This window comes from Diadema antillarum, unplaced genomic scaffold, assembly GCF_040938485.1.
Source record: "Diadema antillarum isolate AM-2024a unplaced genomic scaffold, OU_Dant_1.0 seq00000778_RagTag, whole genome shotgun sequence".
In the NCBI taxonomy this organism is placed as follows: domain Eukaryota; kingdom Metazoa; phylum Echinodermata; class Echinoidea; order Diadematoida; family Diadematidae; genus Diadema; species Diadema antillarum.
This window is the reverse complement of record NW_027271666.1, coordinates 367192-511370: the sequence shown is the minus strand read 5'-3', so window position 1 is coordinate 511370 and position 144179 is coordinate 367192. Positions and strand designations below refer to the sequence as shown.

The 144179-nt window shown below is 36.6% G+C and overlaps 1 protein-coding gene and 2 long non-coding RNA genes across 3 annotated transcripts; all 3 read left to right on the top strand.

The window, feature by feature from the left end:
- The first annotated feature begins 8238 nt into the window (after positions 1–8238).
- LOC139738982 (uncharacterized) lies at positions 8239–9545 on the top strand. The gene is made up of 3 exons (XR_011711492.1): positions 8239–8307; positions 8564–8648; positions 9183–9545. It is a non-coding gene; the product is annotated as an uncharacterized lncRNA (long non-coding RNA).
- Positions 9546–37249: 27704 nt separating this feature from the next.
- On the top strand, positions 37250–38170 carry LOC139738981 (uncharacterized). Its single transcript, XR_011711491.1, has 3 exons — positions 37250–37306; positions 37492–37572; positions 37941–38170. It is a non-coding gene; the product is annotated as an uncharacterized lncRNA (long non-coding RNA).
- A 2510-nt stretch (positions 38171–40680) lies between these two features.
- On the top strand, positions 40681–113128 carry LOC139738999 (uncharacterized). Its single transcript, XM_071649615.1, has 11 exons — positions 40681–40692; positions 40984–41098; positions 45357–45617; positions 45862–46140; positions 46710–46985; positions 47712–47984; positions 77875–78138; positions 110636–110911; positions 111682–111966; positions 112394–112651; positions 112971–113128. The coding sequence occupies exons 1-11, from the start codon at positions 40681–40683 to the stop codon at positions 113126–113128; spliced, it is 2457 nt and encodes an 818-aa protein (XP_071505716.1).
- Positions 113129–144179: the final 31051 nt, after the last annotated feature.

Below are 144179 nucleotides of genomic sequence, written 5' to 3'. Positions count from 1 at the left end.
AAAGCGTTATATTATTGATGCGTGTATTTATTTCCTATGAAGTAATCGCGTTTTGCTTCACTGTACGGGTTTGATTTATTACCTGCCGACTTGACCAGCTCTTAGGTTTCCGCCAATTCTAGGTTGTTAAAGTAAAAGAAAACACAAGCACAAAAAAAACCACCAAAGAACAAACAAACGAACAAACGAACATAAAATGTAAGTCATATAGATATTGTTATGTATCAATTTGTTTAAAGCTCACATAAAGGCAGTACGCAAACAGCAGCAGGATACTGTTACCTAAAGGTATAATTTCATGAAAGTTTCTAATTATGATTTATTGTAGAATACCTCCAGTAAGCTGTAGCATTTGGAATGCAAGATGGTGACTAAAATGTTATCGGATACACATTTCATAATTATGTAATATGCTGGACAGAATGGTTTATCATCCTCTTTACAGTGCATGATAAAGTTTCAACCTGCTAAGTAGAAGACACCTATCAAAGTTTGTACAAGTTTCCCCATTGTGTGTTATATTCTCATACTTGGTTACCCCACCCTAAGGGTTTTCTGTACATGGCACATGCAGTGCTTGTGCCATCTTGAAGGCAGCTACATGTAGTACCCCTTTCAAAGGATCTTTACCCTCTGGTAACCCATCTGTCTCCCTGTTAGTGACTCATCGGGGAGAATTTGGCCAGGCAGAAACTATTAATATCTCCACCAATCATTCGAAATGAAATGTGATGGAATCTGATAAAAGTCAAAAGAAGGTTATGTGTTCTTTGTGCCGTCACAGGCTACCGACTCTCCAATTAAGGAATTCAGAGGGACGATACGTGTAGAAACTAAACAAAATTTCTGCATGCATCTATTTGCATACTGATATCATAGAGCAAGACATGTACAAACATGTCAAAAGGTAGAACCATTCCACGTTTTATGCTTTTTGACATAATCGCTTCCAGTACATTGTACTACGCTAGTGCATGGTGTATAAACACTAATACAAAAGTACAATGAATATTCAAGAAATGAAGTGATGCAGCGATTGTAATGATGTTGGCATGGCTTTATTCTTGTGTAAGTGTATGTGAAGATAGTTTCTCTTTAAACTTACAACAGTATGAAAGAGTCCTTCATCTACGTATTATATTACAAATACTGCTGGCTGAAACCTTAAAAAAAAAGGAGAAGAAGAAAAAGAAAAAAAAGAAGAAGGAAACTTCAGGAGTTAGAATTAGGGTTTAGTAAGTGGCTAAAAACAACTATATGATGCCATTTTAGGCAGTCTAGGTTGCAAAACAACTAAATTCGTGAAATGTGTTCATTTAGCTGAAATCTGTTAAGAGACAAATGCATCATTCTGGGGGTTTGTTCTAAATGTATGGTTCTTTTTTCCTCATAATTATGTGGATTGAGTGAATACAGCAATATTGGTAGAACACAGTGAAAGTATAAGGAAAATCAGACAATCTGATTAATAGTTATGAATGTTTAAAGTTACAGTTTGTGGCATCACTGCAGAACACAATAAAAAGAAATAATAAAAATGGAAACTTTCACTTTTCAAGGTAAATTAAAGAACACTTGACTCACCTCTTCAGAGAGCAAATGGAAGAATATTATAAACATGTGTCAGCAACAAGTTGTGGGAATGCATATGTTTCATTAAGTAAAAAAAAATCAATAAAAATAATCAATGTTCATTTTACAGATGAAACATAGTTATATAATATTGACTGGCCTCGAGGGAGATACCAGAAAATATTCTTTCAGTGCGAGCAATATTTATCTGGTGTCTCCCTCAAGGCCAGTCAATATCATAATTATTACCTACTGTATCACCTAGGTAAACATTCCCCTCGATAAAAGAAGAAAAAAACCCCTGTTGTATCCATAATTTGTGCATTAAATCTACATGTATGTTATTCATTAAGAATCCAGATCGTAATGCACATCCTCAGAGAAATCAACCCAGCCATCATGTCTGGTGGACAGAGTGATATCGCACTGTGTACACCTTATACCTGATGTAACTGAAGTGTATGAAAACAAAATAAAGTACCATTCGACCATTCGTGTCAGATTGATATGTTAACAAACGTTTGCGGTGTCATGTACCATGTCTTTTCTTTTAAATGAAGTGTCTGATAACAAAACGAGCTTAGACTCTATCATTAATTAAACACTAATGAGGAAGTAAAGTTCCAGGTTAGTGTTCATGAGTTTATTTTCCAAACATCTGAAATTAGATAGTCCAGGATGTAACTTGTATCCACTAGTCGGCTTCGTAAGCACTGGAGGGGAAGCAGGGACATTTTCAGGGTATACCTTTTCATTAATAGCAAGATGGGACATAGCTAAAGAATGTTAGGCATATAGGGGTATGGAGTATGTTAACATGAAAATATGTGAGAAATTTCATCGGTTTTTACATGTTATTGCCAAATAATCGTTCTGAAAAGAAGAAGTCTTGTAAGAAGGAAAGTGAAATAAAGGCTTTTAATTCCAATTCCATCATGTGCTCCTTTGACGTTTTATCATTTTCGGTATTACAACAAACGACAGCACGATACACCCGCGGCAAATGATATAAATGCAGGTATCTCCCATTAAAATGAAGTCCTCTCAATAATTTTCTTTCATGATACACTTGTATGAAATTTTGTTACAGCCGAAGAAATAAATTGTATGAAATTCACTGATAATGATTTTGGAACCCGAATTTGTACTCCCTGGTAACACAATTTCGATATAACTGCGGTATTTTGTTAAAACAAGAGCGCTCTGTATCTTATTGGTGAACATACATGGTAAATATCCTATACAACATTTCAGTCACAGTGTACGACTGATGAACACAGGAGAGTTATCGCTTTCTCTTACAAGGCATCAGTGAAAGTCAGCATGAGAGTCCAAATTGCTCCAAATGTACATAAATTTCATACAATTCAACGAAAACTGATAGAAATGCAAGACATTGGAAGGCATGATAGGGAATTGGAAACAAGAAGAGTACCTCATTAGGGAGAAGGGGGAGGGAGGAAGAGGTAGCTCGTGTGAGATCTTTATGTCATGATTGAAGTATGATTTATCACACATTCCAACTTCTTCAATCGTGGGAACATCATTATCATGACATAGAATCGGTCTACGGGCAAAAGTCAACAGAGAACATAGCACACTTCAAACAGCACAAGCATCAAATTACATGCGAGTTTTGCAGGTGCTGAAAGCTTAGCAGCACCCAATTCCCGCCCGTAGATAGGTACTGCACTGACTACGATGATTATAAAGCTTTATGTATCTTATAATACACCAAATCGCAAATTATAATCGTAAATTGTCTTTAGAGGAAGCTGAAATCATGAAAAACAACAGCAAACAACACAATTAATATAAAGATACCACTTGACATTAATGTAGTATAATGTGGTATCAAACCATCCAACTTATGTGTATGATATAGGGCCTACATGATTATGCAATTTAAAAAAATAGTGTGATAAAGATATGTTTTTATTTGACTTTGTATGATATCTTGACGTGATAGAAGAACGTGGGTGTGCAATTATATCAATTATGTACATCTAGACATAATACAGAACACAGATATATACATAATTATATAATATACAATTAGTATGTCTATAAGGAGAGAGAAAGAGGTGATGGTGATGATGACATCCGTTCAATCTTCAAAGTATTTTCTTCACATCAATGCTTTGAAAATAATGAAACTACAGGTAGTTTTTATTGCAACTGATTGACAAATTGCCCTGCATCGACGTAAATTAGCACTAAATTGATCAGTGTTTTAGTAGTAGCCATGATAAAAAAATCATGGGGGTACATACTCGAGCAATCATGGCTACTACTAAAACACTGATCAATTCAGTGCTTATTTACGTCGATGCAGGGCTATGTGTCAATCAGTTGCAATGAAAGCATCTCGACGGAAGAATTTCGTCAATTATTTTTACAGAACTATATTTTAGAAATGTGCATTGCTAATTTGTTCACTTTTTTTTTAAATTGCTTAGGTTAATATTATCATCTCCATTTATTTCTAAAGCTTACTTTCGAATTTTTAAAACTTCTGGAGCAATGTAAGAGCAAACAAATCGTTGATTCATTCACTCACTTTGGTCTGTGAATACTTCTGTAGCAATATATGAAGTGATAATGTTAGTAGTTGGTATTTTTTTTCTTTTTGGCTCTGTGACAAAGGGTTCAGTCTTGACTCACATCTTGCCACACAGCTTCATATTGTATTTATCAAATGACTGTTATCGTTAAGACGATATTCCACCACAGTATCTGGTTACCGGTCGTGTACTATATGATCTCCTGTATTAGATATGCATGTATAATCCTCATACTTTGGGATGCTCAGTTTTTTAATCCTTACTGTGAAGTACTACAATATGTTTGAGAAGTCTTCCTTGGAGACAGATTTTTTTTTTTTTTTTTTTTTTTTGGAATCATTACCAATACTGTGTCGTTTTCGTAATGCATTTCAATTTTCTCTTTTAACCTTGTTTAAAACACTGGAGACAAATCTATGAACCTTATTACGAAGTCACAACTAAAATGAGGTATTATATTCTAAAATAGCTTGCAATTGAGAGTTTAATTCCTAAAGCTTCTGTATTAAAGAAAGCGTATAGTTTTGGTCGAGACCTTACGTCAGTTTTATAACATTTTTTTAATTCTTATTTTTATTTTATTAAGTGAGATGATGAGAAACCTCTTTTGAAATATGAAAATGCATGTATATAATTTCAAGAAGGATTCAACCTTTATTTGGTGAAAACTAGTCTTTGAATTGCTGATATATCCCAAAAAAGCGATCCTAATAAGATTGACGGGCAATAATTTTTATAAGGATCTCTTTGTTTTACCTTGTTTTTAGATATCTCAGTCTATTTCAAAACCGATTTTAATCAAATAAACTTTTGATTCCCCTTTGAATTAAATGCTCTTTAACATTTTACAGGTTGGTTTCTAAATATCTCGCAAAACGTTACAAGCTGAATCTTCACCTCAACCAGTACTGTGTAGTCCCTTTAAGAAAACATAGGTATAAACCATGGGTATGCTGTTTAAGAAAAGAACATGTTTTATTGGTAAAAATGTGTGTATACATTTTGCGTGTTTTTTTTTTTTCGTGGGAGTGGGGAGGTTTTTTGTGTTTGCGTTTTTAATCTCTTCATTTTTTTTTCAGAATGAAAAGATGGCACGCCTGACACAAAAACGCATCCTGAGCTGTTCGTGCAAACATTTCAGCAATCTACTGGGACAAAGCAAAAACATGAGAACCATCCTACTTTACAACGCAGAGTTTCTATCACCCCTGACTACAATAACAATGTTTACTGTGACATCGACCCTAAGTGTACAAACCTTAAACCTTAGGTGCAATAATCATGTGAACCCCACTTGTAAAAGGTTTTAACCCTAAATGAAATATATACATGTACATTATGAGTCGATTATTATGACACATAGGGTTTAAATTGTTACATTTTACAGTTTAGGATGCTTGCATGACCCCTATTATATTACTAGTTAAGTACGTGTATTCCATTAAGAGTCGATACATGTATTATATTTAGGGTTTGATAAAAGGTATCACGTATAGGGTCGACATTACATTTACGTTTGAAAGGGTTGATATTACCCATAAGTTTAAACGTGACATAGTTGGGATGGATGTTACATTTAATACATAAAAAAAAAAATTATACGCACATATCACAAACTAATATTAATTTATCCATCGAACTGTTTCATTGGAATGCTTCTACGATTGCAAACATTGCAAACAATTGCAAACAATTAAAAACAAAAATGTCAATACCTGTTATTTAGGCTGAGGAAATTTATGTGATTATTATTCTATATAGGACGGTCTTATACGAAAACGAGGCCAGACAAAAATTTTATATGAAAAATTAATGATCAATTTTCACATAAAATGAAATCATATTAACTGTTTCATGTGCTGTGTGTTACGGTTTTCTCTAAAAGTTTTTTTTTTTTAATGTATATTTTATGAACATAATGTAAATGATTTTTGTTCGCAGTATCTGTATACCGTCAGGTATTGATCATCATAATCTGGGACCTTAACATCAGAACTTCAGATCTTCCTTGAAAGAGAAACATCTATATACCATTTCTAATTAAGCATGAATAAGTATTTGAGTTTGAAGTGAAAGACAGTAGTGTGGAAAAGAATTTAAACATTTTATGTTAAATAAAAGCATGAGCGTTCCAAATTGACATTGATACACCAGATTTTTTAGACTTTCAAATGGTAAATAGAATTAAGGTAAAGTGTGGGCTGACGAGTTATTTGAATGGTTGACGATAGCTAACACACACATATGTATTCATGGTATTTGTATGTCTATTTATGGTAAGGTGCATTTCAAGAGGGAGACACCGTAATCATAAAAGAGACAACTACATGATAAATCATTAAGTCTTTAACCCCCACCCCGTAGCGTTTTAGTAATATAAGACCCAAAAAATTCAGATGATAGAATTATTATGAATTACAATGTATTTCTACTCCAAGAGGTTTGATATCCATCCAATCATCATGAATAATTCGACTTTTAAGCATAACATGAAACATTGTTAATACTTATTGCCAATGCGTATTTTAGCTGGAAATTTTGAATGAATTCAAAACTAAACCTGTAATTCTGTAAAGCAAGTATAATTTTCATATTAAGACATCTTACCCAAGGGTATACAATTCTTTTACAACCTTAGATAACCTTATTTTTGTCTATAAATCTATTAATCAATTTTTAAAAAGTACGGTCGCATTATCAGACAAATACTAGTACCTAAACCATGCAATATTAAATCTTCGTGCATAATTCCAAAGCTAGTGGAAAATCAAACCATTATAAATTATACATTTTTTTTTCTTTTTGCTGGGGTTGTGGTGGGGTGGGGGGGGGAATGACATTTACTGCCACAGTAATTGTCCAAATTTGTCTAATAGATGCAGAATGAGTGTACCGCAATAACAATGTAATTGAAGAATTAAAAGAATTTAAAAAAAGGAGCAAAATAAATCTCACTTTATTATCTTTAATTTTTTTATTTTATTTTTGTCGCCATGCAGTTATGTACACACATTATCACAATAATTTTCATCATGATAAAGTTCGTAGATAGACCACCTTACTTTTTATGCCGGCTTACCTATGTATTTACATTCTATAAATACCCCAACATGTAAGTGACCGTGCACCTCAAAACGAACATAAAGTCGCACACACTGATTTTGCGTGAGGACTGAAAATAAGTGAAATGTGTCAACCTAGCCGAACTTGACTTTTTCATATTTTCTGAAAGAGCGGGTCTTCTTTTACATTTTGCTAAAATTGGGTATCATAAAACGGGCAGGAAAGTGTGGTTTTTTTTAGCAGTTTATTTCGAACATTTTTGGTAGAATAGTGTGATTAGGTGTGTCTTTAGAATCCCTTTTTCATTTCTGAAAAAACCTTGTCCACACTCTCCACTTTCAACTCTAATAACTTTTGAAAGGATAGTGCTACTGCTTTGAAAGTTGGCATATTATGGACAGAATGTGTTAATGAGGCATGCTTAATTTCAGTTTAAGCTGATAATCCCTTCATTGTTGTTACTCTGGTGGTTTACTTCCTGTTTTTTGTCCCATTCATGGCACAGCCAGCACGGTTTACAGTAAAGATTGAGCGCTTGAATAGACACAGTACTTCAGAGCCTCTTTTCTCAGTCACACTTTTTCTGAGTTTGTGCTTTCTTTCCAATATTTAGATAGGTTAGGAGAGTCCATTTAATTTGAGTTATACATCATTTTAAAGCTTAAAGTCTGTTCTTTCAGAATATGGTCTTAACTAAAAATTCATGTCTGGCGACTTTTTTGTTTTAATGGGAAAATGTATGACCAACGTGTTCGTAAAGTAATGCTTGGAGACCATTTTAAAATGGACAAACTCGAGCAAATTGTTTGATTGTCACAACTTGTCACAACTTACGGTATGCGCAGAAAAAAAAATACCACAAAGTATTATTGCTAAACCGGTGTCCTCCTATTATTCTGCGGTGTGAAATTGACTCAGGACACAAGACTGTTGTCATCTAAGGCGGAGTGATATTTCTGTCCGACCAAGAGAACTATACCTTAATGTGCTTCCGCACGATCACACTCCCGACATGAATCATATCACGATATAAATGACTCACAGATTTACGGCCTCCATAAGAAGTCATCGCCGGCGTCACGTGTTCTGACTTTAACTTGTGATTATGGTAGTAACACTTTAAAATGATATCATAGGAACTTTGCTGAATGTACTTTGCCTTTTATGGGAGAGGTGGTTCGCAACAATAGCAATGAAGACTTGATATTGTTGACTGTAAGATCTTTACATAAGAGTAATAAATCATTTTCTCCACAAGAGTTTGTATTCCGACACAAGTAGCGTATCTAAATGTTCATATCGTATAATATCGATGCCTACAATATATTCACTTCTAAAAACGTTTTGTTTTATTTTGCTTGCAGATGGCAATCTTGGACTCTTGGAGGACCAACATGGCACAAGTTACAGTCACAGGTGGAATCCTACTCTTCTTGGTGCATTCTTGTGGTAAGAAACCCTTCTTGTGTCCACGTGGGATCATCTCTATATAGTTGCAAACACTCCAAACAATTTTTGTAATGAGACTATATACAATATATAAATGTATCAATGTTACTTTTCCATTTTGAAGACTTTTTTTTTTTGCCCAAATGGCTTAGAAAGATATCGCAGAGATACTTTCACAATACAAGAAAGGATAATTACATCCATAATACTGTACACGAACAAGGGAAAAGCAATTGTTTGCGTGAAAATTATGTCCATCTTGAATTTAAGAACGAGTGAGGATAAACCTATCAGTATATTTTAAATTGTTGCATTGGGTAATTTTTGGGCTCTTCGCGCAAAGAAGTCTTGTTAAAGAAAGTAACCTTGAGGGTAACACATTTTGACAGACAAACAATAAATAGTTATTACTTACACCTCCGAGAAGATGCTATCCTTGACCATTGTTGAGGTTAATTGTAGTCATGACAAAAAAGCAAATTATTCTTCACTTTATAAAATGAATATGTGGTGTGGTTTTTTTTCATTCCACAGTCGCCGTGACTTTCACCGTACCGAGTACCCTGACAGCTAACCGCCAAGTCACTGCGCGATGTACGGAGAGTGGAGTGCTCGAGTCACAGACAGCGAGCTGGTTCTTGGACGGCGTCCAGATCACTGAGGGCGTGGTCACAAATAGCAATCAAGCTAGACAAGACAAAGGATGGGGTTACCAGGGAAGCACACGATCTAGTCGACCCACAGATAGATATGATATAGGCTGACCGGAAAAAGTTAGCATCGTTATGAAATGTAACCTTACTGAGATAAATGAGACAAAGTAGTACTCATCTTGCGTAATACATGCACCTCATTAGCTGCAATTTGTGCGTTATCACGTAAACTATGGATATAGCATCCCCCTGCATGAGTGGGTTTCTGCCCTTTTGATCTGGCTTTTATGCATAGAGGCAGGGTCGTCGACAATTTGGTATTTTTAATGGTATATCAAGACACTTTGACCATAGCATGGAAGTATCGCTGTTTCATCATAGGGAAAAAAGTGTATCAAATATCAATAAGAAAATAGGAAGATAATGTTCTATCGGTGGTCTATGTCTGTGACAAGCAGAGATTGTAAAATTTTGCTTGTTATTGAACATATATTTCACATAAAAAATGACAAATGTACGTTTATGATACATGATATATATATATGATATATTTGCAATAACATATTTGTTCTTTGATGTCAAATGCATTACTGCCACTAGGAAACTAATAAACATGCTGAACATTAAACAGTGAACCTATTGATTTTGATCTTCACCTTATCTACACGAAAACAAAATGCAAAAATGATGAAATGACTTTCTTTTGTCAAACGAAAAACTGTTTGTCCCATTGAGTTTAAGTAGGACGTTGGCTTTATATATATATATATATATATATATATATATATATATGTGTGTGTGTGTGTGTGTGTGTGTGTGTGTGTGTGTGTGTGAGTGAGTTTGTACTTGTCTTATAGGATGCACAAGTTCGTGAGTGAGTGCAATAGCCAAGCAGACTTAATTCTGAAACATTTTTGAACGATTTCCGGTGTGAAACTGCTTAGGCACTCCATGTTGTACGGGAAATCTCTAACATAGACATCAGAGACGGAAGTAACCTTTGTGCAGTGAAACTCATATGGGGCAGAAAACTCTCTGTACTTTCACCCGTGATGACGACAGCAATCAAAAACCAGGCAGAATAGAGACTCCAATATCTCGAGACACTAATCATCCCATTAAAAATTACGGGATAAATTTTGCATGAAGCAGAGCTTACCGTTTTACTGTTCATTTCCGAAAAGTGCTGGAAAGTTCAACAGGCAGAAAATGCAAGCATTGAATCGGCCTCTCTATCTGTGATAGGAAATACGGGATTAACAAAAAATCTTATACAACCACATCGCCATTACTACGACAATGATTATGGAAGATTCTATACTTAAAAATGGTTTATCTTTTTCTGAGGTGGAATCCTTCTCGACACAAAACCATCGTTTGTTTTTCTCGATCGGCCGGATCTTTCTGCCTCACCGCCCCTACCGGAAATGAACACGCTTTGACGCAAATTAATGATGCAGGACGCGATTTCTTTAGTATGCATGACAAATGCATCTGTCCGATAGTACTGAATATCAAAACGTCGGGATATTGCCACCGTGTTGATCTAAATTGTAATTTTCTTGATCGAAGGCGACGGAAGTAACATTTGATGTCCATTATTGATTTGACGTAAAAACGCGGACATATCTCGGAACAGATGTTTTAGAATGGGGTCACGTTAGCCATACGAGTAACATGGATTCAAGAAACTAAAACATGAAGAAAGCGTATTATTTTATCTGTTGGATTTGAAGAAAAACTGAAATTTCCCAAAGAATTATCAATTGATGGCTCCAGTTCTCAATGGAAGACAGCAGTATGCCCGATGTAGACCACTCTAGTGTTAGTAGCATGTTCGCAAAAAACACAGATGTTCACCAAAACGAATTTAACATCAACCAACTAGTTAAGGACTAATTGAAAAAGATATTGTGAGTTCAACTTTTTCGTAACATTTGCTCTCACACCGCTACGGATGAATGTTTCTCGTGAAACAGCTGCAGTTTTTCTTCCCACTTTGCTGCTTAATGTCTATTTGTTCAATTGTCCGCACTGGAAAGCTTGAATCATAAAGGGGAAAAGCTATGATTGTCCGTCATTTTTAGCCTTTCTGCTCTGGTCTTTGTTTAGTATTCCCTTTGGTGGTCAAAGAAGCATTCTGAGTATTGAAATGTGTGCTGATGGGGGATGACTGTAACCCCAATTGGAGTTGTGACGTTCCAAATAAATGAAACACATCTTCTGCTATAAAGCCAAAATATTTGCAGATATAAAACATATAATACCTGGTGGCAGTATCTATGATTCCACATATCCCGACCGTCGAAGAGTATTTTCGTTCTCTATGTTCTTGTAAGACTTAACTTATCAGGAATTGACCATGTGTATCCTTAATCCAACAGTGACGTAAAATTAGAATAAACGTCATACAAGGTGACACACACGTCGCACCAGTTGAGTCGTTTCTGCGGCACACATTCGAAGTTACTCATCGGCGTCTCTACGTGTGTTAGTGCAGCCTCCCAAAAATGCGAATAGCTTCATTTCACGTGTAAGTTCAAGGATATATAAGAAAGTATGCTGAAATATACTTAAACCGTTATTTCAAGCAGGAAAGCAGTGCGTACAATTAATAAAGTCAATCTATTCTTCAAGATAGCGCAAACATTTTCTTCCCTTTTTATCTTACACATGGTATTGTCTTTGACGTCCGAACACGGCGCGTACGTGAGTGTCAAGAAATAATTTCTGTGATTCTGGCGTTTTCGCATGTTTAAGAGATGTTAATTACTTCCCATGAAATATACAAGATCACTGATCGTAAAAAGTGATGTAATTGTACTTGTAATACAAGTAGTGATGTAATGTAAATACATGATGATACTATTAAGTTCATCACCACACTAAATTGCTCTGAAAATAAACATTTTGAAGCAATGCCTTCCAATATGAATAGATAATCAAAATTGTAATGCATTTTTCATCATTTGCATGTCAATCCAAATTGTTTTTTCCCCTTTTAGTCATCACGTTTTGTTTGCTAATGTCCCCAAAACACTTTACAAGGATAATAAAAGAGTCGATAAAGCATGCAACGATTGTGACAAAATCTCGCGTGAGATAGCTCTGAGTGCAGTGTCGAAGGAGAGAGTATTCTATCGGACCGTATACATTATTATTACTGCACAGATCGCTGCTATCACTACAAGACGTATTACAACATCGAAAGTGTGTTGACCTTCACCCCTTCCTCCTCGCACCATGGAAAGACGCTACAGTGCATCATTTCCGGTTCTCAACGATCAGCCACGTTGAACGTTAGACGTAAGTCTTTAATGTTATTGTACAGCTGCACGTTCCTATAACTAGTGGTGTGATGATGATGATGACGATGATGATGATTAAGATGATGATGATGATGATGACGATGATGATGACGATTATAATGATGATGATGATGATGACGATGATGGTGACGATTCATGTTCATGTTCAATAGTTTATTTATTTTCATCATCACAAAGAAAAGAAAAGAAAAAGTTGACATAATCCAAAGTGATACAATTTTTTTTTCATTTCTCTTACACTCGTCCGATAAAGGATTTTTTTTTTCAATACAATATAAATTATACACGAATGATGTCGTAAATTATAATGATGATGATGCTGTGTATGCCTGTGTGTCTTTTTGCATGCAGAGCTTTGGCATACAGAGGAGAAAATATTCCATGAATTAAGGAAGAATGTTCGTCCACCATAACTCTCCCAATACATGTGAGTGATTGAAAACAAACGTAGTTTGTGTCATGTCTTGCAAACGAAGACATAATATCATACGTGCTATTATGGAAGTAAGGAAAAGATGATGGCAACTCAACTGCATGTCACACATAGAATTATCCTCTGTGACACCAAACAGATCACCACCATACCAAACTTTCTTGGAGTAACAGCAACTGAACTTTATTCCTCCTGTCAGTCCGCAGAGTCTCAAAACATCCTCCGGCCCTCTTGGGCTGAACACATTGAAGTAATTTACATAAATACATATTCATAACATTATTGTCGCTTTGAGCGCGGAGGGATACTCCTTAACGTTGACATCATTCTTCCTTGCGACATTACACAACGTAAGTAATGATTATGACAAGTAAGCGGGGAATGTTGAGAATCCTTGCCTAAAACATCGAGATACCAGGAAATCAAACGAACATTTAAAGCTATAATGGAATTGCCAAGAAATGTGATAGTTACAAAGAGTGTTTAGTCTGTCTTTATTCATTTTCTCTTTCTTCCACTTATAAAGTACTGTCGGACATATCAATTAGAGAACATAATATATTGTATTTCATCTCTTGTCGGAGTAGAGATATTCAAAATTGTATTTTTTTTTTATTTCTAAAGGCATCATTTTGCCATTCATCGAAGATGGACGTTTGGCACTGCTACAAATTATTTACATTGATTAACAGAAAAAAAAAAATAAAACCCATAAATGAAAATCATTGTTTACAAGACACCACGTTTAAACGCTTTTAAATTTGAATCATTTCAATCAGTTATTGTATCACCTTTATTAAGTAATTCATTAATTTCCTCAGTTTGTATATTGTGTGTGTATTGAGTATAATAGTTTATTGTATAACCCATGCCCATACATACTTGTGTTTGTATATATGAAGAGTTTTACTGCAAAATGGGCTAAGCGCCATTTTTAATCATTTCAAAGTAAGTTAATCATCAGATAGAGCAAAACAAAATCTTTCAAGTAATACGTCACATGTAACATAAGGAATATTCCAGAAGTTATGAGTGAAAACATCATTTATTTTGTCATTATTTTACTCGTTTTTAGCAACTTTAATCACAAATATCTCCACGAGAATGAAGTGAGCTCGTTTTGAAATAAAACTCCACATGCAGATGCATATTCATTTGATTATTTTCAATATTTGCAACATTTCAACATTATTCGAGGATAGTTTTCTCTTTTTTGTGCTAATTAAGCTATTTCGATATTATGTAGAACTATTGTTTTTTTTTAAATTCATGCTATGTTTTGTACACTGACACTCTTTGCTGAAAATGAAAATAAACGAAAAGAAGTGATTGAATATAAAGATATTATAGCCAAGGCTGTGTCACAAATCTTGCAGAGCACACAAAGGGGGTCGCTGCTATTTCCGAACGCAAACAGAACGTATTTTATGCATAATTCTCATGAAAAGATGTATGGATATTTTTTTGATGATAAAACATACTAGAATAAGTTTGTTTAATATTGTATTCTATAGGATAGACATCGACAGAGTATGAACGCGTCATACGTTTGAATCAATTAGCAAACTTTGTCATCAAATATCGGACAAAAAAAAGATATACGAATTGCAAAGGACTTAATACAACTTGGCAGAGGGGAAAATTATGTTCCCGTAAAAATTAACATTACGAGGTATTTTTTTTCTGTTTCAGCATCCTTTTCATCATCATCATCTTTGTATAGTGTCTACTGTTTTATTCATCTTTGAATATTTGATCTCTTGAAAAATAAGAGAATCATAATGACGTTGATGTGAAACTCCAACATCACAACAACAAATTTTCCTTGTGCAATGTCGTCCCCGTTTTCTTTTGTGTCGTTTTTCAGTACCGATCGATACCGTACGACCTCTGCTTTACCTGATGTCCATGAAACCAAAACAATTTACCGCACAAAATAAACACAAAAATTTAGATAGCGTCGTATTCATCGGTAGATATATATCATTCACATATTTTTAATCAAAGACCAACGTATTGGTTTAAAGGGGATGGCTAGTAACCGATCAGTGGGAATCAGTGGGAATGCGCAGGGATGATTGTTCCAATCTTTGTGGGATTCATTTAAGAGTACATTATATATCTACTGTTATGTGAAAAGTATTTGCTTCAGAACGGTCTCATATTCAAGTAATGTGCAGATTAATGCCCCGTCACTGACCATACAGGCACGCTAACCTGGAAACATTAAACTGCACATTACTTGAATATGAGACCATTCTCAAGCAAATAATTTTCACACTACAATAGATGTATAATGTACTCTTAAATGAATCTCACAAAGATTGGAACAATCATCCCTCAGCATTCTCACTGATTCCCACTGATCAGTTACTAGCCATCCCCTTTAAGAGATGTAATTTTACACATACAAACTGTTCGTCCATTCGTCTGTTACATCTCACATGATAAAAACACCGTATGTCTGTAATTATATCCAAGAGTAATTTTGACCCCAACATTTGACATTATTTCATGTTTGTTAGTAGGAACACCATTGCACCGCTTCCAGATTTCACTTAGTGAGTTGTTAACACATCATCAACACAAGTTATAGGCATGTGGAGCTTCGAAGGTTGTCGGAGAGTTCTTAAAATCCTGACATATACTGTACTATGTCTTTGCGTACACAGTGTGAACATAAGTCTGCGTTATTCAAGAAGAGTGACCTTGGTAGTAGTAACCGTGTCTGAGAAGGATGATTCAAATCGTTTTCCCTCCATCAAAAAGTCTCTTGGCTGTGGACCTGGACTGCCTGAAATAAAGTGAATATCAAAATGATTTAACGTTTCGGTATTTTATCTGTCCCTTTTAGTTATGTAGTCACAAATCAATTGGAATTTATGCAGTTTTTCATTCAACTATTTCGCAGATGGCCCGGCCGATGACGTGATTACTATCAAGACACGTGATCAGGGATCTTCCTTGAATATTGAATGTCACGTGAGCACACAGAACCAGCTACATCCAGCCATCAATTCATACGTCATCAAAGCTGATGGCGTCACACTCTCCCAGTCATCTTCTCCTACTACTGTCCTTTCTCCACGCCCTCGTTGGTGCATCGAACTGTCGTGTGAAGGAAGGAACGCCGTGGGACCGACATCGAGTACATCTATCTATTGCCCAAGAGGTATGGGATACACAAATGCAAATGCACCAGTTACTAATCGAATTTCTACTGCTTGACTACTGTAACAATCAAAGTGACAGGTTGTGAAACAGTTTATATCGCATTGCCATAAATAAAACGTAGATATTAAAACTGGGCCATCCCACGAGACCGACATTAAAAAATTGGTCCATGAGTCATACAGCCCATGAGTTCGAAACTAGACATTATATTTGATAAAACCCATGAGACCGACACTACACACAAAAGGCTCATGAGACCGACACTACGCTAAAAAAAAAAAGGCTTACGAGACCAACACTACGAAATCAAAGCCCACGAGACCGAACTACGCGAAAGAGGCTCACGAGACCGACATTAGGAAAAGAAGGCCCACGAGACCGACAAGATGAACTGTCGATCTTTTTTGGAAGTGTCAGTCTCGTGAGCCTTTTTTTCTTTTTTTGGTAGTGTCGGTCTTATAAGCCTTTTGTCTAGTGTCGAACTCATGAGCTGTAGGCCTATACCTCGTGGGCCTATTTCACTTGATATCGAACTCGTGGGCTTTGTTAACTTCAATAGTGTCGAAATCGTGGGATGTATAACTTCTGGGCTGTATAACTCGTGGGCTGTATGACTCGTGGGTGTCGGTCTCGTGACGTACACCCATTAAAACACTATAGAAGAAATGAAATATGGCGTCGTTCAGTAGGACTCTTTGACTGAAAGTGTCAAAATGCTTTTCAGCTCTGCTGAGTTATTCTTAGTTGAAGTTGTCTGTAATGTTGAAAAATCGAGTTCCGATATTTTTTGTTTCCCCGTACAGCATCTCCGCCAAATGATGCTCTACAGGTTGAGTTCCAAGAGTCGGGAAACCTCAGGGAGGTTGGTGGTCACGTTGATTTGACTATATCCTGTGATATAGCCTCTCATACTCGACCATTCCCGCCTATTGACAGTTACGTCATCAAGAGAGATAGTCAAACATTGTCGACCTCCAACTCGTTTACCCTATCTCCTCGACCGGACAGCTGCACGAATATCACGTGTATTGGTGAAAATGACATCGGGTCGGCAACATCTGTTAGAACCTACTGTCCCAGAAGTAAGACCTTTTCGTTTCACTGTATGTGGTATTCAATAAAATTACACCTATTCATGTTTATAGATATATTTGAAGATTTTTAATTTTTAATGTATGTACATGAACTGTGTCCTATGTGCAGTGGTATTAGCTCCAGCTATGAAAAGCACACACATAGCAAGCAATGCGCGATTTATGCATGGAGATACACAGGTATCGGTGCGAAAATGACAATTCATTTACATAGGAATATACTACATGTATGACAAAAGGAAAGGATAAACCTACGTGTTGCGACATTACAGTTTTGAATGTTTATCATGGCTGTTCATATCTCCTCACTTCATGAAATATCTGCTCTTTCAGATTCTACTTTCCAGTCCCGGTCTTGTACAATTACCCCCTGGGCAATTACCCCGGACCCTTCCCCTGGCCCTAATCCTAATCCTAGTCCTGAACGTAATCCTAACCCTAACGCAAACTCCTAACCCTAAACCTATCCCTTAACCTAACCCTAACCCTAATATTTACTCTAACTTTACCACTAACCAGTATTTAGCAGAGAGGGGGGGGGGGGGGGGTAATTGCCCGGATACGTCCAGTCCAAACCTTAAATTGGTATAGTATTGGTGGAGTTGATGATTGGTCTGTTAATTTTTTTTTTGTGTGAGATACTAAGAAACCACTTTTGAAATGGTGCAGAGCATACCATTCTAAGATGAATTCAAAGTTTATTTGATGAAAATCGGTTTTGGAATGGCTGGGACATCCAAAAACAAAGAAGATCAAACCAATTGTAAGGAAAGGTGGGTCCTACATTTTATTAGACTCACTCTGTTTTCTATATATCTCAGACACTTCAAAATCAATTTCCATCAACTAAACGCTGCAGTCCTCTTGGAATTACATGCGCTTTCACATTTCATAAGAGATTTCTCCTTATCGCCCCAAAATATTTGAAACCTAAAGTCAGGTCTCAATCAAAATTACACAAATTCTTTGATGCCCCTCTTGACGTACATATTTTTTGTTTTGTTTTGTATTGATTTTGTTTCGAAGCGTGTGCTTTTTCTGATAATTATGACGTTATCATCTCTCCTTCAAAATGGTTAACATTTTTATTTCTTCTTTATAACATTCCTCTGCTAAGAAACGATCCCTGTAAGGACTTCATACACATGGTGTTACAGCAAACCTCTCTCCTCATTTACTTCACCATGCAAACCTAAGCAATACATAACTGTAAAATTCGTTGGTAGATCCTCCTCGTGATCAGATCATCAACATCGAGTTCGACGAAAGTTTGGATGACAATGGTCGAGGTATTGTCAACATTTCCTGTCACGTGACCGACATCGACCAACCTTACCCTGCTCTCGAAAGGTACGAGATCAAAGTTGGAAGTGTGACAGTGTCAAACTCGAGCTCGTCATCGTTCATGGTATCGCCAAGCCCTCCAGGCTGCACGGGTGTCTCTTGTATTGGAATGAATGAACTTGGTTCAACATCTACAGTGAATGAATTTTGTCCAACAGGTAACTTTTATTGATCAAGTCTTTTGCTATTGCCCGGGGTATTAAGCCTGGGATGCTACAAATAACGAGATTAGCTTTAAGCAGAAAGGAAAAAAATAAACATCGAGAATACAAATGAACAACATGTATACATATTCTTAAATATTCATTAGCATTATTTGGTGTCATGATTATGTATATATCAACATAATTGTGTATTGCATTCAGTGAGAATAGTTTCCCATTAATGATTATTTAAAAGTAACCCTTAAACTTTCATACCTACACCTACGGACGATAGTCTTCATATGTCATTACCTTTTATTCCCGTTTAAGTAATTTGACATAGAAGTATAAGTAATATGACATAGAAGTATTCAACAGTTTATGCACTCAACAATTAAACTTTACATAGTTTTCTTGAGGAGTGCGAGATGTTCTCAAACGTATGATGTTTTAAACCAAGTTTGAAACCAATGCCTAATTAACGCTGCCACGGTGTATAGTGTATTTTGATGCCAGGTGTTTGAATTTATTTCTCATGGTTACAACGTAAAGGTATGATACCACTAACAGATATGGATAATAGTATACAATGTTTGTTTGAATTTCTTCATGATACTCAAATCAGATCCTCCGGGGGAAGACATCATAACTCTGCAGATTGAAGAGCAGAAAGTCGCGAGCGAGGTTAATCTTGTGATCACGTGTCACATCGAACCACGTGACCAACCCACACCTCCGATTAACTCATACGAGATCTCCGTTGACGGCGAGACGATTTCATCGTCAAGTGTCTCGTCTGCGATTGTGGAATCTCGTCCCAACAAGTGTATCAACATCATGTGTGAGGGAAGGAATAGACGTGGCTCAACGCGTTCGATGGATTTATACTGTTTTAGAGGTAAATCCAGAAATTATATTTTTAAGATAGGTTATTTGTCTGCTTCATTGGTTATTTCAGAAAAGTTGTAGAGTAAGAATGTACTACACTGTACAATGAATATTATTCCACTATACATATAGCTAAGTTTCGATCTCAAATATGACACGATATGCTAGTCTAAGCACATGATACCCGCACGTGACATTCTACAAACATTTGAAGCAATTAAAGACCTGTGAAGCATAGCGTTTTCAAATTCCTGAAAAATAGATTGCATACCTTTGTCTTGTCTTGTCTTTCTAATCGTTTGATAAATGTTTTATTGTAGTCTCCCACCTTCGAGTTACATGGTTACTTTCTTCCTTTTACGTAATATTGAATAATAGATGACATAATCGATGTTCAGTTCAACGAGCGCGTGGGAGAGAACAACGGGAAAATCTACACAGTGGTCTGTCACATCGACGAGGAGTACCAGCCGACACCAGGTATCCATACCTTCCTCATCACAGCCGATAACGTCACGCTCTCATCCTCCCGCTCGCCGTCGACTGCCTTCACCCCTCGGGCCGAAGGGGGCACCGAAGTCTCCTGTACGGGATGGAACGATTTTGGTTCCACCACTGCTACCAAGACCTTCTGCCCGTCAGGTAAGCTACTCCATAAAACCCTGAAAGCTTTTAAATCAAAGCTGTCTGCAATATTTACCAATATGTTTCATATTTTGATTCACAAGTAGGCCTACATTGCAAATGACATCCTCTCATTGTTATCTTAATGTGTTCTTTACAATCTGCAGTGGGAATACAATAGTAATAGAGATTATCACGTCAGTATCATCCTTTAAGTAATATCTGAATATTCCGAGATTCGTCAAGATCTTTTTTTTTTTATTTTTTTTTAACTTTGCTATCTAGAAAAAATACACACCACACAAACTGCAAATTTGGTAAAGCAATGTAAAGCAAAATAAACACATGCATTAATCTAAAAAAGGACTTTCCCCACTGACTACTTTGAATATTTTGAGTATCTTTCTTTTAACTGAAACATTGATAAAAAAATGTTACGACAAGAACACACACACACACACACACACATACTAATGAACACGCGTACGAGTGAATAAAACATTTTTCAATGAAGAGATATGGGATTATTGGCAGTCCACCAAAAAAATTCACAGATTAAAAATATTTTCCATGCGCTTTACGTTGTTGTTTTTGTTTTTGTTTTTTGTTGTTTGCACAAACATGGCCTTCAGGGCGTTCTTGATCGATGTACACTAAATCTCTGAAGAATGGGAAGTGAGGAAAAAAATCTTACGATATCATATTAAATGAAGTTAATTTTTTCAAGATAATTAAAGTAGGGACGATGGATGTGATCGAAAACGACAATTCAATTGTACTCTATTTTTATAACGGTTCGATTCTGTCAACCTCGTACTCGTCTCCATTTTAAACATTCCTTTCATAAAGATTTATCATTTTGTTGTTTAGAGAAATAAAGTACACCATGAAACTGTAGAATTTTGAATAACCGTTTATACATAAAAGGTCTTCTTCATCGAATATTCTTACTCTATCTTTACTATTATCATACACACGGCGATCAAGTTAGTGAACCCGCACGTTTTACCTGCGATTGAGATCATTTTACATTTTTATCAACCTAGCATATTCCGGAATCTTGTTTGATATTGTCTTCCGGATTCGTGAGCATTTGTCTCATTGTCTTTCATAAATTCGTAAAAGCTGTGGAAATAATAGCAGAATTTCAGCGTCAAGGAGCTCTGCAACGATCGTCGACAACTTACGCTCTTCTCGTGGTCGTGTTCTTCCTTTCCGTAATCGTCTGCGTCGCTTACGTCAACAGAAGAAGAACATTCTTCCCCCCGGACGAGGTATTTACAAGATGATCAGACCACAATGCCACAAGAAAGCACCAACACCCTTCAACTTGCACTTCACCAGAGTAAAAAAAAAAAAATCGTGTTTAAAGTGTTGATCTGCAACTTGTTTTCAAGGCGTAAATATTATGTTAATTTATATAAACATACATTATAATATACGCGTCTCCACACCTTAGCTTGAATGAAAACATAACAGTTTGGTCGTTAAGGTTTAAATGATTTAATTTCATATGTGTAATATATTTCTTTTTTTTTTGAGTGTGTGCCATTAAGTAAATGCGGTCCAGTACCAAATCCTAAGTGCAACATGAACGAAATATAATCTTTTTCAGTGGAAGTGGCTTATATCGTATCTCGTACAACGAGGGGTCTTACGCCAGTAAAGCGAGCATGGTAATTCGCTATTATACAGTGTAGTGTATTAACTTACTTTGATATTACACAATAGCTTGCACCTATAAATGTTATAGAAATGATTTTATAGACGACATAATGTACATTCCAAACTGAAATTGATTGGTCTTCATTTTTTTTTTTCAGGTGCAGAGTTTCGACCAGTAAACGGATTCTTCTTGGACTATGGCACACTCATTTTTTTTTTTTTTTTTTTTTTGAGAGAGAGAGGATGGTTCATTTTCGCCTCGAATATACATTGATGTTACACTGGATAACCGAAGAGAAAGATATTGATAATATTGTGTGATCACAATGGACTATGGCAATTCTTCGTGATCACGTGTTCATAGAATGCACGAGTGTGCGGTTTCCTGATTTCTTTTTTTCGCTCCACCCAGCGTTGTCAGACATTAAAGAAATCAACAAATTGTCGAATTCATGCCCAAGTTTTTTTTGGAAGTTATTTATCCCATTCAAAAAAGAAAAAGAAAAAGTCACGACCATTTTATTTAAGTCATGAAGTCAGATTTATTTTCCATGATCAGATCTGTCTTTAGATGCCATGAGGATTTGCTGGCAGTCAAAAAACAAATCTACTAGATTTTTACTTTCCTATTCAATTCTCCCATTTGATTCCAATATGTAAAAAAAGATGAAATAAAAAATTACCCCTGTTCATACAGTATCCTTTCAACTGCAATGAGTTGTACTTGTGTTTGAACGTTTGTCTCAGAACTGCGAATTGTTGGATTTTCGAGTGTAAATCGTACATATTCACAAATATCTTCCCTTTTCCCGTTAACGGTATGCAGCCTCGATGTCTCCTGATATGTGCATGCATTAATTCGTTATTCTAATATGAAATTAACCGAATAATACTTTGGATACGTCAAGGTTATTACTTTCAAACGAAAAATCAGGCCTTTTTCTGATCTGACTTTCCTCGAGATGTTAGTAAGCAATCTTATTTGCTCGGTTCTTTCGTTTTTCTCAGTTATAAGTCTGGTTGCGATCAGCATTAAATTATCGGATATTCCAGCATTAAAGGAATCGTTTGTTGTGTTGGTTTTGTTTTGCCGCGTGACTCATTACTTCCTAGTCCTTAAACCAGTTAATGTTCAAACAATATTTGCAAAATAACGTCTACTTCTACATTATTATGGTAAGTTTATTTTTTTAAACATACGAAACCATCTACAGCCCTGTATATCTAATAGCAATAAAATCATGGTATTTTTAAACACTATATGATTGCACTGTTATAAACGCCAATCATCAAGAGAATAAAACCGGTTTATTCGAGCATGGAGACTCGCATTACTTTCATGTGTTTTAAAGTGTCTGTTATTGTGTGAGAATATCAGAGGTAAAAGTGTCATTGTAATACCCCCTCCTCATTGCATCACGAATGAGATTGTGATTGAGAGGAAAGAGTACATTGAAAAAAAGGCAAACATGAGCATGCATTGTGAGAATTATTCACACAGCTGTGTACGAAATTCTAGTGTAGATGAAATGTAGGTTCACAAAGTTATTAAACGTGATAATCAGAGGTGATCGAGAAATGCAATAGATATTTTGCAGAAGCAAAGATGAATATCTAATGCAATTAGATATGTGTGTGAGAGAAAGAACAGGTGAAATAAAGAATACTAATATGACCAAGGCACAGAGAGAGAGAGAGAGAGAGAGAGAGAGACGAGAGTGGGAGTGAGAATAAAAAGGAGACCAGAAGAGCGAATATTCAGGAGGCAAAAACAATAAAGTGAAATTCGAATATTCAGAAGACATTGCATACAAAACGTAACACAATCATTATCGTTGTTAATCATGATAAATTTTTCATGGAACATCACATCAGTTTCTATTTTTTTTTGAAAAATCCTCTCCTGTGCTTCCGCAATGGATAAACTCTCTGCTTTTTAGCAAGTCGTTTAGTGCCAACAAGTCAAGCAACCTGTCATGCCAGCCTGTTCTTTAGCTCTTCCTTCCCTTACTATCTGTGTGATGAATCAGACAAATTTCACGAACATGTTTACTACAAGTAATTTCAATACAGCAGATTCTCTCTTCGTCCTTGCAAAAAGTAGACATAATGAGACATTCACTGTTCTTTGTGTCGAATGGTAATCTAAAAAATGTTAAATCTCTGAAAACATGAAAAAACAAACAAACAAAGAAACAAACAAACACTGTTGTAACTACGGAGTCGATTCATGCGCTGGATCACAATTTAGAATGTTAAGTCGGTAATCACGTACACGTACAATGTAGACTAAACCGGCTGCCTTTCGGGTGTGTACGTGTTTGCAGGCGTTATGATTTAAGACATTAGATTATTAAAAAAAGGGGTTATGGCCTAGTTCTGTAGTGTTAATTTGCTTGGAAATAATAAATTTATGGCAGTTTTATACCTTACGAAGTAATCATAGTTACACCCCAAACACATGATTATGGATATAATAATACTAATCGAGGTGATTAGATTTAAATAATGTGCATTACATTTGTTTCAAATTGGAAGGTTTTAATTACACCTGTTTGAACTTTTCGTATATTATACATTTAACTGTTGGTATATACAACTTGTATATATATATATATATATATATATATGTACATTTAACTGTTCGTACATATATATATATATATAAATATGGACGTACTTTATATGCACATACTGATCCACTTTTCTTAGATAGTAACATTTTAAAAATAGATGATTTATATTTAGTGAATTTAGGAAGTTATTCTGATGTATAATTTCAATAATAATTGTGTTTTACCTGAAGTTTTGGAGTTTTTATGAAAAAAAATAAAGAAAAACATAGATATCCAACACGACAGAGTGATATGTTCCATATACCGAAAACTAGATTACGAATACCGTAGAATACTTTTATTTACAATGGCCCCAAATCTTGGAATTCTTTAGATAGTGAAATACAATGAACTCCCAATTGGTATTCATTCAAACGTAAGTAAAAAAATAAAATTCTTTTGCAATAATCTGGTGATAATATGAATTAGTAGGTAATAACAGGTGATTTGAAGTCATAAATACTGATATAGATTATTCGGCATGATTGTAGAACAGGTCTACATGGTTTCATTTTTAATTCTTTTCTTTCATTGTTTTTTTCCTCTTGCAGCAGCAGGTAGCGTCATTGATACTGTCCCTATGACGGTCTTGTTGCTGTTTTCTCCTCCTCTTCTTTCTCATTCTCTTCTCTTTCTTGTGTGTGTGTGTGTGTGTGTGTGTGTGTGTTTTGTGTGTGTACACGCTTATCCAAGTGCACTTGCGTGCGTGCAGAGTGTGTGTGTAAGTGTAACAGCCTGTGTTTGACTTTCTTTCCGGAAACCTACTCTCACAAGCATCCTTCTGCTTCTATGTAGGTTCCCACCATACACAATTCTATTTATCCGTCATGAATGTAATGTACTTGAGTATGATTTCAATTGATTTTGTGTCATGTTAATTTTGTTTGTATATACTGAACTTATAATTTATGTGGAAACTTAATAAGTGATATACATCATTTTGTGTATATATATATATATATATATAGATGTATATGTTATATATATATATATATATATATATATATATATATGTTCAGGATAAACAGGATAATGATATATTTGTAAATTCTGTCTTCTGAAATTACCTCATGTAATAACTGTTGATTTTCCTAGACATTTACATGCAAAGAATTTTATGAGGATTGTAGCCCCAAATCTCATTTGTTGGTAGGCGACTCGCCTACCTTATCCTCGGAACGTTTTGCAATTAGAGTGGAACAACTCGAATATATTCAAAATTAATAGTAAGATGAAAGTTCTGAAAACATGAAAATAGGGAAATAATCAAATTGATGTTTAGGCGTCTTAAGCGTTTCCTCGTGGTGGCGGATCACGTAGTTCAGATATTCGGTAAAGACGGATAATAAATTTGAATGCATGACGAACGTGTGATTATTCAAAATGCAGCTTGATGTATCACCCGGTCACTGGGAGACGAAATATAACTGCATAACGACTAGTTGTGCATTTAGAGTTTAAAAAGGGTGAGCCAGTGTTCGAATGAATGAAGCATGAGATATGATATATTGCCTGAATAGTATGCCATTGCTATTTAGCAGATAAGTCCAGTAAAACACAAAGAATGTATAAAATATATTTCGAATAAACTATTCACTTCGATTTAATTACCTCTTGTTATAATTCATTCTATTTTGATTAAGAGCTTCCATCAGAAGGTGTGATAACCATCAAGTTTCACGATCAATCGGATCCTGACGTAGAAGCTGGTCTTATCATTGAATGTCACGTGACTCCTCACGACCAACCATCTTCACCCATCGCAATGTATGAGATAACCGTTAATGGCGTCCAGCTCTCCAGATCGTCTTCACCTCAAACTCGTCTTTCTCCTCTTCCCCGCTGGTGTGTGGACGTGTCGTGTAAAGGAAGCACCGGCCACAGAAATACAACGACAGCGTCTATTTACTGTCCAAAACGTAAATATTCTTTTTTTTTTTTTCAAGTGCTGTCTATAATTCAGATGAAGATTTCTGTGTAATGTTGTTATTGTTGTTACATAGAAGGGTGTGTGGAATTGTTTCCATAAAACAATGTGAAAGGAGTGATTACATGTATTATACGAGTCTTGAATTCGAGAGGTTATTCTTTAGTCTTCTTTTTTCAATTCATTGTTCCATATTCCAGATTTGCGTACAATACAACAGTCAATTTGAGACGGAATTAAACAAATGTGACCGTGCACCTCAAAACGAACATAAAGTCGCACACACTGATTTTGCGTGAGGACTGAAAATAAGTGAAATGGGTCAACTTAGCCGAACTTGACTTTTTCATATTTTCTGAAAGAGCGGGTCTTCTTTTACATTATGCTAAAATTTGGTATCATAAAACTGGCAGGAAAGTGTGTTTTTTCAGCAGTTTATCTCGAACATTTTTGGTAGAATAGTGTGATTAGGTGTGTCTTTAGAATCCCTTTTTCATTTCTGAAAAACCTTATCCACACTCTTCACTTTCAACTATAATAACTTTTGAAAGGATAGTGCTACTGCTTTGAAAGTTGGCATTAATTATGGACAGAATGTGTTAATGAGGCATGCTTAATTTCAGTTTAATCTGATAATCCCTTCATTGTTGTTACTCTGGTGGTTTACTTCCTGTTTTTTGTCCCATTCATCCCACAGCCAGCACGGTTGGTAAAGATTAAGCGCTTGAATAGACACTGTACTTCAGAGCCTCATTTCTCAGTTCACACTTTTCCTGAGTTTGTGCTTTCTTTTCAATTTTTAGATAGATTAGGAGAGTCCATTTGATTTGAGTTATACATCATTTTTAAGCTTAAAGTCTGCTCTTTCAGAATATGGTCTTAACTAAAAATTCATGTCTGGCGACTTTTTGTTTGTTTTGAGGTGCAGGGTCACAAATGTATTCGGACAAAATATGAGGAACCTACTGAAAAGCAAAAGCTTGCAGGATTTATGCTTCGAAGCAATAATAAAAGCTATTTACAATTTATTCAAGGCGAAAACATGCGAGAATACAATATGATGAAAATGTAATGAATTTGAAGAATCGACAAATATTACGTTCATAATTAAACTGCAGGTTCCAATGCTAAAAAAGTAGCAATTTAATCAAGCAAATATAATTACCGACCGAGGCATCATTGCGAGTACGCAAAGATATTTCATGTGATCACGATCAAATTAAAAGTAGGATAAAAAACAATGGCTTCAAGATTTTGCTTAAAAGAACTAAGAAAAGTTGTTTGCTTGCACGAGTTCGCTAGGAAAGCCATTTATATTACTGACGATGGTATGGTTTTGTCACACTTTAGTGCAGGTATTGGCTAAAGTATTTTGATATTACGATCCAAGTATCTTGCAAAACCTTCACTTGACTAATCACAATACATGGATAGATGCACCTGCAGCAGACGCCCTGTCAATCAGACTTCAGGAACAAGAGGACACCAACCATCCAGGAGGAAACCTTTTGGTCACGTGTCAACTGAAACCACGTGATCAGCCTTACCCTCCCATCCACACATTCGTCATAAAGGTAGATCAGGAGATAGTTTCGTCATCAAAGGTCCCTTCCTTTATCATAGCACCTAGTCCAGACAAGTGTACTCACGTGGCTTGCCTCGGTCAAAATGGAGTTGGCTCTACATCGGTTGAAAAGACATACTGTCCTACAGATGAAGGTAAGGACCGAAACAGCCTTCTTTATATCATTATCATAATTGAAGACTTAAGAGGTAAATAAGAACGGAAAAATCAAACATCATTCTGGGTCACCAGTGCATCTGTATAATGTCCATAACTCGGGAAATTGCCTAAGAGTATTATTATAATAATATAGTGGTATTTGAACTAGTGTTTACCAGTTTAACCTCTTCGGTCGTCCCTAAATGAAGTTTGAACTAAGGTATGCCATACAAAAAAAAAAAAGGCTTTTGGATGCGCAATGCTAGAGTCTACGCAGCTTCTAGTCTGCAGAGTCAACAGAAAATAGCGCTATTAAGCTTACATTAAAATGAAACAAACGAAGTTGAATTTAAAAGTGCGTACAATCCATGTATATGTTAGGACACATTACCGGAATAGTTTTGTATAAAACTGTGACCTCTCCCATTTCAGTTTCCACAGATCTACATGAAATCATTTCCATCGTGACGCACGATCGAGAGAGTGAAAACAAACTGACGATCACGTGTCATACTGACCCGGAAGACATTTTCGACACTTTCGAAATCGTAATCGACGGTGAGGTACTGTCTTCGTCATGGCATCCTACCGTCGTACTATCACCTCGTCCTCACAAGTGCGTTAATGTCATGTGTAACGGAAGCAACGTACACAGCTGGAGTACTTCACTCGATCTGATATGTCCAGGAGGTAATAAGCTTTTGTTTTAACATGAATTTAAATTAAATTAAAAGAGGTTGTATATATATACATAATTATAAAGGGTCTAGTCACTGACACTATCAACTCTGTTGTTTGGAATGGAGATCTGTCTGAAAATGACATAAAGGTAATACACTCCTAAAATCGCAACATAATTTCAAATTCTACATTGCTATATCGAACTTTCGTTATAACTGAACAACTTAACAATAACAAAATGTATTGTTCATTATCATGGGGAAGTTGATTGCACACTGTAATATTATAATACCTTCATGCACCATGTGTTGCATCCCAACAGGTAATGTATGTCCAGAGATGGAAACTGTAGAAGGAGTGTTACACCAGGAATCCACTACTGCAGCATTGTTAACGATCGCCTTCATCTTATCAGTGGCTGTGTGTGTTGCTGCAGTCATCAGGCGAAAACAACTCTCTTCCCCCACTGAGGTGATTTAGCATCACAATATTAATGGGTCGTGGCGCGAGAATAGGGCCCTTAGGGCATTAAATACCGAAAATTAGTTTTCACCTCCATATTATTGTGGAAGGAACTCTGACGTATAGATATGCAAACCTTTTTTTCTGAAATTCCAATCCTAAATGACCCCATCACGACATTAAAAAAAGCATGTTTTGTCCAAATCCTGTCACTTTATGATGAGTCCATAGCATGCATGTGCGCGCAGGTACCTAGTTGATCTTTTTTGCGCGTATTGCTTTGTCAAACTTCCGCGCCGTTTTCTGGCGTTTGCGCGCAGCGGAGCTAAGGGCCCTTTTCTCGCGTCACGGCCCTAATATATTTCTATTGGTGATAAAGTAGATTTGATTTGAATCAGATAATAGCTGTAATGTATATATCATACGGTTTTAATGACTGTTATTTATGGCACAGTATGATCTTATGTTATTAGTCGTAATCTATTAGTTTTTTTCATGATAGAAATAAACATGTTGTCTTCTCTGTTGTCAATCAATAAAATTCAGAGCAAATGATTATCACGTTGATTATACTTCCATTCTCAGGATTCCCTTTATTCATTGGATTGATATTTTTGTAAAACTATGCATACTACCTGTAAATAATTTTCTCTAATTCCGTTTTTGTTGGAAATAAACATAAAATGAAATAAATGAAAAGATATGAAATGAATTGAAGTGATGGAAGGCTCATTCGTTCTATTAAACTCGTGAATTTACAATATTAGCCATACCAAGGAGTGTTTTTGCTAAGCATATACAGTAAGCATGTCAATACGTCAGCAATTAACATATATATCTCTGTCTGCCTTTGCAGTTATCAATCACAGACGAGACATTATAATCTAAACTGGTAAGTATGACTGGAGAGACAAGGACTGACCAAGCGGCCAGTAGCACAGCGACTACAGCGGAAGACAGCCTGGAAGAGCCTAACCATGTATGACGATGTCCCGCAAAGAAGAGCAAAAATGGAACTTTCGAGAGTGTGTGGACAGCATTCACGACAACGTGGTATCAGCTAAGCATCCTTGCAGACCGGCCAGCCAACCATAAAACGTAAAGCTATTCCAGAAAAATTAACACCCAGTTACATCTTCGAAGCACCGTCACAATCAGCCTCAGGCATATTCAATAATTTGTAAATATACGTGCATCTGTAAGTCAGTATCACGCTATAAAAGGAGAGCGACAGTTGTCCATTTTGGAGTTGAGTTATTACCATTAATTCATTACTTATCATCATTGCTGGGTAATCGGTTAGGCTATTTTTTTTTAATCCTAACTCTCATAATAAGCTGAATATGTATGCACATGAATCAGTGGGTGATGTTGAACTGCTGACACGATGAATATCTTACTTGCACACAGTATCCTCACAAGTCACACCCTTGTAGACAGACACGCACTTGTCTATATGAATATTGTATAGTAAATCAAAAGAGATTACAATAAATGAGGTGAAATGTTGTCAAAGTCCTGATCATGATGAGATTAGTTACACATGATTTAACTTCTTGCAAGCATGTATATTTACACGACCCCCTCAAAGAAAAGCGTTGTATATTATTGATTCATTTATTTATTTCCTAACTAATCACGTTTTACTTCATTGTAAAAATTTGATTTACTACATGCTGACTTGGCCAGCTCCTAATATTTCTTCAATTCTAGGTTGTTGAAGTAAAAGAAAACAGGAGCAAAAAAGAAACAAACAGACGAACAGAAAATATGAGTCATATAGATATAACTATAATTATATTAATTTGTTTAACGCTTAGATAAAAGGAGTACGCAAACAGCGGTAGGATACTGTTATCGAAAAATACAATTTCAAGAAAGTTTTTGAGCATCAGTTTATTTTACCTCTACTCCTCAGTTTGCTCTTGAAAGCTTGTCCATTTAAAAGTTAGCCTTATGCAGGTTTTATGAATATGTCATTACCTTCTTCATCATTTAAAAATATTAAAGCTGCATATTTTCAATTGCTAATCACAGTCGTTTTCTTATTTCTTGTGTGTTACGCTGTTTTGAGAAAAATTGTTGTATCAGTCAACTCAGTAAAAGACTGACTTTTAATGAAATATCTTTTAACTGATTAATAAACTCTTCTCAAACTGCCTTAATATGGCGTTTTATTTGCAATCACACAAAGATATACAAAAAAGCGTGTAGTACAATAACGTAGTACATTGTATGTATATATATATATATACATATATATATATATATACACATACATGTGTGCGTGTGTGTGTGTGTGTACCTTTATTATAATTAGCATATTCTTTTTTTTGTATTTCTGGATTTTATTGATCAGAACAAAACATTGTCCTTTTTTCATATGTAATATGACATATACATTTTTGACATCACAAAATTAGAAACATTTTTAACAGCATTCAATGACAATAAAATTACCAGGCGTCGGATCCTTTTTTGGACTATTCTCTCTAACACAAGTTAACATCAATACACTCTTGAATCATATACACAGAGAACGTGGGAAAAAATGAAAACATAAACTTTAGTGTAAACGATAACTAACCAAAGCCACAGAATAATTATCTTCGTGTAAAAAGAAATGTGTTGCTTTTATACGTTGTCAAATGCACCTCGATATGCAATGCTTCCAAAAAATAGGGCTACCCAAGAAGACCTTGTTGGCAGAAGTATTATGCGGTACATAAAAACATTGTTACAATATGTGTAAAATAATGTGAAGTGATAATGCAGACACTAATACATCGGACCAAAAGAGATCTACACTACTTACATTGCATTGTTTATTGCAATAATTGTGACCCTGCACCTGAAAACAAAAAGTCGCCAGACATGAATTTTTAGTTACTCTCTAACAAAAATCGAGTGAAAATTTTCACTCTGAAAAGAGTGAATACAAAAAAGAGTGAATTTCGAGTGAAATTGGAGTGAATTTTCAGTGAAAATGCTCATTTTCACTCATTTTGGAGTGACGTCAGGGATCTCTCCAAAATCTTCGAGCGATCCCTGACGTCACTCCAAAATGAGTGAAAATGAGCATTTTCACTCAAAATTCACTCCAATTTCACTCGAAATTCACTCTTTTTTGTATTCACTCTTTTTAGAGTGAAAATTTTCACTCGATTTTTTTTAGAGAGTAAGACCATATTCTGAAAGAACAGACTTTAAGCTTTAAAATGATGTATAACCTAAATCAAATGGACTCTTCTAACCTATCTAAATACTGGAAAGAAAGCACAAACTCAGGAAAAGTGTGAACTGAGAAAAGAGGCTCTGAAGTACAGTGTCTATTCAAGCGCTTAATCTTTACCAAACCGTGCTGGCTGTGCGATGAATGGGACAAAAAACAGGAAGTAAACCACCAGAGTAACAACAATGAAGGGATTATCAGATTAAACTGAAATGAAGCATGCCTCATTAACACATTCTGTCCATAATTAACGCAAACTTTCAAAGCAGTAGCACTATCCTTTCAAAAGTTATTAGAGTTGAAATTGAGGAGTGTGTACAAGGTTTTTCAGAAATGAAAAAGGGATTCTAAAGACACACCTAATCACACTATTCTACCAAAACTGTTCGAGATAAACTGCTAAAAACACACTTTCCTGCCCGTTTTATGATCCAAAATTTTAGCAGAATGTAAAAGAAGACCCGCTCTTTCAGAAAATATGAAAAAGTCAAGTTCGGCTAGGTTGACTCATTTCACTTATTTTCAGTCCTCACGCAAAATCAGTGTGTGCGACTTTATGTTCGTTTTGAGGTGCACGGTCACATATTGTTGTGAAGCTTCATCCTCTGAAAAGAAAAAAAAATACAAAGTAAAAAACCAAAAAACACCAACGTATTCAACGCATTTGAGTATTCAAATTCATGAAAACTCTTTGACAATATCATGAAAATGTTTTCATTGCAATTGATTGACACATTCATGAGTTTGAATAATTTCATGAACTTGAATAATTACGCAGTAACCGCTGCATGCTATAAGGATTAGAACCAACACCTGCTGTCGGGCGAAAGCTCGGTGGTCTAATGATTTGTTGGGAATTCACCAGGAGCTCCTGCCTCAGAGAAGACAATCTATCAGTAGAAAAGTTACTAAAGCGTGGCCTATCCGTTGCCGAAGAGGGCATGTTACCAAATCCTACTTTTGAAATGAGCTTTTCCCCTCTCTTCCTCACACTCCATTTCTTTTTTCATACTTATTCCTTGTGTCAATATTTGTCTTTTTTATTTTACTATTGCTTCCTTTCACACATTGGATGGATCAGAATTTCATGTTTGTCACACCCAGCGTCAGGACAAAGGGTTTTCCTGCCTCCCCTCCTTCTTCTTACTGTTCTTGTTTTTGTTCTTCTTGTTAGTCTTGTTCTTGTTCTTGCGCCTCATCGTTATGCTTCTTGTCTGTTATTGCTTGCAGTGTAATGAAATAAAATGGTATGAAGCAAGAGAAGATACACATAAAAAAGTGATTTGAAATTCTGAAATAAAAGAAAAATAAACAAGCAGTCGTTAGATACTTATTTTTGTGTGTTACTTTCACCTTCTGATTTGTCTCTTGGAGGCATATATGTCAACAAGAATCTAGAGGAGCCCACATGAAATCTGTTAGAACTAAATAATCTCGCATGGAATGATGTGAAGCATATATCTGGACATATTTGTACGGCATTGAATGTTAAATTTCGTAACATCCAACGAATTTAAGACGTGTTTGTTTGTGATTAGGGGTTCTAGATTTTTTTCAGCATAAGCGTTTGGTCATTGTGTTCGTGTGCGTGTGTGTGTGCGTGTGCGTGTGTGTGCGTTTGTGTGTGTGCGTGTGTGTGTGTGTGTGTGTGTATGTGTCGTGTTTGAGCCCTTTCTGTTGTGTGTTACAGTGGCCTTACTGCTGTTGAAATGTTTGTATGAGATATCGCACATCAATATTCTCACTGGCCATGACATGACAAACATGCTTTTAAATATCAGTAGAAAAGTTACTAAAGCGTGGCCTATCCGTTATTGAAGGGGGCGTGTTACCAAAACACTGTGAACAATTCTCTTACAACTAGTATTACAACGTAACTGAAGGAAGACGTGATTTGCCGTTTGTGTCATATTCATATTGATTTTAAGACGTAAGTGACCGGTGTCCAATGTCGTGTCTTCTGGCAGTGGAGTGTCACAATAACACTAATGAGGAAGTATAATTCTCGCCTCGCTCTTCATAGGCTTTGGCTTTCCAAACAAATGAAATTATACCGTCCAGGATATAATTTTGTCCACTAATTCACTTATCAGTGCATGGGCATGCAGCTGGGGGAGGTAGCTGTGGCACAATTTACCTTGTTTAGATTTCTTCCGCGATGCGTTGTATGGGACCAATGCAACACATTCAGAAATGAAAAGAGATGTGACAACCATTCAAAGACTACAATACTTTGACTAAGGAAGCATGAAGTAATGCTGGAATCTGAGGCAAGAGCATTTCCGCCCTCTTCCCTACATGAAATATCATTTTTGTCTCTAATAACAGAGCTTTCATTTTGTACAGATTTTTGCCTATTCTGTATATGCCTTGTTGTTTTCCTTGATCCCCCCCTGTTTATATCTGGGCTCGTCAACATGATTGTATCTTGTGTGGGGTTTAGACAAAGGAACAGTGTAATATGTTTGACTTTAGTAATATGACACATTCTCCTTTATAATGGAAATAAATTCGATTTACTGTGGAACAAAGAAATCATATACTGGTAAATATCTGACCGCCAAGCTAAAGATAAAAAAAGTCGCAGAATAGGATTCTCTGTAATGGGCCAGAACGTGTCATCTGAGTTGACCGACTCAAATTTTGTAAGGTATCTCACCTGAGAGAGTAATCTATTCTCTACCATGTCACGATGATAAAGTGAAAGAGAAAGACTGGATAATGGTGGGCCTGTGATATCATATTTTTATTTCTCTTTGAATCCATGTATATTGTCAACATATTGCAGAGAGAGAGAGAGAGAGAGAGAGAGAGCTGATGACATGGAGTATAATGTATTCCGACATAGGGTGCACCTTCACTAACTCTTTTCAATGTCTGCACGTTAATGCATTGCCATCACAAAGAGGGGAAATGAGCTGATGAAAACATTATTTTTTTTTATTAAAGTCAACTACTTCATGATAGTGTTTACATGCCAAATTATTATACTTCAAGACATTTCTTGATTGTATTCAATCATCGTCAAGTAACTCTGAACTTTAATACTCATACATGTACATCTTTTCGTAATCAGTTTATTCACATTTCAAATCGGAGGTATGGAATCCTTAACGGCTTGCTGCTGGTTTTGCGACAAAGCATTGGGTCTTGACTCACATCCTGTCACGTGACTTTGTGTGTTTATCTTATGAGTGTTATCATTGAAACACTACGCTGTTTTTCTGCCTAGTATCTAGTTACATACCGTATCATCTGATTTTCCCAAACCGCATGCACCTCTCGTAATATACGAGACTTCTCGTTATTAATAGATCTTCATACAGTTATAGGCCCTACGGTTCAAGTGGGTCATTTTTCTATTAGACATTACAAAAGTGAATTTGTGAAAATTAGCTGAAAAGTCACATCTCTAGAGAAATGTCCACACATTATTCGTGTCTAGTCGACCCAATAGAAATTCGTATGGTGATATCTAATTTTAAGATATTTTTTTGTTGTTGAAGAAATCACACTTAGAAGTAATGGCTTGTAGGTTTTTCATTCTTTTCTCCATTATTCTACATCTAAGGCAAAATAATGGTAGTAGAGAAAAACGTGCATAATGTTTAATCCCTGGGTGTCACTACCCCCCCCCCCCCCAAAAAAAAGCCCCCAACATTACAGTTCTCATAATCATACATGTAGTCGCTAATTACAATATTTTTATACATACAAATGTACGATAACAATTTATCACAAAACATGAAATGTGCAATGACCATCCCTGAAGCCTTACTATACATCGGAGATATTCTGAAGAAATAAGCAAGGTTATATAAAATGTTTTGTAAAATAAATTGTCGGAGCTAACATAGGACAGAATGAAGAGAGCAAGTCCTGAGATCTATTTCAAATACAGGAGTGAGACATGCAACTTTGACCTCTTCTTGATAGTTGATATTTTCTTTGGGATTCTTCTACTATCTTTTTACTTTTCTGTTTTTTTAACACATAGCATAAGTGTCCAAACGTATCCCGTGTTTGCAAAAGGTGTGACGTGATAAATAATTCTATCGAAACAGAAAAATGAGACTTTTTTTTACTATTTTTGTTATAAGGCAGTTTCGAAGCAAAGTTCAGTCCCCCCCCCCAAATCTTAAACTAATTGAGGGAGGCATACTTAACCAGAAGAAGAAGAAGAAGAAGAAGAAGAAGAAGAAGAAGAAGAAGGAAGGAAGAAGAAGAAGGACGCAGACGGGCCATCTGAACAGTGACACGCTGGTTTACCGAACTCCATGGAATTTCCCCAAAGGGACAGGGTAATGGAATATACCAAACTCTTCTTTCAAAAATTTAGAGATTAAAATCTAATACAATAAATAGATGTAATGATAGACGACCTTATTCAATTTCATTGATTGCAAGGATTTGGCTTTTTATTTCGCATTTGTTGTTTCGTTTTATTCTGTTTTGTTTTAAACCATTAATGAAGGACCTACAAGTAGACACTGCCGACACATAATGCTTGGCGATTATTGTAGTAGGCGGAGTGATATTTCTGTCCAAGGCCGTGCACCGTCCCGCTGCTTCCGTGTCTGTCGTGAGGCCGATCCCGATATAAATGATCCAGAGATTCCCAGGAGATTGGCGCCGAATGCACATGTTCTGACTAATAGCATCTCTTTCTTGGTAAGAATACTTCATGTGCAACGTAAAAACCAGTGAACATTGCCTGAAAATACTCACTTCCATGATTTGCAATAATTTCAATAGAAGCTTTTTTGAATTATGCTTTTCTTAAGTAGGTTATATTTCCATACGTTTCATTAATATATCTCACTTTATCACGTAATATGCATTCAATGTTCTTGCAGACTTGGATACTAAATCGGAGGTCGACATGGCTGTGATTATGGTCACATGTTGGATGTCGCTCTTCTTGGTGCATTCCTGTGGTAAGATAGCCTTCCTCTCAAATTTCTTTTATCATAAGGTGCGTTTGTGTATCAATCAGTGTCTCAAAAAGAATGCTTGTAATATAAATTCAAAGGAGACACATAAAGCATGACATTGACACAATAAGAAAGGGACGTTTAACTGTTAACTCATGTGCTTGCCCCCATACTGTCATATTTGAATAATTTACTAAGTTTATGATTAATTTTTGTTAGTTGATGTATCATGACAAATCGTATCATTTAGGCTCATTTCTACAAAGTTTCTATTTATGATGGTTTAATGTTAACTGTAAAATTTATAAACCGGCGATCCGATGCATTTTTTTCTGGTCTTTATATCATTTTGTTTGGCTTTTACTTCACAGCCGCCGTGACTTTTACCGTACCAAGTTCCCTGACAGCTAACCGCCAAGTCACTGCGCGGTGTACCGAGAGTGGAGTGCTCGAGTCACAGACAGCGAGTTGGTTCTTGGACGGCGTCCAGATCACAGAGGGCGTGGTCACAAATACCAATCAGGCTCGACAAGACAAAGGATGGGGTTACCAGGGAAATGTTCAATCGGCTCGGGCTACAGATACATACCGCTCCACTGCTACCCATGGTTTAGGCTGACCGGAAACAATAGAGAAACGTCGCGAAATGCAATCTCAGTATGATAATCAGAACGAGATGATACTCATCTGCTGATATACGGATAGCTCACCTGCTATGCGGGATATGTAAGCAGGTAATTTTCTATAGAAAAGCCTGTCTACTAGGGTGGATTTCTGCCCAGTTAATCTGTCTTACAACTGATGGATGGTTAACACGTTGACATGTTTTCATTTAATCTTATTTTTTAATCTTAGGAAACTTAATGGTGTCGAGACAGCACCGTTGCTTGATGATAAAAGTAACAATGCACCAAACAGTGACTACACATGAAAAGTTTGGTATATTGGTGAATTTGGTAAAAGATAATTCTGTCTGTAAGTTAACTAATCTAATAGATTTCTGGTTATACTTTAAGTGTAGCAATTAGAATATTGATAAAGATACCAAACAAGTTTATGAATGGGCAATGCCAAAACAGAGAGCAGAGAGACTGGCTAGGCCCTATTACACACCTCTAGACAAACAACCAATGTTAAAAGATCTTTTGAACGAGGAAGTCTCATGAGAGACAATGAAGACGGAAGTGACCTTTGTGTCGGAAAGCACACGTGCCACAGAAAACTCCCCGTATTTCAATCCCTGGGAATGATATCGTTTTCAATGTACGCAAAACAGAGCCTCCTATGTCTTGTGAAACCAGTCATCAGGTTTGAAAGTATATATGGATAATTATTTGGGGAAGGGCATGCTGTTTTTCTGGTCATGTTGGTAAAAGCGTTTGGAAACACCTCAGGCAGAAAGTGCAAGCGTTGAATCGACTTCTCTATGTTGTACTAGGAAGGACGGAGTAAAGAGATAAACAAAGACAGATACAAGGCAATTATCTAAACGACTTAAAGAATACAATAAAGGTTAAATACGATGCATCTTTATTTGCGGCAGACACTCCACTCCAGAAACTAAGCTTTGATTTATTTCATTAAAGCCGGATATTTCTGCCATACTATTCCAAACGGAAATGACAATTATTTTGATATACGGTCGTCGTACTTTGAGTTACTTCATCACTATTCCTCTCAGATCCATTTACTGTGATAGTGCTTAAAACAAAATTATGAATCACACTATTTTAGTATACAAATTGTTTAATTTATGTTCCCACACCGACGGAAGTAACATTTGGTGGTACATTGTGACGAGACGTGAAAAAAGAACTTTAATTGCTCGAAAATTAAATACACAAGAGTGCGTGATGGTAGTCAAATGAAGAACAGGATTTGAAGAATGCCCTGAATATAGAGGTTTTATCCTTTCTCCTGATAGAATGTTGAAAAAAGTCGTCTTTTCCATCCGAATGTTACTTGGCATGCTTTGAGAGTATTGGAAGACGACAACCTGCCCAAATTGGACCATTCTAAGTTATAGCTGTATAGCATGGCCTTTACACTTACAGATTTTCGGCAAGATGAAACTGAAATCCGTTTTTCGTGATATGGGTAGAATGAATAACATAATCTGAGTTCAAAATCACCTGAGCGTTTGCTTCTAAACTAGTACGGATAGATATATTTTGCAATATAGCTTTGATGTTTCTTCCCATGTGGCTACTTGATTAATACAGGTTGAAGTGTCTTCATTGGATAGCCTGAAACCAACAAGGAAAAAATCTTGGATCGTTTGTTATGTGGAGTATTGCCAGTCTGGGATTTGTTACAGGAGTTCTTGTGGCACGAAGATAAGAAATTACTAACCTTGGGATGAGGTAAGATTTTGTTGTGAAATTGAAGATGTAACATAAACAGTACAACAGAAGTGATACTAAAAATTCGCAATATATGAAGGTATAAACCATTTATTTTCTGGTTTGAGTAATAAGGACTACACATCTATTCCAATCATTGCTTTTGTTATTTAATCTAAATTAATTAGGTAAATTAACCTTGAGCAGAATTTATGATTGATTTGTTTAGTCCAGCCAGGGCGTGAGATTAAACCGAACAACAAACCGAGCGACATATACGACGTACCCCTCGCACTGGTTGGCCCGTTCCACTGGCAGAAACATTTAGCTCTTCATCGGTGCCTCTAACTGTACTAGTGTAGCTGGCGAAAATTGTAATTATCATTATTCAACTTGCAGGCTGAGGCAAGTGAATTCAGACAAACTGACATACATTATAAACTGATTTAGAAGCAAAGAAAAAACGCATGTAATATAGAGAAAGCAATTTATTCTCCAGGAACACTCTGCATTTTTCTGCCCTATTACGCTTATAAAAGCTATCATACTGAATGTCTTGAGTAACGGCTAGTTTTTATGGTAGTGTTGTATCATTTTCAGAAATACAATATTGATCCTAGGCCGTGTATTGCATGTGGCTATTCCTACTACCCATTGACGAAGTGACGGTATTGGTAAAAAACAGTAAAACATCGGAATGGAATTCCATATTACTGTTATCACAGACACTAATCTTTGTCAGTAAAATTGGAGAAAGAATGAGCGAACTATGCCGTCTGATGTAAAGAAATTTGTGGTGTTGCACTCTGGCAAGAAATCATTTCCTCATTACGCTTTTTTCCAGCCATAGATCATATTTTTGTGCATATCCTATTGGAAATTCATGCAAGAAATACAGTTTTATATGTATTTTTCATTTGGAAAGCGCAGGTGACAATTCTGACACGAAATATTCATGAGCACTATTGGCACGGAGAGCCGGATGATGTAGAGTTTCAGAGGACTGCTTATCTGTAGGAGTTATTATTACTCTTATCCCTCTTACTGCTCGGATCGCTGCTATCACTACAAGACGTACTACAACATCGAAAGTGTGTTGACCTTCACTCCTTCCGCTGATCATCACGGGAAGACGCTACAGTGCATCATTTCCGGTTCTCAACAATCAGCTACGCTAAATGTTAGACGTAAGTATTCAACACCATCGCCATGTACTTATCTTAATTGTGTGTGTGTGTGTGTGTGTGTGTGTGTGTGTTTGTGTTAAAATACGAGATGCGATAAAACCTGTAAAGATTTACCGCTGACAAAAAAATTAATCAGATCTCATTTAAAGATAATAAAAAGTTTTGGTACCTCAAAAGTGTCCTTGAATTTCCTTGTCTTAGTTTGTGTTTCAGGTTAAAGTACCTTTCATATAACTAACACTGTGAGACTTACTCGCCCCAAAGTGCTCTCATGTCTTAGTAATCATGCAATTAACTGCGATCAGCAGCCCCATACGCATAGCGACCAGCAGTCCCATACGCATAGCGTAATCGGGCTTCGCATTGTAGCATTCAGGATCATGACAGATGTAGTATCGCAGGGTAAATGTCAACTTAAAATCCCTTAAATTCTTCAATTTGAAGACTTACCAATTAACTTGAAGTATTGAAAACAGGCTTCGGGCAACGTTTGGTTCTGTATAGTCCCTTTCTGTTCGAATTGATGACTGAATGTGACTCGGTCGACAGGACCTTAGGAGAGCTACATACAGTACACTGAATACTACAGCCAGTGCGTGCGAACACATCACATGCACACAAATTTCAAATCCATGAACGGATAAGATGTTTGTGTGCGCATGCGCATGCGCTGGCCATGGTATCCAGTGTATGTAGCTCTCCCAAGGTCCTCTCGACCGAGTCACATTCAGTCATCAATTCGAACAGAAAGCAGAGACTCCAACCCCAAGCACCTTCTGATCTGGAGATTCTCCCGCCCGAAACCCCTAGCAAACGGGAGACTCCAAGTTGATGTGTGCGAAGCGCGAAGTTCCTAGGATTCTAGGTGTTCTCTGGTGCTGTCTAAGGCTTATTTTTTCAACATACGATAGAAATAAGTAAGAAATCCTTTTCACCGGGAGACACACAGCCAGGGCGGGAGAAATCAAATCTCAAACGGGAGAACGGGAGATTGTGCAAAAATGGGCTTTCGGCGGGAGATCTCCCGTCGAAAACGGGAGAGTTGGAGTGTCTGAGAAAGGGACTATTGGCAGAACCAAACGTTGTTCGAAGCCTGTTTTCAATACTTCAACTTAATTGGTAAGTCTTCAAATCGAAGAATTTTTTGGATTTTAAGTTGACATTTACCCGCGATACTAATTCTGTCATGATCCTGAATGCTACAATGCGAAGCCCCATTACGCTATGCGTATGGGGCTGCTGGTCGCAGTTAGCTATGTGTACAATGGGCTGCACGCTGCTGGTCGCAGTCAGTGGTTTCGTACAATATTCATCGACGCTGGACAGCGTCGGCTCTGGTACGAAACCATTATTGCATGATTACTAAGACATGAGAGCACTTTGGGGCGAGTAATTCTCACAGACAACGTACTTTAACCTGAAACACAAACCAAGACAAGGAAATTCAGGGAAGCTTTTGAGGTACCAAAACTTTTTATTATCTTTAAGCCTTCATGATGCACATTCAGTGCATTTCTCATTTAATTGGATATAGTTCCATCAACAACATAAAAAAACAAAAAAACAAAAATCCATACACGTAAAGTTGTCGGTAGTAGCGTTGGTTATTTCACTTTTTTGTCGGAGAAATCAGGTGTTAAGTATGAACAAAAGGCATATAATTGTACTGTTTGTCAATTGCAGAAAGAAAACACAGATTTATTTTTTTTTTCCATTTTAATGCTGTTGTATGGTTTAAACCGGCATTTACGTTGGATCTTCAGGGGTAGGCCTACTGCCCAGACCACAGGCAGTATTCTCCGCCAGGGCCATCATCAGGCGCATCCCATATCTCACCATGCGATAAGCTAAGGGGAATGCAGATGCATTTCTCTACAGTTTCAACGGAACTTTCATTGTAACATTGCAAATACGAGATCCTAGTTCGACAGAATACTTAAAAAAAAAACAGCTTTTAACAAACCATTACAAATAGCGGACAAAATGTGAGATAAGTGGTCCATCATTATCAATGCATTGTTTTTCGCAAGGTGGTCCCTAATAAAACCATTTCTTTACTAATGCACTGATTTTCAAAATGAAATCTACATTTTTACGCATTTCAACTTTTCCGTCATCTAGCCACTTTCATTTATGAGCGGCTCATTTAATCACCGAAAAATCAGTTAGTCCAATAAGTTGACAAATCATTCTTCTTTACTATAAATGCAATGTATTATTTCTTATAAAATGCGGCTGTAGGCCAATTTCACCTGTACTTGGTGCTCATAGGCCTATATATATGTGTGTGTGTGTGTGTGTGTGTGTGTGCGTGTATGTGTGTGTGTGTGTGTGTGTGCGTGAGATGGGTGGGTGTGAAAACTTTGGAGAGATTAAGCATGTTTTTCTTGGCGCAAAAAGTGCATATTTGTGTGTGTGTTTTGTGTACTGTAAGGAGTAACATGGGCAAACTCATCCATTAAAAAAATTCAGCGTAGATGATAGAAACATAGAATAACCGGGGATTTTATAGTTGTTGTTTTATCATAAAGCTCCAAAAACGGTGTTATTTAAATCAAGAAGAGTCGATAAACCAATACTTATGATATAAAAAAAAAGATTGCTAGAGATTGCCATGTGGGAACACAGGCAAAGAAAGCGCTATTCAGACTGTATTCATCCGCCTTATGTTAAACAAGGAATCGTGAACCTGATGGCATTACAACCCATCCAAAGAACTTGGCAGTCGGAATGAATTGCCTTGTCTATGGATTTAAATGCTACTATCTGTGAACTCAAACAGAAACCTAACAGAGAAAGCCCACGAGTTACACAGCCCATTAGTTCGAGACTAAACAAATAAGTCCCACGAGACCGACACATTGTTGCCGACACGTGTTGCAATGTCGAACTCGTGGGGTGTTTGTACAGTTACAGCTTGTTATTCCGAAGGTTCGTTATTCCGAAGGCTCTTTACTCCGAAGATTCGTTATTCCGGATTTCGTTTTCGGATTAACCAATCTCCGGAATAACAAACCTTCGGAATGACGCCACAAATGTGCGGATTAACGAACCCTTTTTCATTTTCGGATTGATGAACCTCTAGGTATAGGGAATTTGTGTTTCGGATTGACGAACCTTCGGAATAACGAATCTTCGGAAAAGCGAACCTTAGGAATAGTGAACCTTCGGAATAACGAACAGCACACGTTTTTACAATCCTAGTGTCGAACTCATTTGCTGTATGACCCGTGAACTTTTTTTTTTTTCAGTGGCAAACTCGTGAGCTGTATAACTTGTAGGTGTTGGTCTCTTGGGATGATCCCCCTCTTCCTCTTCTGTTGATAAATTATCAGCGTACCATAGAGAAAATTTGAAAACACACTGTGAAAAAGATATACATCAGCGTGTAATACCCCACTATTCGAGAGGCAAGTCACGTTTATTACAGACTAATAGAACATCCTTATCATTGGCTCCCGCAACAGTATATGTATAATTTTTCACGTATGCAAGAAACGAAATGTTTTCATAGATCATTCGTCTGTAGCATCTTGCTTGCAGAGTTTATTCCTTTTGTCGGTATAATATAGTGTATCAACAGTTCTGTAAATTTAACAATATGGACATAATGTAGATGCTTCGAAGGTTTTAGAGAAATGATTGAGGTCTTGTTAATAAATAGAGCTGTTCTATTCCAAAATAGCATCAAGCAGTTTTTTTTTTTTAATTCCAGATATTAACTACACACAACATTATTAATATGCATACCAAAACTGATGCATAATAAATAACATAACAACATGGTAGCTAAGGACGTTGCTTTGACGCAGACATTATAAAAAATTGTGCAATCACATCATGGTCTGGATTCACGAAGGTGGTACAATCTTTGTTCATGGTTTTAAACCATAGACAAAGACCTTAGTTTTGTATGGAGCGCCAAGTGTCGCATGACCTATTTCGTTACGAAGTCAGTCATTCGTCGACGAAATGACCATTTCGTTAACAAAATAGGCAATGGGTCACTTGATTCCCCCATACGTTTGTCCTTGGTTTAAACCATGGACACAGATCGTACCATCTTCGTGAATTCAGGCCATTGAGTCCTACGAAAAGAGGTCAGGCCAGCGTAGTTCGCCAAGTCTGTACACGAGTGTGCATGCTTACATGAATTTCAAACATGCGATAAACAAAATATTTATTCTCTGAGTTGATATATTACAGAATTACAGTATTGACAAAAATTGATTACAATCCAATTGTTACCAACACACAGATGGCCCTGCCGATGGTGTGATTAGTATCAAGACACGTGATCAGGGGTCTTCTTTGGAAATTGAATGTCACGTGATCCCGCAGAACCAGCCAGCGCCCACTATCAATTCATACGTCATCGAAGCTGATGGCGTCACACTCTCCCAGTCATCTTCTCCTACTACTCGCCTTTCTCCACGGCCTCGTTGGTGCATCGAACTGTCGTGTGAAGGAACGAACGCCTTGGGATCGACATCGAGTACATCAATCTATTGCCCCCGAGGTATGGTACAATCAGTAAAGCTTCTTCTGGAGTTTGAATGCAATTATACTGATAGGTCTTGAAAACAGTCCATTACGCATTATACCATGAATAAAATCAATACGACTAAAATATTAAAACAAGTCTTCAGGAGGATTCTTTGACTTCAAACTTACAATACCTTTTCAACTCTGTTGTTAAGTGTAGTTGAAGGTTTCTTAATGTTAAAAAATCGTGTTCCGATGTTTTATGTTTCCCTGTACAGCACCTCCGCCAAACGATGCTATACAGGTTGAGTTCCAAGAGTCCGGTGATCTTAGGGAGGTCGGAGGTCACGTTGATTTGACTATATCCTGTGATATAGCCTCTCATACTCGACCATTCCCGCCTATTGACAGCTACGTCATCAAGAGAGATAGTCAAACATTGTCGACCTCCAACTCGTTCACCCTATCTCCTCGACCGGACAGCTGCACGAATATCACGTGTATTGGTGAAAATGACATCGGGTCGGCAACTTCTGTTAGAACCTACTGTCCCACAAGTAATAATTTTTCGTTTCATCGTATAAATAAAATTACACCTATTCATGATTCCTTATGTGTTTACAGATATATTTGAAGATTTTCAATGTATGTACATGAACTGTGTCCTATGTGCCGTGATATTAGCTCCGGCTATGAAATGCACACACGTAGCAAGCAATGTGCGATTTATCATGGAGATATGTCAATGCATTTACACAGGAATATAATACCTGTATGAAAAAGAAAGGACAGGATAAAACCTACGTGTTGTAGCATTTTTTGAATGTTTATCATGGCTGTTCATATCTCCTTACTAGATCAAATTCTCCTTTCCAGTCTAAATCTTAATGCCCCTCTTCATGGACACGGTTTTTTTTTTTCGAAGCGTGGGCTATTTCTGATAATTATGACGTAATGACAGCTCTCCTTCAAAATGGTTGACCTTTTATTTTTTCTCTGTAACATTCCGCTGCCAAGAAACGATCCCTGTAAGGACTGCGAGCACATGGTGTTACAGCAAACCTCTCTCCTCATTTACTTCACCATGCAAACCTAAGCAATACATAACTGTAAAATTCGTTGGTAGATCCTCCTCGTGATCATATCATCAACATCGAGTTCCACGAAGGTTTGGATGACAGTGGTCGAGGTACTTTCACCATTTCCTGTCACGTGACCGACATCGACCAACCCTATCCTGCTCTCGAATGGTACGAGATCAAAGTTGGAAGCGTGACAGTGTCAAATTCGAGCTCGTTATCGTTCATGGTGTCCCCAAGCCCTCCAGGCTGCACGGACGTCACGTGTATTGGCATGAATGAACTTGGTTCGACATCTACAGTGAATGAATTTTGTCCCACAGGTAACTTGTATTGATCAAGTCTTTTGCTATTGACTGGGGTATTAAGCCTGGGGTGCTACAAATGACGAGATTAGCTTTGAGCAGGAAGGAAAAAAATAAACATCGAGAATACAAATGAACCACATGTATACATATTCTCAAAGCTTCATTAGCATTATTTGGTGTCATGACGATGTATATCAACATCATTGCATATTGTATTCAGTGAAAATAGTTGCAATTTGTTAAATGAGTATTAATGAGTATTTAAAACCTTTTAACTTTCATACTTACACATACGGACGATAGTCTCATTATGTCACTGTCTTTGATTTAGAACAGGATATTTTTGACCGAAACGAACCAACTAACACAACGATCATTAAGATGCTTGTATGGGTTCCCCGATACTGCAGATATTTTTAACTTTACAAGAGTAAGATGTGTAGATTATCCCTTTTATTCCCGTATAAGTAATATAACATGCAAGTATTGAACAATTTATGCACTCAACAATTAAACCTTAGATAGTTTTCTTGAGGAATGCAAGATGTCCTCAAATGTATGATGTTTTAAACCAAGTTTGATACCAATGCCAAATTAAAGCTGTCACGGTGTTTAGTACATTTTGATGTCCTGTGCTTGTGTTAATTTCAAATGTTTACACTGTGAAAGTATGATACCACTAATAGATATGGATAATAATATACAATGTTTGTTTGAATTTCTTCATGATATCCAACCAAGATCCTCCCGGGGAAGACATCATAACTCTGCAGATTGAAGAGCAGATAGTCGCAAGCGAGCTTAACCTTGTGATCACGTGTCACATCGAACCACGTGACCAACCCACACCTCCAATTAACTCATACGAGATCTCCGTGGACGGCGAGACGATTTCATCGTCAAGTGTCCCGTCTGCGATTGTGGAATCTCGTCCCAACAAGTGTATGAACATCATGTGTGAAGGAAGGAACAGACGTGGCTCAACGCGTTCTACGGATTTGTACTGTTTTAGAGGTAAATAAAGAATTTCTACTTTAATGATATAGGTTGTCAATGTAAGAATGTACTACGAATATCATTATACTATAGATATAGCTCAGTTTCGATCTCAAATATGACACGATATGCTAGTCTAAGCAGGTAATACTCTCACATGATATTCTACAAACGTAGATCTCGTACCTGTGTCTTGTCTTATCCTACTAACTGTGTTAGACTCTATAGTCTCACCTTCGAATAGCATGGTTACCTTAATCGTTTACGTAATATCAAATAATAGATGACATAATCGATGTTCAGTTCAACGAGCGCGTGGGAGAGAACAATGGGAAAATCTACACAGTGGTCTGTCACATCGACGAGGAGTACCAGCCGACACCAGGTATCCATACCTTCCTCATCACAGCCGATAACGTCACTCTCTCATCCTCCCGCTCGCCGTCGACTGCCTTCACCCCTCGGGCCAACGGGGGCACCGAGGTCTCCTGTACGGGATGGAACGATTTTGGCTCCACCACTGCAACCAAGACCTTCTGCCCTTCAGGTAGGCTACTCCATAAAACCCTAAAGGATTTTAAATCAAAGCTGTCTGCAATATTTACCAATAATATGTCTCATATTTTGATTAACAAGTACATTGCAAATGAGATCCTCTCATTTGTATCTTAATGTGTTCTTTACAATCTGCAGTGTTAATTTAATAGTAACAGAGATCATCACGTCAGTATTATCATGGACCTAATACACATGGACATTCATTGTATCGTTAATTAATTCATGCACCCGTACATCTCAAAAGCGCCACAAAGACATTTTAAGCATGCTTCACTGCTTTGATCCCATCATCACCGCCAGCAAGCCGGGGGAAGAACAAGACGGAGATTCGAGAAATCTAAAACTATATGCGCAGAAGAAAATAACTCACAAAAATCAAGTAAAGTGAATGTGCAGTTGTGGTGTATGTTAGGAAATCATACCTCAAGCAATTTCTCTTGGGAGAAGCGGGCAGTTTTTAAAAGAAAGCTAACATTTTGGCAAAATGATTGTCATCTGTGATCTCAATATTTAACTTTTCTCCAGCTTATTCCAGAGCAAAAAGGGACGGTATAAAGAGAACAGATCTTGCCATTAGGCAAGGTCTTATGCGTGTGCGAAAATGTGCGAATCAGCAATTTACCCATCTTTTGGCACAACATTTGTCATGATCTCAGGTTTTTTTTTTTTTTTTTGCTCCTCATCATCTGTGTTAATTCAAAGACATCTCCGTCTGAAAAAGGCACATCAGCGAAACAAGACTGAAATGACGGAAACGATCCTTTTGTTAGTGACGATACACGATTACACAATCGTTATTGTCCAGACATCTAAATGTGCTCATTAAGATGCACATAAAAAGGTGTCGGTGACGATCATTACATCAAAGAAAGACTGCCGTGAACAGTCCATGTACGAATATCAGGTCCATGATATCATCCAATCAACATCAAAGTAAAACAGATATCTGGGTAATATCTGAATATTCCGAGATTTATCAAGATCATTTTTTATTTTGATTTTGCTCTCTAAAATAAAAATTAATACACTCCATACGAACTGCAAAGCTGGTAAAGAAATGTAAAGCAAAACAAACACATGCATTATCTATTTTTTTTTTCTCCAATACTTTGAATATTGTGGGTGTCTTTCTTTTAACTAAAACATTCCGTAACAAAATGTTACGACAAAAAAAAAAACCACACACACAAACACCCACACACACACACACTAATGAACATGCGTGCGCGAATAATACATTTTTCAATGAAGAGATGTTGAATAATTGGCAGTCCTCAAAAATATTCACAGTTTAAAAATATCTTCCATGCGTATTACGTTGTTCAGTTTTTGCGCAAAAGTGGCCTTCAAGGACGTTCTTGATCGATGTACACTTAATCTCTGACGCATGAGAAGTGAGGGAAAAATCATACAATATCATATCAAATGAAGTTAAAATTTTAGAAGAAATTAAAGTAGGGAAAATGGATGTGAACGAAAACGACAATTTAATTGAACTCTATTTTCACAACGGTTCAATTCTGTGTCAGACTCGTACTCGTCTCCATTATAAACATTGCTTACATGAAGATTTATCATTTTGTTGTTTAAAGACATCAAGTATATCATGAAACAGTAGAATATTGAATGACCGTTAATACACAAAAGGTCTACTTCATCGGATATGCTTACTCTATCTTTACTATTATTATCCCATCCCGACTGTAATCAAGTTAATAAACAAACACGTTTTGCCTGCGATTGAGAACCTTTTACATTTATCATCCTAGCATATTCCGAAATATTGCTTAATAATGTCTTTCGGACTGGTGAGCATTTGTCTCATTGTCTTTCATAAACTCGTAAAAGCTGTGGAAATAATAGCAGAATTTCAGCGTCAAGGAGCTCTGCAACGATCGTCGACAACTTACGCTCTTCTTGTGGTCGTGTTCTTCCTTTCCGTAATCGTCTGCGTCGCTTACGTCAACAGAAGAAGAACATTCTTCCCCCCGGACGAGGTATTTAAAAGATGATCAGACTACAATGCCACAAGAAAGCACCAACATCCTTCAACTTGCACTTCACCAGAGTAAAAAAAAATCGTGTTTAAAGTGTTGATCACCAACTTGTTTTCAAAGCGTAATATAACATAAACTATATATACGCGTCTCGACACCTTAACTTGAATGAAAACGTAACAGTTTGGTCGTTAAGGTTAAAATAATTCAATTTCATATGTGTAATATCTTTCTTCTTTTATTTTTTTTTGAGTGTGTGCCATTATGTAAATGCGGTCCAGTACCAAATCTTAAGTGCAACATGAAGGAAATAATCTTCTTTTTTTCAGTGAAGGTGGCTTACATCGTAATCCATATAACGAGGGGTCTTACGCCAGTATAGCGAGCACTGTAAATAGCAATAAACAGTGTAGTGTATTGACTTACTGCGATATTTCACAATAGCTTGTACCTATAGATTTTACAGCGATGATTTTAATAGACAAAATAATGTACATTCCCGCCTGAAATTGATTGGTCTTCAAATTCGTCTTTTCAGGTGCAGAGTCTCGACCAGTAAACGGATTCATCATCGACTTATGGAATACTCCTTTTCCTTTGAGAGGATGGTTCATTTTCGCCCCATATATGTATATTGATGTGACACTGGATAATCGTAGAGAAAGATTTGATCAAGTTACTGTGTCATTACAATGAACTATGGAAATCCCAGTTGATCACATGTTCATAAAATACACGAGTGTGCCGTTTCCTGACTTATTTCTTTTTTTCACTTCACTCAGCGTTGTCAGACATTGAAGCAATCACCGAATTGTCGAATTCATGCAAAATGTTCTAGGAAGTTATTTATCATATGAAATGCGAGCAAAAGAAGAAAAACAAGTCTCGACCTTTTTTAAAAAATTGTCATGTACAGTGTAGTCAGATTTATTTTCCATGATCAGATCTGCCATTAGCTGTAAAACGGCATTGCTGGTAATTAAGATACAATGCTACAAATTATTGTTTTTACTTTCCTATTCAATTCCCCCATTTGATTCCAATAACTATGTCAATATGTCCGATGTGTTCATACAGTATCCTTGCAACTACAGCGAGTTCTGGTTTGTTTGAACGTTTGTCCCAAAACTAAAAACTGTTGTATTTTCGAATGCAAATTGTACACATTCACAAATAAATTACCTTCTCCGTTTTGATAGTATGCAACCTCGATGTCGCGAATATACATCAATTAATTCGTTATTCTAGGACGGTATTAACCCAATACTATACTTTAAACATGCCAAGGTTGCTACTTTGAAAGGAAAGATTTGGCCTTTTTTATCTGACTTTTGTTATGTCAAGATGTAAGTAAACGGATTTACTTGCTCAATTATTTCGTGTTTCTCAGTTATAAGTCTAGTTGCAATGAACGTTAAATTGTTGGATATTCCAGAACTGAAACGGGAAGGTGAAATCACATTTTCACCTCTATCAATAAAGCGATCGTTTTTTGGTTTTGTTTTGCCGCTTGACTTATTACTGACTTCTCCTCAAACCAGTTAATATTCAAACAATATTGCAATGTTACGTATATTTCTACTTTATAATGGTAAGTTCTTTAACATACGAAACCTTCTATCTCCAGTAACAATAAAATCATGGTATTTTAAAACACATGATTGCCCTGTCATGAATGCCAGTCATCAAGAGAATAAAGCAGGCTTATTTCCATAACTGTCACTATGCGTTTTAAAGTGTCTATTGTGTGCGGATATAGGAGGTAAGACTGTCATCGTAATACCTCCCTACTGATTGTTCAAAGAAACAAATAAGATTGTGATTGAGAGGAAAGAGTGCAGTAAGAAAATTGTAACTTAATAATGTATTGTGAGAACTGGTATATTCAAACAGCTGCGTCGATGTACGAAAGTCCAGTGTAGATGAAATGTACGTTCACAAAGTTATGAAACGTGGTAATCCGAGGTGATCGAGAAATGCAATAGGTATTTGCAGAAGCAAAGACCAACATATTTAACGCACCATCATATTTATTAATAGAACGAAAGAAAGAATACGTGTGAAAGAATGCTGATATTGCTAAAGGCACAGAGGGAGAGGGAGCTAGGAAGAGAGTGAGACTAAAAAGAAAAGATGAGAAGAGCGAATATTTAGGAGGCAAAAAAAACAAAGTGAAATGCGAATATTCAGAATACACTGCATTTATTATTATCATAACACATATCCATACACATCATTTTTGTAATTACTGCATTTATTGTAATTAACTTTCCACAAAGCATGTTATGAATTTTGGAATGGTCGCACTGGATAAACTCTGCTTTTTAGTAAGTCCTTAAGTGTCAAAAAAGTCAAGGAACCTACGTATCATGTCTGTACTTTAGTTCCTCCTTCCAGTACTGTCTACGTGATGAATCAGGCAAATTTCATTGGCAACCTACTCCAAGTGCTTTGAATTTAGCAGATTCTTTCTTCGTCCTTGCAAAGAATACTAGCACTCAAAATGAGACATTCACCGCTCTTTTTACAATTTACCGGATTGTTATGTAAAAAAGAAATTACGTTTAATCCCTGAAAACGTGATTAACACATGAACAAACAAGCAACAACACAGGCAAACACTTTTTTAACAACGAAATCTTGTAATGCGCTGGATCGCAATTTAAAATGTTAAGTCTGGAACCACATACACGTACAATTCAGACTTTATAACCAACTGCCCTCTCGGGGTGTTTTCGTGTTAGCAGGCATTATGATATGAGATATTAGACTATTAAGAGAAAGTATGGTATGGTTCTGTAATGCTAATTTCCTCGGAAATAAAAAAAAAATGTGGCAATTTTATACCTTACGACGTAATCATAGTTACACCTCAGAGGCATGATTATGATTATTTGACTAACTGAGATGATTAGATTTTGATAATATGTATCACATTTGTTTCAAATTGGAAGCTTTAACTTCCATCTGATTGTTTTATCTTATGCATATATCTATTATATATATATATATATATATATATATATATATATACATATATAATATATATATATATATATATATATATATATAGAGAGAGAGAGAGAGAGAGAGAGAGGGAGAGAGAGAGAGATAAACAGGATAATTATGTATTTGTAAATTCTGTCTTCTGAAATTACCTCATGTACATAAATCTTGATTTTCCCAGACATTTTTGCCACAGAATCTCGTAAGGGATTGAAGCCCCAAATTTCATTATTTGTGAGCGACTCGCTTACCTTTTCCTTGGAGCGTTTTGCGATTACAGTGGAACAATTCATATATTTTGAAATAGTAAGGTGAAAGTTCTGAGAAAATGCAATAGGGAAATACTCAAATTGACATTTAGGCGACTTGCCTTCTTAAGCCACCACCTCGTGGTGGCGGGTCAGGTAGTTTAGATATTCGATAAAAACTGATTATAAATTTAAATGCATGACGATGCATGTGATTATTCAAAATGCAGTTTGATGTATCATCCGCCCACTGGGAGACGAAATAAAACTTTATAACGACAAGTTGTGCATTTGGAGTTTAAAAAGAATGAACCAGTGTTCTAATGAATAAAGCATTACATAAGACATATTACCTGAATAGTATGCTATTGCTATTTAATAGCAGTTGCGTCCAGTGAAACACAAAGAATGTACAAAATATGTTACGAATAAACTATTCAATTCGATTTCATAACCTCTTGGATTCATTCTATTTTGATTAAGAGTTTCCATCAGAAGGTGTGATAACCATCAAGTTTCACGATCAATCGGATCCTGACGTCGAGCCTGGTCTTATCATTGAGTGTCACGTGACTCCTCACGACCAACCATCTCCACCCATCGCAATGTATGAGATAACCGTTAATGGCGTCGAGCTGTCGAGATCTTCTTCACCTCAAACTCGTCTTTCTCCTCTTCCCCGCTGGTGTGTGGATGTGTCGTGTAAGGGAAGCAACGAATTCAGAAACACAACGACAGCGTCTATTTACTGTCCAAAACGTAAATATTCTTCGTTTATTTTCAAGTGCTGTCTGTAATTCATATGAAGATTTCTGTGCAATGTTGTTATTGTTGTTACGTAGAAAGGTCCGTGGAATTGTTTATATAAAACAATGTAAAAGGGGTGATTACATGTAATATACGACTCTTGAATTCGAAAGGTTATTCTTTAGTCTTCTTTTTTATTCATTGTTCCATATTCCACATTTTCGTACAACACAACAGTCAATTTGAGACGGAAATAAACACATGTATAAGAACAAAATATGAGGAACCTACTGAAAAGCAAAAGCTTGTAGGATTTAGGCTTCGTAGTAATAATAAGTACAATTTGTCAATGACGACAAATGACGAAACATGCGAGAATACAATATGTTGAAAATGTAATGAATTTGAAGAATCGATAGATATAATGTTCATAATTAAACTGCAGATTCCAATGCTAAATAAACTAGCAATTTAATCAAAGAAATATTATTACCCGAGGGAGGCATCATTGTGAGGACGCAGAGATATTTCTTGTGATCACGATCAACTTGAAAGCAGGATAAAACAAACAATGGCCTTAATATTTTGCTTAAAAGTATTAAAAACATTCTCTGCTTGCATGAGTTCGCCAGCAAAGCCATTAATATCACTGGTGACGATAGTATGATTTTGTCACATTTTAGTGCAGATATTGGCTAAAGTATTTTGAGATTATGATACAAGTATCTCCAAAAACGTTTTTTTTTTTTTCTTGATTGATCACCATACATGGATAGATTCACCTGCAGCAGACGCCCTGTCAATCAGACTTCAGGAACAACAGGACGCCATCCATCCAGGAGGAAACCTTTTGGTCACGTGTCAACTGAAACCACGTGATCAGCCTTACCCTCCCATCCACACATTCGTCATAAAAGTAGACCAGGAGATAGTTTCGTCGTCAGAGATCCCTTCCTTTATCATAGCACCTCGTCCAGACAAGTGTACTCACGTGACTTGCCTCGGTCAAAATGGAGTTGGCTCTGCATCGGTTGAAAAGACATACTGTCCTACAGATGAAGGTAAGGACCGAAACAGCCTTGTTTATATCATAATTGAAGACATAAGAGGAGTATAATAATGGAAAATGTAACATAATTCTGGGTCACTAGTGCATCTGTATAGGTTCATAACTCGGGGAATCGCCTTTGAGTATCATAATATGTATGTAGTGACATTTGAACTAGTTTTTACCAGTTTTACCACTTCGGTCGTCGCCAAATGAAGTTTGAACTAAGGTGTGCCATTAAAAAAAAGACTTGGGGTATGTGCAGTGTTTTTAGTGTACGCAACTTCTAGTCTTCAGGGTTAACAAAACGTGGCGCCATTAAGCTTTCTCTAAAATGAAACAAATGACATTGAATATGAAAGTGCATATAATGCGTGCATATATGTTAGGACACATTACCTGATCAGTTTTGTATAACTGTAACTTCTCCCAATTCAGTTCCGACAAGTCGACATGAAATCATCTCCATCGTGACGCGCGATCGAGAGAATGAAAACAAACTGACGATCACGTGTCATACTAACCCGGAAGACATTTTCGACACTTTTGACATCGTAATCGACGGTGAGGTCCTGTCTTCGTCATGGCATCCTACCTTCGTACTGTCACCTCGTCCTCACAAGTGCGTTAATGTCATGTGTAACGGAAGCAACGTACACAGCTGGAGTACTTCACTCGATCTGATATGTCCAGGAGGTAATAAGATTTTGTTTTAATATGAATTGAGGTTGCATATATATATATATACATATATACATAATATATAAAGGTCTAGTCACTAACACTATCAACTCTGTTGTTTGGGATGGAAATCTGTCAAAAAATGACATAAAGGTAATACACTCCTAAAACCGCAACATAATTTCAAGTTCTACATCGCTATATCGAACTTTCCTTATAACTGAACAAATTAACAACAAAATGTATTGCTCATTATCATGGGAAAGTTGATTGCACACTGTAATATTATAATACCTTCATGCAACGCGTGTTGCATCCCAACAGGTAATGTATGTCCAGAGATGGAAACTGTAGAAGGAGTGTTGCACCAGGAATCCACCACTGCAGTATTGTTAACAATCGCCTTCATCTTATCAGTGGCGGTGTGTGTTGCTGCAGTCATCAGGCGAAAACAACTCTCTTCTTCCACCGAGGTGATTTAGCATCATGATGTTATTATATGATGAAGTAGATTTTATTTGAATTATATAATAAATGTAATGTATATATTATGCAATTTTAATAATGACTGTTATTTATGGCACAGTATGATCTTATGTTATTAGTTGTATTCTAATAGTTTTTCTCATAATAGAAATAAACATGTTTCGTCTCTGTTGTCAATCGGTAAAATTCACAGCACATGATTATACTTCCATTCACAGGATTTCCTTTATCCATTGGACTGATTTTTTGTAAAACTGTTGCATATTTACCGTTAATAATTTTCTCTAATTCCGTTTTTGTTGGAAATAAACATAAAATGAAATATATGAAAAGATATGAAATGAATTGAAGTGATAGAAGGCTCAATCGTTCTATTAAACACGTATATTTACAATATTGGTCATACCAAGGAGTGTTTTTGCTAGGCATGTAGAATAAACATGTCAATACGTTAGCAATTAACATATATATCTCTGTCTGTCTTTGCAGTTATCAATCACAGACGATACATTATAATCTAAGGTAAGTCTGACTGGAGAGGTCTAATACATTTACACTGTACCTTGCTTACTGGAAAAAAAATCTAATGACACAAATGAATAATTGAGGACAGTTAACTAACATCAAAACAGTTTTTAAAATAATTTTTCTCTCTGTTTTATTTGTCAACCAGGCGGCCAGTAACACAGCGACTACAGACTTAACTCACAGCGAGATAGCCTGGAAGAGCCTAACCATGCATGACGATGTCCCGCACTGAGTTGCTTGTAGATTGAGTATACAGCAAAAAAGGAACTTTCGAGAGTGTGTGGACAGCATCCACGACAACGTGGTAGATGCCCTTGCAAACCGGCCATCCAACCATAAAACGTAAAGCTATTCCAGAAAAATTAACACCCAGTTACATCTCCGAAGCACCGTCACAATCACCCTCAAGCATATTCATTATTGTGTAAATACACGTGTATCTGTAAGTCTGCATCACGCTATAAAAGGAGAGCGACAGTTGTCCATTTTGGAGTTGTGCTATCATCATTCATTTATGACTTATTATCATTGCTGGGTAATCAGTTTAGGCTACATTTCTAACCTAACTGTCAGAATAAGCGGAATATATCCAAATGAATTAGTGCGTGATGCTGAACTGTTGACACAATGAATATCTTACTTGCACAGAGCATCCTCACAAGTCACACCTTTGTAGACTGACACTCACTTCTATAGTGAATCAAAAGAGATCACAATAAATGACATGAAATGTTGCTGAAGTCCTGGTCACGTGATCTAACCTCTTGCAAGCACGTATATTTATAACGACCCCCTCAAAGAAAAGCGTTATATTACTGATGCATGTATAATCATTTCCTATGAAGTAATCGCGTTTTGCTTCACTGTACGGGTTTGATTTATTACCTGCCGACTTGACCAGCTCTTAGGTTTCCGCCAATTCTAGGTTGTTAAAGTAAAAGAAAACACAAGCACAAAAAAAAACCACCAAAGAACAAACAAACGAACAAACGAACATAAAATGTAAGTCATATAGATATTGTTATGTATCAATTTTTTTAAAGCTCACATAAAGGCAGTACGCAAACAGCAGCAGGATACTGTCACCTAAAGGTATAATTTCATGAAAGTTTCTAATTATGATTTATTGTAGAATACCTCCAGTAAGCTGTAGCATTTGGAATGCAAGATGGTGACCAAAATGTTATCGGATACACATTTCATAATCATGTAATATGCTGGACAGAATGGTTTATCATTCTCTTTACAGTGCATGGTAAAGTTTCAACCTGCTAAGTAGAAGACACCTAGCAAAGTTTGTACAAGTTTCCCCATTGTGTGTTACATTCTCATACTTGGTTACCCACCGTAAGGGTTTTCTGTACATGGCACATGCAGTGCTTGTGCCATATTAAAGGCAGCTACATGTAGTTACCCCTTTCAAAGAATCTTTATCCTCTGTCAACCCATCTCTCTCCCATACAGTGGTTCTTCGGAGAGAATTCCGCTTGATATAACTGATGAATATCTCCACCAATCATTCAGAATGAAAGGTGATGAAATCTGACAAAGGTCAAAAGAAGTTTGTGTTTTTTTTGTGCCATCACAGGCTATCAACTGTCCTTCCAACAAATGAATTCAGAGGGACACTAGGTGTAGAAACTAAACAAAATTTCTGCATGCGTCTATTTGCATACTGCTATCATAGAGCAAGAAATGTACAAACATATCAAAAGGTAGAACCATTCCACGTTTTATGCTTTTTAACATAATCGCTTCAAGTACTTTATACTACACTAGTGCATGGTGTATAAATACTAATACAAAAGTACATTGAATTTTCAAGAAATGAAATGATGCGGCGATTGTAATGATGTTGGCATGGCTTTATTCTTGTGTAAGTGTATGTTGCAAAACAACTAAATTCGTGAAATGTGTTCAGTTGGCTGAAATCTGTTAAGAGACGAATGCATCATTCTGGAGGTTTGTCCTACATGTATGGTTCTGTTTTCCTCGTAATTATGTGTATTGAGTGAATACAGCAGTTTGGGTAGAACGCAGTGAAAGAATAAGGGAAATCAGGCAACCTGATTAAAGTACATGCATTGTAGTTATGAATATTTAAAGATACAGTTTGTGGCATTACTGCAGAACACAATAAGAAGAAATAATAAAAATGGACACTTTCGCTTTTCAAGGTAAATTCAAGAGCACTTGCCTCACCTCTTCAGAGAGCAAATGGAAGAATATTATAAACATGTGGCAGCAACAAGTTTAGGTAATGCGTATGTTTCATTAAGTTAAAAAAAATCAATGAAAATGATATTCATTTTACAGATGAAACATAATGTGGAATATTCAATAAAGAAGACATAAACACCATGGGTGTTAAACATTCCATTCGATAAAAGAAGAAAAAAAGAAACCTGTTGTATCCATAATTTGTGCATTAAATCTACATGTATGTTATTCATTAAGAATCCAGATCATAATGCACATCCTCAGAGAAAACAACCCAGCCATCATGTCCGGAGGACAGAGTGATATCGCACTGTGTACACCTTATACCTGATGTAACTGAAGTGTATGAAAACAAAATAAAGTACCATTCGACCATTCGTGTCAGATTGATATGTTAACACAAGTTTGCGGTGTCATGTTTCATGTCTTTTCTTTTAAATGAAGTGTCTGATTACAAAACGAACTTAGACTCTATCATTAATTAAACACTAATGAGGAAGTATAGTCCCAGGTTAGTGTTCATGAGTTTATTTTCCAAACATCTGAAATTGGATAGTCCAGGATGTAACTTATATCCACTAGTCAGCTTCGTAAGCACTGGAGGGGAAGCAGGGACATTTTCAGGGTATACCTTTTCATTAATAACAAGATGGGACATAGCAAAAGAATGTTAGACATAAAGGGGCATGGAGTATGTTAACATGAAAATATGTGAGAAATTTCATCGGTTTTTGCATTTTATTGACAAATAATCGTTCTGAAAAGAAGAAGTCTTGTAAGAAGGAAAATGCAATAAGGTCTTTTACAATGTATTTCCAATTCCATCATGTGCTCCTTTGACGTTTTATCATTTTCGGTATTACAACAAACGACAGCACGATATACCAGAGGCAAATGATATAAATGCAGGTTACTCCCATTATAAAGAAGTCCTCTCAATAATTTTCTTTCATGATACACTTGTATGAAATTTTGTTATAGCCGAAGAAATAAATTGTATGAAATTCACTTATAATGATTTTGGAACCCGAATTTGTAGTTCGTGGTAACAAACTTTATAACTGGGGTATTTTTTTTTTTTCAAAACGAGAGTACTCTCACTGTATCTTGTTGAACATAAACAATACATCACAGTGTACGACTGAACACAGGAAAGTTATCCCTTTTTCTTACAGGGCATTAGTGAAAGTCAGCATGAGAGTCCAAATTGCTCCAAATGTAAATACATTTCTTACAATTCAATGAAAACTGATAGAAATGCAAGACATTGGAAGGCATAATAGGGAATTGAAAAAAAAACAAACTAAGAATGACCCACTAGGGAGAAGGAGGGAGGGAGGAAGAGGCAGTTCGTGTGAGATCTTTATGTCATGATTGAAGTATGATTTATCACACATTCCAACTTCTTCAATCGTGGGAACATCATTATCATGACATAGAATCGGTCTATGGGCAAAAATCAACAGAGAACATTGCACACTTTCAAAAGTGAACCAAGTGCTAAAACAGCACAACATCAAATTACATGCGAGTTTTGCAGGTGCCGAAAGCTTAGCAGCACCCAATTCCCGCCCGTAGATAGGTACTGCACTGACTACGATGATTATAAAGCTATATGTATCTTATAATACACCAAATCGCAAATCATAATCGTAAATTGTCTTTAGAGGAAGCTTAAATCATGAAAAACAACAACAAACAACACAATTAATATAAAGATACCACTTGATATTAATGTAGTATAATGTGGTATAAAACCATCCAACTTCTGTGTACGATATAGGGCCTACATGATTATACAATTAAAAAAAAGCGTGATAAAGATATCAGTTTTTATTTGACTTTGTATGATATCTTGACGTGATAAAAGAACGTGGGTGTGCAATTATATCAATTATGTACATCTAGACATATACGGAACACAGATATATACGTAATGATATAATATACAATTAGTATATCTCTAAGGAGAGAGAAAGAGGTGATGGTGATGATGACATCCGTTTAACCTTCAAAGTACTTTCTTCACATCAATACTTTGAAAATAATGAAACTAGTTTTGTTTGTCAATTATTTTGACAGTTCTATATTCTAGAAATGTGCATCGTTAATTTGTTCATTTTTTTTTAATTGCTTAAGTAAATTATCACCTCCATTTATATCTAAAGCTTACTTTCGAATTTGTAAAACTTCTGGAGCAATTTTAGAGCAAAAAATCGTTGATCTAGTCACTCACTTTGGTCCGTGAATACTTCTGTAGCAATATACTCATATTATGAAGTATTAATGTTAGTAGTTTGTATTTTTTTTTTTTTGGCTCTGTGACAAAATGTTCAGTCTTGACTCACATCCTGCCACACAGCTTCGTATTGTATTTATCAAATGACTGTTATCGTCAAGACGATATTCCACCACAGTATCTGGTTACCGGTCTTGTACTATATGATCTCCTGTATTAGATATGCATGTATAATCCTCATACTTTGGGATGCTCAGTTTTTTAATCCTTACTGTGAAGTACTACAATAATATGTTTGAGAAGTCTTCCTTGGAGACAGATTTTTTTTTTTTTTTCTGAATCATCACTAATACTGTGTCGTTTTCGTAATGTATTTCAATTTTCTCTTTTAACCCTGTTAAAACACTGGAGACAATGAACCTTATTACGAAGTCACAACTAAAATGAGGTATTGTATTCTAAAATAGCTGCTTGCAATTGAGAGCTTAATTCCTAAAGCTTCTGTATTAAAGAAAGCGTATAGTTTTGGTCGAGATCTAACGCCAGTTTTTTGTTTTTATTTTTATTTTTATTTTATTAAGTGAGATAATGAGAAACCTCTTTTGAAATATGAAAGAGCATGTATATAATTTCAAGAAGGATTCAATGTTTATTTGGTGAAAACTAGTCTTGGAATTGGATATATCCCAAAAGGCGATCCTAATAAGATTGACGGGCAATAATTTTTATAAGGATCTCTTTGTTTTAACTTGTTTTTAGATATCTCAGTCATTTCAAAACCGATTTTAATCAAATAAACTTTTGATTCCCCTTTGAATTAAACGCTCTTTAACGTTTTACAGGTTGGTTTCTAAATATCTCGCAAAATGTTACAAGCTGAATCTTCACCTCAACCAGTACTGTATAGTCCCTTTAAGAAAACATAGGTATAAACCCTGGGTATGCTGTTTAAGAAAAGAATATGTTTTATTGGTAAAAATTTGTGTATACATTTTGCGATTTTTTTTCCTTGGGCGTGGGGAGGTTTTTTGTGTTTGCATTTTTAATCTCTTCATTTTTTTTTTTTCAGAATGAAAAGATGGCACGCCTGACACATCCTGAGCTGTTTGTGCAAACATTTCAGCAATCTACTGGGACAATGCAAAAACATGAGAACCATCCTACTTTACAACGCAGAGTTTCTATCACCCCTGACTGCAATAACAATGCTTACTGTGACATCGACCCTAAGTGTACAAACCTTAAACCTTAGGTGCAATAATCATGTGAACCCCACTTGTAAAAGGTTTTAACCCTAGATGAAATATATACATGTACATTATGTGTCGATTGTTATGACACATAGGGTTTAAATTGTTACATTTTACAGTTTAGGATGATTGCATGACCCCTATTATATTACTAGTTAAGTACGTGTATTCCATTAAGAGTCGATACATGTATTTTATTTAGGGTTTAATAAAAGGTATCACGTATAGGGTTGATATTACATTTACGTTTAAAAGGGTTGATATTACCTATAAGTTTAAACGTGACATATTTGAGATGGATGTTACATTTAATACATTAAAAAAAATGTATACACACATATCACAAACTAATGATATTAATTTATCCATCGAGCTGTTTCATTGGAATGCTTCTACGATTGCAAACATTGCAAACAATTGCAAACAATTAAAAACAAAAATGTCAATACCTCTTATTCAGGCTGAGGAACTTTATGTGATTATTATTCTATATAGGACGGTCTTATACGAAAACGAGGCCAGACAAAAATTTTACATGAAAAATTAATGATCAATTTTCACATAAAATGAAATCATATGAACTGTTTCATGTGCTGTGTGTTACGGTTTTCTCTAAAAGTTTTTTTAATGTATATTTTGTGAACATAATGTAAATAATGTTTGTTTGCAGTGTCTGTATACCATCAGGTATTGATCATTATAATGTGGGACCTTAACATCAGAACTTCAGATCTTCCCTGAAAGAGAAACATCTATATACCATTTCTAATTACACATGAACAAGTATTTGAGTTTGAAGTGAAAGACAGTAGTGTGGAAAAGAATTTAAACATTTTATGTAAAATAAAAGCATGAGCGTTCCAAATTGACATTGATACACCAGATTCTTTAGACTTTCAAATGGTAAATAGAATTACGGTAAAGTGTGGGCTGACGAGTTATTTGAATGGTTGACGATAGCTAACACACACATATGTATTCATGGTATTTGTATGCCTATTTAAATCATTAAGTCTTTAACCCCCAACCCCGTAGCGTTTTAGAAATATAAGACCCAAAAAATTCAGATGATAGAATTATTATGAATTACAATGTATTTCTTCTCCAAGAGGTTTAATATCCATCCAATCATCATGAATAATTCGACTTTTAAGCATAAGATGAAACATTGTTAATACTTATTGCCAATGCGTATTTTAGCTGGAAATTTTGAATGAATTCAAAACTAAACATGTAATTCTGTAAAGCAAGTATAATTTTCATATTAAGACATCTTACCCAAGGGTATACAATTCTTTTACAACCTTAGATAACCTTATTTTTGTCTATAAATCTATTAATCAATTTGTAAAAAAGTACGGTCGCATTATCAGACAAATATTAGTATCTAAACCTTGCAATATTAAATCTTCGTGCATAATTCCAAAGCTAGTGGAAAATCAAACCATTATAAATTATACATTTTTTTTTCTTTTTGCTGGGGTTGTGGTGGGATGGGGGGGGGATTGACATTTACTGCCACAGTAATTGTCCAAATTTGTCTAATAGATGCAGAATGAGTGTGCCGCAATAACAATGTAATTGAAGAATTAAAAGAATTAAAAAGAAGGGAGCAAAATCAATCTCACTATTATCTTTAATTTTTTTTTTTGTCGCCATGCAGTTATGTACACACATTATCACAATAATTTTCATCATGATAAAGTTCGTAGATAGACCACCTTACTTTTATGCCGGCTTACATAATCGTATTTACATTATATAAATACCCCAACATGTATCAGTGACCGTGCACCTCAAAACGAACATAAAGTCGCACACACTGATTTTGCGTGAGGACTGAAAATAAGTGAAACGTGTCAACCTAGCCGAACTTGACTTTTTCATATTTTCCAAAAGAGCGGGTATTCTTTTACATGTTGCTAAAATTGGGTATCATAAAACGGACAGGAAAGTGTGTTCTTTTAGCAGTTTATTTCGAACATTTTTGGTAGAATAGTGTGAAAAGGTGTGTCTTTAGAATCCCTTTTTCATTTCTGAAAAACCTTGTCCGCACTCTTCACTTTCAACTCTAATAACTTTTGAAAGGATAGTGCTACTGCTTTGAAAGTTGGCATATTATGGACAGAATGTGTTAATGAGGCATGCTTAATTTCAGTTTAAGCTGATAATCCCTTCATTGTTGTTACTCTAGTGGTTTACTTCCTGTTTTTTGTTCCATTCATGGCACAGCCAGCACGGTTTGTTAAAGATTGAGCGCTTGAATAGATACTGTACTTCAGAGCCTCTTCTCTCAGTTCACACTTTTTCTGAGTTTCTGCTTTCTTTCCAATATTTAGATAGGTTAGGAGGGTCCATTTAATTTGAGTTATACATAATTTGAAAGCGTAAAGTCTGCTCTTTCAGAATATGGTCTTAACTAAAAATTCATGTCTGGCGACTTTTTTGTTTTAATGGGAAAATGTATGACCAACGTGTTCCTAATGTAATGCTTGGAGACCATTTTAAAATGGACAAACTCGAGCAAATTGTTTGATTGTCAGGTCCTGGACAAGTCTTGTCACAACTTACGGTATGCGCAGAAAGAAAAAAAAACACAAAGTATTATTAGTAAACCGGTGTCCTCCTATTATTCTGCGGTGTGAAATCGACTCAGGTTACAAGACTGTTGTTATCTTAGGCGGAGTGATATTTCTGTCCGACCAAGAGCACTACCTTGTGCTTCCGCACGATCACACTCCCGACATGAATCATATCACGATATAAATGACTCACAGATTTACGGCCTCAATAAGAAGTTATCGCCGGCTTCACATGTTCTGTCTTTAACTTGTGATTATGGTAGTAACACTTTAAAATAATATTATAGGAACTTTGCTGAATGTACTTTGCCTTTTATGGGAGAGGTGATTCGCAACAATAGCATTAAAGACTTGATATTGTTGACTGTAAGATCTTTACATAAGAGTAATAAATCATTTTCTCCATAAGAGTTGTATTCCGACACAAGTAGCGTATCTAAATGTTCATATCGTATAATATCGATGCCTACAATATATTCACTTCTAAAAACGTTTTGTTTTAATTTTGCTTGCAGATGGCAATCTTGGACTCTTGGAGGACCAACATGGCACAAGTTACAGTCACAGGTGGAATCCTACTCTTCTTGGTGCATTCTTGTGGTGAGAAACCCTTCTTGTGTCCACGTGGGATCATCTCTATTTTTATAATTGCAAACACTCCAAACAATTTTCGTAATGAGACTACAGTATATAAATACATCAAAGTAATTTTTCCATTTGCAGCATTTTCTCTTCCCAACTCGTTTACATAGGTATTTCAGGGATACTTTCACAATTCAAGGAAGGATAATTATATACAAAATATACTGTACACGAACAAGGAATAAAGCATTGTTTGCGTGAAAATTCTGTCTTGAAATTAAGAACAAGTAAGGATAAACCGATTAATACATTTCAAATTTGGATAATTTTTGGGATCTTCGCCGCAAAGAAGTCTTGTTAAAGAAAGTGACTTTAAGGGTAACACATTTTTGACAGATTATCAATTACTTATACCTCTACATAGATGCTTTCTTTGAACACTGTTGAGGTTGATTTATGTAGTCTTGACAAAAAAGTTAACCTGTTCTGTTCAGGAACCTGGTGGCCTGCGTACTAAGTCTATAGGGATTTCAGAATTTAGCATGGCATGGGTTATGTTATTATTCTTCACTTTACAAAAGGAATATTCTTTTTTTTAATTTCATTCCACAGTCGCCGTGACTTTCACTGTACCAAGTACCCTGACGGCTAACCGCCAAGTCACTGCGCGGTGTACGGAGAGTGGAGTGCTTGAGTCACAGACAGCGAGCTGGTTCTTGGACGGCGTCCAGATCACTGAGGGCGTGGTCACAAACAGCAATCAGGTTCGACAAGATAAAGGATGGGGTTACCAAGGAAATGTTCAATCAACTCGGCCCACTGCTAGCGGATTTAGGCTGACCGGAAGAAACTTAGATTCGTTATGGAATGCGACCTCCTTGTGATAGATGAGACTAGGTTGAACTCACCTTGCGTAATACCTGCCCTTCACTTGCTGCAATTTGTACATTATCACGTAAATCATGGTTAAAACGCCTCGCTACATGGGTGGGTTTCTGCCCATTTTGATCTGGCATTTACGCGTACAGGTAGGATCGTCGACAATTTGGCATTTTTTAATGGTGTATCAAGACACTTTGACAATATCATGGAAGTATCGTTGTTTCATAATAGGAAAATAAGTGTATGAAACATTAATGAGACAGTAGGGATTATGTTCTTTGTCCGTGACAAGGATTGATTGTTAAATTTTGTTAATTATAGAACATGTATTTCTCCTAAAAAATGACATGTACGTTTATAATACATGTAAATACATATCCAAACGTATCACATTTGCAATATATTTGTTGCGTGAAGTAAAATGTATTACTGCCACCAGGAAACATGCTGAACATCAAACTTTGAACGTATACATTTTGATCTTTACCTAATATAGTTTTCAACATCTCGAAAAAAATATGCAAAAATAATAAAATGATTTTTTTTTTGTCAAACAAAAAACTGCTTGTCCCATTGAGTCAAGTAGGACGTTGGCTTTATTTGTGTGTGTGTGTGTGTGTGTGTGTGTGTGTGTGTGTGTGTGTGTGTGTTTGTGTGGGTGGGTTGGTGTGAGCTTGTACTTGTCTTATAGGGTGTACAAGTTCATGAGTGAGTGCAATAGCCAAACAAACTTAATTCTGAAACATTTTTGAACGATTTCCGGCGTGAAACTGCTTAGGCACTCTATGTTGCCGGGGAAGTCTCTAAACAGACATCAGAGACGGAAGTAACCTTTGTGCAGTGAAACTCATATGAGGCAGAAAGTCTCTGTACTTTCACCCGTGAGGACGACAGCGGCCCAAAACCAGGTAGAATAGGGACTCCAATATCTCAAGATACTACCTGTCCCATTAAGAATTACGGGTGAAATCTTGCATGAAGTAGAGCTTACCGTTTCACTGTTCATTTCGGAGAAGTGCTGGAAAGTTCAACAGGCAGAAAATGCAAGCACTGAATCGGCATCTCTATCGTATGATAGAAAAGACGGGATTAACAGAAAATCACATACAGCCACACAGCCTTTACTACAACGATGATTATGATAGACTGTATAACTTAAAAACCATATCTTTTTCTGAGATGTAATCCCTCTCGACACAAAATCATCGTTTGTCTTTCTCGTTCGGCCGGATCTTTCTGCCTCACCGCCTTTACCGGAAGCGAACATGTTTTGACACAAATTCGTAATGCAGGGTGCGATTTCTTTAATATGGATGTCAAGTGCATCTGCCTGATAGTACAGATTAACAAAACGTCGGGATATTGCCACCGTGTTGATTTGAATTGTAATTTTCTTCAACGGAGACGACGGAAGTAACATTTAATGCCCCTTATAGATCTGACGTGAAAACGTAGCCATATCTCGTAATCAGATGTTCTAGAATAGGGTCATGCTAGCCATACGAGTAACAGGGATTTAAGAGACTAAATCATGAAGAAAGCGCATCATTTTGTCTGTTGGATTTCAGGAAAAACTGAGATTTTCCAAAGAATTAGCAATTGATGCTTCCAGGTCTCAATAGAAGACAACAGTATGCCCGATGTAGACCACTCTAAGTACTGTAAGTAGCATGTTCGGAAAAAACACAGATGTTCACCAAGACGAATCTAAAATTACCCAACTAGTTAAGGACCATTTGAAAAAGATTTTTAGAATTTAACTTTTGCGTAACTTTTGCTCTCACACCGCTACGGATGAATGTTTCTCGTGAAACAGCTGCAGTTTTTCGTCCCACTTTGCTGCTTGATTTCTACATGTTCAATTGTCCGCACTAGAAAACTTGAATCATAAAGAGAAGAAGATATGATTTTCCGTCATTTTTGGCCTTTCTGCTCTGGTCTTTCTTTAGTATGTCTTTGGTGGTCAAAGAAGGATTCTGAGTATTGAATGAGCGCTGATGGGGGATGACTATTACTCTAATTGGATTTGTGACGGTCCAAATAAATGAAACACACCTTCTGCTATAAAGTCAAAATATTTATAGTTATAAAACATGATTATATTAGCTGATGGCAGTATTTTATGATTCCACATACTATACAACCGTCGGTGAGTATTTTTTTTTTCTCTGTGTACTTGTAAGACTTATCTAATCAGGAATTGACCATGTGTATCTTTAATCCAATAGTGACATGAGATTAGACCAAACGTGATACAAGTTGACACACACGTCGCCCCAGTTGAGTAGTTTCTGCTGCACACTTTTGAAGTAGTTCATCGGCCTCTCTACGTGTGTTAGTGCAGCCGCCCCAAAAATGCAGATAACTTCATTTCACGTGTAAGTTCAAGGATCTATCGGAAACATGCTGAAATATACTTTAACTATTATATCAGGCAGGTAATCAATGCGTACAATTAATAAAATCAATCTATTCTTCAAGATAGCGCAAAATGTTTCTTCCCTTTTTCTGTTACACATGATACTGTCTTTGATGTCCGAACACAGCACGTACATAAATTCCAAGAAATAATTTATGCGATTCTGGGTTTTCGCATGTTTAAGAGATATCAATTATTTCCTATGAACTATACAAGATCACTGATCCTAATAAGTGATATAACTGTACTTGCAATACAAGTGATAATGTAATATAGATAAAAATGATATAAGTTCGTCACCAGAATTAATTGTGCTGAAAATATACATCGGGAAGCAATGTTATCTCATATAAATAGATAACCAAAATTGTAATATATTTTTCATCATTTGCATGTCAACCCAATTTTTTTTCCATGTTAGTCATCACTTTTAGTGTGCTAATGTTCTCAAAACACTTTACCAGGATAATACATAGGAGTCGATAAAACATGTAGCGATTGTGACAATGAACTCGCATGAAGTAGTTCTGAGTACAGTGTTGAAGGAGAGAGTATAAACCGGACCGTATATATTGTTATGTCGAGTACTGCTCGGATCGCTGTTATCACTACAAGACGTATTACAACATCGAAAGTGTGTTGACCTTCACTCCTTCCGCTAATCATCACGGGAAGACGCTACAGTGCATCATTTCCGGTTCTCAACAATCAGCCACGCTTAACGTTAGACGTAAGTCTTTAATATTATTGTACAGCTGCATGTTACTATAGTGGTGTGACGATGACGATGATAATGATGATGATGATGATTATTATTGTTGTTATTATTATTATTGTTATTATTAATTTTATCATAGTTATTTATGATGATGATGCTGTGTGTGCATGTGAGTCTTCTGGTATGCATAGCTTCGGCATACAGAGGAGAAAATATGCCATAAACTATAAAGGAAGAATGTTCGTCCGCCATAACTCTCCCACTAGATATGAGTGGTTGAAAAGGAACGCAGTTTGTTTCATGTCTTGCAAACGAGGACATATCACAGGTGTTGTTATGGAGGAGAGGAAATTGGTGGCAACTCGACAGCATGTCACACAATATCCTCATTTCAGTGACACCAAACAGATCACCACCATACCAGGCTTTTTTTTTTTTTTGTGAGTAACAGCTACTGAACTTTATTCCTCCCCTCGAGCGCCATTGTCAGTCCGCAGAGTCTCGAAACTTTCTCCGCCCATCTTGGGCTGAACACGTTAAGCTAATTTACATAAAATACATATTCATAACACTATTGTCACTTTGAGCGCGGAGGGATACTCATTGACGTTGACATCGTTCTTCCTTGCGACATTACACAACGTAAGTAAGCTGAGAATGTTGAGAATCCTTGCCGCAAACATCGAGATACCAGGAAATCAAACGAACATTTAAAGCTATGAGATCATTGCCAAGGAATGTGAAAGAAACAGAGAGTGTTTAGTCTGTCTTTATTTTCTCTTCTTTTTTCTCGCGTATAAAGTACTGGCCGGACATATCAATTAGAGAATATAGCATGTTGTATTACATCTCTTGTTGGAGAATGAGATATTTGAAATATTTTTATTTTCAAAGGCATCATTGTGCCATTCATCGAAGATGGACGTTTGGCACTGTTGCATGCTATACAAACTATCTATATTGATTAACAAAAAATGAATAAAACCCATAAATGGAAATTATAGTTTTCAAGACACCACACTTAAACGCGTTTAAATTTGAATCATTTCAATTAGTTATTGTATCACCTTTATTAAAATTCATCCATTTCCTCCTTTATAGTTTGTATATTGTGTGTGTATTGAGTAGTTTATTGTATAACCCATGCCCATATTTACTTGTGTGTGTATATAATACTCATGAAGAGCTTTATTGCAAAATAGGCTGAGCGCCATTTTTAAGCATTTCAAAGTAAGTCCAGCATCAGATAGAGCAAATCTGTCCATATAACAAGGAATATTCTAGAAGTTATGATTGAAAACATTTATTTTGTTATCATTTTACTTTTGTAGCAGACTTAATCACAAATATCGCAACAAGAATGAAGTGAGCTCGTTTTGAAATAAAACTCCATATGCAGATGCATATTTATTCTATTTTCTTTCAACATTTTCAACATTTCAACAATATTTAGCAAGGATAACTTTCTCATTTTATTGTGCCAATAAAGCTTTTTTTCCTAATTCATGCTATGCTTTGATTATTGACCTTCTTTGCTGAAAATGAAAATAAAGGAAAGAAATGAACTGAAATATACATATTATAGCCAAGGCTCCACCACTCATCTTGCAGAGCAAACAGGAGGTTGTCGCTGCTTTTTCCGAACGGAAACAGAATGTGTCTTATACATAGTTCTCATGAAAAGATGAATGATTTTTTTTTTAAATTATGAAACATACTAAAATAACTTTCTTTAATATTGTATTCTATAGGATAAACATCGACAGAGTATGAACGCGTCTTAGGTTTGAATCAATTAGCAGACTTTATCATCAAAATAAATATCTGACCCCCCCCCCTTAAAAAAAAAAAAGATATGCGAAATGCAAAGGACTTAATTTTTTCTGTTTCATCATCATTTTCATCATTTTCATTTGTAAAGTGTCTACTGTTTTATTCATCTTTGAATATATATTTTGATCTCTTGAAAAATAAGAGAATCATGACGTTGATGTGAAACTCCAACATCACAACTACAAATTTCCCTTGTGCAATGTCGTCCCCGTTTTCTTTTGTGTAATGTTTGAGTACCGACTGATACCGTACGACCTCTGCTTTACCTGATGTCCATGAAACCAACACAATCTACCAAACAAAATAAAAAAAAATAAATAAAGTCGTAGTCATAGGGAGATATATCACATTCACTAATTTTTAATCAAAGACCAACGTACTGGTTTAGGAGACGCCATTTTTACACATACAAACTGTTTGTCCATTCGTCTGTTACATCTCACATGATAAAAACGTCGTATGTCGATTTTATCCAAGAGTAATTTTGACCCCAACATTTGACACAATTTGTGACCCTGCACCTCAAAACAAACAAAAAGTCGCCAGACGTGAATTTTTCCTGAGTTTGTGCTTTCTTTCCAATATTTAGATAGGTTATAGGAGTCCATTTTATTTGAGTTATACATCATTTTACAGCTTAAAGTCTACTTTTTTCAGAATATGGTCTTAACTAAAAATTCATGTCTTGCGACTTTTTGTTTGTTCTGAGGTGCAGGGTCACATATTATGAAATAGCAGACTTACGCTTTGAAATGATGTATAACTCAAATCAAATGGACTCTCCTAACCTATCTAAATATTGAAAAGAAAGCACAAACTCAGGAAAAGTGTGTACTGAGAAAAGAGGCTCTGAAGTACAGTGTCTATTCAAGCGCTTAATCTTTACCAAACCATGCTGGCTCTGCGATGAATGGGACAAAAAAACAGGAAGTAAACCACCAGAGTAACAACAATGAAGGGATTATTAAATTAAACTGAAATTTGATAGGCCTCATTAAAACATTGTGTCCATAATTAATGCCAACTTTCAAAACAGTAGCACTATCCTTTCAAAAGTTATTAGAGTTGAAAGTGAAGAGTGCGGACAAGGTTTTTCAGAAATGAAAAAGGGATTTTAAAGGCACACCTTTTCACACTATTCTACCAAAAATGTTTGAGATAAACTACTAAAAAAACACACTTTCCTGCCCGTTTTATGATACCAAAATTTAGCATAATGTAAAAGAAGACCCGCCCTTTCAGAAAATATGAAAAAAGTTAAATTCGGCTAGGTTGACCCATTTCACTTATTTTCAGTCCTCACGCAAAACCAGTGTGTGCGACTTTATGTTCGTTCTGAGGTGCACGGTCAAATTTCATGTTTGTTAGTACGAACACCGCTGCCCCGCTTCCAGATATCATTTAGTGAGTTGTTAACACATCATCGACACAAGTTATAGGCATAGGGCTTCTCCGAAGCTTGTTGTGGAGTTCTTAAAATCCTGACATAATGTCTTTGCTTACACAGTGTGAACATAAGTCTGCGTTATTCAAGAAGAGTGACCTTGGTAGTAGTGACCGTGTCTTAGAAGGATGATTCAAATCATTTTCCCTCCATTAAAGAGTCTCTTGGCTGTGGACCTGGATTGCCTGAAATAAAGTGAATATCAAAATGTTTTTAATGTTTCGGTATTTTATCTGTCCCTTGTAGTTATGTAGTCACAAATCAATTGACGTTTATGGCAGTTTTCAATTCAACCGTTTCGCAGATGGCCCGGCCGATGACGTGATTACTATCAAGACACTTGATCAGGGATCTTCCTTGAATATTGAATGTCACGTGATCCCTCGGAACCAGCCACATCCAGCCATCAATTCATACGTCATCAAAGCTGATGGCGTCACACTCTCCCAGTCATCTTCTCCTACTACCGTCCTTTCTCCACGGCCTCGTTGGTGCATCGAAATGTCGTGTGAAGGGAGAAACGACGTGGGACCAACATCGATTACGTCGATTTATTGTCCAAGAGGTATGGGATACACAAGTGCAAATGCAGCAGTTACTAATGGACTTTCTACTGCTTGACTACTGTAACAATCAAAGTGACATGTTTTGAAACAGTTTATATCGCATTGCCATAAATACATTAAAACGGGGTCATCCCACGAGACAGACATTTAAAATTGGTCCATGAGTCATACAGCCCATGAGTTCGACACTAGACATTATATTTGATATAACCCATGAGACCGACACTACTCACAAAAGGCTCATGAGACCGACACTACTCTTAAAAAAAAAGGGCTTACGAGACGAATACTACGCAAACAAAGCCCACGAGACCGACAGGATGTCATTGAGCTCTCGATCTTTTTGGAATGTCAGTCTCTTGAGCCTTTTTTGCGTCAAGTCGGTCCTTCGAGCCTTTTTTTCCAGTGTCGAACTCATGAGCTGTATACCTCGTGGGCCTATTTCACTTGATATCGAACTCGTAGACTTTATTCACTTTAATAGTGTCGAACTCGTGGGCTTTGTTTACTTCAATAGTGTCGAACTCGTGGGTTGTATAATAAGTTGGCTGTATGACTTGTGGGCTGTACAACTCGTGGGCTGTATGACTCGTGGGTGTCGGTCTCGTGACGTGCACCCGCCATTAAAACACTATAGAAGAAATGAAATGTGACATCGTTCAGTAGGACTCTTTGACAGCAAGTGTCAAATAACTTTTTCAGCTCTGCTTAGTTATTCTTAGTTGAAGCTGTCTGTAATGTTGAAAAACCGAGTTCCGATATTTTTTGTTTCCCCGTACAGCATCTCCGCCAAATGATGCTCTACAGGTTGAGTTCCAAGAGTCGGGAAATTTCAGGGAAGTTGGTGGTCACGTTGATTTGACTATATCCTGTGACATAGCCTCTCATACTCGACCATTCCCGCCTATTGACAGTTACGTCATCAAGAGAGATAGTCAAACATTGTCGACTTCCAACTCGTTCACCCTATCTCCTCGACCGGATAGCTGCACGAATATCACGTGTATTGGTGAAAATGACATCGGGTCGGCAACATCTGTTAGAACCTACTGTCCCAGAAGTAAGACCTTTTCGTTTCGTCGTAAATCATATTAAATGAAATTCTACCTATTCATGGTGCCTTATGTGTTAATAGATATATTTGAAGATGTTTAATGTATGTACATGAACTGTGTCCTAATGTGCTTAGCTGCGGCTATGAAAGGCACACACGTAGCAAGCAATGTTTGAGTTATGCATGGGGATACACAGGTATTGGTGCAAAAATGTCAATGTATTTACAAAGGAATATAATACATGTATGACAAAAGGAAAGGATAAACCTACGTGTTGCAACATTACAGTTTTGAATGTTTATCATGGCTGTTCATATCTCCTCACTTCATGAAATATCTGCCATTTCAGATTCTACTATCCAGTCCCGGACGTCTTGTGCAATTACCCCCTGGGCAATTACCCCGGACCCTTCCCCTGGCCCTAATCCTGATCCTAGTCCTGAACGTAATCTGAACCCTAACGCAAAATCCTAACCCTAAACCTAACCCTTAACCTAACCCTAACCCTAATACTTACTCTAACTTTACCACGAACCAGTATTTAGCAGGGGGGGGGGGGGGGTAATTGCCCGGATACGTGAAGTCCAAACCTTAAAGGATTGGTACAGTATTGGTGGAGATGATGATTGGTCTGTTGATTTTCTTTGTGAGATACCAAGAAACCACTTTTGAAATGGTGCAGAGCATACCATTCTAAGATGAATTCAAAGTTTATTTGATGAAAATCGGTTTTGGAATGGCTGGGACATCCAAAAACAAAGAAGATCAAACCAATTGTAAAGAAAGGTGGGTCCTACCTTTTATTAGGCTCACTCTGTTTTCTATATATCTCAGACACTTCAAAATCAACTTCCATCAACTAAACGCTGCAGTCCTCTTGGAATTACATGCTCTTTCACATTTAATAAGAGATTTCTCCTTATCGCCCCAAAATGTTTGAAACCTAAACTTAGGTCTCGATCAAAACTACACAAATTCTTTGATGCCCCTCTTGACGTACATATTTGTTGTTTTGTTTTGTTTTGTATTAATTTTGTTTCGAAGCGTGTGCTTTTTCTGATAATTATGACGTTATGATAGCTCTCCTTCAAAATGGTTAAGATTTTATTTCTTCTTTATAACATTCCTCTGCTAAGAAACGATCCCTGTAAGGACTTCGTACACATGGTGTTACAGCAAACCTCTCTCCTCATTTACTTCACCATGCAAACCTAAGCAATACATAACTGTAAAATTCGTTGGTAGATCCTCCTCGTGATCAGATCATCAACATCGAGTTCGACGAAAGTTTGGATGACAATGGTCGAGGTATTGTCAACATTTCCTGTCACGTGACCGACATCGACCAACCCTACCCAGCTCTCGAAAGGTACGAGATCAAAGTTGGAAGTGTGACAGTGTCAAACTCGAGCTCGTCATCATTCATGGTATCGCCAAGCCCTCCAGGCTGCACGGACATCACGTGTATTGGAATGAATGAACTTGGTTCGACATCTACCGTGAATGAATTTTGTCAAACAGGTAAGTTTTATTGATCAAGTCTTGTTTTTATTGACCAGGGTATAAAGCCTCTAATGCTACAAATGACGAGATTAGCTTTAAGCAGAAAGGAAAATAGAATAAACATCGAGAATACATATGAACCACATGTAAACATATTCTTAAAGCTTCATTAGCATTATTTGGTGTCATGATTATGTATATCAACATCATTGTATATTGTATTCAGTGAGAATAGTTTCCCATTAACGATCATTTAAAGATAACCTTTTAGCTTTCATATTTACACCTAAGGACGATAGTGTTAATATGCCATTGTCTTTGATTTAGAACAGAATTTTTGACCGATACTGCAGATATTCTTACCCCCTTAACTTTACAAGGGTAATGTGTGTAGATTATCCCTTTAATTCCCGTATAAGGTATATGACATAAAAGTATTCAACACTTTATGTACTCAACAATTACACCTTACATAGCTTTCTTGAGGAATGCGAGATGTCCGCAACTGTATTATGTTTTAAACAAAGTTTGATACCAATGTCAAATTAAAGCTGTCACAGTGTATAAGTGTATTTTGATGCCAGGTGTTTGTATGTATTTCTCATGTTTAAAACGTTATGGTATGGTACCACTAACAGATATAGATAATAGTATATGATGTTTGTTTGAATTTCTTCATGATATCCAATTCAGATCCTCCCAGGGAAGACATCATAACTCTGCAGATTGAAGAGCAGATAGTCGCAAGCGAGGTTAACCTTGTGATCACGTGTCACATCGAACCACGTGACCAACCCACACCTCCAATTAACTCATACGAGATCTCCGTTGACGGCGAGACGATTTCATCGTCAAGTGTCACGTCTGCGATTGTGGAATCTCGTCCTAACAAGTGTATCAACATCATGTGTGAAGGAAGGAATAGACGTGGATCAACGCGTTCAACGGATTTGTACTGTTTTAGAGGTAAATCCAGAAATTCTATTTCTAAGATGGTTGTTTCTCTGCTTGATTGCTTGTTTCCAAAAATAATTAGTGTAAGAATGTACTATATCATTCTACTATAGATATAGATAATTTCGATCTCAAATAATGACACGGGATGCTCGTCTAAGGACGTTACACCAGCACGTGATATTCTACAAACATTTGAAGGAATTAAATGCCTGTGAAGTTCAGTGTACCTAAATTCCTGAAAAAATAGATTTCGTACCTGCGTTTTGTTTTGTCTTTTAATTGTTTGATAAGTGTTTTGTTATCGTCTCACCTTCGCATTACATGTTTACCTTCATCCTTATACGTATATTGGATGATAGATGACATAATCGATGTTCAGTTCAACGAGCGCGTGGGAGAGAACAACGGGAAAATCTACACAGTGGTCTGTCATATCGACGAGGTGTACCAGCCGACACCAGGTATCCACACCTTCCTCATCACAGCCGATAACGTCACTCTCTCATCCTCCCGCTCGCCGTCGACTGCCTTCACTCCTCGGGCCGATGGAGGCACAGAAGTCTCCTGTACGGGACAGAATGATTTTGGCTCCACCACTGCTACCAAGACCTTCTGCCCGTCAGGTAAGCTGTAGTATAACCCGGAAGCATATTATTTAAACAGGAATCATTTAAATCAAAGCTGTCTACAATATTTACCAATATGTTTCATATTTTGATTCACAAGTACATTTCAAATGAGATCCTCTCATTGTTATCTTGATATGTTCTTTATAATCCTGCAGTGGGAATGCAATAGTAATAGTGATCACCGCGTGAGTATCATCCTATCAGCATCAAAGTAAAAGAGATATTTGGGTAATATATTAATATTTCGAGATTCATCAAGATCGTTTTTGTTTTTTACTTTGCTTTCGAGAAAATATACACACCATAGGAAGTGCATAGCTGGTAAAGCAATGTAAAGGAAAACAAACACATGCATTAATCTAAAAACTAGACTTTCCCCACTACTTTAAATATTTTTACGACAAACACACACACACGTTCACACATTCACACCCACACTAATAAACACGCATGCGCGTGAATAAAGCATTTTTCAATGAAGAGATGTTGAATAATTGGCAGTTCTCAAAAATATTCACAGATTAAAAACATTTTCCATGCGTATTATGTTGTTCGGTTTTTGCGCAAACGTCGTGGCCTTCAAGGGCGTTCTTGATCGATGGACACTTAATCTCTAACGAATGGGAAGCGAGGGAAAAATCATACGATATCATATCAAATGAAGTTAAATTTTCAGGAAAATCAAAGTAGGGATGATGGATGTAATCGAAAACGACTTTTCAATTGCACTCAACTTTTAGAACGGTTCGATTCTGTCAGCCTCGTACTCGTCTCCATTATAAACATTCCTTTCATGAGGTTTTATCATTTTGAGTATGCCATGAAACGGTAGAATATTGAATGACCGTTTATATACAAAAGGGCTCCTTCATCAGATATTCTTACTCTACCTTTACCATTATTATCCACACGGTAATCAAGTTAATGAACCCGCACATTTTGCCTGCGATTGAGAACCTTTTACATTTATCAACGTAGCATATTCCGAAATCTTGTTCAATACTGTATTCCGGACTAGTGAGCATTTGTGTCATTGTCTTTCATAAATTCGTAAAAGCTGTGGAAATAATAGCAGAATTTCAGCGTCAAGGAGCTCTGCAACGATCGTCGACAACTTACGCTCTTCTTGTGGTCGTGTTCTTCCTTTCCGTAATCGTCTGCGTCGCTTACGTCAACAGAAGAAGAACATTCTTCCCCCCGGACGAGGTATTTAAAAGATGATCAGACTACATGCCACAAGAAAGCACCAACACCCTTCAACTTGCACTTCACGAGAGTAAAAAAAAAATCGTGTTTAAAGTGTTGATCTGCAACTTGTTTTCAAGGCGTAAATATTATACATTATAATATACGCGTCTCCACACCTAGAGCTTGAATGAAAACATAACAGTTTGGTCGTTAAGGTTTAAATGATTTAATTTCATATGTGTAATATATTTCTTCTTTTTGAGTGTGTGCCATTATGTAAATGCGGTCCAGTACAAAATCTTAAGTACAACATGAAGGCATATATATATGTATATATACATATATTATTTTTTTTAATTTAGTGAAGGTGGCTTACATCGTAATTCATATAACGAGGGGTCTTACGCCAGTATAGTGAGCATTGTAAATCGTTATATACAGTGTAGTGTATGGACTTACAGTGATATTACACAATAGCTTGCACCTATAGATTTTACAGTAATGAATGAATAATGTACATTCCCGCCTGAAATTGATTGGTCTTCAAATTCGTTCTTTTCAGGTGCAGAGTCTCGACCAGTAAACGGATTCATCATCGACTTATGGAATACTCATTTTCCTTTTGAGAGGATGATTCATTTTCGCCTCCTATATTAATGTGACACTTGATAATCGAATATAGATTTGATCAAGTTACTGTATCATTACAAAAAAACTTTGGCCATTCTAGTTGATCACATGTTCATAAAATGCACGAGTGTGCCGTTTCCTGACTTTTTTTCACTTCTGCCAGCGTTGTCAGACATTCAAGCAATCATCAAATTATCGAATTCATGCAAAAGGTTTTAGGAAGTTGTTTATCTTATCAAATGCGAGCAAAAGAAGAAGAAAAAAGCAAGTCACGACCTTTAAAAAAAATATCATGTACAGTGTAGTCAAATTTATTTTCCATGATCAGATCTGCCATTAGATGTAAAACGGCATTTCAAGTAATTAAAATACAATGTTACAAAATATTGTTTTTACTTTCCTATTCAAATCTCCCATTTGATTCCAATAATTATGTCAATTTGTCCGATGTGTTCATACAGTATCCTTGCAACTACAACGAGTTCTGGTTTGTTTGAACGTTTGTCCCAAACTACAAATCGTATTTTCGAGTGCAAATTGTACATATTCACAAATAAATTACCTTTTCCGTTTTAATAGTATGCAACCTCGATATCTCGAATATACATGAATTAATTCGTTATTCTATGACGGTATTATCCCAGTATTATACTTTGAACACTTCAAGGTTGCTACTTTCAAAGGAAAAATCTGGCCTTTTTTTATCTGACTTTTGTTATCTCAAGATGTTAGCAAACGGATTTATTTGCTCAGTTCTTTCGTTTTTCTCAGTTATAAGTCTAGTTGCAATGAACGTTAAATTATCGGATATTCCAGCATTCAATTGAAGCAGGGAGGTGAAATCATCTTTTCATCTCTCTCATTAAAGCGATCGTTTGTTGTGTTGGTTTTGTTTTGCCACTTGGCTTATTACTGAATACTCCTTAAACCAGTTAATGTTCAAACAACATTGCAATATTACGTATATTTCTACTTTATTATGGTAAGTTTTTTAACATAGGAAACCTTCCATCTCTAGTAACAATAAAATCATGGTATTTTGAAACAAATGATTGCCCTGTCATTAACGCCAATCATCAAGAAAATAAAGCCGGTTTATTCACACAAAGAGCCTCCCGTTACTTTCATGCGTTTTAAAGTGTCTATTGTGTGAGGATATTGGAGGTAAGACTGTCATTGTAATACCCCCTCCCTATTGTTCTACGAGTAAGATTGTGATTGAGAGGAAAGAGTGCATTAAGAAAAGAGAAACATGAGAATACATTGTGAGAATTATATTCACACAGCTGTGTACGAAATTCCAGTGTAGATGAAATGTCGGTTCACAAAGTTATTGAACGTGATAATCCGAGGTGATCGAGAAATGCAATAGATATTTTGCAGAAGTAAAGACGAATATCTAATGCAATTAGATATGTGTGTGAGAGAATGAACAGGTGAAATAAAGAATACTAATATGACCAAGGCACAGAGAGAGTGAGAGAGAAAGAGAGAGAGAGAGAGAGACACGAGAGGTGGAGTGAGAATAAAAAGGAGACCAGAAGAGCGAATATTCAGGAGGCAAAAACAATAAAGTGAAAATCGAATATTCAGAATACATTGCACACAAAACGTAAAACAATCATTATCGTTGTTATCATGATAATTTTTTTCGTAAAACATCACATCAGTTTCTATTTTTTTTTGAAAAATCCTCTCCTGTGCTTCCGCAATGGATAAACTCTCTGCTTTTTAGCAAGTCGTTTAGTGCCAACAAGTCAAGCAACCTGTCATGCCAGCCTGTTCTTTAGCTCTTCCTTTCCTTACTGTCTGTGTGATGAATCAGACAAATTTCACGAGCATGTTTACTACAAGTAATTTCAATACAGCAGATTCTCTCTTCGTCCTTTCAAAAAAGTAGACATAATGAGACATTCACTGTTCTTTGTGTCGAATGGTAATAAAAACAATATTTAATCCCTGAAAACGTGAAAAACAAAGAAAGAAAGAAACAAACAAACAAACACTGTTGTAACTACGAATTCGATTCATGCGGTGGATCACAATAAATTAACTCTGTAATCACGTACACGTACAATGTAGACTGAACCGGCTGCCTTTCGGGGTGTTTACGTGTTTGCAGGCATTATGATATAAGACATTAGATCATTTAAAAAGGGGGACGGCCTGGTTCTGTAATGCTAATTTGCTTGAAAATAAGAAGTTTATGGCAGTTTTATACCTTACGAAGTAATTATAGTTACACCCCAAACACATGATTATGGATACATGACTAATCGAGGTGATTATATTTAGATAATGTGTATCACATTTGTTTCAAATTGGAAGGTTTAACTTACACCTGTTTGAACTTTTCGTATATACATTTAACTGTTTGTATAATTATATATATATATATATATATATATATATATATATGTTTATATATATATATATATATATATGTTTATATTTTTATGGACGTACTTTTTATGCAAATACTGGTCCACTTTTCTTAGATAGTAACATTTAAAAAAGAGATGATTTATATTTAATGAATTTAGGAATTCTGATGTATAATTTCAATAATAATTGTGTTTCGCCTGAAGTTTTGGAGTTTTTATGAAAAAAATAAAGAAAAAAATAGATATCCAACACGACAGAGTGATATGTTCCATATACCGAAAACTAGATTACGAAGACCGTAGAATACTTTTATTTACAATTGCCCTAAATGTTGGGTTTCTTCAGATAGTGAAATACAACGAACTCCCGATTGGTATTCATTCAAACGTAAGCTTAAAAATAAACATCTTTTCCAATACTCTGGTGATAATATGAATTAATATGATTTAGCAGATGATTTGAAATTATAAATACTGATAAAGATTATGCGGCATGATTGCAGAACAGGTCCACATGGTTTCATTTTTAATTCTTTTCTTTCATATTTGTGTGTGTGTGTGTGTGTGTGTGTGTGTGTGTGCACGCTTATCCAAGTGCACTTGCGTGCGTGCAGAGTGTGTGTGTAAGTGTAACAGCCTGTGTTTGACTTTCTTTCCGGGAACCTACTCTCACAAGTATCCTTCTGCTTCTATGTAGGTTCCCACCACACCCAATTCTATTTATCCGTCATGAATGTATTACTACTTGAGAATGATTTCAATTGATTTTGTGTCATGTTAATCTTATTTGTATATACTGAAAATATAGGTGGAAACTTTATATACAGTATGTGTTATATATATATATATATATATATATATATATATATATGTATATATATATATATGTATATATATATATATATATATATATATATATTTACAGGATAAACAGGATATTGATATATTTGTAAATTCTGTCTTCTGAAATTACCTCATGTATATAACTGTTGATTTTCCTAGACATTTACATGCAAAGAATTTTGTGAGGGATTGTAGCCCCAAATCTCATTTATTGGTGGGCGACTCGCCTACCTTTTCCTCGGAACGTTTTGCAATTAAAGTGGAACAACTCGAATATATTCAAATAGTAAGATGAAAGTTCTAAACACATGAAAATAGGGAAATAATAAAATTGATGTTTAGGTGTCTTAAGCGTTTCCTCGCGGTGGCGGATCACGTAGTTCAGATATTCGGTAAAGACGGATAATAAATTTGAATGCATGACGAACGTGTGATTATTCAAAATGCAGCTTGATATATCACCCGGTCACTGGGAGACGAAATATAACTGCATAACGACTAGTTGTGCATTTGGAGTGTAAAAAGGGTGAACCAGTGTTCGAATGAATAAAGCATGAGATATGATATATTGCCTGAATAGTATGCCACTGCTATTTAGCAGTCCTGTAAAACACAACGAATGTACAAAATATATTACGAATGAACTATTCACTTCGATTTAATTACCTCTTCTTATAATTCATTCTATTTTGATTTAGAGCTTCCATCAGAAGGTGTGATAACCATCAAGTTTCACGATCAATCAGATCCTGACATAGAGCCTGGTCTTATCATTGAGTGTCACGTGACTCCTTACGACCAATCATCTCCACCCATCGCAATATATGAGATAACCGTTGATGGCGTCCAGCTCTCCAGATCGTCTTCACCTCAATCTCGTCTTTCTCCTCTTCCCCGCTGGTGTGTGGACGTGTCGTGTAAAGGAAGCAACGGACTCAGAAATACAACGTCAGCGTCTATTTACTGTCCAAAACGTAAGTACTCTTTGTCTAATTTCAAGTGCTGTCTATAATTCAGATGAAGATTTCTGTGCAATGTTGTTATTGTTGTTACGTAGAAGGGTGCGTGGAATTACGTCCATAAAACAAAGTGAAAGGAGTGTTTGCATGTACTACAGTACCAGTCTTGAATTCGAAAGGTTATTCCTTAGTCTTTTTTTATTCATTGTTCCATATTCCACATTTACGTACAACGCAACAGTCAATTTGAGACGGAATTAAACATATGCATTAGGACAAAATGATTATGAGGAACCTACTAAAAAGCAAAAGCTTGTAGGATTTAGGCTTCGTGATAATGATAAACGCTACGTACAATCTGCCAATGATGATATATGACGAAACATGCGAGAATACAAAATGTCGAGAATGTAATGAATTTGAAGAATCGACAAAATATAATGTTCATAATTAAACTTCAGGTTCCAATGCGAAATAAAGTAGCAATTCAATCAAACAAACAAAATTACCCCAGCGAGGCATCATTGTGAGTATGCAGAGATATTCCATGTGATCACGATCAAATTAAAAGCAGCATAAAAATAAAACAACAATGGCTTTAAGATTTTGCTTTAAGGAAATAATAGTTCTCTGCTTGCATGGGTTCGCCAGGAAAGCCATTGATATTACTGTCGACGATGGTATGATTTTGTCACACTTTAGTGCAGGTATTAAGTATTTTGATATCATATTACGATCCGAGTATCTCACAAAACTTTCACTTGACTGATCACCATACTTGGATAGATGCACCTGCAGCAGACGCCCTGTCCATCATACTGCAGGAACAACAGGACGCCAATTATCCAGGAGGAAACCTTTTGGTCACGTGTCAACTGAAACCACGTGATCAGCCTTACCCTCCCATCCACACATTCATTATTAAGGTAGACCAGGAGATAGTTTCGTCGTCAGAGGTCCCTTCCTTTACCATAGTACCTCGTCCAGACAGGTGCACTCACGTAACTTGCCTTTGTCAAAATGGAGTTGGCTCTACATCGCTTGAAAAGACATACTGTCCTACAGATGAAGGTAAGGACCGAAACAGCCTTGTTCATATCATTATCATCAACGACTCGAGGAAAATATAAGAATGGAAAAATGAAACATCATTCTGGGTCACCAGTGCATATGTATAGGCCCATTTCTCGGGGAATTTCCTTTAAGTATTATAATATGAGTATAGTGGCATTTGAACTAGGTTTTACCAGTTTTACCACTTCGGTCGTCCCTAAATGAAGTTTGAACTAAGGTATGCCATACAAAAAAAAAAGGCTTTTGGATGCGCAATGCTAGAGTCTACGCAGCTTCTAGTCTGCAGAGTCAACAGAAAATAGCGCTATTAAGCTTACATTAAAATGAAACAAACGAAGTTGAATTTAAAAGTGCGTACAATCCATGTATATGTTAGGACACATTACCGGAATAGTTTTGTATAAAACTGTGACCTCTCCCATTTCAGTTCCCACAGATCTACATGAAATCATTTCCATCGTGACGCACGATCGAGAGAGTGAAAACAAACTGACGATCACGTGTCATACTGACCCGGAAGACATTTTCGACACTTTCGAAATCGTAATCGACGGTGAGGTACTGTCTTCGTCATGGCATCCTACCGTCGTACTATCACCTCGTCCTCACAAGTGCGTTAATGTCATGTGTAACGGAAGCAACGTACACAGCTGGAGTACTTCACTCGATCTGATATGTCCAGGAGGTAATAAGCTTTTGTTTTAACATGAATTTAAATTAAATTAAAAGAGGTTACACATAACTATAAAGGGTCTAGTCACTGACACTATCAACTCTGTTGTTTGGAATGGAGATCTGTCTGAAAATGACATAAAGGTAATACACTCCTAAAATCGCAACATAATTTCAAATTCTACATTGCTATATCGAACTTTCGTTATAACTGAACAACTTAACAATAACAAAATGTATTGTTCATTATCATGGGGAAGTTGATTGCACACTGTAATATTATAATACCTTCATGCACCATGTGTTCCATCCCAACAGGTAATGTATGTCCAGAGATGGAAACTGTAGAAGGAGTGTTACACCAGGAATCCACCACTGCTGCATTGTTAACGATCGCCTTCATCTTATCAGTGGCTGTGTGTGTTGCTGCAGTCGTCAGGCGAAAACAACTCTCTTCCCCCACCGACGTGATTTAGCATCACAATATTAATGGGTCGTGGCGCGAGAAAAGGGCCCTTAGGGCATTAAATACCGAAAATGAGTTTTCACCTCCATATTATTGTGGAAGGAACTCTGACGTATATAGATATGCAAACCTTTTTTTCTGAAATTCCAATCCTAAATGACCCCATCACGACATTAAAAAAAGCATGTTTTGTCCAAATCCTGTCACTTTATGATGAGTCTATGCATGTGCGCGCAGGTACCTAGTTGATCTTTTTTGCGCGTATTGCTTTGTCAAACTTCCGCGCCGTTTTCTGGCGTTTGCGCGCAGCGGAGCTAAGGGCCCTTTTCTCGCGTCACGGCCCAAATATATTTCTATTGGTGATAAAGTAGATTTGATTTGAATCAGATAATAACTGTAATGTATATATCATACGGTTTTAATGACTGTTATTTATGGCACAGTATGATCTTATGTTATTAGTCGTAATCTATTAGTTTTTTTCATAATAGAAATAAACATGTTGTCTTCTCTGTTGTCAATCAATAAAATTCAGAGCACATGATTATCACGTTGATTATACTTCCATTCTCAGGATTCCCTTTATTCATTGGATTGATATTTTTGTAAAACTATGCATACTACCTGTAAATAATTTTCTCTAATTCCGTTTTTGTTGGAAATAAACATAAAATGAAATAAATGAAAAGATATGAAATGAATTGAAGTGATGGAAGGCTCATTCGTTCTATTAAACTTGTGAATTTACAATATTAGCCATACCAAGGAGTGTTTTTGCTAAGCATACAGTAAGCATGTCAATACGTCAGCAATTAACATATATATCTCTGTCTGCCTTTGCAGTTATCAATCACAGACGAGACATTATAATCTAAACTGGTAAGTATGACTGGAGAGACAAGGACTGACCAAGCGGCCAGTAGCACAGCGACTACAGCGGAAGACAGCCTGGAAGAGCCTAACCAAGTATGACGATGTCCCGCAAAAAAGAGCAAAAATGGAACTTTCGAGAGTGTGTGGACAGCATTCACGACAACGTGGTATCAGCTAAGCATCCTTGCAGACCGGCCAGCCAACCATAAAACGTAAAGCTATTCCAGAAAAATTAACACCCAGTTACATCTTCGAAGCACCGTCACAATCAGCCTCAGGCATATTCAATAATTTGTAAATATACGTGCATCTGTAAGTCAATATCACGCTATAAAAGGAGAGCGACAGTTGTCCATTTTGGAGTTGAGTTATTACCATTAATTCATTACTTATCATCATTGCTGGGTAATCGGTTAGGCTATTTTTTTTTTAATCCTAACTCTCATAATAAGCTGAATATGTATGCACATGAATCAGTGGGTGATGTTGAACTGCTGGCACGATGAATATCTTACTTGCACACAGTATCCTCACAAGTCACACCCTTGTAGACAGACACGCACTTGTCTATATGAATACTGTATAGTAAATCAAAAGAGATTACAATAAATGAGGTGAAATGTTGTCAAAGTCCTGATCATGATGAGATTAGTTACACATGATTTAACTTCTTGCAAGCATGTATATTTACACGATCCCCTCAAAGAAAAGCGTTGTACATTATTGATTCATTTATTTATTTCCTAATTTATCACGTTTTACTTTATTGTAAAAATTTGATTTACTACATGCTTACTTGGCCAGCTCCTAATGTTTCTTCAATTCTAGGTTGTTGAAGTAAAAGAAAACAGGAGCAAAAAAGAAACAAACAGACGAACAGAAAATATGAGTCATATAGATATAACTATAATTATATTAATTTGTTTAAAGCTTAGATAAAGGGAGTACGCAAACAGCAGCATGATACTGTTATCGAAAAATACAATTTCAAGAAAGTTTTTGAGCGTCAGTTTATTTCACCTCTACTCCTCAGTTTGCTCTTGAAAGCTTGTCCATTTAAAAGTTAGCCTTATGCAGGTTTTATTAATAATGTCATTACCTTCTTCATCATTGAAAAGTATTAAAGCTTCATATTTTCAATTGTTAATCACAGTCGTTTTCGTATTTCTTGTGTGTTACGCTGTTTTGAGAAAAATTGTTGTATCAGTCAACTCAGCAAAAGACTGACTTTTAATGAAATATCTTTTAACTGATTGATAAACTCTTCTCAAATTGCCTTAATATGGCGTTTTATTTGCAATCACACAAAGATATACATAAAAACGTGTATCACAATAACGTGGTACGTTGTATGTATGTATATATATATATACACATACATGTGTGCGTTCGTGTGTGTGTGTGTGTGTGTGTGTGTGTGTGTACCTTTATTATAATTAGCATATTCTTTTCTTTTTTTTGTTTTTCTGGATTTTATTGATCAGAACAAAACATGGTCCTTTTTTCATAATTATGTAATATGACATGTACATTTTTGACATCACAAAATCAAAAACATTTTTAATAGTATTCAATGACAATAAAATTCCCAGGCGTCGGATCCTTTTTTGGACTATTCTCTCTAACACAAGTTAACATCAATACACTCTTGAATCATATACACAGAGAACGTGGGAAAAATGAAAACATAAACTTTACTGTAAACACTAACTAACAAAAGGCACAAAATTATTATCTTCTTGTAAAAAGAAATGTGTTGCTGTTACACGTTGTCAAATGCACCTCGATATGCAATGCTTATGCCAAAATTAGGGCTACCCAAGAAGTTGGCAGAAGTATTATGCGGTACATAATAACATTGTTACAATATGTGTAAATAATGTGAAGTAATAATGCAGACACTAATACATCTGACCAAAAGAGATTTACACTCCTTACATTGCATTGTTTATTGCGATAATTGTTGTGAAGTTTCATCCTCTGAAAAGAAAAAAACACAAAGTAAAAAAACAAAACAAAACAAAACAAAACAAAACACCAGCGTATTCAACACATTTCAGTATTCACATTCATGAAAACTCTTTGACAATATCACGAAAATGTTTTCATTGCAATTGATTGACAAATTCATGAGTTTGAATAATTTCATGAACTTGAAAAATTACGCAGTACCCGCTGCATGCTATAAGGATTAGACCAACACCTGCTGTCGGGCGAAAGCTCGGTGGTCTAATGGAGATGACGCCTGTCCGGTGATCAGGAGGTCGTAGGTTCGAATCCTGCTCGAGTATGTCCGCCCATGATTTTTATCATGGCTACTACTAAAACACTGATCAATTCAGTGCTTGTTTACGTCGATGTAGGGCAATTTGTCAATCAGTTGCATCTGAATATGTTGTTTATATTTGAACAAAGTGACACATCGAATGTGGGGTATAGCTATCACAGAGGAATATATTTTTAGGTACTGGAAAAAATGAGCTATGATTTGTTGGGAATTCACCAGGAGCTCTTGCCTCAGAGTAAACAATCTATACCAGTATAAAAATTACTGAAGCGTGGCCTATCCGTTGCCGAAGAGGGCATGTTACCAAATCCTGCTTTTGAAATGAGCTTTGCCCCTCTCTTCCTCACACTTCATTTCTTTTTTTCATACAAATTTTGTACTTATTCCTTGTGTTAATATTTGTCTTTTTTATTTTACTATTGTTTTCTTTCACACATTGGATGGATCAGAATTTCACGTTTGCCATACCTAGCGTCAGGACAAAGGGTTTTCCTGCCTCTCCTTCTTCTTACTGTTCTTGTTCTTGTTGTTAGTCTTATTCTAGTTCTTGCGCCTCATCGTTATGCTTCTTGTCTGTTATTGCTTGCAGTGTAATGAAATAAAATGATATGAAGCAAGAGAAGACACACATAAAAAAGTGATTTGAAATTCTGTAATAAAAGAAAAACAAACAAGCAGTCGTTAGATACTTATTTTTGTGTGTTACTTTCACCTTCTGATTTGTCTCTTGGAGGCATATAGGTCAACAAGAATCTAGAGGAGGCCACATGAAATCTGTTAGAACTAAATAATCTCGCATGGAATGATGTGAAGCATATATCTGGACATATTTGTACGACATTGAATGTTAAATTTCCCAACATCCAACGAATTTAAGACGTGTTTGTTTGTGATTAGGGGTTCTAGATTTTTTTCAGCATAAGCGTTTGGTCATTGTGTTCGTGTGCGTGTGTGTGTGTGTGTGTGTGTGTGTGTGTGTGTGTGTGTGTGTGTCGTGTTTGGGCCCTTTCTGTTGTGTGCTACAGTGGCCCTATACTGCTGTTGAAATGTTTGTATGAGATATCGCACATCAATTTTCTCACATGCCATGACATAACATACACTGTGAACATCTCTTATTGCAACGTCAGTGAAGCAAGACGTGATTTGCCGTTTGTGTCATATTTATATTGATTTTAAGACGTAAGTGACCGGTGTCCAATGTCGTGTCGTATAGCAGTGGAGTGTCACAATAACACTAATGAGGAAGTATAGTTCTCGCCTAACTCTTCATAAGCTTGCTTTCCAAACAAATGAAATTATACCATCCAGGATATAATTGTGTCCACTTATCCACTTATCAGTGCATGGGGCCTACGGCTGGGGAAGGTACATGTAGCTGTGGCATAATTTACCTTCTTTAGATTTCTTGCGCGATGCTTTGTTTGCGACCAGCGCAACACGTATCTAGAAATGAATAAAGATGTGACAACTATTCAAAGACTACAGTACTTCCACTTAGGGGGGATGAAATGAGGCTGAAATTTGAGGGAAAGCAATATCTTTTCCTCTTCTCTACATGAAATATCCTGCTTGATTCAACGTAGCTTTTATTTGACTGCTAAAAATTGTGTCTTGTTTGGAGTTGAGACAGAGGAACATTGTAGTATGTTTGAGGTTGATAATAGCCACATTATCGTTAATGGAAATAAATTCGATTTACTGTGGAACAAAGAAATCATTTACTGGTAAATATGTGACCGCCAAGCTAAAGATAAAAAAAGTCGCAAATTCGGATTCTCTGTAATGGAATCTCGAATCAACCCTAAAATTCAAAGTCTCAATTATCAGTGTAAACACTTTTCGGGAGGGTGTGCATTCGTTCCATATTCTAGATGGGTTAGAAAAGCCCATTTGTATTGATTTATATGTCATTTTAACGCTTATAGGGTATTTTCTTTCAGTATCTTCCCCTCCCCTTAAATTCATGACTGGCGGGTTTTTTTTTTCGTTGTTTTTTGAATTAAAGCTCAGATATTATCACTTTTAAGCATAGAGCTTACTCTTTCAAACAATGTAGAAAAGTGGAAACCCATTTTGGCCTACTTTTTGTGGATTTTCAGCTGGGCGGTCAAGTATATTATAGACCAAAAAAAAAAGTAACTAGGGAAAAAATCTGATAATGTAACAATTTACTTTTAAATAAAGAGGTGTATGCGTACAAGCTAAGGCAAGACTCGAAAGTAAGACATTTCCAATGATGGGAACAACATGTTATCGAAGCTGTCCAGCGCCTAGCACATATACTTAATGGCTCAAGAGCTGAAATAACATCTCAGACACAGACATCTACTAACGCAGTTCTATGCTACACAACCGAAGACAGGTGATACTGATAATAAAGAGTACTATATAGGTAGCTTGTCTTGTAGGCGAGGAATCGTTTTGGGACTCAGTTCAGGGAAAGACAGCCCGATACGATGAAGAAATAATGTTTTATTTGATTAAAAAATAAAATGATTTTGAAAAAAGGCATACGTGCGTGATAATCGCAAATGTATGTACTAGAAAGACCGTATGTCACAATGATAAAGTGACAGATTTAGGCTGGATGTAGGGGTGGACCGGTGTATCATACGAATCCATTTATCTTTCATCCATGTATTGTACATTTTATACGTATGTGACAAAGAGAGAGAGAGAGAGAGAGAGAGAGAGAGAGAGAGAGCGCGAGCTAATGATAATATGTATGGAAGATGTATTGACATTTTAAGTGCACCTTCAGTAACTCTTTCATATGTCTGCACTTTAATGCATTGCTTTTATAAAGAGGGCAAATGAGCCGACGAAAATATTTCTGTAAGTCAACTAATTCATGATAGTGTTTACCTGCCAAATAATTATGCCTCAAGACATTTCTTGATTACATTCAATCATCGTCAAGTTAATCTGGACTTAAGTACTCATACATCTTTTCGAAATCACTTTATTCATAGTTCAAATCGGAGGTATGAAATCCTTAACGATTTGCTTTTTATTACATGGTTTTGAGAAAAGTGTTGAGTCTTGACTCACATCTGTCACGTGATTTCGTATGTGTTGATCTTATGAGTGAGATCATTGAAACATTACGCTCTATTTCGGTTTAGTATCTAGTTACAGCTAGTTATCATCTCGTTTTCCCTAAACCGCTAGCTCTCCTCATGATAATACGAGACTTTTCATTTACCCGTTGAGGACGGTTGCTCTTGGTACAACACGCATTTCCCATAAACACTACTTGGCTGAGTATACTCGGGACTCGTCTTCAACGGGATTAAGATCATCATATGGTTATAATTCAAGTTGCACATTTTTCTGTCAAACATTACAAAAGTGGACATGTGAGAAATAAGCTGCAATGTCACGTCTGTAGAGAAATGTGCACACATTATAGTTTCTAGTCGGCCAAAATAGAATTCGTATGGTTAAATTTTAAGATACTTTATTTGTGAAGAAATCGTACTTAAAACCTCCCTGCTTAGAAATAATGGACTTTAGGTCTTCTATTCTTTGCCTAATTATTCAACATTTAAAGCAAAACTATGATAGTACAAGAAACGTGCATAATGCTTAGTTCCTGAGTGTCATCTCCCATAAAAAAAAACCCGACTTAGGGCATCATAATCAGAGTCGTTAGTTACAATTTGATACAATACAATTTATCGCAAGACATGAGATGTGGAATGACCCTTCCTGAATCCATATTAATAGCAGATTTCTAAAGAAAAATATACAAGGTTAAGTCATGTCTTGTAAAATGAATGGTCAGAACTGACATAGGACGGAAGGAAGAGAGCAAGTCCTGAGATCTATTCTTGAATACAAAAGATAAACATGCAATTTTTGACTTCGTCTTGAAAGTTTAAATTCTCTTTGGCATTCTTCTTTTATCTTTTTATTATTTTAAAACATTATTATAAGTGTCCAAACCTATCGTTGGTTTGCATAAGATGTGACGTAATATAGGTCCATTCTATATTCTTGCTCCTGGGGTTGTTATAGGACAATTTTGTAGCAAAGTTCAGTCTGCAAAAATCTTAAAATGATATTGCAGGAGGCAGAATTACCCAGAAGAAGAACAAAAAAGGAAGAAGGAAAAAAGAAGAGGAAGAAGGAGAAGAAGAAGAAGATGATGATGATGAAGAAAAAGAAGAAGAAGAAGAAGAAGAAGGAGAAGAAGTTCGCAGACGTGCCAGCTTAATAGCGACAAATGAGTTTACTCAAATCTATAGAATTTCCGATGGTAAAGGGACAAGATAATGAAATATTATACAATAAATTTCTTTAAAGAAAAAAGTCATACATTCATATTGGATACAATAATTAGAAATTACGATAGAAGACCTCGTGCAATTTTCTTGATTGCAAACATATATTTTTTTTTGTTCTATTTCGCAATGGTTGTCTTGTTTTGAACCATTCTCTTATTACGGTCATGAAAGACATACAAGTAGACACGACCGGCACATACTGCTTGCCCATTTTTGTAGGCGGAGTGATATTTCTATCCGAGGCTGTGCACCGTCCCGCTGCTTCCGTGTTCGTCTTGAGACCGATCTCGATATAAATGATCCAGATATTCACAGGAGGTTGGCACCGAATGCACATGTTCTGACTAATAACATCTTTTCTTGGTAAGAATACGTCATGTGCATCGTAGGAACTAGATAAGCATTGCCTGAATGTACACACTCCCATGATTTGCAATAATACCAATAGAATCTTTTTCTTGGCATCATGTTTTTCTTACGTATGTTATATTTCCGTACTTTTCATGAATATATTTATAAATCACTTCATCACGTATGTATTCAATGTTTTTGCAGATTTGGACACTCAATTGGAGGTGGACATGGCTGTGATTATCATCACGTGTTGGATGTCGCTGTTCTTGGTGCATTCCTGTGGTAAGATAGCCTTCCTTTCAAATGTCTTTTATGATAAGGTGCTTTAGTGTATTAATCACCGTCTCAAAAAGAATACTTGTCATCAATTTAAAAGAGGCACATTACTAAGCATGACCATGACGATATTAGAAAAAGAACACCCCGGTTAACCCTTGTGTTTGTCTCCATTCATATTTGAATAAAACAATTACTAAATAATTTGTTAGTTGATGTATTCTGGCAAATCATACATAGGCTCATTTCTACAAAGTTTCCATTCATGATGGTCTGATAATTAACATAAAAGGAATAAGCCTACAATCCCTTGCTATTTGTTTATATCAATTTGTTTGAATCTTACTCTACAGCCGCCGTGACTTTTACCGTACCAAGTACCCTGACGGCTAACCGCCAAGTCACTGCGCGGTGTACGGAGAGTGGAGTGCTCGAGTCACAGACAGCGAGCTGGTTCTTGGACGGCGTCCAGATCACTGAGGGCGTGGTCACAAACAGCAATCAGGCTCGACAAGACAAAGGATGGGGTTACCAGGGGAATGTTCAATCAACTCGCACTACAGATACATACCGCTCCACTGCTACCCATAAATTTAGGCTGACCGGAAAAAATATAATACCGTTGCGAAATGCAATCTCAGTATGACAATTAGGACAAGATAATACTCATCTGCCGTTATATGCATAGCTCATCTTCTGCAAAGAATATATAACCAGGTAATTTTCTATAGAAAAGGCCTGCCTACTATGATGGATTTCTGCCCACTCAATCTGTCTTACAACTGTAAGGATGGTTAACACCTTGACATATTTTGATTTATTCATTTTTTAATCTTAGGAAACTTAACTATGCCGAGACAGCACCCTTTCTTGATGATAAGAGTAGCAATGCACCAAACAGTGACTACACATGAACAGTTTGGTATATTGGTTAATTTGGTAAAAGATAATTATGTCTGGAAGTGAACTAAACTTATAGATTTCCGGTTATACTTTGAATATAACAATTAAAATACTGATAGACATAAAAGAACAAGTTCATGAATGGGCAATGGCAAAACAGAGAGCAGACATACTGGCTATGCCCTATTACACACCTCTAGACAAACAACCAATGTCAAAAGACTTACTGAACGAGGAAGTCTCATGAGAGACATTGAAGACGGAAGTGACCTTTGTGTCGTAAAGTGCATGTGCCACAGAAAACTCCCCGTATTTCAATCCCTGGGAATGATATCGTTTTAAATGTCCCCAAAACACAGACTCTCAAGTCTTATGAAACTAATCATCAGATTTGAAAGTAACATGGACAATCATTTGGGGAGGAACATGCTGTTTTTCTGGTCATGTTGGTAAAAGCGTTTAGAAACACCTCAGGCAGAAAGTGCAAGCGTTGAATCGACTTCTCTATGTTGTACTAGGAAGGACGGAGTAAAGAGATAAACAAAGAAAGATACAAGGCAATTACCTAAACGACTTAAAGAATACAGTTAAGGTTAAGTACGATGAATCTTTAGCTGCGGCAGACACTCCATTTGCAGAAAACAAGCTTTGGTTTATTTCAAGAAAGCCGGATATTTCTGCCATTCCGCTCCAAACGGAAATGACAATATTTTGGTAGAGGTCGTCGTACTTGGAGTCATTTCTTCACTATTCATGTCAGATCTATTCAGTGTTGATGATGATCGTAAAATAAGTTTGGATGACATCATTTTGAAATACAAATTGTCTATTTATGTTCCCACACCGACGGAAGTGAAGTTTGATACCACATAACGGTGAGACGTAAAAAAAATGCTTCAGTTGCCCGAAAATTGAATACACGTGAATGCGTGATGGTAGTCAAATGAAGAACAGGATTTGAAGAATATCTTGAATATAGAGGTTTTATTCTTTCTCCTAATAGAAAATTGAAAATGTCATCTTTTCCATCCAAATGTTACTTGGCATGCTTTGGGAGTATTGGAAGACGACAACCTGCCCAAATTGGACCATTCTAAGTTGTAGCTGTATAGCATGGCCTTTACACTTACAGATTTTCGACAAGACGAAACTGAAATCCGCTTTTCGTGATATAGGCAAAATGAATAACATTATCTAAGCTTAAAATTACCTGAGCGTTGGCTTCTTAACCAGTACGGATAGATATATCTTAGAAAATAGCTTTAATGTTTCTTCCCATTTGGCTGGTTGATTAATACAGGTTGGAGTGACCCCACTGGATAGCCTGAGACTAACAATGAAGAGTCTTGGATTGTCTTTCATTTGGAGTATTTCCAGTCTGGGATTTGTTTCAGGAATGCTTGTGGTTTCAAGATAAGGAATTACTAGCCTTGAGATGAGGTAAGATTTTGTTGTAAAATTGGAGATGTGACATATATACTGTATAACATAAGTAATACCAAAAATTCGAAATATAAAAAGGTATAAACCATTTTATTTGCTGGTGTGAGTAATGAGGAATTCACATCTATTCAAATCGTGGTCTTTGTTATTAAATCTAAATGAATTAGGTAAACTTACCTTGCACAGAATCTACGATTGACTTATTTAGTCCAAAGGATGTGAGATTAAACCGAACAACATACCGGGCGACATACACGACATACCCCTCACGCCGGTTGGCTCGTTCCAGTGGCAGAAACATTACGCTCTTCATCGGCGCCTCTGATACTGTACTAGTGTATCCGGCAAAAATTGTAATTCTCATCCTAGAACTTGGAGGCTGAGACAACTGAATTCAGACAAACTGGGATGCACTAAAAATTGTCTTGGAAATAAACAACGAACGCATGTACGTAGGAAAAAGCAATTTCTTCTGCGGGATGGCTCGAATTTTTCTGCCTTTTCACTACTGCAATAGCCATCACGTTGAATGTCCTACATGGATAAGGTACGACACACTTACATTTTCACCTGATTTGATATCATTTCAGAAATGAATTATTGATTTTAGGCCGTAGAGTAAGCGGCTATTCATTCTTATTATCGACGATATGACAAAATTGATATCGAATGGAATTCATTATTACTGTCATTACTTACATTCATCTTTGTCGATACAAAAAGAAACGGAAGAAAAAGAGAAAAGATGAGCGAGCAATACTGTCTGATTCTTAGAAATAATCTTGTGTTGCATCCTATGAAGATATTGAATCCACATTGCTACGTACTCTAACCTTGGATCATTTTTATTTACATATCAAGAGATGAATTATTTCGGAAGTATTTTTTCGGGAAAAAAATGCGCTCGACGAATCTGACATGAAGTAAGTGTGAGGGCAATTGGCATGGAACGCAAAATGATGTAGAATTTCATCGGACTGCATACATTGCTACTATTCTCAACCCTATTACTGCACGGATCGCTGCTATCACTACAAGACTTATTACAACATCGAGAGTGTGTTGACCTTCACTCCTTCCTCCTTTCATCATGGGAAGACGCTACAGTGCATCATTTCCGATTCTCAACAATCAGCCACGCTGAACGTTAGACGTAAGTATTCAACACCATCGCCATTTACTTATTTATCTTAATTGTGTGTGTGTATGTGTGTGCATGTGTGTGTTTGTGTTAAAATAGATGTGATAAAACCTGTAAAGATTTACCGCTGACAAAAAAAAAAAAAATTAGATCTCATTTAAGCCTTCATGATGCACATTCAGTGCATTTCTCATTTAATTGGGTATAGTTTCATCAACAGCATAAAAAAAGGAAAAAGCAAAAAAACAAAAATCCTTACACGTAAAGTTGTCGGTAGTAGCGTTGGTTATTTCACTTTTTTGTCGGAGAAATCAGGTGTTTAGTATGAAGAAAGGCATATAAGGCATAAAGGCATTGTCAATTGCAGAAAGAAAACATATATATATATATATTTTTTTTCATTTTAATGCTGTTGTATGGTATAAACCGGCATTTACATTGGATCTTCAGGGGTAGGCCTTCTGCCCAGACCACATGCAGTATTCTCCGCCAGGGCCATCATCAGGCGCATCCCATATCTCACCATGCAATAAGCTAAGGGAAATGCAGATGCATCTCCCTACAGTTTCAACGGAACTTTCATTGTAACATTGCAAATACGAGATCCTAGTTCGACTGAATACTTAAAAAACCCCAACTTTTAACAAACCATTACAAATAGCGGACAAAATGTGAGATAAGTGGTCCATCATTATCAATGCATTGTTTTTCACAAGGTGGTCCCTAATTTTGCACCATTTCTTTACTAATGCACTGATTTTCAAAATGAAATCTACATTTTTACGCATTTCAACTTTTCCGTCATCTAGCCACCTTTCATTCATCTAATCACCGAAAAATCAGTTAATCCAACAAGTTGACAAATCATTTTTCTGTACTATAAATGCAATGTATTATTTCTTATAAAATGCGGCTGTAGGCCGGTTTCACCTGTACTTGGTGCTCATATATGTGTGTGTGTGTGTGTTTATGTATGTGTGTGTGTGTGTGTGCTTGTGTGTGTGTGTGTGCGTGATGTGGGTGGGTGTGAAAACTTTGGAGAGATTAAGCATGTTTTTCTTGGCGCAAAAAGTGCATATTTGTGTGTGTGTTTTGTGTACTGTAAGGACTAACATGGGCAAACTCATTCATTAAAAAAATTCAGCGTAGGTGATAGAAACATAGAATAACCGGGGATTTTATAGTTGTTGTTTTATCATAAAGCTCCAAAAACGGTATTATTTAAATCAAGAAGAGTCGAGAAACCAATATTTATGATATAAAAAAAAAGATTGCTAGAGATTACCATGTGGGAACACAGGCAAAGAAAGCGCTATTCAGACTGTATTCATCCGCCTTATGTTAAACAAGGAATCGTGAACCTGATGGCATTACAACCCATCCAAAGAACTTGGCAATCGCAATGAATTGCCTCGTCTATGGATTTAAATGCTACTATCTGTGAACTCAAACAGAAACCTAACAGAGAAAGCCCACGAGTTACACAGCCCATTAGTTCGAGACTAAACAAATAAGTCCCACGAGACCGACATATTGTTACCGACACGTGTTGCAATGTCGAACTCGTGGGGTGTTTTTACAGTTACAGCTTGTTATTCCGAAGGTTCGTTATACCGAAGGCTCTTTACTCCGAAGATTCGTTATTCCGGATTTCGTTTTCGGATTAACCAATCTCCGGAATAACAAACCTTCGGAATGACGCCACAAATGTGCGGATTAACGAACCCTTTTTCATTTTCGGATTGATGAACCTCTAGGTATAGGGAATTTGTGTTTCGGATTGACGAACCTTCGGAATAACGAATCTTCGGAAAAGCGAACCTTAGGAATAGCGAACCTTCGGAATAACGAACAGCACACGTTTTTACAATCCTAGTGTCGAACTCATTTGCTGTATGACCCGTGAACTTTTTTTTTTTTCAGTGGTAAACTCGTGAGCTGTATAACTTGTGGGTGTTGGTCTTTTGGGATGATCCCCCTCTTCCTCTTCTGTTGATTATCAGCGTACCATAGAGAAAATTTGAAAACACACTGTGAAAAAGATATACATCAGCGTGTATTACCCCACTATTCGAGAGGCAAGTCACGTTTATTACAGACTAATAGAACATCCTTATCATTGGCTCCCGCAACATTATATGAATAATTTTTCACGTATGCAAGAAACGAAATGTTTTCATAGATCATTCGTCTGTAGCATCTTGCTTGCAGCGTTTATTCCTTTTGTCGGTGTAATATAGTGTATCAACAGTTCTGTAAATTTAACAATATGGACATAATGTAGCTGCTCCGAAGGTTTTAGAGAAATGATTGAGGTCTTGTTAATAAATAGAGCTGTTCTATTCCAAAATAGCATCAAGCAGTTTTTTTTTTATTCCAGATATTAACTACACACAACATTATTAATATGCATACCAAAACTGGTGCATAATAAATAACATAACAACATGGTAGCTAAGGATGTTGCTTTGACGCAGACATTATAAAAATTTGTGCAATCACATCATGGTCTGGATTCACGAAGGTGGTACAATCTTTGTCCATGGTTTTAAACCATAGACAAAGACCTTAGTTTTGTATGGAGCGCCAAGTGTCGCATGACCTATTTCGTTACGAAGTCAGTCATTCGTCGACGAAATGACCATTTCGTTAACAAAATAGGCAACGGGTCACTTGATGCCCCATACGTTTGTCCTTGGTTTAAGCCATGGACACAGATCGTACCATCTTCGTGAATTCAGGCCATTGAGTCCTACGAAAAGAGGTCAGGCCAGCGTAGTTCGCCAAGTCTGTACACGAGTGTGCATGCTTACATGAATTTCAAACATGCGATAAACAAAATATTTATTCTCTGAGTTGATATATTACAGAATTACAGTATTGACAAAAATTGATTGCAATCCAATTGTTACCAACACACAGATGGCCCTGCCGATGGTGTGATTAGTATCAAGACACGTGATCAGGGGTCTTCTTTGGAAATTGAATGTCACGTGATCCCGCAGAACCAGCCAGCGCCCGCTATCAATTCATACGTCATCAAAGCTGATGGCGTCACACTCTCCCAATCATCTTCTCCTACTACTCGCCTTTCTCCACGGCCTCGTTGGTGCATCGAACTGTCGTGTGAAGGAACGAACGCCTTGGGATCGACATCGAGTACATCAATCTATTGCCCCCGAGGTATGGTACAATCAGTAAAGCTTCTTCTGGAGTTTGAATGCAATTATACTGATAGGTCTTGAAAACAGTCCATTACGCATTATACCATGAATAAAATCAATACGACTAAAATACTCAAGCAAGTCTCCAGGAGGATTCTTTGACTTCAAACTTACATTACCTTTTCAGCTCTGTTGTTAAGTGTAGTTGAAGGTTTCTTAATGTTGAAAAATCGTGTTCCGATGTTTTATGTTTCCCTGTACAGCACCTCCGCCAAATGATGCTATACAGGTTGAGTTCCAAGAGTCCGGTGATCTTAGGGAGGTCGGAGGTCACGTTGATTTGACTATATCCTGTGATATAGCCTCTCATACTCGACCATTCCCGCCTATTGACAGCTACGTCATCAAGAGAGATAGTCAAACATTGTCGACCTCCAACTCGTTCACCCTATCTCCTCGACCGGACAGCTGCACGAATATCACGTGTATTGGTGAAAACGACATCGGGTCGGCAACTTCTGTTAGAACCTACTGTCCCACAAGTAAAAATTTTTCGTTTCATCGTATATCATATTAAATAAAATTACACCTATTCATGATGCCTTATGTGTTTATAGATATATTTGAAGATTTTCAATGTACATGTATGTACATGAACTGTGTCCTATGTGCAGTGATATTAGCTCCGGCTATGAAATGCACAGACGTAGCAAGCAATGTGCGATTTATGCATGGAGATATGTCAATGCATTTACATAGGAATATAATACCTGTATGAAAAAGAAAGGACAGGATAAACCTACGTGTTGTAGCATTTTTTGAATGTTTATCATGGCTGTTCATATCTCCTTACTAGATCAAATTCTCCTTTCCAGTCTAAATCTTAATGCCCCTCTTCATGGACACGTTTTTGTTTTTGTTTTTCGAAGCGTGGGCTATTTCTGATAATTATGACGTAATGATAGCTCTCCTTCAGAATGGTTGACCTTTTATTTCTTCTCTGTAACATTCCGCTGCCAAGAAACGATCCCTGTAAGGACTGCGAGCACATGGTGTTACAGCAAACCTCTCTCCTCATTTACTTCACCATGCAAACCTAAGCAATACATAACTGTAAAATTCGTTGGTAGATCCTCCTCGTGATCATATCATCAACATCGAGTTCGACGAAGGTTTGGATGACAGTGGTCGAGGTACTTTCACCATTTCCTGTCACGTGACCGACATCGACCAACCCTATCCTGCTCTCGAATGGTACGAGATCAAAGTTGGAAGCGTGACAGTGTCAAATTCGAGCTCGTTATCGTTCATGGTGTCCCCAAGCCCTCCAGGCTGCACGGACGTCACGTGTATTGGCATGAATGAACTTGGTTCGACATCTACAGTAAATGAATTTTGTCCCACAGGTAACTTGTATTGATCAAGTCTTTTGCTATTGACCGGGCTATTAAGCCTGGGGTGCTACAAATGACGAGATTAGCTTTGAGCAGGAAGGAAAAAAATAAACATCGAGAATACAAATGAACCACATGTATACATATTCTCAAAGCTTCATTAGCATTATTTGGTGTCATGACGATGTATATCAACATCATTGCATATTGTATTCAGTGAAAATAGTTGTAATTTGTTAAATGAGTATTAATGAGTATTTAAAACCTTTTAACTTTCATACTTACACATACGGACGATAGTCTCATTATGTCACTGTCTTTGATTTAGAACAGGATATTTTTGACCGAAACGAACCAACTAACACAACGATCATTAAGATGCTTGTATGGGTTCCCCGATACTGCAGATATTTTTAACTTTACAAGAGGAAGATGTGTAGATTATCCCTTTTATTCCCGTATAAGTAATATAACATGCAAGTATTGAACAATTTATGCACTCAACATCAAACCTTAGATAGTTTTCTTGAGGAATGCAAGATGTCCTCAAATGTATGATTTTTTAAACCATGTTTGATACCAATGCCAAATTAAAGCTGTCACGGTGTTTAGTACATTTTGATGTCCTGTGCTAGTGTTAATTTCAAATGTTTACACTGTGAAAGTATGATACCACTAATAGGTATGGATAATAATATACAATGTTTGTTTGAATTTCTTCATGATATCTAATTCAGATCCTCCCGGGGAAGACATCATAACTCTGCAGATTGAAGAGCAGATAGTCGCAAGCGAGCTTAACCTTGTGATCACGTGTCACATCGAACCACGTGACCAACCCACACCTCCAATTAACTCATACGAGATCTCCGTTGACGGCGAGACGATTTCATCGTCAAGTGTCCCGTCTGCGATTGTGGAATCTCGTCCCAACAAGTGTATGAACATCATGTGTGAAGGAAGGAACAGACGTGGCTCAACGCGTTCTACGGATTTGTACTGTTTTAGAGGTAAATAAAGAATTTCTACTTTAATGATATAGGTTGTCAATGTAAGAATGTTCTACGAATATCATTATACTATAGATATAGCTAAGTTTCGATCTCAAATATGACACGATATGCTAGTCTAAGCAGGTAATACTCTCACATGATGTTCTACAAACGTAGATCTCGTACCTGTGTCTTGTCTTATCCTACTAACTGTGCTAGACTCTATAGTCTCACCTTCGAATAGCATGGTTACCTTAATCGTTTACGTAATATCAAATAATAGATGACATAATCGATGTTCAGTTCAACGAGCGCGTGGGAGAGAACAATGGGAAAATCTACACAGTGGTTTGTCACATCGACGAGGAGTACCAGCCGACACCAGGTATCCATACCTTCCTCATCACAGCCGATAACGTCACTCTCTCATCCTCCCGCTCGCCGTCGACTGCCTTCACCCCTCGGGCCAACGGGGGCACCGAGGTCTCCTGTACGGGATGGAACGATTTTGGCTCCACCACTGCAACCAAGACCTTCTGCCCTTCAGGTAGGCTACTCCATAAAACCCTAAAGGATTTTAAATCAAAGCTGTCTGCAATATTTACCAATAATATGTCTCATATTTTGATTAACAAGTACATTGCAAATGAGATCCTCTCATTTGTATATTAATGTGTTCTTTACAATCTGCAGTGTTAATTTAATAGTAACAGAGATCATCACGTCAGTATTATCATGGACCTAATACACATGGACATTCATTGTATCGTTAATTAATCTATGGACCCGTACATCTCAAAAGCGCCACAAAGACATTTTAAGCATGCTTCACTGCTTTGATCCCATGATCGTCACCGCCAGCAAGCCGGGGGAAGAACAAGACGGAGATTCGAGAAATCTAAAACTATATGCGCAGAAGAAAATAACTCACAAAAATCAAGTAAAGTGAATGTGCAGTTGTGGTGTATGTTAGGAAATCATACCTCAAGCAATTTCTCTTGGGAGAAGCGGGCAGTTTTTAAAAGAAAGCTAACATTTTGGCAAAAATGATTGTCATCTGTGATCTCAATATTTAACTTTTTCTCCAGCTTATTCCAGAGCAAAAAGGGACGGTATAAAGAGAACAGATCTTGCCATTAGGCAAGGTCTTATGCGTGTGCGAAAATGTGCGAATCAGCAATTTACCCATCTTTTGGCACAACATTTGTCATGATCTCAGGTTTTTTTTTTGCTCCTCGTCATCTGTATTAATTCAAAGACATCTCCGTCTGAAAAGGGCACATCAGCGAAACAAGACTGAAATGACGGAAACGATCCTTTTGTTAGTGACGATACACGATTACACAATCGTTATTGTCCAGACATCTAATTGTGCTCATTAAGATGCACATAAAAAGGTGTCGATGACGATCATTACATCAAAGAAAGACTGCCGTGAACAGTCCATGTACGTATATCAGGTCCATGATATCATCCAATCAACATCAAAGTAAAACAGATATCTGGGTAATATCTGAATATTCCGAGATTTATCAAGATCATTTTTTATTTTGATTTTGCTCTCTAAAATCAAAATTAATACACTCCATACGAACTGCAAAGCTGGTAAAGAAATGTAAAGCAAACAAACACATGCATTATCTAATTTTTTTTTTCTCCAATACTTTGAATATTGTGGGTGTCTTTCTTTTAACTAAAACATTCCGTAACAAAATGTTACGACAAAAAACACACACACACACACACACCCACACACACACACTAATGAACACGCGTGCGCGAATAATACATTTTTCAATGAAGAGATGTTGAATAATTGGCAGTCCTCAAAAATATTCACAGTTTAAAAATATCTTCCATGCGTATTACGTTGTTCATTTTTTTTGCGCAAAAGTGGCCTTCAAGGACGTTCTTGATCGATGTACACTTAATCTCTGACGCATGAGAAGTGAGGGAAAAATCATACAATATCATATCAAATGAAGTTAAAATTTTAGAAGAAATTAAAGTAGGGAAAATGGATGTGAACGAAAACGACAATTTAATTGCACTCTATTTTCACAACGGTTCAATTCTGTGTCAGACTCGTACTCGTCTCCATTATAAACATTGCTTACATGAAGATTTATCATTTTGTTGTTTAAAGACATCAAGTATATCATGAAACAGTAGAATACTGAATGACCGTTAATACACAAAAGGTCTCCTTCATCGGATATTCTTACTCTATCTTTACTATTATTATCCCCACCCGACTGTAATCAAGTTAATGAACAAGCACGTTTTGCCTGCGATTGAGAACCTTCCACATCTACCAACCTATCATATTCCGAAATCTTGCTTAATTATGTCTTTCGGACTAGTGAGCATTTGTCTCATTGTCTTTCATAAACTCGTAATAGCTGTGGAAATAATAGCAGAATTTCAGCGTCAAGGAGCTCTCCAACGCTCGTCGACAACTTACGCTCTTCTCGTGGTCGTGTTCTTCCTTTCCGTAATCGTCTGCGTCGCTTACGTCAACAGAAGAAGAACATTCTTTCCCCCAGACGAGGTATTTAAAAGATGATCAGACTACAATGCCACAAGAAAGCACCAACACCCTTCAACTTGCACTTCACCAGAGTAAAAAATCTTGTTTAAAATGTTGATCAGCAACTTGTTTTCAAGGCGTAAATATTATGTAAATGTAATAATAAACATAAATTATATAAATAATACATACACTTCTCCTCACCTTAGCTTGAATGAAAAAAGTATAAGTTTGGTTCAAATGATTTAATTTCATATGTGCAATATCTTCATTTTTGTGTGTGTGTGCCATTACGTAAATGCGGTCCAGTACCAAATCTTAAGTGCAACATGAAGGAAATAATACTGTTAAGGTGACTTACATCTTAATCCATATAACGAGGGGTCTTGCGCCAGTATAGCGATCATTGTAATTCGCTATATACAGTGTAGTGTATTAACTTACTTTGATATTACACAATAGCTTGCACCTATAGATTTTACATTAATGATTTTAATAGACAAAATAATGTACATTCCTGCCTGAAATTGATTGGCCTTCAAATTCTTTCTTTTCAGGTGCAGAGTTTCGACCACTAAACGGATTCATCATCAAGTTATGGAATACTCATTTTCCTTTTGAGAGGATGGTTCAATTTCGCCTCGTATATTAATGTGACACTGGATAACCGTAGAGGTAGATTTGATCAAGTTACTGTGTCATTACAATGAACTATGGCAATCCTACTTGATCACATGTTCATAAAATGCACGAGTGTGCCGTTTCCTGACTTGTTTTTTTTTTTTTTTACTTCACCCAGCGTTGTCAGACATTAAAGCAATCACCAAATTGTCGAATTCATGCAAAAGGTTTTAGGAAGTTATTCATGTCAATTGCGAGCAAAAGAAGAAAAAAAATGAGTCACGACCGTTTTTAAATAGTCATGTACAGTGTAGTCAGATTTATATTCCATGATCAGATCTGCCATTAGATGTAAAACGGCATTGCTAGTAATTAAAATACAATGCTAAAAAATACTAGTATTGCTTTTACTTTCCTATTCAATTCTTTCATTTCATTCCAATAATTATGTCAATATGTCCGATATGTTCATACAGTATCCTTGCAACTGCAACGAATTCTGGTTTGTTTGAACGTTTGTCCCAAAACTACAAATTGTTGTATTTTCGCGTGCAAATTGTACATATTCACAAATAAATTACCTTTTCCGTTTAATAGTATGCAACCTCGATATCTCGAACATACATGCATTAGTTCGTTATTCTAGGACGGTATCAACCCAATATAATACTTTGAACATGCCAAGGTTATTACTTTCAAAGCAAAAATCTGGCCTTTTTATCTGACTTTCGTAATCTCAAGATGTTAGTATTATATTTGCTCAGTTCTTTCGTTTTTCTCAGTTATAAGTCGAGTTTCGATCAGCATTAATCAGCAGTTTTGTTTTTGCCGCATGAGTCATTATTGACTAGTCCTTAAACCAATCAGGGTATGTTCAAACAATATTTGAAAATAACGTATATTTCTACTTTATTATGGTAAGTTTATTCTTTTTAAACATACGAAACCATTTATATCTAGTAGCGATACAATAATGGTATCTTAAAACACATGTTTGTACTGTTATAAACGCCAATCATCAAGAGAATAAAACCGGTATATTCGCACAAAGAGACTCTAATCACTTTCGTGTGTTTTAAAGTGTGTATACATTGTGTGACGATAGACTGTCATTGTAATACCTCCCTCCCCATTGTTCAACAAGTAAGATTGTGATTGAGAGGAAAGAGTGCATTAAGAAAAGTGTAACTTAATAATGTATTGTGAGGACTGGTATATTAGAACAGCTGTGTCGATGTACGAAAGTCCAGTGTAGATGAAATATACGTTCACAAAGTTATTAAACATGGTAATCCGAGGTGATCGAGAAATGTAATAGATATTTGCAGATGCAAAGACGAACATATCTAACGCACCATCATATTTATTTGAATGAATGAAAGAAAGAATTTGTGTGAGAGGATACTATATTTGTGGCTAAGGCACAGAGGGAGAGGGAGCTAGTGAGAGAGTGAGAGTAAAAAGAAGAAAACCAGGGGAGCGAATATTCAGGAGGCAGAAGCAATTAAGTCAAATCCGAATATTCAGAATACATTGCATACATAACACATACCCATACACATCATTACATTTTTTTTCTTATTACTGCAATTATTGTAATAACTTGGCACAAAACATATTATTATTTTGGCACGGTCGCACTGGATAAAGTCTGCTTTTTAGTAAGTCGTTAAGTGCCAAAAAGTGAAGCAACCTAGGTATCATGTCTGTACCTTAGTTCTTCCTTCCCTTACTGGCTACGTGATAGTTCACCAGCATGTCTACTACAAGTACTTTGAATTCAGCAGATTCGTTCTTAGTCCTTGCAAAGAGTACACATAATGAGACGTTCACTGCTCTTTGTATAATGTACCGAATGGTAATCCCCCCAAAAAAATGAATCTTTGAAACGTGAAAAACAAACAAACACATAAATAAACAAACAAACAAACAAGACAAACAAACACTGTTCTACCAACGAAGTCGATTCATGCACTGGATCACAATCTAAAATGTTAAGTCGGTTATCACGCACACGTGCAATTTAGATTTCATAACCAACTGCCTTTCGGGATCTTTACACGTTTGTAGGAATTATGATATGTGTCATTAGATTATCCCCCCCCCCCCAAAAAAAAAAAAAAAAAAAAGAAGAAAAAAGCTATGGCCTGGTTCCGTAATGCTAATTTCCTTGGAAATAAGACATTTGTGGTAATTTTATACATTACAAGGTAATCATAGTTACACCGCCAATGGCCCCAACGCATGCTTATGAATGTATGACTAACTGGGATACTTAGATTGTGATTGTGTATCACATTTGTTTCAAATTGGAATCTTTAACTTACATCTGTTTGAACTGTTCGTGTTATACATACATAAAATGAATTATATATACATATATATGAAGAGTTTGTTCGCAAAAACCGATATGTCTTTGCCATATGGAGATATTTGCCAAATGGAGATATTTGCGATTAAAAGTCAAGAAAAATAAAGAGAATAATAAGAAAATATATGCTTCTTTTGACCGTAACTTCAAAAATGTACTTGTATATGTAGTGACCAATATGTCATTTAAAAGGTATTATTTTGTACTTTATGACAGAGACCGTATTTCAAGATTTTCAAAAATGGACTTATCGGTTTTGGCGAACAAACTCTTCATATGTATGTATGTATGTATTGATATATATATATATATATATATATATGTGACTGTGCAACTCAAAACGAACATAAAGTCGCACACACTGGTTTTGCGTGAGGACTGAAAATAAGTGAAATGAGTCAACCTAGCCGAACTTGAGTTTTTCATAATAAATTATTATCTGAAAGAGCGGGTCTTCTTTTACATTATGCTAAAATTTGGTATCATAAAACGGGCAGGAAAGTGTGTTTTTTAGCAGTTTATCTCAAACATTTTTGGTAGAATAGTGTGATTATGTGTGTCTTTAGAATCCCTTTTTCATTTCTGAAAAACCTTGTCCACACTCTTCACTTTCAACTCCTAATAACTTTGGAAAGGATAGTGCTACTGCTTTGAAAGTTGGCATTAATTATGGACAGAATGTGTTCATGAGGCATGCTTAATTTCAGTTTAATCTGATAATCCCTTCATTGTTGTTACTCTGGTGGTTTACTTCCTGTTTTTGTCCCATTCATCGCACAGCCAGCACAGTTTGGCAAAGATTAAGCGCTTGAATAGACACTGCACTTCAGAGCCTCTTTTCTCAGTTCACACTTTTCCTGAGTTTGTGCTTTCTTTCAAATATTTAGATAGGTAGTAGGAGAGTCCATTTGATTTGAGTTATACATCATTTTAAAGCTTAAAGTCTGCTCTTTCAGAATATGGTCTTAACTACAAATTCATGTCTGGCGACTTTTTGTTTGTTTTGAGGTGCAGTGTCACACTATATATATATATATATATATATATGATATATAGATATATTATAAACAGGATAATGATATATTTGTAAACTCTGCCTTCTGAAATTACCTCATGTACATAAATCTTGATTTCCATGGACAGAGAATCCTTTTCCTTGCAGCGTTTTGCAATTAAAGTGGAAGAACTCATATATTTTAAAAATAATAGTAAGATGAAAGTTCTGAGAACATGGCAATAGGGAAATATTCGAAATGACATTTATGCGACTTGCCGTCTTAAGCCACCACCTCGTGGAGGCGGGTCAGGTAGTTTAGATATTCGATAAAAACGGATAATAAATTTGAATGTATGACGAACGTGTGATTATTCAAAATGCAGTTGGATGTATCATCCGACCACTGGGAGGCGAAATAAAACTGCATAACGACTAGTTGTGCATTTGGAGTTTAAAAAGAATGAACCAATGTTCTAATGAATAAAGCATTACATATGATTCATTACCTGATAATCTGAATAGTATGCTATTCAATAGCAACTAAGTCCAGTAAAAAAACAAAGAATGTACACAATGTTACGAATAAACTATTCACTTATATTTCATAACCTCTCGGATTCATTCTATTTCGATTAAGAGCTTCCATCAGAAGATGTAATAACCGTCAAGTTTCACGATCAACCGGATCCTGATGTCGAGCCTGGTGTTATCATTGAGTGTCACGTGACTCCTCACGACCAACCATCTCCACCCATCGCAATGTATGAGATAACCGTTGATGGCGTCGAGCTATCGAGATCGTCTTCACCTCAAACTCGTCTTTCTCCTTTTCCCCGCTGGTGTGTGGACGTGTCGTGCAAAGGAAGCAACGGACTCAGAAATACAACGACAGCGTCTATTTACTGTCCAAAACGTAAATGTTCTTCGTTTATTTTCAAGTGCTATCTATAATTCAGATGAAGATTTCAGTGCAATGTTGTTATTGTTGTTACATAGAAGGGTCTGTGGAAATGTGTCCATAAAACAATGTGAAAGAAGTGATTACATGTAATATACGAGTCTTGAATTCGAAAGGTTATTCTTTAGTCTTCTTTTTTTTTAATTCATTGTTCCATATTCCACATTTAAGTACAACACAACAGTCAATTTGAGACCGAATTAAACAAATGTATTAGGACAAAATATAAGGAACCTACTGAAAAGCAAAAGTTTGTAGGATTTAGGCGCCGTAGTAATAATAAAAGCTAGATACAATTTGGCAATGACGATAAAAATGACGTAACATGCGAGAAGACAATTATGTTGAAAATGTAATGAATTTGAAGAATCGAAAAATATAATGTTCAAAATTAAACTGCAGGTTCCAATGCTAAATAAAGCACTTTATTTAAACAAATATTATCACCCGAGGGAGGCATCATTGTGAGGACGCAGATATATTTCTTGTGATCACGATCAACTTGAAAGTAGGATAAAACAAACAATGACCTAAAAATTTTGCTTAAAAGTACTAAAAACGTTCTCTGCTTGCATGAGTTCGCCAGCAAAGACATTGATATCACTGGTGACGATAGTATGACTTTGTCACATTTTAGTGCAGATATCGGCTAAAGTATTTTGATATTACGATCCAAGTATCTCCAAAAACTTTTTATTTCTTGATTGATCACCATACATGGATAGATGCACCTGCAGCAGACGCCCTGTCAATCAGACTTCACGAACAACAGGACGCCAACCATCTAGGAGGAAACCTTTTGGTTACTTGTCAACTGAAACCACGTGATCAGCCTTACCCTCCCATCCACACATTCGTCATAAAGGTAGACCAGGAGATAGTTTCGTCGTCAGAGATCCCTTCCTTTATCATAGCACCTCGTCCAGACAAGTGTACTCACGTGACTTGCCTCGGTCAAAATGGAGTTGGCTCTGCATCGGTTGAAAAGACATACTGTCCTACAGATGAAGGTAAGGACCGAAACAGCCTTGTTTATATCATAATTGAAGACATAAGAGGAGTATAATAATGGAAAATGTAACATCATTCTGGGTCACTAGTGCATCTGTTTAGGTTCATAACTCGGGGAATCGCCTTTGAGTATCATAATATGAATATAGTGGCATTTGAACTAGTTTTTACCAGTTTTACCTCTTCGGTCGTCGCCAAATGAAGTTTGAACTAAGGTGTGCCATTAAAAAAAAAAAAGACTTGGGGTATGCGCAATGTTTTGAGTGTACGCAAATTCTAGTCTTCAGGGTAAAAAAAACGTGGCGCCATTAAGCTTTCTTTAAAATGAAACAAATGACACTGAATTTGAAAGTGCTTATAATCCGTGCATATGTTAGGACCCATTACCGGATCAGTTTTGTATAACTGAAACTTCTCCCAATTCAGTTCCGACAAGTCTCCATGAAATCATCTCCATCGTGACGCACGATCGAGAGAGTGAAAACAAACTGACGATCACGTGTCTTACTGACCCGGGAAACATTTTTGACACTTTCGAAATCGTAATCGACGGTGAGGTCCTGTCTTCGTCATGGCATCCTACCGTCGTACTGTCACCTCGTCCTCACAAGTGCGTTAATGTCATGTGTAACGGAAGCAACGTACACAGATGGAGTACTTCACTCGATCTGATATGTCCAGGAGGTAATAAGTTTTTGTTTTAACATGAATTTAAATTAAATTAAAAGAGGTTGTATATATATATATATATATACATATAAAGGGTCTAGTCACTGACACTATCAACTCTGTTGTTTGGATTGGAGATCTGTCTGAAAATGACATAAATGTAATACACCCCAAAAATCGCAACATAATTTCAAATTCTACATCGCTATATCGAACTTTCGTTATAACTGAACAACTTAACAACAACAAAATGTATTGTTCATTATCATTGGGAAGTTGATTGCGCACTGTAATAATATGTTACATTCATGCAACGCGTGTTGCATCCCAACAGATAAGTTTTGTCCAGAGATGGAAACTGTAGAAGGAGTGTTGCACCAGGAATCCACCACTGCAGTATTGTTAACAATCGCCTTCATCTTATCAGTGGCTGTGTGTGTTGCTGCAGTCATCAGGCGAAAACAACTCTCTTCTCCCACCGAGGTGATGTAGCATCATGATATAGATATATTTCTTTATAATATATTCGATTTTATTTGAATAAGATAATAATTGTAATGTATATATGATACAATTGTAATGACTGTTATTTATGGCACAGTATGATCTTATGTTATTACTTGTAATCTTTCAGTTTTCTAATAATAGAAATTAACATGTTGTCGTCTCTGTTTTCAATCAATAAAATTCACAGCACATGATTATCACGTTGATTATACTTCCATTCACAGGATTTCCTTTATTCATTGGATTGGTTTTTGTAAAACAAAGCATATTTCCGTGTAAATGCCTTTCTCTAATTCCGTTTTTGTTTGAAATAAACATGAAATGAAATGAAAAGATATGAAATGAATTGATGTAATAGAAGGCTCATCGCTTTATCAAACTCGTGTATTTACAATATTAGCCATACCAAGGACTGTTTTTGCTAAGCATGTACAGTAAGCATGTCAATACGTCAGAAATTAACAAGTATATCTCTGTCTGTCTTTGCAGCTATCAATCACAGACGAGACATTATAATCTAAACTGGTAAGTATGACTGGAGAGACAAGAACTGACCAAGCGACCAGTAGCACAGCGACTACAGCGGAAGACAGCCGGGAAGAGCCTTACCATACACGACCCAATGTCCCGCACTGAGTTGTTTGTAGATTGAGTATAGAGCAAAAATGGAACTTTCGAGAGTAGGTGGACAGCATCCACAACAACGTGATGTCAGTTAAGCATCCTTGCAGGTTACATCTTTGTTGACAGACTCGCAATACATGAATACTATAGTGAATCAAAAGAGATTAGAATAAGTGCGATGAAATGTTGTTGAAGTCCTGATCATGATTAGATTAGTTATTATTATCATTATCATTGTTATTATTATTATTGTCATTATTATAATTATTATTATCATTATAATAATAATGATAATAATAATAATAATAATAATAATGATAATGATGATGATTATTATTATTTCTTATAAGCGTATATTTTCAAAACGGCCGCCTCAAAGAAAAGCTTGTTTTTAAAGATTCATTGATTTATTTCCTAACTAAAGAAGTAAATAGCGTTTTGCTTCACTGTAAAAGTTTGATTTACTACATGCCAACTTGGCCAGCTCTAAAGGTTCCCTCTGTTCTAGGCTGTTGAAGTATGAAAGAACAAACAAACAAAAGACATACAAACGAAAAGAAAATGTAACTCACACAAAAATATATGAATTTGTTTAAAGCTCAGATAAAGGGAGTAGGCAAACAACAACATGGTACTGTTATCTAAAGATACAATTTCAGGAGAGTTTTTAAACACGAATTTAATTTACCCCTACTCCTCAGTTTACCTGTCGGTTAAGAATTTACTTTAGACAGGTGACCTTTCAAATATGTCGTAACCTTCTTCATCATTGAAAAATATTAAAGCTTCACATTTTTCGTTATAAATTGCAGTGGTTTTTCTTATTTTTTGGTGTTACACTGTTGTGAGAAATAGATATTGCTGTATCAGCCAACTAAGTAAATGGCAGACTTTTTGATAATGAAATATCTTTTGCCTGGTTAATTAATTCTCCACAAAGTGCCTTAATAAGGCGTTAAATAACACAAATGTAATATTATACACAAAAACGAGTGTATGGTAGCGTAGTATATTGTATACATATACATGTGTGCTTGTGTGTGTGTACCTTAATAATAATTAGCATAATTCTGTTTGTGTAATCAGCAGTCTGTTGCTGGTACGCGTTGCCAAATGAACCTCGCTATGTAATGCTTTCGAAATTAGGGCTACCTAAGAAGTTGGCAGAGGTATTATGGAGTACATGACAATTGTTAACAATGTGTGTAAAATATTGTGCAGTGATAATGCAGACGCTTATACACCAAATTGAATATACGTAAAAGATGTACGTTACTAACTTCCCATTGATTTTTACAATAATTATTGTGACGCCCGATCCTACTGAAAAAAAAAGAACAAAAACACCCACACATTCAAAGTTAAATATCGGAAATAGGGGCCTTTACGGGTGTAGCTATCACAGAAGGTTACTTGTTTTGCTACTGGAAAAAAAAAAAAGCTAATTTTTAAGCGGTTAATAATTGATTAGTCAGGAATTCACCCAGAGCTTTTGGTGTTTTCGATCATAATATATATCAGTAGAAAATTACTAAAGCGTGGCCTATTCGTTATCGTAGAGGGCGTGTTACCAAATCCTACTTTGAAATGAATTTTTCCCCGTCTCTTCCTCACTCTCGTTATCTTTTATACTCCATTCTTGTGTTGATCTTTGAGGGTTTCTTGTCGATTCTTCTATTGTTTCCTTTTACGCATTAGCAGGGTCGAAATTTCATATTTGGCCCTTCCAGCGTCAAGACAAAAGGTTTTCATCTTCATTGTCTTCCTCTCCTCATCCTTCTCCTTCTCCTCCTTCTTCTTGTACTTGTTCTTGTTCCTGTGCTTTATCATCATCATCTTCTTCTTTCTTTTTTCTTCTTCTTCTTCTTTATTATTGCAGAGTGTGTACTGAAAGAAAATGATGAGATGAAGTAAGTAAAGAAACACAAAGAAAAATGATTTGAAATTCTGAAATAAAAGAACAAATAAACAAGCAGTGATCGATATCACTCTTTTGTTACTTTCACCTCCTGGTTTGTGTAATGGAATCATGTTGTTGGTGTGCTTTAAAGAAAGAGAGAGATAGAAAAAATGGAGAGATTAAAAAAAAAAAAGAGAGATAGAAAAAATGGGGCCCTGTACAACAAATAATCTACCCCAGACAGTACTGACATAAATAAAACATAATACATCTTAAAGATCAAACAAGAATATCAAATATACCATAATGATGTCTCCACGAGGGAGCTCATATTGGATGTCTCCGCAAGGGAGCACAACAATCATTGCAATAACCAATGCAATGGAATCATGACGTCCCTGGGATTCTAGTGGAGCCCACATAACACAGTCTCTATATTGAAATGAAATGGACGTATTGAAATGATAAACAGTATGTATATCTCGACATATTATTCGTACGGTAGTGAAATGTTAAAATTTCCCAACATAAAGACGCGCTTGTTTGTGACAAACATGTGCAGTTGAAAGGGGTTCTGGAATTGTGTGTTTTTTAACAACATAAGTGTTTGGTCATTTGTGTGTGTGTGTGTGTGTGTGTGTGTGTGTGTGTGTGTATGTATGTGCGTTTGGCCTTTCTGTTGTGTTCTACAGTGATCCCACTGCTGTTTTGCTACAATGATCTTTCCAAATTGTTGTCAGAAATATCGCGCATTAATACCCTAGCTTACCACGAACACCACATACACTGTGAACTATAATTATGATCATAAAATCTCTCATTACAACGTAACTGAAGCAAGATGTGATTTGCCGTTTGTGTCATATTCATATTGATTTTAAGACGTAAGTGACCGGTGTCTAATGTCGTGTCTTCTGGCAGTGGAGTGTCACAATAACACTAATGAGGAAGTATAGTTCTCGCCTAACTCTTAAGCTTGCTTTCCAAACAAATGAAATTATATCACCCAGGATATATTTTTGTCCACTTAACCACTTATCAGTGCATATAGGGCATGCAACTGGGGGAGGTAGCTAGGACATTTTTCTTTGTTCAAATTTCTATGGTTGTATGGGACCAATGCAACACATATCTGGAAAAAAAAGAAATGTGTTTATTCGTTTGTTTTTAATTTCTTATTGTTCCATATTCCACATTTCAACAACTAAACAATAAACATAACAAAAAATATGCATTGATTAATTGCAAAATACAGCATTTAAGACGATTAAACATGTGAAATAAGAGGAATCTACCTGTGGGTTTCGAGCTAGGCGGTCACATGTTATGGACCAGAAAACTAGGGGAAAATAATGTAACAATTAACCTTAGCGCGATGAACGTACAAAATAACACAAGAATCGATATATAATAAGACATTTCTAATGATGGGAACGACATGTTATCGAAACTGTCCAGCGCCTAGCACCGATACTTAAATGCTCAAGAGCTGAAATACATCTCAAACACAGGTGTCTACGCAGCAGTTCTTTGTTGCACAACCGAAGACAGGTGATAATGATAATAAAGAGTAAAAGCCAGCTTGTCTTGTGGGCAAGGAATCGTTTTGAAACTCAGTTCAGGGAAAGGCAGCCCGATACGATGGAGACATTAGTGTTTTATTTGATTAATGAAAAATACAATGATTGTTAATACGTGTGTTTATTATCGATACAGTATGTATTAGAAGGACCGTATGTTCATGGTTTGTGTAGATACCATTCACAATGATAAAGTGAAAGAGAAAGACTGGATGAGATAATATGAATCTATTTCTCACTGAATCCATGTAGAGAGAGAGAGAGAGAGAGAGAGAGAGAGAGAGAGAGAGGAGCCCTGATGATATGGGATATGTATTCCGTCGGACGTATCGGGTGCACCTTCTTTAACTCTTCCGTAGGTCTGCACTTTTATGTATTACTCTAATAATGAGGGCGAATGAGCTGACGAAAACCTTTCTAAAAATGAACTATTTCACGATAATGTATACACGTCAATTTATTATACTCAAATATATTCTTCGATTGCATTCATCGTCAAGAAACTCTGGACTTTAATACTCATACATCTTTTCCAAATTACTTTATTGATGTTTCAAATCGGAGGTATGAAATCCTTAATGGTTTGCTTGTTACTGGTTTTGCAACAAAGTGTTGAGTCTTGACTCACATCCTGTCACGTGATTTCCATGTGTTTATCTTCTCCGAGTGTTGTCATTGAAACACTACCCTGTATTTCTACTTAGTATCTATTTACATATCTTATCACCTGATTTCCCCAAACCGCTTGCACTTCTCGTAATATACGAGACTTCTCGTTATTAAAGATTCTTCGTATAGTTATAGGGCCTACACGTACGATTCAAGTTGGGCACTTTTCTCTCAAACATTACAAAAATGAACTTGTGAAAAATAGCTGCAAAATCACATCTGTAGAGATATGTCCACATATTATTCGTTTCTAATCGACCAAAATAGAATGCGTGTTGATATCAAATTTTAAGATACTCTATTTGTGAAGAAATCACACTTAGAAGTAATGGATTTTGGGTTATTCATTCTTTTTCCCATTATTCAACATCTACGACAAAGTCATGGTAGTACAAAAAACGTGCGTAATGTTTAATCCCTGATTGCGCCCCCCAAAAAAAAGCATTAGTTCTTCACAATCAGAGTCGCTAGTTACAATAATCATTATAAATACAATAAAATCAATCACAAAATATGAGATGTGGAATGACCCTCCCTAAAGCCATATTCATTCAAGATTTCTGAAGCAATAAGTAAGGATTATAACATGTTTTGTAAGAATTGTCAGAGCTGAGATAGGAGGAAGGAAGAGAACAAATATTGAGATCTATTTTTTAAGACAAGAGTGATACATTTATAATTATGTCTTCTTCTTGAAGCTTATATTTTCTTTGGGGTTCTGCTATTTATATTTATTATCATTATTTTTGTAACATATACCATAAGTTTTGCGAACGGTGTGACCTGATAAAGATCCATTCCATCGAAACAGGAAAACGCGACTTTCTGTGACTGGTGCAGCAGCTGTTACAAGGCAGTTTCGAAGCAAAGTTCAGCCCGCCAGAATCTGCAACTAATTGAGGGAGGCACACTTCTGCCTCCCCCCCCCCCCCCTTAACCAGAAGAAGAAGAAGAAGAAGAAGAAGAAGAAGAAGAAGAAGAAGAAGAAGGAGAAAGAGGAGAAGTTCGCAGACCGGCCATCTTAATAGCGACACGCTGGTTCACCAAACTCTACGGAATTCCCTCTTAGGGACAGGGAAATGTAATTTACAAAACGCCTTTTTCAAAAATTCAGAGATTCAAATTTGATACAATAAATAGATGTAATGAAAGACAAATTAGTGCACATTCCTTGATTGCCAAGATTTTCTTGTTGTTTTATTTCGTAATGGTAGTCTTGTTTTGCTTTGAACCATTCTCTTATCACGGCCATGAAGGACCTATAGTAGCCACGGCCGACACATAATTCTTGGCGGTTATTATAGTAGGCGGAGTGATATTTCTGTTCTAGGCTGTGCACCGTCCCGCTGCTTCCGTATCCGTCTTGAGACCAATCCCGATATAAATGATCCGAGATTCGCAGGAGGTCGGCACCGAATGCACATGTTCTGACCAATATCATCTCTTTCTTGGTAAGAATACTTTGAGTGCAAAGTAGGGACTAGATGAACATTGCCTGAAAATACACACGCCCATGGCTTGCAAGAACATAGCAATAGAAACTTTTTTGAAATCATACTCTTCTTACGTAGGTTATATTTTCATATTTTTCATCAATATAATTATATACAATATCTATTTAATTTGTCACGTATGCATTCAATGTTCTTGCAGATTTGGGTACTTGGAGGTCGACATGGCTGTGATTATGGTCACGTGTTGGATGTCGCTGTTCTTGGTGCACTCCTGTGGTAAGATAGCCTTCCTCTCAAGTTTCTTTCATCATAACGTGCTTTTGTGTATTAATCAGTGTCTCATAAAGAATGCTTCGCATATCAATTCATAAGAGACACATTACGCATGACCATATGACACAATAAGAAAGGACGATTAACTGTTAATCCATTTGCTTGCCTCCATACATATCTCAATAAATTACTAAATGATTTGTTGGTTGATGTATCATGACAAATCGTATTATTTAAGCTCATTTCTACAAATTTTCTATCCGCGATGGTCTGATTTTAAACAGAAAATGAATAAACCTACGACCCCCTGACATTTTTTATATCACTTTGTTTGGCTTTTACCCTACAGTCGCCATGACTTTTACCGTACCAAGTTCCCTGACGGCTAACCGCCAAGTCACTGCGCGGTGTACCGAGAGTGGAGTGCTCGAGTCACAGACAACGAGCTGGTTCTTGGACGGTGTCCAGATCACTGAGGGCGTGGTCACAAATAGCAATCAGGCTCGACAAGACAAAGGATGGGGTTACCAGGGAAATGTTCAATCGGGTCGACCTACAGCTACATACCGCTCATACGCTACCGATTATTTAGGCTGACCGGAAAAAAATAGAATACCGTTCCGAAATGCAATCTCAGTATGAAAATTAGAACAAGTTAATACTCATTTGCCGGTATAGGAATAGTTCATCTGCTGTGAGGGACACGTAACCAGGTAATTTTCTGTATAAAAACATGCCTACTATGGTCGATTTCTGCCCAGTCAATCTGTCTTACAACTGGAAGGATTGTTAACACCTTGACATATTTTGATTTAATCTCATTTTTTAAATCTCAGGAACCATACGGTGCCGAGACAGCACCGGGGCTTGATGATGAAAGTAACAATGCACCAAACAATGACTACACATGAAAAGTTTGGTATATTGGTGTATTTGGTAAAAGATAATTCTGTCTGGAAGTAAACTAATTTTCTAGATTTCCGGTTATGCTTAAAGCATAAGAATTAGAGTACTAATAAACATACCAAACAAGTTCATGAATGGGCAACAAGAAACAAAGAAGAAGAAAGACTGTCCAGGCCCTATTACACAATTAACACGATTCTAGACAAACAAGCAATGTTAAAAGACTTACTGAACAAGGAAGTCTCATGAGAGACAATGAAGACGGAAGTGACCTTTGTTTCATAAAACTCATACGCCACAGAAAACTCCCGTTATTTCAATCCCTAGGAATGATATCGTTTTAAATGCACCCAAAACACAAACTCTTATGTCTTGTGAAACTAGTCATCAGATTTAAAAGTATATATGGAAAATCATTTGGGGAAGAGCATGCTGTTTCTCTGGTCATGTTGGTGAAGCTTTTGAAAACACCTCACAGGCAGAAAATGCAAGCGTTGAATCGGATTCGCTACTACGTGATAGGAAGGATGGAGTAAACAGGAAGACAAAGACTGACACTATACGACTACCTGAACGATGTAAAGGATACAGTTAAGGTTAAGTAGGATGAATCTTTAGCTGCGGCAGACACTCCATTTGCAGAAAACAAGCTTTGGTTTATATAAAAAAAGAAGGATATTTCTGCCATTCCGCTCCAAGCTGAAAATGACAAAATTTTGTACAGGTCGTCGTACTTTGAGTCATTTCTTCACTATTCATGTCAGATCTATATCTAGTGTTAATGATGATCGTAAAAAAAAGTTTGGATGACATCATTTTGATATACAAATTGTCTATTTATGTTCCCACACCGACGGAAGTTACGTTTAATACCACATAACGGTGAGACGTACGAAAACCGCTTCAATTCCCCGAAAATTGAATACACGTGAATGCGTGATGATAGTCAAATGAAGAATAGGATGTGAAGAATATCTTGAATATAAAGGTTTTATTCTTTCTCCTAATAGAACGTTGAAAATGTCATCTTTTCCATCCAAATAGTTACTTGGCATGCTTTGGGAGTATTGGAAGACGACAACCTGTCCAAATTGGACCATTCTAAGTTATAGCTGTATAGCATGGCCTTTACACTTACAGATTTTCGAAAGACGAAACTGAAATCCGCTTGTCGTGATATAGGCAAAATGAATAGCATTATCTGAGCTCAAAATTACCTGAACGTAGGCTTCTAAACCAGTACGGATAGATATGTCTTAGAAAATAGCCTTAATGTTTCTTCCCATTTGGCTGGTTGATTAATACAGGTTGGAGTGTCCCCACTGGATAGCCTGAAACTTACAATGAAGAGTCTTGGATTGGCTTTCAATTGGAGTATTTCCAGTCTGGGATTTGTTTCAGGGCTGCTTGTGGTTTGAAGATAAGGAATTACTAGCCTTGAGATGAGGTAAGATTTTGTTGTAAAATTGGAGATGTGACATATATACCGTACAACACAAGTGATACCAAAAATTCGCAATATGTGAAGTTATAACCCATTTATTTGCTGGTGTGAGTAATAAGGAATTCACATCTATTCCAATCATCGTTTTGTTATTTAATCTAAATGAATTAGGTAAACTTACATTGCGCAGAATTTACGATTGATTTATTTAGTCCAAAGGATGTGAGATTAGACCGAATAACATACCGAGAGACATACACGACATGCTCCTAACACCGGTTGGCTCGTTCCAGTGGCAGAAACATTACGCTCTTCATCGGCGCCTCTGATACTGTACTAGTGTAACCGACAAAAATCGGAATTATCATAATTCGACTTGCAGTCTGAGGAAACTGAATTCAGATAATCTAACATGCATTGCAGATTGTCTTAGAAGCGAAGAAACAACGCAAATAATTACAGAGAGCAATTTATTCCCTAGTAAGTCTCAGCATATTTCTGCCCTATTACGCTTATAAACGCTATAGTGCTGAATGTCTTGAGTAACGGCTCCCCACAATTATGGTTTCTATTGCGATTTTATATTAATATCTGAAATACAATTTTAATCCTACGCCGTGTACAGTTTGCGACTATTTGTACTACCTATCGCCGATGTGACAAAATTGATAAAACACAGTAAAGCATCGAAATGGAATTCATTATGACTGTTGTCACGGACATTCATCTGTGACAGTAAAAAGCAGAAAGAATGAGAGAACTATGCCGTCTGATGTGAAGAAATTTGTGGTGTTGCATTCTGGCAAGAAATAATATCTACATTACTCTTTTCTCCAGCAATAGATCATATATTTTTGTGCGTATCCTACTGAAATCCATCCAGGAAATATACTTTCATATAATATTTTCAGTTGAAACCGCAGGTGACAATTCTGACACGAAATATACATGAACACTATTGGCACGGAGTGCCGGATGAAGTAGAGTTTCAAAGGTCTACTTAGGAATTATTATTACTCTTATCCCTCTTACTGCTCGGATCGCTGCTATCACTACAAGACGTATTACAACATCGAAAGTGTGTTGACCTTCACTCCTTCCGCTGATCATCATGGGAAGACGCTACAGTGCATCATTTCCGGTTCTCAACAATCAGCCACGCTGAACGTTAGACGTATGTATTCAACACCATCGCCATATACTTATCTTAATTGTGTGTGTATGTATGTGTGCGTGTGTGTGTGTATATGTGTTTATGTTAAAATAGATATGATAAAAATTCTAAAGATATACCGCTGACAAAAATAAACTAAATCTCAGTTAAGCCTTCATTATGCACAATCAGTGCATTTCTCATTTATAGTTTCCTTAACAACATAAAAAAAGCAAATATTATGTCACTTTTTTTCAAGAAATCAAGCGATTAGTATGAATAAAAGGCATATAATCGTATTATTTGTAAATAGCAGAGAGAAAACATAAATTGTTTTATTTTATTTCATTTTAATGATGTTGTATAAACCGGTATTTACAATGGATATTCAGGGGTAGGCCTACTGCCCAGACCACTGTATTCTCCATCAGGATGCATCCCAGATGCATCCCATATCTCACCATTCGATAAGCTAAGGGAATGCAGATGAATTTAACGACACATTCATAGGAAATTTCATTGCAACATTGCAAATAGGCAATTGTAGTTCGGTTGAAAACTTAACAAAACCAGAACTTTCTACAAACTATGACAAGTAGTGGACAAAATGTGAGATAAGTGGTCCATCATTATCAATATATTGTTTTTCGAGAGATGGTCCCTAATCATCATAAAATGATTCATGTACTTATTTGTTTATTCATTTTTTTCACTAATTGAATGATTATCAAAATGAAATCTACGTTTTTGCGCATTTCACATATTTCCGTCATTCATCCACTTTCTCAACTTTTTTGATATATTAACGTTTGTGAGCGGCTCATCTTTAAATCACATAAAAGTCAGTTAACCCAACAAGTTAAACTTGTAATCTTTACCATTAATACCATTATTTATTTACAAATTAATGCGCACATAGGCCTATTTCAACTCTATATTTTGTATAAGTATGTGGGTGTGACAAGTTTGGAGAGACTAAGCGTGTTATTCCTGACGTTAAAAATTACATCATTTTTTATGTTTTGTGTAATGTAAGGTCACACATGGGCAAACCCATTCATTAAAAAAGTTCAGCGTAGGTATTAAAATGAAAACATAAGATTTTGTATTCTTTGTTTTATTTTGATAAGTCAAAAAGGGCATCAATCATGCTGAGAAGAGAAACCAAGATTTATAACATAAAAGAAATGCTAGAGAATACCACGTGCGAACACAGTGAGAAAAAGAAGCGTTATTCAAACTGTATTCATCCGCCATATCAAGCAAGCAATCGTGGACCTGTCGGCGTAACGTCCCGTCCCAAAAACTTGGCAATGGGAATGAATTGCCTTGTCTAAGGGTACAAATGTCACCCTGCATCACAACACTAACAAAAAGTCGCCAGAAATGGATTTTCAATCAAGGGCAGACTTTTAAAGAGCAGATTCTAAGCTTTAAAATGATGTATAACTCAAGTCAAATGGACTCCCCTAACCTACCTAAATATTAGAAAGGAAGCACACACTCTGGAAAAGTGTGAACTGAGAAAAGAGGCTCTGAAATACAGGGCCTATTCAAGCACTAATCTTTATACCAAGCCGTGCAAGCTGCCCAATGAAGGGGACAAAACACAGGATGTTAACCACCGTAGCAACAACAATGTAGGGATTATCGGATTAAGCTGAAACTGGACATGTTTTATCAACACATAATCTCCATGATTAATGCCAACTTTGACAGCAGTAGAGTTATTTTTCACAAGTTATTAGACATAAAAGTGAAGAGTGTGTAAAAGACTTTAAGAAAAGAAAAGGGGACTCTAAGACGTACCTGCTCATTCTATTTTCCCCGAAAAGGGGTTGTAGAAAAAACTGCTGAAAACATACTTTCTCATTCATGTTATTATCCCAAACTTCAAAATGATATGGAAGAAGAAAAGTTCTTCCAGAAAATATGAAAAACTCAATATTGTCTCGTTTGACCCATTTCTCCTTTTCGGAGTCCTTACATTGAATCAAGAGGTGCGACTTTTTGTTCGTTTATGCATGCACGGTCACAAATGCTGCTATCTGTGAACTCAAACAGAAACTTCACCGAGACAGCCCACGAGTCATACAGCCCATCAGTTCTACACTAAAGCAAACAAGGCCCACGAGACCCACACATTGTTGGTGACCGGTGTTTCAATGTCGAACTCGTAGGGTTTTTTTTACAATCCTAGTGTCAAAGTCATTTGCTGTGTGACTTGTGGAGTTTTTTTTTTTTTTTTTTGTCAGTGTCAAACTCTTAGGCTGAATAACTTGTGGATGTTGGTCTTTGGGATGATCCCCCTCTTTCCACTCTGTTGATTGTCAGCGTACCATAAAATATAGCATATTTGAATACACACTGTGAAAAGGAGATTATATCAGCCTATATTACCTCACTATTCGAGAGGCAAGTGACGTTTCTTGCAGACTAATAGAACATCCTTATCATTGGCTCCCTCAATATCCCTTTTTTACGTATGCAAGAAACGAGATGTTTCCATAGATCATTCGCTAGTAGCATCTTGCTTGCAGAGTTTATTCTTTTTGTTGGTATAGAGTGCATCGATATGGACATGATGTATCTGCTCCGAAGGTTTTAGAGGAAGGATTGAGATATTGTAAATACTATTCAAAAATAAAGCTGTTCTATTCCAAAACAGTATCAAGCAGAGTTCTTTTTTCAGATATTAACTATACACAACATTATTACTTTGCATACCAAAATGTATGCATATAACATAGCAACATGGTAGCTACAGAAGTTGCTTTGACGCAGATATTAACCATTTTATGCAATCACGTATTGAATCCTACGAAAATAGGTCAGGCCAGGGTCGTTCGCCAAGTCTGTACACGAAAATGCATGCTTACACGAATTCCAAACATGCGATAAACGACAAAAATATTTATTCTCACGAGTTGCTGTATTACAGAATTACAGTATTGACAAAAATTGATGGCAATACAATTGTTACCAACACACAGATGGCCCTGCCGATGGTGTGATTAGTATTCAGACACGTGGTCAGGGTTCTTCCTTGGATATTGAATGTCACGTGATCCCGAAGAACCAGCCACAGCCCGCTATCAATTCATACGTCATCAAAGCTGATGGCGTCACACTCTCCCAGTCATCTTCTCCTACTACTCGCCTTTCTCCACCGCCTCGTTGGTGCATCGAACTGTCGTGTGAAGGAACGAACGCCTTGGGATCGACATCGAGTACATCAATCTATTGCCCACGAGGTATGGTACAATCAGTAAAGCTTCTTCTGAAGTTTGAATACATACTGATAGGTCTTGAAAACAGTCCATTACGCATTATACCATGAATAAAATCAATACGACTAAAATGCTAAAAAAAGTCTTCAGGAGAATTCTTTGACTTCAAACTTACAATACCTTTTCAGCTCTGTTGTTAAGTGTAGTTGAAGGTTTCTTAATGTTGAAAAATCGTGTTCCGATTTTTTATGTTTCCCTGTACAGCACCTCCGCCAAATGATGCTATACAGGTTGAGTTCCAAGAGTCGGGGGATCTCAGGGAGGTTGGTGGTCACGTTGATTTGACTATATCCTGCGAGATAGCCTCTCATACTCGACCATTCCCGCCTATCAACACTTACGTCATCAAGAGAGATAGTCAAACATTGTCGACCTCCAACTCGTTCACCCTATCTCCTCGACCTGACAGTTGCACGAATATCACGTGTATTGGTGAAAATGACATCGGGTCGGCATCATCTGTTGAAACCTACTGTCCAAAACGTAAGACTTTATATTATTTTTTTTTTCATTTTGATAGTTCACCGGTATGTCATATCACATAATGTATTATACCTATTCATAATGCATTATGTGAGTATATATGAATATTAATATAATAATGTGTGCTTGAATGAACTGTGTGCACTTTCATGAGGCATATTAGCTCTACCTCTTATACATTAATGCGTGAAGTGATGCATATGGATGCATGGAATGACACATTCTTTCGTGCAAGAAAACCAAGGTATTCAGAAAGGAATGCATGTGTGAAGAAAGGAATATGATAAACAAAATGATTTTTTTTTTCGTTCAAACAAGACAACTCAGAATATTCACCATAATTCTTTTTAGTTTTTTTTTTCTGCAGGGTGTTATATCTGATATGACGTCATGATATCTTTTCTTTAATGGTTGACCTTTTTATGGCTTCTTTCAAATGCTTTCTGTGATTCGTTGGCAGATCCACCACGTGATCATATCATTGACATCGAGTTCCTTGAAAGCTTGGATGACAGTGGCCAAGGTATTTTCACTATTTCCTGTCACGTGAACGACATCGACCAACCACACCCAGCTCTCGAGAGGTACGAGATCAAAGTTGGAAGTATGACAGTGTCAAACTCGAGCTCGTCATCGTTCACGGTATCGTCAAACCCTCCAGGATGCAAGGACGTCACGTGTATTGGAATGAATGAACTCGGTTCGACATCTACAGTGAATGAATTTTGTCCAACAGGTAACTTTAATTGATAAAGTCTTTTGTTATTGACTGGGGTGTTAGAAATGACGAGATTAGCTTTAAGCAGAAGGAAACTAAATAAGCATCAAGAATATAGGTGAGCCACATTTATAGCTAATCAACATCATTGCATGTTGTATTAAGTGAGAATATTTCATATTTGGAGTTTATTTTGGAGTTTATGTCAATGATTGTAATTAAATTTGTTATACCTACAACAAAGGACGAGAATCATCTGTAGTTATCAAACCATTATGCTTGATTTAGAACAAGATATTTTTGACCGAAACGAAACCAACTACAGATTATTTAGACGCTCGTATGGATTCCCCGATGCGACAGCCAGAGTAAGATGCGTTGATTATCACTTTTATTCCCTTATAAGTAATACATGTATGACATAGAAGTTTACTACAGTATATGGTAGTATACTTCAGATGTCCTCTGATGTAATTCCCCATATTCATAACGTAAAGTTACAACTAATGAAATGCTAGTACATAATTATTTTTCATTTGGATTTCTTCCTGATATCAAATCAAGATCCTCCCGGGGAAGACATCATAACTCTGCAGATTGAAGAGCAGATAGTCGCAAGCCAGGTTAACCTTGAGATCACGTGTCACATCGAACCACGAGACCAACCCACACCTCCAATCGACTCATACGAGATCTCCGTTGACGGCGAGACGATTTCATCGTCAAGTGTCCCGTCTGCTATTGTGGAATCTCGTCCTGACAAGTGTATCAACATTATGTGTGAAGGAAGGAATAGACATGGCTCAACGCGTTCAACGGATTTGTACTGTTTTAGAGGTAAATCCAGATATTCTACTTTTAAGATATTCTGTTTGTCTGTTTGATTGGTTGTTGTTGTTTTAAAGAAAGAGAGAAGAGAGAGAGAAAAAAAAAATGGGTCCTTATACAAATGATTTGCCCCAGACAGCACTTAACATAAAACAAACAGTATAAATCTGAGAGAAGATTATAATTGTGACCGTGCATCACAAAACGAACAAAAAGTCGCGCTCCTTGATTTTATGTGAGGACTCAAAAAAAAAGGTGAAATGGGTCAATCGAGTCAGTATTGAGTTTGTCATATTTTCTGAAAGAGCTATCCTTCTTCTACATTATTCTTTTGTCTGGAATTATAACATTAGTGGGGAAGTGTGTTTTCAGCAGTTTTTCTACAACCCTTTTATGGGGGAGAATACAATGATCCGGTATGTTCTAGAGTCCCCTTTTTATTTCTTGAAATCCTTTACTCACTCTTCACTTTCAAGTCTAATAACTTTTGAAAGGATAACACTACTGCTTTGAAAGTTGGCATTAATCATGGACAGAATGTGTTAATAGAACATGCTCAATTTCAGCTTTATCTGATAATCGCTTCATTGTTGTTGTTCTGATGGTTTTACAATGTACTTCCTGTGTTTTGTCCCTTTCATTGCACAGCTAGCACGGCTTGGTAAAGATTAAGCGCTTGAATAGACCCTGTACTTCAGAGCCTCTTTTCTCAGTTCACACTTTTCCAGAGTGTGCGTTTTCTTTCTAGTATTTAGATAGGCCAGGGGAGTCCATTTGAATTGAGTTATACATCATTTTAAAGCCTAGAGTCTGCTTTTTAAGAATCTGCCCATAACTAAAAATCCATGTCTGGCGACTTTGTGTTTGTTTTGTGGTGCAGGGTCACAATTGATTGGTTGTTTACAAACAAGTTTTTAGGGTAAGAATGTACTATGAATATTATTCTACTGTAATCATAGCTAAGTTTCGATCTGAAATATGACACGATATGCTAGTCTAAGCACGTAATACTAAACACGTGAAATATTATAGTGTATTTACATTCCTAAAATATAGATCTCGTACCTTTGTCTTGAAATGCCTTTCCAATTGTTTTTTTTTATAAGTGTTTTATTATAGTCTCACCTTCGAATTACATTTTTACCTTCATCCTTTACGTAATATTGAATAATAGATAACATAATCGATGTTCAGTTCAACGAGCGCGTGGGAGAGAACAACGGGAAAATCTACACAGTTGTCTGTCATATCGACGAGGAGTACCAGCCGACACCAGGTATCCATACCTTCCTCATCACAGCCGATAACGTCACTCTCTCATCCTCCCGCTCGCCGTCGACTGCCTTCACCCCTCGGGCCGACGGGGGCACCGAAGTCTCCTGTACGGGATGGAACGATTTTGGCTCCACCACTGCAACCAAGACCTTCTGCCCGTCAGGTAAGCTGTGGCATAACATGGAATTGTTGACAATGATGTGTTTAAAACCCACCCCTTTTCTGATGTAAAAGACGAAAGTGTACATAAAGCGCGTAGAACTACTTTTGTAAATTATTATCATGCGCTAATGCAGATTGTTATAATCGATATAATCATTTGAATATTCAGCGTTTTGTGAACATCTGTCTTGAAAACGGTGCTTTTTTATATTAAAAAAGAGACCACAACAACTGGAAAGCTGGTAACCCAATGTAATACATAAATACACTAGTCTAAAAAAAGGACTTTACCACTATTTTCAATACGTTCAGTACTTTTGTTTTTAACCTGACATACGGTCACAATACATGTGCTATCTTCAGACATTCAGAAACAGATGTTACTACAAAGACATACATACACACACTTACGAACACATGTGCCCGTGTCTGAAGGCTTTTCAATGAAAGGACGTTTGATTGGTGAAATCCCTACAGAAATCCAGAGATTAGAAATATTCTCTATTTATCCTATTCGTTTTACTCTGTTCTGTTTCCGCGCGAACATAGCATTCAAGCTCGTTCTAGACCGATGTACACTTAATCTCTGAAGAACGGAAGTGATCGAAAAGTCATGTGATGTTATAACATGTCATACTAATTGAAGTTACAATTTTCAAGAAAAATCACGTAGTACGGAAAATAAAAGTGACCGAAAACGAAAACTTAATTTCCTTTTTTTTCCACGATTTGATGAAGTCAGCCGCTTATTTTACTCCATTTTAAGCATTTTCTGTTTTATATAAATGTATCATTTATGTTGTTCAAAACATAAATGTATACCATGCAACACTAAAGCATTGAATGAATTAAACATAAGGGTCTCCTTCACAGGCTAGTTTTACTTATCAATACTTCTATTATTCCTACGTTAGTCAAGTAAAAGATCTCCGCACGATTTCCTTGCGATTTAAAATCTGATACCTAGCATGTTTCGAAATCATGAAAAATACAACACTACCTTTCAGGCTAGTGAGCATTTTGTCTCATTGTCTTACATAAACTCGTAATAGCTGTGGAAATAATAGCAGAATTTCAGCGTCAAGGAGCCTTGCAACGATCGTCGACAACTTACGCTCTTCTTGTGGTCGTGTTCTTCCTTTCCGTAATCGTCTGCGTCGCTTACGTCAACAGAAGAAGAACATTCTTCCCCGCGGACGAGGTATTTAAAAGATGATCAGACTACAATGCCACAAGAAAACACCAACACCCTTCAACTTGCACATCACCAAATTAAAAAAATTGCGTAAAAAGTGTTTACACCAACTTACCTTTAAGACGTACTGAGGATCTTACACATGTATTATTATGCGTTTTCATATCACAGCTTGAAGTATGGGGAGTTTGGTTTCGGGGGGTTTAAATTTTATGTTATACTATAGATTTCATTTGTACAATATGTTTTTTTTTTTCCGACGATTTACAGTCAAGCAAATGCGGTCCAGAAACAAACTGTAGAAGCTATGAACAAAATATTATCGCTTAAGTAGAAGTGACTGCTATCGCAAGCTGTACAAACTGTAATTGATGTACATATTTGTGTTTTTATTGAAGGGGATATTAACGATCTTTGTCTTGTCATATTAAGTTTTCATAATATATTATAATTATTTCATAATTCAAGAGTTGATGTAATTGCGACCCAATAAAAAGTAAGGACAAGGCGGGAGAACCATGCACGAGCCAAGAAGGGTTCATAAGCCTGAATCGAGCATTCTTATCCGGCTATATGATAGTATATAAACTTACTTTGGTATTAAAGAATAGTTTGCACCTAATTATTAGTAATGGTTCAGGCAACGTCATGTACCTTCAAAACTAAATTGAATTTATTGGTAGTCAATTCAACTGGTAATCAAATTCTTCCTTTATTTACAGGTGCAGAGTTTCGAGTAAACGGATTCATCTTGGACTTATGGGATACCCATTTTCCTTGTGACACGGCGGCTCAATTTTAACCTCAAAGACTCATTAATCTGATACTGAATAACCGATGAGGTGGATTTGATCATAATTATGCCATTACAATGGACTATGGCAATCCCACATGATAACATTTTTCATAAAATGCACGGGTGTGCGGTTTCCGGATTTCATGTTTCCAAGTGTATTATTCAGCAATAAAGATGAATACATATTGTGTAATATCTCGTGTTAAACCTATGTCCATATTTGTCATTTCACCCAAAACAATTACTAACTTGATATGTCTTTGCCAAACAATTTATGAAGCAAGTCATCATATTCACAGGGAGCAAAAAAAAAAAAAAAAAGCACTACCCATTATGATATTCATAGTTGCGAGACGCAGAAAATTTTCGGTCCGATCAATTTTCCATGAACTGATTTGCCACCAGATATGATGATTCTTTACTGCCAATTAAAATACAACGCTACAAAAATAAACAAATAGTCTTCTGTTTTCCTTCTTTATTTTCCCATTAGATTCCGTTATGTCAAAATTCACTGCAGACCATATTCATACAGTATCGCTGCACCTGCAACGAGTCCGGTTTGTTTGAACTTTGGTCTCAGAACTGGAAACTGCTCTATTTTTCGAGTGCAAATCGTATATTCTCAAAAATATATTTCCTTTTCTGTAACGTTGATATATCGTGTCAGTGAGATGACAGAGGAGTAGAATCTCTTCCCAATTTGTTGAAATTTATGCACAGGTTCCATAGTATGAGAATTGAATGATTAGCATTCCATTGGCTTTGATGTTCCATACTCGAAGTAAGCCGCTCTTCCACAGATTTTGTTTGTTTTGTTTTTTTGTTTTGTTTTGTTTTGTTTTTTTAGACCAAGAAAACGTTTTTGATTTTAACAACTTTAAGCTGTATTTCACAGGAATTGTTGAAATCCTGTACGGAACTTTCTCAGCTTCTGGTGATATGTTACTGAATAGTTATTTCAGATTTTCTTCAAATGCTCTTGTTATTACCCCTGCAGGACTGAAAAAAAAAATATTAATATCTTCTGGAAAGTTAGCATTTAACCGTCTTGTGCACTTCTGTGCATAATTTCCTCTCCATTGCACAGTAATGTGAAATCTTTCGGATTATGTGATTGGCTAATCCGTGTTTCTGCGTGTTTAGTAGCATTTCACAGTTAAAGAACTGCAATTTTTTGATAATTTTTGTTCGTGTGTCCTGTCCTCTATACACACTAAATAATTTCTGCTAAATAATAGTTGAAAGAGACAGCGAACTGCTGGTCACTCGGTTTGATGTGATTGAGGAAGGGCGCATAATAAAACAGAAAGGCTGTCTTTGGCCAAAGCAATTCAGTAACAAGTGCTTTAGAGCGCATAATTTCTCCGCGGCAAGGAGTATGGGTACAATGCAGAGACTCTGTTTCTTCTCCTTCACTAACACCTACCTGATCGTATATATTACATCATATTACATTGTGTATATGAATTATTTAGGGATGCAATTGACTGAATGATATTTGAAAATGTCAGGGATAATTCCATCAGAGGAAAAAACGCGATAGTTCTTGATCTGAATTCCGTTATATCGAAATGTAAATGAACACATTCATTTCCTCCATTCTTTTGTTTTGTCCGCTATTGCTCTGGTTGCAATCAGGATTAAATTAGGTATAATAAACGAGCGTTTGTATTGGTAATTTCTGTTTTGCTGGAAGATTTATTTCTGACCAGTGAAATTTTAAACTGTAATTAAAGGCTTACGTAGATTTGTACCATTTTACCATAGGTTTTGTGTAATCATGTGACAGCGTGAGTATGTTACTTGTAGCGATAAAATCATGATAATTTCAAGCACACGATTGCCTTGCCATATTAATGCTAATCATGAAGAGAATAAAAACGGTATATCGCACTAAGAAACTCCAATTGCTTCCATGTGGTTTGAAGTCTCTATCGTATAAGTATATTAGAGACGAGATTGCAATTGTAATCCGCTTCCACTTATTCTGCCAATGCTCATGTGGTTGAGAGAAAATATAGTATGATAGACATGAGATTGCATTATGACGAGTATATTCAGTTAACCGGGTACGAAACTCCAGAGTGGATGAAAGTTCACGAAGATATCAAACGAAAAAATCCGAGGTGATCGGCATACACAACAGATATTTGCAGACGCAAGGACGATATATCTTCGTACCATCCTATTTCTAAAAATGAACAGCCAGAGAAGGAGTGTGACAGAAAACAGAATGAAAGAAAGGATAATAATCATAATATGCTTTCCCGTTTATTTTCAAACTTTTCACATTCAATTGAATAGCTTTGTAGTTCAATTTCGTCCCGAGAAATCTAAAATATGCCAATACTAGTTTGACATCGTCTTTCGTCGATGCTTTTCGAACAATAGTCATTTGTCATACCACGCTCGCACGTGGAGAGAGGTCTGTTGCGACACGGATTGTCGCCCCTACACGTGGAGGCGACAATCCGTGACGAGGGCTGGCGGCACGGATTGTCGCCCGCCCTCGAAGCACATTTTGCTGGGTAATATCGTTCTGGACATAATCATTGAAATACTAACACATAACTTACATGGCTACATCCATGCAAACATGCCATGTAAAAAGTCATGGTGAGGTTTCAAGGAAGTGTGTATGTGCGCGTACACGTCATGATAATTTAGTGTCCGTTTGTTCGTGTGCGTGTGTGTGTGTGTGTGTGTGTGTATGTCGGTTTTTTGCGTATGTGTTTTTTAGCTGCGCGTGGCGAGGGATACCTAGTAAGCTGTTGCTGGCATAAACGTTGATATTGATTTTATCAGCAGCTTTGAATTTGATGAGTTTGTTTGGCAGATTTGTGTATGAATTCGGAGTGGAGCTTGCGTGCGGGCGGATGCTGCTTTTCCGCATAAGGTCCATTATGTCTTATTTATCAACATTGGGAAATCGTTTCATCAGGAAGGAATGTGGTATCGGTTCGGGTGTGCGTCGGTATGTGGGAAGGGGGTTACATTTCGTTATTGCAAAAGTTTGTTATTCTGAAGGCTCATTCGTCCGAAGGCTCATTCGTCCGAAGGCTCATTATTCCAAAGGTTCGTTATTCCGAATTTCATTTTTGGATCAACGAACCTCTAGGTATAGAGAATTGTGTGTTTCGGATAAATGAAGCCTCGAAAAAAAAAAAAAACCGAAACTTCAGAATAATGAACCTTCGTGTGTGTGTGTGTGTGTGTGTGTATGTGTGTGTGTGTGTATGTATTTGGGTTGGTGAATGTGGGTGTGGGATGATTTAGGTTTTGTTTAATCAGTGGTTGGTGGGTTGGGGATTGGATTTGAAGAAGGATAGTTATAAATGGTATGACAGATGTTGGTAGGATTTAATATTTAGGATAGATGTAGGCCCTAGATTTGTTTCGGTTGGGGAGGGGAGGGGGTGGTCGTTTTTTTTTTTTTATGACTGATTTCATGCTAGATTTGTGTAATGTATTTGTGATTTTTTATGTATATGCCCTTGTAAGTAAGAAGGTGTTACATGATCCAAACCAATATATTCAAGGAATATAGGTTTGGTAGGGCCCTACATGTCAAAACTTTCTCGTGAAGAAATTATTAGTAGGGTTGGTCTATAATGCGAGTTATCTATGTTGAAGTGAGATTATTTGAGGTATAAATTGACACATGGATTTGTTTGTGTTTCGAATTGCCATTTGTAGCTTTTTTTTTGTTCATGTTACGCCCAGAATGGGTCGATTTATGAATGATTTGAATGAAATCAATAAATATCAAGGGGAAAAAGTGTTGAGTTGGTTTATTTGCATTATGAGGATTTGTTTGAGTGTTTGTTGGTGTTTGTTTGTATTACGTATGTATTAGCGGTGTGCAATGGCAGTTCGTTTGTGCTAAAATCAACTAACGATTGACAGTTTTTTTACGGCGTGTGGAAATTATTCGCTCATGCATAAAGCATGCCAAACCTATTCTGGGACAAAGAATAGTGGTATGGACGTTCTAGTTTGTAAGACTGATGGAAAAAAATGACTGCAGTGAAAAATGAACAAAGACAAATAACATTTGGGGAGGGTACCTCCCTCGTATGTATTTTCTCTCGGTCTCTCTCTCGCCTAGCCCGCCTCACCGCTGATATTGGTTGACACACCCATACTATTTTTAGATCAACGCTGGTGTGAATTCTTTAAGCACGTGCTCATACACTCTGAAGGCGTTTGTATTGCCACAGTAGCGCCACTATATTCAACATACACACGTAAGCATACAGGCACACGTATACACACAGACAAACAAACCACTACCACTATACAACCACCACACATGCACAGTTTCTACATATTGTATTATTATACTCCAAACACACACACATACACACACACACACACACACACACACACACACAACAAATCGTACACATCACATATCATGCAGCTCACAATACACACACACACACACACACACACACACACACACACACATATATACGCATAACTTACCAGTCATACCCATCCCACCAAAGCTTAACACCGGAGGAACCACCCCGAGCCCGGGGCGACAATCCGTGACGGGGTGACAATCCGTGTCGCAACAAATTTTTTGCCAACACGGATTGTCGCCTTCGAGGTCAAAAACTGGGAACTGCACAAGCGTCACGAATTGTCACCAGGCGACAATCCGTGACGGGGGCGACAATCCGTGCCGCCAGCGCCCGTCACGGATTGTCGCCCCGAGCAGGAGGCGACAATCCGTGTAGGGGCGACAATCCGTGTCGCAACAGAGGTCTCCTTGCTCTCCACCGAAGTCAGACATCCTATCTGTTTTTCATCACGTTTTGCGTGCTAACCACTGGACATTCCCGTTGTTGAAATGAAAAAGTTTCTGACACTACTTAGGAGTAATTTCTTGTAGATTCATACCACTCCTGCACAAGTGTGGCCTTTTTTTCATGAATATGAAAATGATACTTAAAAGGGAACTTCCCAGTTAAACAAACGTTCAAGCTCATTTTACAGAGCTTGGAAAATCGTAAGCAATTGCTAGTAAGAAATAGCAAAAGGTATGTTTTATGCTTAAGTTTTAAGCAAATGCCTGGTCTCTAAGCAATTGCTTGCTAGCAAAAGCTTCTGCTCGCAAGCAATTGTTTGTTTTTATGTGTACGGATTCGAGTAAAAGGCTAGGACAAGCAATTGCTAGCGTTTATGCATCCGGCCCAATGTCCATATCAATGTCAGTGTTATCTGATATACAGTTTTTGAACTATTAAGGATCAAAAGTGGGAAATGTTTTTGGGTAACACCTAGTACAAAAATGACGAAAATCTCATATTTCAGCTGTGTAAATATTAAACCTGCCTTAAACCCGCTCCAAATAAAAAAAGAACAAACGTTAACTCTGATATACCTTGGTATGAAAACGTGCTTTTACTTGTTTTATCTAAAACAGTTTTTTTCCGAATTTCATAATAATCTTATTACATACATGAAAAATTGTGAGGTATGACATCATTCATCAACTTGCTAATTTGAATATTCTTAAGGACTGGCCTCGAAATGTTTTTCTGTAAAATGTGAAATTTCAAAATATCTTATCTTTCTTAATTCTATTCCGATTTTTGTCATATTTGCATCGTTCTGTATGAGATTTTTTTTTTGACGTGTATTTACATTTGGGGTTGAAGTCTCCTCCGAAAGGCCTGCACTGGGCAACGGAAATTATTGTCTTGCCCGCGGGTACAAGTGCTGTTGTCTGTGAACTCGAACAAAAGACCTCAAGGCTGAGCGTCCGTGGTCTTTTGGATGGAAAAGACAATCTTTTTCAAATTTCTATCAGGAGAAAGAATAAATCTTTAATATTCAAGAGATTCTTCAAATCTTGTTCTTCATCTGACGTCCGTCACGCATTCATGTATCATTCAATTTTCGAGCAATTCACGTGTCACCATTAGGAGCTGTCAATCGTTACTACCGTCAGTGTCGGAACATAAACTGAACAATTTGCATTTCAAAATGGCATGATTCAAAACTTTGCTTTGATCGCAATCAACACTGGGCTTGATCTAAGTGGCAAGAGAAATTGATGGCTGTCCTATTGTTGCCAAATACACAGATGGCCCTGCCGATGGTGTGATTAGTATCAGGACACGTGGTCAGGGGACATTCTTGGAAATTGAATGTCACGTGATCCCTCAGAACCAGCCACATCCCGCTATCAATTCATACATCATCAAAGCTGGTGGCGCCACACTCTCCCAGTCATCTTCTCCTACTACTCGCCTTTCTCCACGGCCTCGTTGGTGCATCGAACTGTCATGTGAAGGAAGGAACGACTTGGGATCGACATCGAGTACATCGATCTATTGCCCACGAGGTATGATACAATCAGTAAAGCTTCTTCTGAAGCTTTAATACAATTACTACTATACTGATAGGTCTTGAAAACAGTTCATTACGCATTATATCATGAATAAAAAACAATATGACTAAAATTCTTAAAAAGTCAGTCAGTAGAATTATTTGACTTCCAACTTCAAATACATTTTCAGCTCTGTTTTCCAGTGTAGCTAAATGTGTCTTAATGTTAATGAATTTTGTTCCGATGTTTTATGTTTCCCTGAACAGCACCTCCGCTAAATGATGCTATACAGGTTGAGTTCCAAGAGTCGGGAAATCTTAGGGAGGTCGGAGGTCAAGTTGATTTGACTATATCCTGCGAGATAGCCTCTCATACTCGACCATTCCCGCCTATTGATGCTTACGTCATCAAGAAAGACAGTCAAACCGTGTCGACCTTCAACTCGGTCACCCTATCTCCTCGACCGGACAGGTGCACGAATTTTACGTGTATTGGCGAAAATGACAGTGGATCGGCATCGTCAGTTGAAACCTACTGTCCAAAAAGTAAGACTATATTTTTTCCCCATTCTGATAGTTTTGCGGTATGTCATATCACATAATGTATTTTACCTATTCATGTTGCATTATGTGAGTATATGAATATTACTAGATTTTGATGTGTGCATGAATGAACGGAGTGCACTTTCATCAGGATTATTAGCTGTACCTCTAATACATTAATGCGTCAAGTGATGTATTTGCATTGAATAACACATTCTTTCGTGCAAGGAGACCAAAGCATTTAGAAAGGAATGCATGTGTGAAGAAAGGGATATAATGAACAAAAATGATCTTTTTAGTTCACACATGACAAGTCAAAATATTTATCATACATGTTTTCAGTTTTGTTGTGCAGGGTGTTATTTCTGATATGACGTCATAATATCTCTACGTCAAAATGGTTGACCTTTTCATGGCTTCTTTCTAACGCTTTCTGTGATTCGTTGGCAGATCCACCACGTGATCATATCATTGACATCGTGTTCGACGAAGGCTTGGATGACAATGGTCAAAGTATTGTCACCATTTCCTGTCACGTGACCGACATCGACCAACCCTACCCTGCTCTCGAGAGGTACGAGATTAAAGTCGGAAGTGTGACAATGTCAAACTCGAGCTCGTCATCGTTCACGGTATCGCCAATCCCTCCAGGCTGCACGAACGTCACATGTATTGGAATGAATGAGCTTGGTTCGACATCTACAGTGAATGACTTTTGTCCAACAGGTAAATTTTATTGATCAAGTCTTTTGTTGTTGACTGGGGTGCTAAGCCTGGGGAGTTAGAAATGACGAGGTTAAATTTAAGCAGAAGGAAACAAAATAAACATCACGGGTATAGATGAACCACATGTATAGCTCAGCAACATCATTGTATATTGTATTCAGTGAGAATAATTTCATATTGATAATTGTTATTAAAATTTTATACCAACACCCATGGGTGATATATAGTCTTCTATGTTTAATAGTAACAAACCATTATGTTTGGTTTAGAATAGGATAGTTTTGACCAAAACGAAACCAACTACAGAGTATTAGGACGCTTGTCTGGGTTCCCCGATACGGCAGCCGTTCTTAAGAATAAAATGTATTGATTGTCAAGTTATATATATACGCATTAAACCTCTGAAAGTTTTCTTGAGGAATGCGAGATGTTTCCGAATGTAATTCGCATGTTCCTTATGTAAAGTTACGACTAATGAATATGAATAATATTACATAATTATTTTTTGTATGAATCTCTTCATGATATCAAATCAAGATCCTCCCGGGGAAGATATTGTAGCTCTGCAGATTGAAGAGCAGATAGTCGCGAGCGAGGTTAACCTTGTGATTACGTGTCACATCGAACCACGTGACCAACCCACACCTCCAATCGACTCTTACGAGATATCCGTTGACGGCGAGACGATTTCATCGTCAAGTGTCCCGTCTGCGATTGTGGAATCTCGTCCCAACAAGTGTATCAACATCATGTGTGAAGGAAGAAACAGACTTGGCTCAACGCGTTCAATGGATTTGTACTGTTTTAGAGGTAAATCCAGAAATTCTATTTTAATGACAGGTCGTTTGTCTGATTGATTGGTTGTTTCGAAAAAAAAATAGTGTAAGGATGTACTATGAATATTATTCTACTGTAATTATAGCTTTGTTTCGATCTCAAATATGACACGATATGCCAGTCTAAGCAAGTAATACCCGCACGTGAAATATTGAAATATTGAAACATTGAAATATATTGTATCAAAATTCCTGAAAAAAGATACCTGCGTCTTGTCTAGTCTTTCTAATTGTTTGATAAGTGTTTCATTATGCAGTCTCACCCTGGAATTACATGGCTACCTTCATCCTTTACGTAATATTGCATAATAGATGACATAATCGATGTTCAGTTCAACGAGCGCGTGGGAGAGAACAACGGGAAAATATACACAGTGGTCTGTCATATCGACGAGGAGTACCAGCCGACACCAGGTATCCATACCTTCGTCATCACAGCCGATAACGTCACTCTCTCATCCTCCCGTTCGCCGTCGACTGCTTTCACCCCTCGGGCCGACGGGGGTACCGAAGTCTCCTGTACGGGATGGAATGATTTTGGCTCCACCACTGCAACCAAGACCTTCTGCCCGTCAGGTAAGCTGTGATATAACATGGAATTTGTAAAATTGTTGAAAAATGATGTGTTTAAAACCTACACCTTTTCTGATGTAAAAAAATTAAAGTGTACATAAAGCGCGCACATTTCGTTATGAAAATTATCATTATCATGTTCTATATAAATGCAGATTTTTATAAAATCATTATAATTTATTAGTGTAAAAATGACCGGAGAAAATGGGATTCCATCGGGATTCGAACCCGAGACCTCCGGATTGCTAGCCCGGTGCTCTACCGACTGAGCTATAGAAAGCCCTAGTTCAGTGTTCGTCCCAGAAATACTCACCGTTTTGTAAACATCTACCTTGAAAACAGTGGCTTTATATCATTTAAAAAAAAGAGACCACAAGAACTGGAAAGCTGGTAACCCAATGTAATACATATAAATCCACTATTCTAAAAAGAAAAAAAAGGACTTCTCCCACTATTTCAAATACTTACCGTGCTTTTTCTTAACCTCAAATACGGCCATGATACATTTGATATTTCTGGACGACATTCAGATACAGATGTTACGACAAAGGCTGCGTTTATCAACTTTCCCTTGTTTGAAACGGCTTTCCAAAGCCCTTTAGAAACGGCTTCCAAAATAGTTGCGTTTATCAACTCTTCGCGAACACGATAACTGGCCTGTCACTGCACAGCTGCATTGCGCAATTCGACCCGAGGAGAAGAGGTCATGTAGGGCGTGCATTGTTCGTAATTGCAATACAATACTACAAAGCCGTTTCAAAACAGCTTTGCGTTTATCAACTTCAAAAGGCTTTTACAAACAGGTTTCTGAAAACCTGTTTAGGAAACCTGTTTGGAAAGCCACAAATTTGCAGCTTTCGAAAAGGCTTTCCGAAAGGGCTTTCAAAACAGCTTTTATCAACTCGTAAAAAAATCCCTGAAAGCTGTTTAAAAAACCTGTTTCTGCCGAGAGAAAGAGTTGATAAACGCATCCAAAGACATAAAATTGTCATACACACACACTTACAAACACACGTGCGCGTGTCTGAAGCCTTTTCAATAAAAGGACGTTTAATTGTTGGCAGCCCTTAAGAATCCAGGGATTAGAAATACCATCTATTCGCTTTATACTTTGTTCTGTTTCCAAGCGAACATGACATTCAAGCTCGTTCTAGACCGGTGCACACTTAATCTCTGAAGAACGGAAGTGATGGAAAAGTCATAAGATGTCATAACATGTCATGATTGAAGTTACAATTTTCAAGAAAAGCAATTAAGTAGGGACAATAAATGTGGCCGAAAACGAAAATTCAATTTTTCTGTTTTGACCACGGTTTGACAAAGTCAGCCTATTATTTTTCTCCATTTTAAGCATTTTCTCTTCCTATCTAAATGTATCATTTCTGTTGTTTAAAACATAAAAGTATACCACGAAACTCTAAAACATTGAATGAATTAAAGATAAGGGTCTCCTTCACAGGCTATTTTTCCCTTATTATCAATTTTTTAACGTATTTCTACGTTAATCAAGTAAAAGATCGCCGCACGATTTGCCTGCGATGGAAAACGTGATACCTAGGCCCTATATCAACCTAGCATGTTTCGAAATCATGTCTAATACAACACTGTCTTTCGGGCTAGTGAGAATTTTGTCTCATTGTCGTATATAAACTCGTAAAAGCGGTGGAAATAATAACAGAATTTCAGCGTCAAGGAGCTCTTCAGCGATCGCCGACAACTTACGCTCTTCTTGTGGTCGTGTTCTTCCTGTCTGTAATCGTCTGCGTCGCTTACGTCAACAGAAAAAGGGCATTCTTCCCCCAAGACGAGGTATTTAAAAGATGATCAGACTACATTACAATGCCACAAGAAAACACCAACACCATCCAACTTGCACTTAACCAAAGTAAAAAAATTGAGTAAAAAGTGTTGTTACCAACTTACCTTCAAGAAGTGCTGAGGATCTTTCACATGTATTAATATGCGTCTTCGTATTACAGCTTGAAGTATAGGGAGTTTGATTTCGGAGGCTTGAATCTTATGTCATACTATAGATTTCATTTGTGTGATATGTATTTTCGACGATTTACAGTCAAGCAAATGCAGTCCAAGAACAAATTGTAGAAGCTATGAATATATGAATATAATCGTTTAAGTGGAAGTGACTGATGTCGCAAGCTGTAGAAACTGTAATTGATGTACATTTTTGTGTTTTTATTGAAGGGCAGATTAACGATCTTGTCTTGTCATATTAAGTTCTCATCATATTTTATAATTATTTCATATTTCAAGAGTTGAAGTAAATGCGACCCAATGATAAATAAGGACAAGACGGGAGAGTCATGCACGAGCCAAGAAGGGTTCATAAGCCTGAAGCGAGCATTCTTATCCTACTATATGATAATATATAAACTTACGTTGGTATTAAAGAATAGTTTGCACCTAATTTTTAGTAATGGTTCAGGCAACGTCATGTACCTTCAAAACTAAATTGAATTTATTGGTAGTCAAATCAATTGGTAATCAAATTCTTCCTTTATTTACAGGTGCAGAGTTTCGAGTAAACGGATTCATCTTGGACTTATGGGATACTCATTTTCCTTGTGACACGACGGCTCAATTTCGCCTCAAAGACTCATTAATCTGATGCTAAATAACCGATGAGGTGGATTTGATCATAATTATGCCATTACAATGGACTATGGCAATCCTACATGACAACATTTTTCATAAAATGCAAGGGTGTGCGGTTTCCGGATTTCATGTTTCCAAGTGTATTATTAAGCAATAAAGATGAATACATATTATGTAACATCTCGTGTTAAACCTATGTCCATATTTGTCATTCCACTGAAAACAATTACTAACTTGTTCAGTCTTTGCCAAATAATTTATGAAGCAATTCATCATTCACAGGGAGTAAAAAAAAAAAAAAACACTACCCAATATGATATTCATCGTTGCGAGACGCAGCACGATTTACGGTCAGATCAATTTTCCATGATCTGATCCGCGTTCAGATACGATGATTCTTTTCTGGTAATTAAAATACAACGCTACAAAATAGTCTTCTGTTTTTCCGTCTTCATTTCCCATTTGATTCCGCTATGTCACCGCAGTCCCTATTCATACAGTATCGCTGCACCTGCAACGACTCCGGTTTGTTTGACCTTTGGTCTCAGAACTGGAAACTGCTGTATTTTTCGCGTGCAAATCGTATATTCTCAAATATATATTTCCTTTTCTGTAACGTTGATCGTATCAGTAAGATGACAGTGGAGTAG

Coding starts and splice junctions, on each gene's coding strand:
- LOC139738999 (XM_071649615.1), top strand. Junction 45,618..45,861: donor ATCAATCTATTGCCCCCGAG/GTATGGTACAAT, acceptor TTCCCTGTACAG/CACCTCCGCCAAACGATGCT. Junction 47,985..77,874: donor GGATTTGTACTGTTTTAGAG/GTAAATAAAGAA, acceptor ATTGGATGATAG/ATGACATAATCGATGTTCAG.